At 44.7% G+C, this 137507-nt stretch overlaps 7 protein-coding genes across 11 annotated transcripts; 5 read left to right on the top strand and 2 right to left on the bottom strand.

The window, feature by feature from the left end:
• The first annotated feature begins 20106 nt into the window (after positions 1-20106).
• On the top strand, positions 20107-32914 carry LOC118077358 (keratin, type II cytoskeletal 6A-like). 4 transcript variants are annotated; one of them, XM_060272110.1, is made up of 10 exons: positions 20107-20619; positions 24509-24723; positions 25085-25145; positions 26296-26391; positions 27676-27840; positions 28709-28834; positions 30321-30541; positions 31563-31597; positions 32450-32515; positions 32591-32914. In XM_060272110.1, exons 1-10 carry the CDS (start codon positions 20107-20109, stop codon positions 32740-32742), a joined length of 1650 nt encoding a protein of 549 aa, XP_060128093.1. In that variant the 3' UTR covers positions 32743-32914. The 4 variants fall into 4 exon arrangements, with proteins under 4 accessions (XP_060128093.1, XP_034956889.1, XP_034956880.1 ...); XM_035100998.2 differs by lacking the exon at positions 32450-32515 and having other exon boundaries at positions 32516-32914; XM_035100989.2 differs by having other exon boundaries at positions 32450-32914.
• A 3887-nt stretch (positions 32915-36801) lies between these two features.
• Positions 36802-49198, bottom strand: ETAA1 (ETAA1 activator of ATR kinase). 2 transcript variants are annotated; one of them, XM_035100938.2, is made up of 6 exons: positions 48963-49198; positions 46496-46633; positions 44714-44790; positions 42720-42838; positions 40144-42119; positions 36802-37978 (listed from the first exon to the last, which is right to left on the bottom strand). In XM_035100938.2, exons 1-6 carry the CDS (start codon positions 49123-49125, stop codon positions 37866-37868), a joined length of 2586 nt encoding a protein of 861 aa, XP_034956829.2. In that variant the 5' UTR covers positions 49126-49198; the 3' UTR covers positions 36802-37865. The 2 variants fall into 2 exon arrangements, with proteins under 2 accessions (XP_034956829.2, XP_034956839.2); XM_035100948.2 differs by having other exon boundaries at positions 36802-37973.
• Positions 49199-57712: 8514 nt separating this feature from the next.
• Positions 57713-70561, top strand: LOC118077401 (keratin, type II cytoskeletal 6A-like). The gene is made up of 9 exons (XM_035101026.2): positions 57713-58150; positions 62445-62653; positions 66630-66690; positions 67154-67249; positions 67739-67903; positions 68428-68553; positions 68781-69001; positions 70060-70094; positions 70335-70561. The coding sequence occupies exons 1-9, from the start codon at positions 57713-57715 to the stop codon at positions 70559-70561; spliced, it is 1578 nt and encodes a 525-aa protein (XP_034956917.1).
• A 4311-nt stretch (positions 70562-74872) lies between these two features.
• LOC118077390 (keratin, type II cytoskeletal cochleal-like) lies at positions 74873-83840 on the top strand. Its single transcript, XM_060272108.1, has 9 exons — positions 74873-75320; positions 76566-76774; positions 78309-78369; positions 78833-78928; positions 80849-81013; positions 81536-81661; positions 81901-82121; positions 83166-83200; positions 83441-83840. Exons 1-9 carry the CDS (start codon positions 74883-74885, stop codon positions 83665-83667), a joined length of 1578 nt encoding a protein of 525 aa, XP_060128091.1. The 5' UTR covers positions 74873-74882; the 3' UTR covers positions 83668-83840.
• A 5495-nt stretch (positions 83841-89335) lies between these two features.
• LOC118077375 (keratin, type II cytoskeletal cochleal-like) lies at positions 89336-102436 on the top strand. The gene is made up of 9 exons (XM_035101009.2): positions 89336-89806; positions 92081-92289; positions 94718-94778; positions 96399-96494; positions 99053-99217; positions 100029-100154; positions 101398-101618; positions 102062-102096; positions 102198-102436. The coding sequence occupies exons 1-9, from the start codon at positions 89336-89338 to the stop codon at positions 102434-102436; spliced, it is 1623 nt and encodes a 540-aa protein (XP_034956900.2).
• A 3380-nt stretch (positions 102437-105816) lies between these two features.
• LOC118081545 (keratin, type II cytoskeletal 8-like) lies at positions 105817-118586 on the bottom strand. The gene is made up of 9 exons (XM_035108039.2): positions 118146-118586; positions 114890-115098; positions 114066-114126; positions 113334-113429; positions 112544-112708; positions 112165-112290; positions 109144-109364; positions 107118-107149; positions 105817-106100 (listed from the first exon to the last, which is right to left on the bottom strand). Exons 1-9 carry the CDS (start codon positions 118584-118586, stop codon positions 105817-105819), a joined length of 1635 nt encoding a protein of 544 aa, XP_034963930.2.
• A 4258-nt stretch (positions 118587-122844) lies between these two features.
• On the top strand, positions 122845-134927 carry LOC118077424 (keratin, type II cuticular Hb2-like). The gene is made up of 7 exons (XM_035101045.2): positions 122845-122910; positions 128849-129057; positions 130598-130658; positions 131311-131406; positions 131870-132034; positions 132966-133091; positions 134703-134927. Exons 1-7 carry the CDS (start codon positions 122845-122847, stop codon positions 134925-134927), a joined length of 948 nt encoding a protein of 315 aa, XP_034956936.2.
• Positions 134928-137507: the final 2580 nt, after the last annotated feature.

Below are 137507 nucleotides of genomic sequence, written 5' to 3'. Positions count from 1 at the left end.
TTGCGCATATTTACTTGGACAAAAAAAATGAAAGGCACAAATACAGGATGGGTGACACCGGGCTTGAGAGCAGTACATGTGAAAAGGATCTAGGAGTCTTGGTAGACCACAAACTTGACATGAGTCAGCAGTGCGATGCAGCAGCTAAAAAAGCCAATGCAATTCTGGGCTGTATCAATAGGAGTATAGCATCTAGATCGAGGGAAGTAATAGTACCACTGTATTCTGCTCTGGTCAGACCTCACCTGGAGTACTGTGTCCAGTTCTGGGCACCACAGTTCAAGAAGGATACTGACAAGCTGGAACGTGGCCAGAAGAGGGCAACCAAAATGGTCAAAGGCCTGGAAACGATGCCTTATGAGGAACGGCTTAGGGAGCTGGGTATGTTTAGCCTGGAGAAGAGAAGGTTAAGGGGTGATATGATAGCCATGTTCAAATATATGAAAGGATGTCATACAGAGGAGGGAGAAAGATTGTTTTCTGCTGCTCCAGAGAAGCGGACACGGAGCAATGGATTCAAACTTCAAGAAAGAAGATTCCACTTAAAACATTAGGAAGAACTTCCTGACAGTGAGAGCTGTTCGACAGTGGAATTCGCTACCAAGGAGTGTGGTGGAGTCTCCTTCTTTGGAGGTCTTTAAGCAGAGGCTTGACAGGCATATGTCAAGAATGCTTTGATGGTGTTTCCTGCTTGGCAGGGGGTTGGACTGGATGGCCCTTATGGTCTCTTCCAACTCTCTGATTCTATGATTCCCATCTTCTAAGGATTTCTGATCTCACCGGTTTCAAATTCTCCCTGTCATCTTATCCAGTTCTGCATGGTGCATTAATTTCATTTGGCACTCTTCTTTCATCAGTAATTCTTCTTGCTTCCATTTCTGTTCCAAAGCTTCTGGGAAATGATATATAATGAGATGAAAAAGATGTTGAAATACATATTCATAAAAAAGCATTTTTTACTGGGTATTGTGGGTAAGGATATTCATAGGATATTAATAGACAAGATAACAAATTGTTTACCTATGCGACAACGGCAGCAAGAAAATGCAAACGCTCTTTGATTTGGTTTTTAGGAGAGTGACGGCACCCTGTTGATGACCTTGCTTTAGTTATTCTGAGGTATAAAATTGTAGCCACATCACCTCTCCTGGAAATTTTTGTTTCCTTCTCCCATTTGGTTACATCCTCCCACTTTTCCAACACACAGAGAGGGATCTGACATGGTATGTGTAGGAAGTCTCAATAATAATAATAATTTTTATTATTTTATTATTTATACCCCACCCATCTGGCTAGGTTTCCGCAGCCACTCTGGGCAGCTCCCAACAGAACACTAAAAATAAAATAAAACTTCAAGCATTAAAAACTTCCCTAAACATTTGCCTTCAGATGTCTTCTAAAACGTCAGATAGTTGTTTATTTCCTTGACATCTGATGGGAGGGCGTTCCACAGGGCGGGCGCCACTACTGAGAAGGCCCTTCATTTCCACCTTGTTTGTAATGTAGGATTTCATAGCTTGGGTCATATCCAATACTCAGAAGAGATCCACCGAAATTAATGGACAGGAGTGATCCCAATGGCTGCACTCTGAATATAACTCCCTTGAATGCTATCCATTCAAATCCAACCCTGACACTCTCCCCTGTCGCTTAAAAATCCCGGTAGCGGTTGTGCCTTAGTCGGACGACCCGCTCCGCACCGCCATTTCCCTTCGCAGTGAAACCGGAAGCCAATCATGAAGAGGATTTTAATGATTAAGTTACATCCCATGAACTCCACTAGGTGGCTACTGTTCTTTCCCTGTCTCAGGCCCACACCTGTGATACAGGCATAATAACTCTGGCCTATTTTACCAAACGATGGCAGACTTTACAGAACAAATTGAGCTGAACCACAAAAGCATGGCTAAAGAGAGGAGTTTATAGACCTCTCTCATCATATCTCTCACTCCCACATGGACATCCTGCTTGACACTTTGAGGGTCCAGATTATTTGGATAAGCTTCAAGAAGAGGTGAGGGGGGAAATATGAAAGCCAATCTGACTGTTCAGTAACAAGGAAAACAAATCAAGAAACCTTTGTAGGCCAAAGTGTTGGTTTTTATGAGGAAGAAAGAAAACTATTTTCATAGCAGTGTGACTGAAAAAGACATGTTGAGCATTTGAGAAATTAACCTGCTTTGCAAAACCATACAGGTGCGGAAGCACACACCTGTTCAAGCACATTGCAGAGGTGGATTAAGGGGAGCGCAGCTCTGTTAAGTTGCACTGGTTGTCGAGCCTCGGGGGCGCTGCAGGGGGTGCCACAACTATGATGCAGAATGTAAGGCAAGAGGCGGGAGGGTGCCAAATTTTGGCATCACACAGCACCGCTGAAACTTGAGACCCCAAGGTCTGCCATTGTCATGGGTCAGGAGACAGGTCATGTGCCCAGCATGACTAAGCCGCTTCTGGCAAAACCAGAACAGTGCACGGAAATGCCATTTACCTTCCCACCGGTACCTCTTTATATACTTGCACTTTGACGTGCTTTCGAACTGCTAGGTTGGCAGGAGCTGGGACCGAACAACGGGAGCTCACTCCATTGTGGGGATTCAAACTGCCGACCTTCCAATTGGCAAGCCCTAGGCTCTGTGGTTTAGACCACAGTGCCACCCGCGTCCCTTCTATTATATATAGTTGATAGCATTTGCAGGGCAGGTGGGACATATTCCCAAAATAGTCCCAAGACAGTGGAAAAGTTGAACTTTATCTATCTTAAAAACAGTATTTAGGTAGCATTATACCTCTGCACTGTTATCTTCTATAAATAAAAATTTACTCAGTGTTTGATGATTAAAAGGGAGAGTGGCATGGGTGCCGGTTAGTGGCACAATTTTGGGAGAGGTTATTTTTTTAAAAAAATAAAATGTACCTAAATCACAAAATGTACCTAATCACAAAGCTTATTACTCATACCCCAGCACTTTTGGGAACATGGAATAGTGCACACAGAATGCTGAAGGTTCTATTATTTAAGCTTCTTATATCTTTGTTACTTCTCCATTGCCCATATAATGCTTAGACTACGAGGGGAGACTTTGAATAAGGAAAATCTGGACCTGTCAGAGACCAGGCTGAGGAGTGCTTCTCTGATGAGGAACAGTGGGAGCCTCCCTCTCCCTCTCCCTCTCCCTCTCCCTCTCCCCCTGCTCAAGTCCAGGACCCTAAACCTCCCAGGAGCAGTGGAGCAGTATAGATTTGGAGCAGTGGTTGCGAGATCAGGTTGCAAGACAAGGAAGTGACAAGGGTGAATCGGCGGGAAGTGGGTGGAAACCTTAATTGGGAGCACCATTACTCCGAGGATGGACTTTTTGTTCTGTTGCAGTGATAATTAAAATCTCTTTAAATGGTAAGAGGCTCCTTTCGCTTTGTTCTGCTTATTCACGGTCAAAGGAAGGTCAAAGGAAGGGAGGAAACCTGACAGGACCATGCTTGCTGGGGGTGATGGGAGTTGTAGTTCAGCAACAACTGGATGGCCAAAGGTTCCTCACATCTAGTATAACCACACATAACTCAAGTTACAGGTAGGTAGCCGTGTTGGTCTGAGTTGGTCACACATAACTCATTGCATATAGCCCTAATAATTTGTGATATCGTAAGATAATATCAGTGGCCAACCAGATGCCTGTGGGAAACCAACAAGCAGAACCTCAGTGCAACTATTGAGAAGGAAAAGGCAATAATGGATTAATGTTTATGGGGGCCTTCCTGAGTTCTCAGTTTATATCATTTTCCCTTCCTTGCATGCTTCTGTTGTAGCATGTTATGGCTGACCACCTGAAGTAAAGGAACTACAGTGGTACTTCGACTTCCGAAGGCAATCCATTCCGCGACGCTCTTCGGAAGTCGAAACCTTTGGAAGTCGAAGTGTCCATTTTGCGCATGTGCAAACTGTGCACGCCGCTTCTGCGCATGTGCAGAACACACGGGCAGCGAAAATACTTCTGGGTTAGCGGACTTTGGAAGCCAACACCTTAGTAAGTTGAGGCACTCGTAAGTCGAGGTACCACTGTACTGTAGTCACAACCTTATAGCTGTCTTTCTTGGAACAAGTCAAACAACTCACTCTGAAAGAGGTTTGGGGTCCAGGAACCCTCATAATAACCTTGATAACTTGTAGCTGCCTGAAAGGAGTGACGTATCTTTTAGCAGAAGGATCTGGAGCTTCAGTTGCAGGCACTGAAATGTTGTTGAAATCTATTGCATCCCATTTGCATTTCACAGCCTCAAGGGAACCAGACAGTTTAATCTGACATGCAAAGGTTAATGAGAGCATTAGGGCCACTCCTTAACGAGTTCAAAGGAAGAGTTGACTTGGTGGTGGTGGAAGTAATGTGATAATGAAACAAGATTTAGAAATTACAAGTAGCACAATGGGCAGACAGTTCAGACTGACAGCAGAGCTGCCTGTGGTTGTTTTCTGAGCAGCCCAGGGAGACATCTGTGATTCAACATAGAGCAGTATACAATATGCATTCAGGGGAAATGTATTTACCTGGTAGAGCAGAAAGATCTCCTGAAGTGCCCCATGGTTCAAAGCTAGTCTTGCTTTCAGTTCAAAGAGCTGTGTGTGTGTGTGTGTGTGTGTGTGTGTGTGTGTGTGTGTGTGACTGACAGGCCCCCAGGCTAACAAAATCTTCTTCACCACCCAGGTCCTGGGAAAGCAATAGGAAATGTGTCAGAGAGGGGCATATTTGCAGAGGAGCAGCAGAACATGAGAAATGTTGTGGGAACATAGAATCATAGAGTTGGAAGAGACCACAAGGGCCATCCAGTCCAACCCCCTGCCAAGCAGGAAACACCATCAAAGCATTCCTGACAGATGGCTGCCAAGCCTCTGCTTAAAGACCTCCAAAGAAGGAGACTCCACCACACTTCTTGGCAGCAAATTCCACTGTCGAACAGCTCTTACTCATAAAATACATTAGCTTGGTTCATTGTGACACACTGAGCTTGGTTATCAGTGATGGCCTATTTTGTGAGATGAAAGATATATAGCCCTGCAGGGACTCAAATTCCAAGTACCAGGTGGCACCTGGAGTTAGCAAGCACGCTGAGAGGATTAGTAGCCCAATAGCCTCTCTCTAAGATATGTTTTCTGGCCTAGGAGAATCATGGTGGTTGGTGCCCATTGGAACTGAAAGCGAAGCAAGCAAGGAGGCCAACAGTACACGAGCCAATGACAGGTAGCAGGCGTGCCAATTCCAACCTTTGTTAGAAGGGGGCCAGGCCCTCTCAGTGTTGTGGTGAAGCATGTGGTGTAGTTTCAGTGGCTGGCTCCTCCAGAGATCTTGGCCTCCTCCAGACGACACAACATTGCACGCATGATGCTTATGATGACACACGTGTGTGATGTCACACTGGGGGCCTTCAAACTTGGGGGCAACCTGGCACATCTGACAGGGGTAGGCTAGGCTGAGAGGTGGCAGCTATTGTCCCAGAAACACTCCACTCTGCAAGTCTCATGGCTGATTGTGGGATTTGAACGCAATTTTCTCCAACACTCTGCAGAACTGCTATGTGCAGCCTTGCCGGCATGGTTTCATTATGATTCAAAAGTTACTCAGGTAGGCTCTTCAGAAGTCCCAGCAGCTACCTATCAGAAACTTCCAAATCCTAGGAAGTTCATGAGGGAATTGTGGCAGGGCAGGTTGGGGTGAGAAAGACTTCCATGAGTATGTGGGTGAAAAATTCTGAGTCCATCAACTGCAAATGCTAACCTCAACCAGTAGGGGAAGCATTAGTCACAAATACCATGCACAACAGCAGAATGTAAGGGAGTTGAACTATGTTTTGTTTTCAGGATGAAATCAGGGGCGTAGCCAGGATCAAAAAAGGGGGGGAGCCATGGTCGTTCAGGGGTGGGGCCAAGGCATGGGAGGGGAGGGGCCACAAAGTGGGAATGTGGGCGGGGCTACAGGGCCAGCGGGCCCGAGGACATCATGGCGGCAGTGGCGGCAGCGGCGGCAGCGGCGGCAGCGACCTCCTTGTGCTTTTGGGGCTAGCAGCGTTGGGCGTGATGTCTGGTCATTCTGGCAGTTCTGATAACTGAATGTGGTCAACTTGTGAGGGTGAGTCGGATCAGGGGCCATATATTCCTGTAAAATATGTAACCCAATCCTTTCCTTGGACTGATGCTTCTAGCGAGTAGCCCAACCCATTTGTACCTTGGGTGACCAGTTGCCAAAATTTCCGTGAATACTTTTGAAGTGCTGCATCTCCCAATGCTTTCCACTGTTGCTCATAATATATTTGTTCCTTGCTTATAAGTACTAATTTATAATCATAACGTAATTGGGCTACCTCAGCTTGTATAACAAGATTGTGCTTATCTTGTTTTAACTTCAATTTTCTGTGTTCCCCAGATAAGCTTTTTTTTTACTATTCTGACACTCCTTATCAAACCAGGTATGTCTTTTAAACTTTTTATTTTTTGTCATACTACTTGTGGTCATCAATGGGCGCATTCTGTTAATTATGTTCTCATACAGACCAATTACGTTTCCTGTTTCTAAGTACAATTCCCCCTTTAATGAAACAAATTCATGGGAATCCAGGATCTGAATCATTATTATTATTATTTTGGACCTGTGCATTCCATTTTCAACTCTTATTTCCAAGTATCAGATATTCCGTTTCATCCAATCATTTAGGAAAAGCAGGAGAAACGAATGATATCAGAGATAACTCAAGTGGGAAGTGGTCACTTTCAGCTCTGGGAATTATCCTAAAGGTGTCTCGGTTGCTGTAGGGGAAATGGTTGGCCGTGCCTGACCCTACAATGCTGCTGCTGCGCGGGGAATTCCGTTAAAGGAATTCTGGGGCTGGCCATGCTTTCGTCCGTACCCCCCTACAAGGCGCTAGGGCCACGGAAGAGCCCCTGGGAGCAGCTGAGGAGAGGAGAGTCTCTGACCCCCGTCTCCATTCTCTCCTCAATTTCTATTCCTCACCCTGACTTCCACAGGCAGGCGGATGTCAGATAGTCGTAACCCATGCCTAAGCAACCACTCACATTTTGTATTTGAAATAAAGTTGTGGCCAAAATTTTGCCCAAAACCTCAAACTTAAATTTCTGTGTGAAGTGTGATTTATTGGGGGGTGTTTTGGAGACCTCTACACGCAAAATCAATTTTAAATCACGGACACCTTGGTTCTGAAAATGGTGTTGCCTGTATTGGTGTGAGTGATGGGGTCCCATGACACAAATTTCATGTGGTCCCAGTGCAAAGGAAGAGAGCTAAGATCTTGTCCCTTACTATAATGTCCGAACAAGTTGTGACAGCCAAGAAGAATGATAGGTTTGTAAGGAGTCTTCAATAATTTTGCCAAGGAAATTCTGATTGTTCAGGGCCTAATGCTATTAGCCTCTCTTGTAAATGGAGATCCTTTATGAAATGCATGCAGGACCATCAAGCAAATCTGTACTGAGATACACCAATCACCATTTTTACTCCTGGAACTGCTCTGAATCTGACTTCAGGAAGAACGTGTTTGAACTGCACAGTGTCCTGGAATAGACACTCTGCATTCGGAAAGAAGGGAACTGAGTTCCCTCCCATTTCCCACTTTCCTGCTGTTCCAAATGACCAGTACCCTGGAGTTATGATTTGTCTTGCTGTCAGGATTCTAACTGGACTGTAACTGACCTAAGAATTCTGCAGAGCAGTTGGTGCTGGGGCCGGCTGCTCAGGTGAACGTCAGCCCAGTGGCCAGCAGCTGAGTCTTTTTGAGGCTCAGGAGCACCTAGCGAATACCTGCTCTATTCCTGGCCCGCCAGACTCTAGCTGAGGAACGCATTTCACGTAAGTGTAGGGATTAAACATTCCTCACTATGCCATCAGGTGTGTTTCTGCTCTGTGGGAAAGGATAGCTGCAGTAGCAGATAGCAAAACAGCGAAATCATGAGCAGATTCCCATCCACAACAGGTTACTGAGGTTAGGGCCATTTTCACAGGAACAATGCAACAGTATATTCAATCAGGAGCAGTGTGCTGGAAGAAAGTATGTGTGTCGGCTTCTCTGGATCAGATGTCTATACCTAACCAGGGGGTGGGAGAGAGCAGGGGAACTCTTTCTTTTGCTGCTTCTTTCTGGCGAGGAGGGTGGATGTCCTTCAATGACTAGACATGCTTGTTATTCCCTCCCTCACTGTATGTTGTCTTCTCTTTTGTTTCCAGGATGTCTGCCAAAGTCTCCCTGGGTCCTCTATTCTCCAAACCCCCCCCCCTGCGGGTGAGAGAAGGCTCCCTGGTGGGGAGATTGCTGAGCGTAGTTTCTTGCCTCCAGCTCTGTGGGTTCTTGATGAGTATTTTGGCCTGCATTCTGTGCATTGCAACCACAGCCAGTACCAACTGGAGAGTGTGGCGTGGAGAGAACGGCTCTGGAAACACCTGGATTGGAATCTGGAATGTCTGTTTTTGGAGAAACCCTTCTGACGACGGCAACTCTTTTTGGCATTGTGAAGGTCTCACTGAGTGATATCAAACCCTCCCAAGGGAAATTTTTATTGCTCAGGACTTAATGGCCTTAGCTTCCACTATGAGTTCAGCCGCCCTAGTATTAATCTCATTTGCCTTGTGCAATGTGTTCGAGCCCGGAAAACACGAGGATTTCCTCTTAACCTTTTTTAGGCTCGGAGCGTTCCTGAACATACCTGCAGGGATCCTTGTCCTGATTTCTGTGATATGGAACATGTCTTCTGTCTTGCAGAATGGGAAAATTGACTTCCCAGAAACTTTTGAATTGCCTCCAATTCCCAGCCAGCAGCATATTGGACCTTCTATATATCTTGGCTATATCGCTGCGGGTTTCCAGCTGCTGAGTGCAGCATTGGTTGGGATGGAGAGATTTTGCATCAGGACCACCACAACAGATCCATATCGAATAGAAATTGCAGCGGTGATTACGCCAAGAAATTCAGCAAAAAGCAAGAGTCTAACTCCTTGTTCAAAGTGTGGTTCTCTGCTGGATCTGATAATTAAAGAGAAATCCTCCACAGTTGAGATACAGGAAAGCCAGGCAGAAGATCTTGACACTCGAAACCAATCCTGCATCGTAGAGATACCGGAAAGCCATCTACTAGATCTTGACACTCGAAACCAATCCTGCATCGTAGAGATACCGGAAAGCCATCTACTAGATCTTGACACTCGAAACCAATCCTGCATAGTGGATATACCGGAAAGCCAGTCAGAAGATCTTGACATTCAAAACGAATCCTGCATCATGGATATACCAGAAAGCCAGTCAGAAGATCTTGACACTCGAAACGAATCCTGCATCGTGGATATACCGGAAAGCCATCTACAAGATCTTGACATTCGAAACATATCCTGCGTCGTGGATATAGAGGAAAGCTGTGCATCTCCAAGCCCACCTGAAGTTCCAAAACATACTAATATACATGTGACTCCCTGCAACATGGAATAGCATCAGATCCAGATCCACACAGATCGCTCCCCCCCCCACACACACACACACTCCATTGGGTGGGTGTAGAGATCTGCGTGGACCTGGATCTGAAAGTTTACTATTCCCTGTTGCAGGGAGTCACATGGAGGCCTCTTTTATGTGTTTTCTAGCATTTGTGTCCTTGTTCCCATTAGCTTCCTCCTCTTCTGGATATCTTTCCTGTGTCTACTCATAGATTTACATTTTTTTTATCAGCGCTTTCATTTCCTAAGCAACCACTCACATTTTGTATTTTAAATAAACTTGTGGCCAAAATTATGCCAAAAACCTCAAACTTACATTTCTGTTGAAGTGTGCTTTATTGGGGGGGGGGTGTTTTGGAGACCTCTACACTCAAAAGCGATTTTAAATCACGGACACCTTGGTTCTGAAAATGGTGTTTCACTCCTTGCATTGATTTAATATATGGTTGATTCATCACCAGGGGGCTTGCAATTCCTGGGAACTCACTCCTTGCCTTTATTTAATATTTGAAGATTCCTTCTTGCTCCAGCTCTGGGTTTTTATTTAAGCTGTTGCGTTTGACCTTGCTATGCCTGCCTGCCATGGGGCCGTCTGCTTTTGGGGCAGGGGCCTGGTAGGAATTTTTCCATTTGGCTGATTGGTTGGTGCCATTTGGTTTTCGCCTACTGCACCTACTGCGCCTACAATTCGTCACAACTTGTAAGGTTGCAGTTAGGCATTGGTTAATAAATTGGTTGGTGGAGGGGCCAGGATTGGCTGTGCCGGCCCCTCCAATGGTTGCTGTAGGTATCAAGTTTATTGCTTATAGCCAAAGGCTGCTGCAATGTATACAATGTAATTCAGTAAAATATATACAAATTTGGTAGAAAACTTAGGACATTTACATTATCAAAACATGACCTAGCACAAAGCTATGGAAACACTTTAATATACCAGTTGAAACATTAAATAATAAAAAATAGTTCTGTGGGGGTTCCAGACCAGAAACGTTTGAAGTGCCCCAAACCTCTGCACCATTTAAAATCTGGGCCATTGATTTTGCTTTGTACACCGATAGAGCTGGATTGACTAGGTTCCCCCCATTGCAAGCAACAAATTTCAAAATAGCTTTTACCGATTTAAAGGCTTGCAATTTAATATTGGACAGCTGTGCATTCCAAGATGCCATTTCTGAATAAACCAATCCCAGGTATTTGAACGTCTTTACTTGGTTTATGATGTGTTTGTCCAGGTGCCAAACATGCTTTTTAGGGCGCTTCCCAAATACAATGACCTGCGTTTTATCATAATTTATGGATAAGGCATTCCTCGTGCAATATGAGCTTATTTTTGCAAGCAATCGCTAGGTTGCCACTTTGCTTTATTTATTTGATGTGTTTTTGTTATAGCTGTGCCCCGCCCCCCCAGCAAGCGGAGACTTAGCTGCTCTTGCTAAAGCAAAGCCCTTTCCACTTCAGTTTTTGGAGGGGAAAAGTGCTGGTTATGGTCTGTAAAATACATTATTTTTTTGCTTCTAGGGGGGGCAGCTGCCCCCTCCTGCTCCCCCTGCCTATGCCCATGGATGAAATGCAAAACTGCTGAGGGGCTGTGAGTGTACCAGCAGGTCTTGATCACTGCCTATAGTGCCTAGTGTATCTGCCCACACAAACACACACACCCCTCTGTGTGTGTATATAGCAAATGGGCATAGTGTTAAGAACTGAATTGTCTCTAAACTGAAATTGAGGGTGGGAGCTCTGCTCTCATCATCAGTCACTCCCCAACCTGTAAGTACATCTCCTTATGCATAGTTTTGCCTTGTGTCATTACATTTTCCTTTCTGATGAATAAGACCTGTGCCATGCACGCCCTCCATTAAGTGCAGAATGAAGAGTCTGCTTTCTTTCTTTCTTCAAACACAAATTCTTTGCTGTAGTTTCTTCATTATCACTTTTACAGCTTGCAGAAATATATATATATACACACAAAATTTCATGCTTATGATAAGAGTGTCTGACCTGCACATAATATAAAAGAAGTCCATTTTTAAGAGTTCCTGGGTCGTGGTTTTTTAATCCTATAATATTTTTAAAAATCAGTTCCTGTAGTTTCTGAAATTTTACTCCCTTATTATTGAGCCAAGTGATACTCTTGAGTAACGAGGCTAGACGATTTTGGTATGAACAGGAGATTTTTGCAAGAGTACATTGACAAATGGCACCTGCGTACGCTGTCGGATGTTCCAGTCCCGTGCCAGTCAGTCAGTCTCTGCCAGGGTATTCCACTACATTCCAGAGCTTAGAAAGTACATTTTAAACGGAAACTAGTTTATGTTCAACATGTCCTCAAAGGAACTTATTTTGCATTGCATCTATTCCTTTACAAAATGGATGAGCTCAGTTCACAGCAGGGCCAGCCCTGCAATGAGGCAGAATAAGGCAGCTGCCTCAAGCAGCAGAGCTATGAGCACAATGTAGACTTCTCTGTGCCCCTTACGTTAGCCTGCTGCCCTCAAGTGCAGTGAAAGACATTGTCCTTTCACCAGTAGGGGAGTAAGATTCAGCTACCAATCCAATTGGCTTCTGTCTGTTCCTTGGGCGAGGGCACCATCTTGTCCTTCACCTCAGGCACTGGCAGAGGAACTGGGGGTAGGGGGAGCGCACCACCCCCAGCACCATCAGGGAGGGGGGTGCCATCGCGGGAGCCCCCCCAGACATGCGCCACGAACCCCCCACCTCTCTGGGCACCACAACATGCAATCACGCCCCCGGCAGCGTGCCACTCCCCCACAGGTGATGTGCCACGCCCCCAGGATGTGCACCGTGCCCCCGGGGGCACGTGCCAGTCACGCCCCTGCCTGCTCTCCGCCCCCGGTGCTGGAGCATGCAGCTTCGCCACTGGCCTCAGGCAGCAAAATGTCTTGAGCCAACCCTACTTCACAGTGCAAGTTGATCTGAACGACCCTCAACAATCCCCCTAACTAAATTCAGAATGTTACAAGCTGCTGTGTTGAAGTATGAAATACACTTAAGAAAGTATTGAAGCACTTTCTTCAATACACAGAGTGGAATGTGGAATGTAGATTCTTTTCTTCAACAATTACAAAGGTGATTGTTGGGGGTCTGCATAGGTGTGTTTCCACCTGGGGGGCTGTATGTTCTCCTTCCTTCCAGGTAGCTTCAAAAGCTCATGCCTTGCCAGACCCAAAGGGCAAAAGCTCCAGGAGTCTTGTTCATGTCTCTGCACACACAAAGAGAAAAAGAGGTCATTGCACTCCGGCAAAGGGACCGTGAAAAGGAATTATCCACATGGAGAAAAGATATCACAGACAATGTGAATCTTCTATGAAACCTGTGCCCCACCCCTCCAAATGCAACATAGAAATTGTAATCTTTTTTTTTCTTTGATGTGCAGAAGAACTCTCAAGACAAACAACTTGGGGGTAATCTTTTTGCCTATGAGGGTTCTGGTGCTGTGCTAAGTGAGGAAGCCCCTTACCAGAGAGAGCATACAGGCCTGGTGCACCCATTTCGGTTATTTTGAGTAACTATGAGTTTGTCTTGAATTGCATTAACTGGTTGTTGAATTTGCTCCTATGCAGCCAATTGTGCTTTTGGTATGATTACAATTATCGTAATGCTTGCTAATTTTGCTAACATTTGCTAATTTTTAATCTGATCAGAGCTTTTCTTCATCCGGAACTCACCAGAACTCTGTTCCAGCATCTCTTTTTCTAGAAAAATGGCACTGAACATAATTGCTCTTATTTTGAGCCGCTTTGAGGTCAGCACTGTTGTCAAGAAAAATGGGGGGGGGAACCTCAGCACACATACATTTAAGAGAATGGACTTGATGATGAACTAGAAATTGTTCAAAGTCCCTACTGCATAACAAACTTAATTCATGTTCAGTTCACCCAGCAATTACAGTGGTACCTCAAGTTACAAACGCCTCAGGTTACAAACTCCTCTAACCTGGAAGAGTTACCTTGAGTTGAGAACTTTGCCCGAGGATGAGAACGGAAATTCTGTGCCGGTGGCGCAGCGGCAGCAAGAGGTCCCATTAGTTCTAGTTAAGAACAGTTTCAGGTTAAGAACGGACCTCCGGAACAAATTAAGTTCATAACTAGAGGTACCACTGTATGGGACTTGCTTTCAGGTGTGGTTCAGACTTTTGAACTAATGCAGTAAACTTGATTAAACCAAAAAAGTTCATTCCACACACAGCAGCAGAGGGAAAGTTAACAAATAGATGGATATGAGCAGAATCACAGGTACCTAGGCTTTGTTTCAGCTGGGGATGGGGAAGGCTAAAGGGTTAGGCCAAAGTCTTCAGGCAACAGCAGACAAAGGAGCATAAGAAAGCAACCTCAACATTATGCCATCCCATTCTTGCAACCTGCAGACACTCAGATATTTGAACAATGGGGATTGCAGTGTGGTATGTGTCTGAGAGACTGCTTGTATAAACAGATTTTGGCATGAATCACCTCTTCCCTGAATAGGCTGGGAAGATGTAGAGCGGTAGATGCAAGGTAAAAGAAGACCCACCCTCTAAATATATCCTGAATTATCTGTTCTTTAGGTATTTCAGTTTCCTGATTGCCTAGAATCCAGATGTAAAAGTCGAAACCTTTTAAGGACTAAGGATAAAAGTCAAGCAGCTGAGGTTATATGTACTGTTTGTATTTCCTTTGCCTACAGACAAAGTGTCTAAGGATGAGAGCTACACTTACTTGGCTGTAAATTTCAATGGATTGAGAATATGCTGATTAAGAAAAAAGAATGTTCCCTAATGTCAGGACCATAAATTCACCTCGGTGCCCTCCAGACTCCATTTTCTGGGAGTGATTAGATCACAAACCAGAAAAATTAGTTACAGGTAGGTAGCTGTGTTGGTTTGCTGTAGTCGAAATAAAATAAAATAAATTCCTTCCAGTAGCACCTTAGAGATCAACTAAGTTTGTTATAGAAGGGGAAGAAATGGAGGCAGTGAGAGATTTTTACTTTCTTGGGCTCCTTGATCACTGCAGATGGTGACAGCAGTCACGAAATTAAAAGATGCCTGCTTCTTGGGAGAAAAGCAATGACAAACCTAGACAGCATCTTAAAAAGCAGAGACATCACCTTGCCAACAAAGGTCCGTATAGTTAAAGCTATGGTTTTCCCAGTAGTGATGTATGGAAGTGAAAGCTGGACCATAAAGAAGGCTGATCGCCGAAGAATTGATGCTTTTGAATTATGGTGCTGGAGGAGATTCTTGAGAGTCCCATGGACTGCAAGAAGATCAAACCTATCCATTTTGAAGGAGATCAGCCCTGAGTGCTCACTGGAAGGACAGATCGTGAAGCTGAGGCTCCAATACTTTGGCCACCTCATGAGAAGAGAAGACTCCCTGGAAAAGACCCTGATGTTGGGAAAGATTGAGGGCACTAGGAGAAGGGGACGACAGAGGACGAGATGGTTGGACAGTGTTCTCGAAGCTATGAACATGAGTTTTACCAAACTGTGGGAGGCAGTGGAAGACAGGAGTGCCTGGCGTGCTCTGGTCCATGGGGTCACGAAGAGTCAGACACGACTAAACGACTAAACAACAACAAGTTTGTTATTGGTAAGAGTTTTCGTGTGCATTCACACTTCTTCAGATACACTGAAACAGAAGTCACCAGACCCTTATATATAGTGAGAGGGTGGGGAGGGGTATTACTCAGAAGGGTGGTGGGAATGGGTGATTGGCTGATAGGTGTGGTAAACCTGTTGACGACTGTTAACGACTGCAATTGGTCTTACAGGAAAAAGCAAGGGGTGAGATGGCTTTATCATGTATAATGAGATAAGAATCAAATGTCTCTGTTCAGAACAGGTCTCTCCATGGTTTTAAGTTTGGTAATAAGTTGCAATTCAGCAACTTCTCTTTCCAGTCTATTTCTGAAATTCTTTTGTAATATGACAGCTACTTTGAGATCTTGTATAAAATGTCCTGGGAGATTGAAGTGTTTCTCTGTCTTGTGATTCCTCATGTCCTGAAAATGATTCCTGAAAATTTAGGTTTACACAATTAAGAATGGATTAAAGTGCCCTAGCACAACAACAATTCCAATTTCTTTAAAATGATAACCAGACTTTTTGCAGTAAAGAAATGAGCCCAAACTACAATTTTCAGTAGTATAATGCATTTTTGTATGCTATTTTCACTAATATATGCATTTTATAGGTGCTTTTCTTTGATATATGCATCATGTCACACATTGTTCCTTACAGGATAGAGAGTAAGAGAAAATACAGTAAGTGCTTTCTGCTTTCAGAATGTGCCTTGCACCACTGTAGCTGTAATAGGTAGTTCCAATGGTTGTATGGTGTGCATATGTGTATCTTGTCCTATCAGAGTTCAGTGGAAGAACACATGCTTTGCATGAATAAAGGTCTCAGGTTCAATCCCTGGCATCTCCAGGTGGGGCTGTGAATGAATCTTGCCTGAAGCCTGCCAGCTGTTGTAGACCAAGAGTAGGCAATGTAATGCCCTCCAGATGTTGATGAACTGCAACTCCCTAACCATTGGCCATGCTGACTGGCGCTGGTGGGAGTTGGAGTCTAACAATATCTGGTGCTTACCACATTGTCTTAAGCAGTACTGATGGACCAATAGCTTCCATAAGGCAGTTTCCTAGAACCCTGATCCTACCTACCTATCAGATCTTCACTCTTAGTGGTATCACACATATTTGGCTATATATGCAGACCCTCCAAGTGTCCCTTTTCTCTGGGAACGTCCCTGATTTAGAGAAGCGATCCCGGTTTCTGATTTGATTGTGTAATGTCCCACTTTTCCTTAGGATGTCCCTATTAACATTGGAGAAACATTGGAGGGTATGGAGTTATCTGACCCCCAAGCTGTCTGAAGGCAGTCCTGTATAGGGGAGGGTTTTTTTAAAAAAAAAAGTTTAATGTTTTATTGTGTTTTTATATGTGTCGGAAGCTGCCCAGAGTGGCTGGGGCAACCCAGTAAGATGTTGGGGGTATAAATTGTAAAATTACCATTATGGAATGTGATGTCCCTATTTTCATTGGATAAATGTTGGAGGGTATGTATATATAAGAACAAAAGTTCAATCTCCTGCATTTCCAGTTAAATGGTCTGAGAGGAGGACTGGAGGAAGACCTCTGCCTAAGATATAAGAGATTAACCAGATTAACCAGAGATCATAGCACTGGGCTAGTTGGATCAATGTTCTCAACTGGCATCATATGGTAGTGGACTTTGCACTACACTGGACAGCAGTTCTCATCATTTCTGACCATCAGCCATGCTGGCTAGGACTGATAGGCGTTGTGGTCCAACACATGGAGGGCATAGTTTCCCTATTAATGGTAGAAGAAGACATATTCATGATTTTGGCACCACTGCAGTGGTGCTTTTCCCACACAGTGGAGAGCATAGTGGAAAACCAGATAGTCTCATTTAATGAAGTGTCCAATGACCCTTTGGGACTCTACTGGACCTGTGCAAACATAAAACCATTTCTACTTTTTTGTGTATGGCCCATAGCTGCCAAGTCTCCCGTATTCCCCGGGAAATCCCTGTTTTTCCAGCTGTTCCTAGCTGAAAAAACGTTCCCCCCCCCCGGTTTATTCTGGAGCAGCAGCCATTTTGGAACTGGACGGAGCATGCTCAGAAGCGACTTTTGATGCTGCTCTGCCCAGTTCTAAAATAGCTGCAGTGTGACTTCCGGTCTGCTACTTCCGCCCGGTCCCTTATTTCTCCAACAGCAACTTGGCAGGTATGGTATGGCCCAGTTCTGAGACGACATGAGTCCGGTGAAATGTGTCTCTCAAGTGTGGGAGCAGACAATGCTGTAGCTTTGTCGAAACTACCTAGGTGTGGAATTGATTGAGGCGAGGATGAGAAACCACTGGGTGCTCCATATAAGCCGCTCTGAGCTTTCTAAGTATCAGTGGTGGCCGTGTTGTTTTCCCATACCATAAAAAACTAGAGTCCTTTCTTGCACATGCATGCCTTTGTGGTTAAGGTTAAGGTGACCTGAGCTTTCCCTAGGCAGGGAGGAGCTGGGGTTCCCACCCTTCTGCTAGGGCCTCCCTACCACACATTTTGCTCCGTTCAAATAATTGAACATCCTCACTGTGGTCATTTCTTTTCCTTTTGTACATTGTTCTTCCATTCTGGAGGGTTCTAAGGAAATGCATGCTGGAACTTGTCAAAAAAAACAAACAAACTGGGGAGGAATGATCATCCGGCTGAGTCTTGAGATTGAAATGTGGGTAACTGCAAACCAGGGCTGTACCTGGCTAGCACGCTGGGTGGCAAAAGGGGTCGTCTCATATTGCTTGCCCCTTCTGCTCCCTGATTGCTTTTACCACCATTGCTCTGTACCAGGATTCATTGCTGAAACACACTGTCAATGACTCCAACTCTAGCACATGATTTGGTGGGCCAATCAAGCCTTGCTGGATTCCACCTTCCCCCTCTTGCAAAAAAAACAAAACACCACCCCATTATCATTAATAACTATAAAGTTATAGTATTTGCTTTACCTATTTAATTAATTTATATATCACTTTATCATTTAACAGAAATCTCTTTTTTAAATTATTTTTTATTAGAGTATTTAAAATGTTACAAAATAGAGAAGAGATAGAAATCAAAAACACATCAAATCTTACAGATAAACCTTGATACTTGTGATTCCCCCCACCCCCTCCCGTGGAAATCTCTAAGCCAGAAATCTCTATGCCATGGGTAGGCAAACTAAGGCCCAGGGGCCAGATGCGGCCCAATCACCTTCTAAATCCAGCCCGCAGACGGTCTGGGAATCAGCGTGTTTGTACATGAGTAGAATGTGTGCTTTTATTTAAAATGCATCTCTGGGTTATTTGTGGGGCAAAGGAATTCGTTGGGTTCCCCCCCCCTCAAAAAAAAATAGTCCGCCTCCCCAAGGTCTGAGAGACAGTGGAGCGGCCCCCTGCTGAAAAAGTTTGCTTAGACCCCTGCTCTAAGCTGTCTACAAATCCCAATAAAAAAAAAAGAAATCAGTCCTGGCCCTGATCAAGCCAACACCTAGTTAGTTTCACATTTCAAACAATTCAAAGTGTTGGCGCTGACCTTTAAAGCCCTAAACGGCCTCGGTCCTATATACCTGAAGGAGCGTCTCCACCCCCATTGTTCTGCCTGAACACTGAGGTCCAGCGCTGAGGGCCTTCTGGCGGTTCCCTCACTGCGAGAAGCAAAGCTACAGGGAACCAGGCAGAGGGACTTCTCGGTAGTGGCACCCGCCCTGTGGAATGCCCTCCCATCAGAGGTCAAGGAGATAAAGAACTACCTGACATTTAGAAAATACCTAAAGGCAGCCCTGTTTAGGGAAGTTTTTTATCTGAGATATTTTAATGTATTTTAATGTGTGTTGGAAGCCGCCCAGAGTGGCGGGGGGGGGGGGGCAGCCAGATGGGCGGGGTATAAATATATTATTATTATTATTATTATTATTATTATTATTATTATTATTATGGCATAAGCTTCAGGGAAGACCCTTGCAAAGCAGATCTCTGCAGTGCAGATTCTCCTTCCTGCCTGACCATCCTGCCCTTCTTCTCCAACCAACCTTTGTTCCAGCTTCCTGCCCAACTAACTCCCCCCCCCCCACGACAGTCCCAGATTGCTATGGGTGGCCAGAACCAACCCAAGACCACCTGCAACAGAATGCCCCCAACTCAGGCCAAGCCCGATCTCCACCACAAGTCAGCCAGGTGCAGTTCGGGATTTAGCTAACTGTCATATTGCCAGAAGGTTACCATGAACAACCTTTTGCTGGTGGACTGATCTTGGGAAAGTTACCTGAGGGACCACAGCTATTGTGGGGCCTGGACCCCAAAGGTGCCATTTAAAATCTTTAAAACTAAGAAGTAAATTCCTCGGCTCTGTATATGTGGAGAACAGGGCATGGAACAGCTGTCCATAGGGCTTTAGCATAAGCTTTCCCTCATCTACCATTTAGGAGACTGCTCATCCCCCCAGAACCCCAGCATCTTGAGTTTCCAGGAAAGCCACTGGAGATGAGATCAGTCTTACGGATTCAGCTCCCCTCACCAGTTCTCTTTTACTAATGGGTCTTACAATGGTCAGTTTATCTAACCCTGGCAGCCTACACAAAATCATGCATTCAAGCTCTGCAGAATTGCTGATGCTTGGGAAAGTTACCAGCTTTTCTGACGCTTAGGTGTGCCCATCCCTGCCTTCAATTTTAGGGAGGACAGTGAAGACTAGGCTGTCATCTTCACAGAATTGAGCAAGTGGTTTTTGCCATGAGATATGGCACCAGCCTGCTTTCTTCTCGTTCCCCAGCTCAAGTACAAATTGAGCTCATTAGCACTGCCTTGCTGAAACTCTTGTACTTCCGCTCATCCTTTTGTGTATGGGTGTGTGTGGCATGGCAGGGTGATGTCACCGCCCATAAAAGCCGCAGGGCACGCCCAGCCCCATTAATCAGAAAGATGATCCATCTTAAATCATGCGACCAATCCCACTTCCTCCAGAATATAAATGAAAAGAAGAGCCTTTAAGTCCCAGGGAAAGCAAGTGCACCCGCCTCCGTCTCATCGGCCACCTGTGCTCTCTTTTTCTCTCTCCACGCCAGTCAAAATGTCTCGCCAAACTTCAGTAAAGATCCAGAGGAGAGGGTTCAGCAACACCTCTGCCATCGTGCCTGGCTGCAGTCGCACCAGCTTCACTTCACGCACTGTAACCAGAGGTGGAAGTTGTGGTGTTGGTGGTGCTAGTTTCGGTAGGGTCGGTGGTGGCGGCGGCTTTGGCAGCCGAAGCCTCTGCAGTCTTGGTGGATTTAAAAGGGTCGCAGTGGCTGGTGGTGCTTCCAGCATCGGTTATGGTTATGGTTGTGGTGGCCTTGGCAGTGGATTTGGGCTTGGTGGTGGAGCAGGTGGCAGGTATGGGCTGGTTGGAGCTGGCTTTGGCGGTGGGAGAGGCGGCCTTGGCTTCCCTGTTTGCCCACCTGGCGGGATCCAAGAAGTGACCATCAATCAGTACCTGCTGGCACCTCTCAACTTGGAGATTGACCCCAACATACAGAGAGTCCGCAGAGAGGAGGGGGAGCAGATCAAGACGCTCAACAACAAATTTGCATCCTTCATTGATAAGGTGAGAAGTCAGATTTCATGAATGCCTTATCCTGCGACCCTTGAGTTGTTTCAAACCATTCAGTGGCTTTATTTCTGCTGCTCTCCTTCATTCCAGCTCAGGCCACTATCACCATTTAACACAGGCACGACCAGCCATATGCTCAGTGGCACAGAGCTGCCAACTTTTTATTGGCCGTGCTTCTGATTCTGAGAGCAGCACTTTCTGCAAAAAAAATTGCAGTCAGTCCTTTTTGGTTTGGTTTGCCATGGACCTAAAGTGATCAGGAAACCTTCTAGAGCTGCTATTGTATTATGCCTGAAATTAACGTGGCTTCAAGGCAAATTTGCATATTCTTTCTCAGGAGGAGCATCTGAGCACTTAGTAATTTCAGTAAGATTGCTGAAATTCCAAGGGAGTCCCACATAACTCCTTTACTTGGATAACAGTTTAAAGTTGCTGTTAGGCACTTGTCCAGGGCTGGTAAACTAAGTTGGCAAGCACAGTCCAGAAACATGGAGGGGTGAAGCAATTCTACCCCAGAGGGTTTGCATTTGATACAGAAAGCAGGGCTGGAGGGAGAGGTGACTCATGGTGAATACCAGTGATGGATAGGGGAGAGTCAAATAGCACTGAAGATGCTTGCAAGATGAGCCTTGAGTGGTTCATGTTGCTCATTCATTCATTTGCTCACATTCGTAATTTGCCTCATCCCAAAGTTTGAGTGCTGGTAATAATAAATTAAGAGTGATTGTATTAACAGCCTGATCCCATGCAAGCTTGCTTTGAAATAAATGTCAGGGTTCAGTGGGACTCACAGGTAAACGTGCTCAGCACTGCAGCCTTAAAAGCCTCATTAAAAGTTAAATAAAATAAAATCAATTAAAACACAATGCAAAAATAATGTTATTTGCTTTACTGTACATCCTTGCAATTTTACCCCACTTTTCCTCCAAGTAGCTCAAGGTGAAATGCATAGATCAGCAATCCTATTTTATCTTCACAACAGCCCTTTGAGGTAGATCAGACTGAGAGAGAGAGTGATTGGATCCATGGTCACGCAGTGAGCTTCATGGCTGAGAAGGGATTTGAATTTCCAGTCTTAGTACATATCCTAATGGCGACAACCAAGCTCCATTAAAAGATGCTCAATCCTGAGCACAGATGAAGTTCGATGAGGGATGGGAAAGGGGTTCCATTGCTGTGTTGGAGGCTTCAAATAACTCAAATAACTCAAAACTTAAAAGACTTTCTTAATTTGTATTACGTAAATTGATGCAAAATCTGAGTTATCTCTGCACGTACATATATATATATATATATATAGATAGAGAGAGAGAGAGAGAGAGAGAGAGAGAGAGAGAGTTATTTCAACCCAGCTTATATGTGTGCTTAGGGTTAGACTCCACTCAGTGTGGAATTTCCCTATGTGTCTTGTTAACACTTGACTCTGTGTATTGCTAAAAAAAAAAAACTTTAATACAACTAGTGGTCATATTAACTGTGGCCTAAGACCAGCTTTAGAAGCCTTGCCGTTAAGATAAATAGACTGGCAGGCACCAAAGACAGGGTCAGTACAGCCCTGGCTTATGGAATTTATTTTAAAGGGATGTGTACCAGTCTTTAAAAAGGCCTTGAGGATAAACTAAGATAGTTTCATTCATGCCACTGCTGGATTCTAGAGCATTGGTTTTAGTTTATAGAGCTTTGTGGTTATTTTTATGCTAGGCTAAACATCCTTTAAGACAGGCATCCCCAAACTGCGGTCCTCCAGATGTTTTGGCCTACAACTCCCATGATCCCTAGCTAACAGGACCAGTGGTCGGGGAAGATGGGAATTGTAGTCCAAAAACATCTGGAGGGCCAAAGTTTGGGGATGCCTGCTTTAAGATGTGTGCATGCATACGAAAGCTCATACCAATGACAAACTTAGTTGGTCTCTAAGGTGCTACTGGAAGGAATTTTTTTATTTTGTTTCGACTACGGCAGACCAACACGGCTACCTACCTGTAACATCCTTTAAGAGTTACCTAATTCATACTTAACTGGCTTTTTTTTCCTATCTTGGAATTGGTTGTTTTATCTGCCATACATTTATAAGTATTCCTGTTGTTAAGTTGTCCTGTAAGGCAACTTAAGAAACTGACAAATGAACAACATAAATAAAATAGAACATGTCTTGTTACCTGAACGATTTGCAGGAAGAAATCGTTCTGAAGAAGTGTGCCTATCTGAAGAAGTGTGCATGCACACGAAAGCTCATACCAAAATAAAAACTTAGTTGGTCTTTAAGGTGCTACTGAAGGAATTTTTTTTGATTTGCAGGAAACTAGCTTGCAGCTCCTGCTGTTGTGCATGATCTAGGACAGGCATCCCCAAACTGTGGCCCTCCAGATGTTTTGGCCTACAACTCCCATGATCTCTAGCTAAGAGGACCAGTGGTCGGGGAAGATAGGAATTGTAGTCCAAAACATCTGGAGGGCTGAAGTTTGGGGGTGCCTGATCTAGGATGTCCTTCCAATCAACTGCAGTAAATATCTCCAGTATTTAGGCTTAGAATAATGCTTTTCAAGTGGGACCCAAACTGTTGAAATTAATGGCCCAAACTAATGAGATCTTCCCAGCCCTTCTTTCCTCCTCAGCAGCAGAAACCCACAAACACCAACACTGAACAAAACATATGTTTTATTTTCCATTCTTAATGTTAATATACCTAGGCAATAATAGAATTTTTAAAAGAGATATAGGAAGAGAAAACAGGCATTTAGAAGGGAAGTGTGGGAATCTGTTCCTTTGAGGGTCCTTCAATGGTGTGTTGCTGGCTTGGTAAAAGGAAGGGAGGGAGGGAGGGAGGGAGGGAGGGAGGGAGGAAGGAAGGAAGGAAGGAAGGAAGGAAGGAAGGAAGGAAGGAAGGAAGGAAGGAAGGAAGGAAGGAAGGAAGGAAGGAAGGAAGGTCCTCATTATGAAACTAACCCAGGCATGGGCAAACTCTGCCCTCCAGATGTTTTGGTCCTACAGTTCCCATCATCCCTGACCACTGGTCCTGTTAGCTAGGGATGATGGGAGTTGTAGTCCCAAAACAGCTGGAGGGCCGAGTTTGCCCATGCCTGGACTAACCCAATAATATGTCAGGACTCACCTGTAAGGAGAGACTCACACTTGGGAAAATAGGAAGCTGCCTTGTATTGTGTCAGGCCAGTGGTCCACCTAGCTTAGTATTGTCTAAGTATTGTCTTAGTATTGTGGCTCCCTGGGGTATCAGATGAGGGGCATGCCCTTTCCCACCTTAGGATGCCAGGGATGGAACCAGCAACCATCTGCATGCAGAGCAGTTACTCAGCCACAGAGCGATGGCCCTTGCCAGTTTGTGAAGCACTTGAAAGATCTACATTGGCTCCCAGTACGTTTCCAAGCAAAATTCAAAGTGTTGGTGCTGACCTTTAAAGCCCTAAATGGCCTCGGTCCAGTATACCTGAAGGAGCGTCTCCACCTCCATCATTCTGCCCAGACACTGAGGTCCAGCACCGAGGGCCTTCTGGCGGTTCCCTCATTGCGAGAAGCCAAGTTGCAGGGAACTAGGCAGAGGGCCTTCTCGGTGGTGGCGCCTGCCCTGTGGAACGCCCTCCCAACAGATGTCAAAGAGGAAAACAACTACCAGATTTTTAGAAGATATCTGAAGGCAGCCCTGTATGGGAGGCTTTTAATGTTTAATAGATTACTGTGTTTTATTTTCCTGTTGGAAGCCGCCCAGAGTGGCTGCGGAAACCCAGCCAGATGGGTGGGGTATAAATAATTTATTATTATTATTATTATTATTATTATTATTATTATTATTATTATTGCTTAGCATCCCCATTGTGGTGTGACTTTTAGAAATGGTTAATGATGCCGTAGGTCTTTCTGCTTCCAGGTGCGTTTCCTTGAACAACAGAACAAAGTTCTGGAAACAAAATGGACTTTGCTTCAGGAGCAGGGCCAGAAAACGATCCGAAACAACATTGAGCCCCTTTTCGAAGCTTACATCAACAATCTGAGGAAAGAGCTGAGCTGCCTGGACAGTAACAAAGCAAGACTGGCTGGAGAACTGAGCAACATGCAGAACCTAGTTGAGGAATTCAAGCACAAGTAAACCTCTCTCTTCCTCTCAGTTTGTTCTCTATGTCTTCCTTCTCTTCTACATCTCCTCCCCTTTCTGCTAAAGCCACGATTCACACAAGCAAACAGCTTAACAGCAACTTCAAAAGCAACACACACCATGTGGCAGTCTGCGCATGCACATCATAACATCTGCCATGTGGTTTGACCACATGGTGGATTTCAACAAGCTTGGTTTACAGGCCATGCAGGTCTTTTCTTTGCCAGTTGTGTGCAGATTGGCCCTTTGTGATCAAGAATAACCTCTTAGATACCATCAGTGCCATTCCAAACTTCTTTAAGCATTGCAGCCATCTCTTAATTGTTTTTCCTCTCTGTCCTGACCAAACAGATACGAAGATGAGATCAACAGGCGTACAACTGCAGAAAATGAGTTTGTAACCCTCAAGAAGGTGAGTGTCTGTAGATAGCTCATGGGGAAATAGTTTTGCTGTGAGGGGTCATAATCCTTTGCTATCGTGTCCCACAAACCCTGCAGACAACTAAGTTTAAAATATATTTCTACAAAGCAAGCTGTAATCATTCACAGTTGCTGGGCCACAGTCCTCTGTTTTTAAGAGACATGTGAGTGTGTGTGTGTTGTTGTTCACAAAATGGATATATCACCCATTATTAGTGATGTAACTGGCATTAGCCAATAGGTGCCCGCCACAGACATGCATTTGTACCCCACAGAGCACACTCATGGTAGTAAGTAATCAATTTAGGAGCTGGATCACCCTCTCTTACACTATAACTTTAGACTGTCTAGTCCAGTGATGGGCAACCTTTTGAACTTGGTGTGTCAAAATTCGCCCAAAAATCGAGCATAACTCGGGTGGTGTGTCACTTCAAGAAAAAAACCCATAAATTCGCAATATTAATAGTTTAAATAACAAAAATATATAATTTTAATATATAACTGTATTTAATAAACAAAAAACTAATTATTTAACCAAACCAAACTAAAAACCCCTTATTTATCACAAACTGCCCAGAGTTGTTGAGCTTTTTAGGGGGGGGGGACTGCTGACCAAAGTTTTGGAGCCTTTTTGGGGGGGTGCAAAAGTTGCTTTGCTTTTTTGGGGGGATGCCCCAAAGCTGCTGCACTTTTTTGGGGGGGGAAAGAGAACAGAAATAAATGACGAATAATACCTTCGCTGGAACTAACACACAGCACCGACATAGTCTGCCAAAGCGCCAAAAAACCCCAGCACAGAACAGGTTAAAAAAATGCTGTTACACCCAATCATAGTCTGCCAAAGCGCCAGAAAAAACAGAACAAAAGGGTTAAAAAACCAATCTCTGGCTACCAGCAACAACAACAACAACAAGGATCTGGGTTTTAACAGTGGAGACAAGCAGACAAGCTGTAGCGTGAGGAGAAGCGGGAGAACAAATTGGGGGGGGACCAACAGCAACAGCGCGAATGGGCCAATGGGGCGCGTGCCAGCAGTGCCAATGGGGCGCGTGCCAGCAGTGAGGGCTCTGCATGTCACGTCTGACACGCGTGTCATAGGTTCACCATCACTGGTCTAGTTCAACAATATCTTCTTTTTTCAGGATGTGGATACCGCCTACATGAACAAAGTAGAGCTGCAAGCCAAGGCAGATTCCTTCAATGACGAACTCAACTTCCTCAGAGCACTGTATGAAGCGGTAAGGATCACCCCATTCACTTTAGTTGAAGTGTTCTGTGCTGTACGGTTATTAAACGTGGACTACCAAAGAGGCCATCTAGCCATCTGCCTTGCTATTCGGCTAGAAAAAGAGCCCTGTTTCAGAATCTCCCATGGATAATGACAAAATGAAGGTTTATACATGGGCTTTTGTTGTCTCTCAACTAGAGCTGCCATCAATTTTGCCTAAAGTGTAATTTTGAAGCAAACTCTAAAGATTCTAGTCGGGTGAAAAACAACTTTGGGGAAAAAAGCAATCTCAAAGGAAGCAAAAAGAGAGAGAAAGGGAATATTAGCAAAGTTTATCAGAAGGAATGAGATTTACCTCTACACCCATAACTTGCTATTAGGCTTCAACTGCTAAGGTAAAAAATAAAATAAACGCCTGGTGGTGTTTTTCTGGAAAATTACAAGTTTCAAAAAGAAAAGATGAGAGTGAATTTCTCAAAGGATCCTGAGAACCCCTTTTTCCAACATCTTTATATGCTAGAGATAAAAGTATTACTCCTGTGAAAGGGCAAAAAAAATGTTGGGACTATAGGATCACACATTTAGCCCCACCCCCCAATGGCATGGGGGTGCGTCCTCCCAGCCCTGCCTCAACATTACTCACACATTGAGGGAAGATCTGAAGAGGGGATGTCTGAAAACACATAGGGGGTCCCCATGAGCCAGAACTTGGAGTGCTGGATCACATTGTCATCTAGGAGATACAATGGCAGGGGAAGTGCACCATTAATCATGCAGAACACATGAACCCAGAGTAATTGTGCACATGGTGCTTCACTTCTTGGCAAGAAATGCATGCTGATGTTATGATCCTTTGTGAATTCCATGAGAAACTATTCTTCTTCCCAGCATACCATAGCACTAGTCTGTCCTGCTAAGTTTGAATGGGTAATGGAGTTTCAAGGGAACAGAGAGAGCTAAGTTGAAAGTCCAGGAATTATAGGGTGGGGTTTGAGTGTCCTGTACAGTGCCTTCTTCTAATTGCCTATGAATAATCATGACTCCGATCCCTGCAATTCATGTGTGCTCTATCTTCTTATGTTTTAAAAAACCTATTTTCATTATTAAAAAGGAAAAGGAAACAGGTGTTTTGGAAGCAGAATGAGTTACATGTACACAAGTTTGCTTGCTTGCTTGCGTAACCCCTTAGTTGAAGGAGTCTCTTGGTGCAGAGTTTGGGCTGGGAATATGCAGAGGAATATGCAGAATTCAGTATTATATGTCTTTGATTGAGATGTTGCTGCCTCAACTACAGGAACTTGCACAGATGCAGACACAAGTCTCTGACACTTCCGTGATTCTTTCAATGGACAACAACCGCAGCCTGGATCTTGACAGCATCATTGCTGAAGTCAAAGCTCAGTATGAAGACATTGCAAACAGGAGCAGGGTGGAGGCTCAAACTTGGTACCAAAGCAAGGTAAATCATCATGAAGGAACTAGAGAAGGGTGGCTTTCCTGTTGGTTCATGGCTTGGAAAATAAGCCAAGTTGCTTCTTCCCCTCACTTCTGAAATGACTTGGCTTATTTTCAAAAGCCACTGAAAAATTGCTTCCTAACCACCCTTCTTCCCCACTAGTCTCCCAAACTCCTCCCCTTTCCTTTAAACTAGATTTACTTGGCCAGGGAAACAACAGCATACTCAGGCCTTGGGAAATGGGAAGGAGGGAGAGCTGATCTCCCCCTCCCTTCTTCAGTGTGCTGGTAGAATGCCAGAAAGAAATGCCACCATGACCCATGGAAATGTATTTTACCCATTGAGTATTGCAGTGATAGCATTTCCAGCATATACTCATGCACCGGGCTTTTTTGTGACAGTACTCACCATTACAAGGTACTAACACCACTTTTTTTTTTTTTTTGCTGCCCATCACAGCCATTTTATGCTGGTACTCATAGAATCATAGAGTTGGAAGAGACCACAAGGGCCATCCAGTCCAACCCCCTGCCAAGCAGGAAACACCATCAAAGCATTCTTGACATATGCTTGTCAAGCCTCTGCTTAAAGACCTCCAAAGAAGGAGACTCCACCACACTCCTTGGTAGCAAATTCCACTGCCGAACAGCTCTTACTGTCAGGAAGTTCTTCCTAATGTTTAGGTGGAATCTTCTTTCTTGAAGTTTGAATCCATTGCTCCGTGTCCTCAGAGCATTTTTATCAATATTTGAGTACCGGCACCTGATTTTTTTTTAAATAAAAAAAGCACCCCATATGTATAGAAAATAAGAATGGTTGCTCGAAATGGAATTGACATAATGTTGCTGTGTTTGCTTTCTGCCTATATTAGTATGAGGAACTCCAGGCTACTGCCGGGAGACATGGTGATGACCTTCGCAACACCAAGCAGGAGATTTCTGAACTCAACCGACAAATACAGAAGCTGCGCATTGAAATTGACAATGTGAAGAAGCAGGTATGGTCTTGCTGGAAAATATGAAATATGAAAATGTGTTTAGAATTCTTTAAAGGAGAACCTTAAATGTGTTGGGGGTTCTTCCTCCAAGGGATAAGAGAGTATTTCCATAGGAGAACTTTAGTCCAATGCATAACTTTTTACCTAGGTTTCCCTGACTCATAAGATTGGATCTTGTTACTCAATTCCTGTATTTATCTGCTTTTTATAATACAATTTTACATTGTTTGTGTTTTATCTCTCTTTTTATAATACTGTTTTGTAGTCTTTATGTTAAATTTGTGCATATTGCTTGGAGATTTTTAAATATTAAGTGGTGTGGGTATGCTTTTAAGTAAATAAATAAAAAAAACCAGAGGGAGGAGAGTTGCTCAATATCATCTCAGCGTATGCAAAATGGCTGGTTATTTATTTAGTGCAGTCGGTATCAGTGGTGGTTTATTGAAATATACTCGGAGTCGAGAGTGAATTTCATGCTCTTTATTCAGCTCGTAGTCATCAAGAAGAGAAGAATGCCCTTTCCCCCAAACCATCTGCTTATATACATTATTGACACAATGGGCTTTGCCTGATTGGCTACTTCAAGGCTACACCTGTGGGCCAATCAGTTTGTGGATTGACTTCTGCCAGCAGCCTGATTAGCTGCTCCTGCAGGCCAATCAGGTTGCGGGTTCACTTCTGCCAGCCGCCTGATTGGCTGCTCCTGCAGGCCAATCAGGTTGCGGATTCACTTCCACCTGGAGTTGGATTGGGTGGCTCCTGCATACCAATCAGACTGCTGATTCTGGATCCTATTGGTCTATGATTCAGCTCAGTACATAACATTTATGGAATAACATAAGGAAACAATAGGTCTTACTTGCTCCAAGGAGCTTGAGTGCCAAGGCTCATGCCCCGCAGTTCCCCATTGATTAATAAACACACCAACACAAGTATTTAGGATTATGGGCTAAAACAGGCCACAACCTTATTGGTTACAGATGTGAGCAGTTTGGCTTAGGCATTGGGTGATACCAGGCTATAGCTTGACTCCCACCTGTCTGCAGGGAGTCAAACGAAGGGTACACCACCAGAAGGGGGAGCCCTATGACTTACATCAAATAGGGGTACCCCAAGGGGTCCCCACTGGGGTCATGACATGGTCCTGGCTCACGCCTGGGCTTTGGACAGGATCCACACCCCCGGATCCCTTTAACAGGATACCCTTATTGAGAAGGGGCCGGCAGAGGCTACAACCTCCCCTCCCTTAAACAAAGGCTTACCCAATGCCTAACCGCCACTTGAGCTCAAACAGCTCCCCGCCAACACCCTCACACCTGCAACCAACATCTCAGCATAGGGTCATGCAAAATGGCTGATTATTTATATAGTGCAGTCGGTATCAATGGTGGTTTATGGAGCAACATGAGGAAATAATAGGTCTTTCTTGCTCCAAGGAGCTTACCATTTAAGCTAACCGGTCTTTTCTCTCCCTACCTGCAAACAGTGTGCCAATCTTCAGGCAGCCATTGCGGACGCAGAAGAGCGGGGTGAGCTGGCTCTCAAGGATGCAAGGCAAAAGCTTGCTGGGCTTGAGGATGCTCTTCAGAGAGCCAAACAAGACATGGCTCAGCAGCTGAAGGACTACCAGGAACTGCTGAATGTCAAGCTAGCCCTAGATGTTGAGATCGCCACCTACAGGACGCTTCTGGAAGGAGAAGAATACCGGTCAGTGAGAAACAATCTCAACCTTGTACACATCCCATCCTTTCTCCAATGTTGATAAATCTAAGATGAGATATCCAATGTGGGGCATTCCAGATGTTGCTGGACTCCAATTCTCATCAAGCCTGACCATTGGCCATGCAGGCAGGGACTAATGGGAATTGGACAACATCGGAAGGGCACCACGCTGGCTACTTCTGCTAACGATCAGTGCGTAGAGAAGGGAGAGGTGATAGTTCTTCATCTAAACCAGGGCTTCCCAAACTTGAGTCTCCAGCTGTTTTTGGAATATAGTTCCCATCATCCTTGACCACTGGTCCTGCTAGCTAGGGATGGTGGTAGTGTAGTCCAAAAACAGCTGGAGACCTAAGTTTTGGAAACTCTGATCTAGACCAAGTGTGGGGAACCTTAGGCCATCCAGATGTTGATGAACTACAGCTCCCATCATTCCTTCTCATTGGCCATGCTCATTGACTGATGGGTGTGTGTGGTAGTAGTTCAGCAACATCTGGAAGGCCAAGGGTTCCCTACACCTGGTCTCAATGAAGAACTACCACCTCTGTCAGAACACAGAGCTGAAAATTGTTCCCTAGTGAATTGGAATTCCTACTTCAGACCTACTATTACACCATTCTGGTTGTGAGATAATTAAAAGTTTTTAAATATACCCTCAAGTAATCTTAAGAGAGCCAGTGTGGTGTAGTGGTTAAGAGTGGTAGACTCGTAATCTGGTGAACCGGGTTTGCGTCTCCGCTCCTCCACATGCAGCAGCTGGGTGACCTTGGGCTAGTCACACTTCTCTGAAGTCTCTCAGCCCCACTCACCTCACAGAGTGTTTGTTATGGGGGAGGAAGGGAAAGGAGAATGTTAACCGCTTTGAGACTCCTTCGGGGGATATCAGATCCAAACTCCTCCTCTTCTCTTCTGTCGTGGAGCTCAAATGAGGACTGCTTCTTTTCGAACTAGCTTCCAGTCATTCTGTCTGGGCTTGAATCCTTACCACCCTCTTTTTGTTTTCTGACAGCCTGGCTAATGATGGAGCGGGAACAGTGAACATCTGTAAGTATCCTGGGGAGCGTTTATAGCTTTGCACTTTGGGGAAGGGATGAAATAAATGATGCCTTGTTTCAGTTCACACTCAGAGGGCTCCACATAGTGCTTCTACTCACCCATCCCGCCATGCCTCCTCTGTGCCCACATTTGTATACTGTAAAGCCCTGAATAGTTAGGCCTATCCATTTGCACAGTTGCTGTTCTGATGCAACACCTTGGGTTTTCTGTGCTGGTGCAATGTTGTAGCTCTCAAGCTGCTTTGCTTTAATGGGTTGTTTTCAAACATTGCATCCAACTCAGTGTTTTTTGCCCTATTCATTTTGGGCATCTGAAAGTTAGCAATTCATAGGGCTAGATAAGAAACTCGATTCAATTAATATTTAAAGGTGAAGCTACCTAATTCACACTTTATGAACAATATGCAAAGCAGAACACAGTCATCTTTCAAAATCTGTACTTTTCCTACTTTTGCAGTGTAGTTCTCCAGCCAAGTAATGTGCAGAAATGCATATTCCGGGGGAAAGTGTGCACAGAAATGCATATACATACTAGTGAAAGTAGCATGCAGAAATGCATCCTGTTGCGAAAATATGCTTTGCAAAAAATGCCAGTATTAGGCAAAATTGCATACGAAAGTGGAGAAATTCACAATGAAATGCTGGTGCATTTTCACTAGCACTTTTTAAAATGCAAACTGATGTGGAAATGTGGAGTAGTGAATTTAAAATTGGAAGGATGAGAAAATGAGAGAGCCAGAACGGACAGATTTGCCCATTCCTACCCATTCATTCAACCCGGATGCAGACAGACTGGTGTGCTCTCAATGAGTCTTGATCATGTGTTCTTTCCCTTTCATAGCTGTTGTCTCTTCAACCATCGGACGTAGCAGTGGGGCTGCTGTTGGCAGCGGTCTTGGCTATGGAGGTGGATGCAGCGTTGGCTATGGAGGTGGAAGCAGCCTCAGCCTGGGAGGAGGAAGCGGTTTTGGAGTAGGAGGAGGCTGTGTGGGCCTTGGGAGTGGACTTGGTGCTGGAGGAAGCAGCTTCAGCTCAGGGAGTGGAAGAGGCTTCGGAGGAGCGTGTCTCGGAGGCGGCAGCAGCAGCTCTAGCGTGAAATTTGTTTCCTCTTCTCAAAAATCCTACAAATGCTAAAGCTCAGACTTCCTTGTAGCCTTTGAAAACAAAAATGTAACTTGTGAGCCATGTCTCACCTAGGCCTCCCTCTACACACTCTTATTGTGAGGGGCTTGTCCAATACCATCCATTTGTTTGATCACATTTGGGGAAAATGTAAAACTCTACCTTTTCAGATGATCTGTGTTGTAATGGGCTCTTTGCCATTGACAGTTTGCACCAATTTTTAATCTTTCTTCACCTTTCCACTTCATTGATGATCCTTTCAAATCAGAATTCTGAAGTTTCAAATTTTGTATAAACCAGATCACCGTTTGTTGGTTCTTGCTTTAATTCTTTGATGCCCGACTTCACTTTGTGTGCGTGTGTGTGTCTGTCTGTCTGTCTGTCTGTGTGTTATTGTGTTCAATAAAATGCATATTGTAATTTATAAAATTTTCTAGTCCTTTTGAATATACACCAGTTATCTCAAATAACTTAGCACTTGCACAGCAGATTGACAGTTTCTAAAGTGCTTTCTATCTCACTATTCTGGACAACAGTTCTGGGAAAGATGCCACTATTAGAGATGTTGCAGGTGTTGGTATTTTGGGGGGTGGGGGTGGGTTTAAGGCTGAGGCAAAAGTGTCTTGCCTAAGACTATCTGTTGGATGAGTTTATAAAAAAAGTTAACTAGGTGCTTCCTAGAATGAATGTAATTTTCATTCTGACCTGTATTCATCACAATCAAGTTTCTAGTCCCGTGCAGTTATCACTAAATGCTACATTGTCACTGTCTTCTATTTAATGTAACTTACTCCAATGTAAAGAAAATGTCAAAAACAACATTAAAAATTCAATGTATCATTTGTGGGCTTAGAAAAAGGATATGAATATCAATCATATTCACTTTTCTTTTCCTGACCACAAATACTGTACACAAACTGCAACCATTTTCACTTCCTTTCCTATTTTCATTGGAGTTCTGACATCCTCATTTTTAGCTCCTTTTGGCTGCTAAGCCAACTTTCTGCAATGTGGTGCCTCCAGATGCTGCTGGACTACATCTCCCATCATTCCTGACTATTGGCCATGCAGGATGCAGTTGATAGGAGTTATAGTCTACTCTAAAACATCTGGAGGTCACAAAGTTGGCAAAGGCTAGGCTAACCAGCCCTATAATAAAAAAATTCCTTCAGTAGCACCTTAAAGACCAACTAAGTTTTTATTTTGGTATGAGCTTTCGTGTGCATGCACGAAAAAACTTAGTTGGTCTTTAAGGTGCTACTGAAGGAATTTTTTTATTTTACTTCGACCCAGACCAACACAGCTACCTACCTGTAACCAGCCCTATAATAAAAGAGATAGAGGGGGGGGGCTATCACATTTCAACCCAAATCTTTTAGATTTACATCTGGATTTTCATATGGAGCAAAATGATTGAGGCAGCAGAAGGCTTCTTCACAATGCCACATAAATTATTTTCCTTAAAATTAATTCATCATTAAATAAAATTCTTGAATACAAGTTGGCCAACAGATTGTCAAAAACTAGGGTTGTATCCAAACAACATTGTTCCATTCGCACAAGGGCTTCTACCTGCACAAAACATCCCCACTGTCTCCTCTCCCCATGAGCCCCATAAATCTGCTCTAGGTGGTGTGTGTGTGTGGGACTCCAGATTTGAGTTTTCTATATGTAATCTTGGGACCCAGGTGGCGCTGTGGGTTAAACCAGAGAGTCTAGGGCTTGCTGATCAGAAGGTCGGCGGTTTGAATCCCTGCAACGGGGTGAGCTCCCGTTGCTTGGTCCCAGCTCCTGCCCACCTAGCAGTTCGAAAGCACATCAAAGTGCAAGTAGATAAATAGGGACTGCTCCGACGGGAAGGTAAACGGCGTTTCCTTGCGCTGTTCTGGTTCGCCAGAAGCAGCTTTGTCATGCTGGCCACATGACCCGGAAGCTGTCTGCGGACAAACGCCGGCTCCCTCGGCCTATAGAGCGAGATGAGTGCCACAACCCCAGAGTCGGACACGACTGGACCTGATGGTCAGGGGCCCCTTTATCTTTATATGTAATCTTAAGCATCCTTTCCCCAGCTAACGGTAGCAGTAGGAAGATGGCAGAGAAGCCATACTCTGTAACCACCTAACTATGTGCCCTTAAGATAAACTATGAATATAAGGATCCCTGAAAGGGTACAAGCTCCCCCCCATTTCTTTTACCTCTCAACATTATTCCTAACTAATGAATTTGAACCCTGTTGCTGTAGAGCTTGAGACCACTAAGGATTCTTCTCGCCCATCTACGCTAGGTTCCTATGTGCAGAACAGCTTGCTCCAGGTCAGGGCAAATCATTAGCCAGAGGCTAGAACTCACAAGTACTAAACCACAGGTAGGGAGCCTGGAGGCCCCCCAGCTGCTGGTGGACTCCAACTCCCATCAGCCCCAGCTAGTGAGGGGATAGTCAGCCAATGGTCAAGGATGCTGGGTGCTGAAGTCCAGCATCATCTAATGGGCCACCGGTTCCCCACCAGTGCATTGGCTGAGTAGGCACTGCTCAGCTTCAGAAGACACGTGCAAAGGGCAACTCTATGTCTCAGCTCCACATGGCATTGGTAAGAGGCCTGCAACATCCTCTGCCTTCTGCATCCCCACTCAACCCATGGAAATGAAATGAGACCACCATACTTTCTTTGTGAAGCCAACATCACAGAAGCCAGCCATGTCCAACTTGAAGTTGACTGTGATCCATGATCCAATATAAAAACTGGCAGTGATCTACCACCCAGGGATGGGTGCAGGGTGGGTAACCGGGCACTGGCTGCTTCCCAAGGGGGCGACAGGGATGGGTGCAGGGTGGGCGCACGGGGCTGCTTCCCCGACGCTGGCTGCTTCCTCCGATGGGGCAGGGGTGGGTTGCAGGGTGGGCGAGCGTGTGCCTACGGGGCAGGGATGGGCATGCATGCAGTGCCAAACCAGTCCCTCCTGCGAGAGCTCTGGAGGAGGTGGTGGCTGCTGCTCAGGCACATCTCCAATGGAAGGCGAGTGGTGATCGACCAGAATTCATGCCAGGATCTACTGGTCAATTGTGGTCTACATGTTGTACATCTGACACAAGCCAATGAAAAAGCCATGGAGGTGCAGGATAATTCTGTGTCCAGGGCAGCTGTCTACAAGGCGGCTGTCTACCAATTCCATCTGGTACGCTGGCTGAAACCCTACCTGCCTGCACGCTGTCTCACCAGAGGGGGTTATCTCCCACTTGGGACTACTGCAATGTGCTCCACGTGGGGCTACCTTTGAAGGTAACTTGGAAACTACAGTGGTACCTCGGGTTAATAACTTAATTCGTTCTGGAGGTCCGTTCTTAACCTGAGGTGCCACTTTAGCTAATAGGGCCTCCTCCTGCTGCTGCTGCTGCCGCATGATTTCTGTTCTCACCCTGAAGCAAAGTTCTTAACCCGAGGTACTATTTCTGGGTTAGCGGAGTCTGTAACCTGAAGCATCTGTAACCCGAGGTACCACTGTAAACTAATCCAGAATGTGGCAGCTAGACTGGTGACTGGAAGTGGCTGTTGGGACCATATAACACCAGTCTTGAAATAATAATAATAATAATTTATTATTTGTACCCCGCCCCTCCGGCTGGGTTTCCCCAGCCACTCTGGGCGGCTTCCAACAAAGATTAAAATTCATTAAAATGTCACACATTAAAAACTTCCCTAAACAGGGCTGCCTTCAGATGTTTTCTAAATGTCAGGTAGTTGTTTAGCTCTTTGACATCTGATGGGAGGGCATTCCACATTGGCTCCCAGTACGTTTCCAAGCACAATTCAAAGTGTTGGTGCTGACCTTTAAAGCCCTAAACGGCCTCTGTCCAGTGTACCTGAAGGAGCGTCTCCACCCCTATCATTCTTCCCAGACACTGGGGTCCAGTGCCGAGGGCCTTCTGGCGGTTCCCTCCCTGCGAGAATTAAAGTCACAGGGAACCAGGCAGAGGTCCTGCTCGTCAGTGGCACCCTCCCTGTGAAATGCCCTCCCATCAGATGTCAAGGAGATGAATAACTATATAACCTTTAGAAGATATCTGAAGGCAGCCCTGTATAGGGAAGCTTTTTAATGTGTAATGTTTTATTACATTTTTAAATATTTTGGAAGCCTCCCAGAGTGGCTGGAGGAACCCGGTCAGATGGGCCGGGTGCCAATAATAAAATTACAACTACTACTGTAAAACGTTTTGTTGCTAACAGACTTTACTATGGCGATAGGGAACCTATGGGCCTCCAGATGTTGGGCTCCAACTCCCAGGCAGCATGGCCGATGGTCAGGGATGATGGGAGTTGTAGTCCAAAAACATCTGGAGTCCCATCATTTCCCCAGCTGCGCTGTAAGAGTTCATCTATTGGAGCTTGCCACATAATGTAGGTAGCACAACTTCCTGGCAGGGAACATGCTGCTGCTTCTTTATATGAAGCGTTTCCCACTTGTGGATCTGAAAAGAGCAATGTGATAGAAGCAGTTGCCATTTTTAATCACATTTTACAAAGTATACATAATTTACAAAGATAAATAAATCTTAGAAAACTTTCCTTCGTTAAACTGTCTGGAGTTCACAAAATAAAAAATTACTTTCCCCCTATACTGCTGTGGCAACCCAAAAATAAAAATGGTCTTGAGCTGTGAATAGATGTCTAGGCTAAACATGGCAGTTCTGTATTTATTCTATGGCTACGTGCCACTAACTGCTCCGTTTGAAACAATGCCAACAAAAGCCCTAGAATAAATCACATACGAGTTGCTTTGTATTGGGAAAGGGTTCGCAACAAGATTGCTATTAAATTCAAATACCTTGAGACACTGGACTTTTCACATATTCCCAGATAAAAACTGTCACATCTTTGACATGGCACAGTTGCCAAACTTCTTGTTAAGCAAAGTAACTGAGTACCAGAAAAACCATTCACAACTGTAAACAATAGCGTTTCAAAACTCAAAACAAAATAGAGCAGCTCCTTGCTTGTCAGTATCACTGTTTCATTTAAGAATCTAGACAGAGCAAGGTGAAAAAAATAGGTTAGAAGGACAGAATAATGTCTGCTTAGTGTCTTTGATTATTCTCCTGCCCATCTTTTGACATCTCCTCCATTTCCAAATCTGCCAACTCAGATAGGTGCTGTATTTTTGAGCAATGCTTGCATTTTACATTTTCTCCGCTCAAGAGCTTCTTGCTTTTTCCTTGCAATTTCTTCCTGAGAACACTTTCTGCTTTTCTGCTCTGCAAAAGTAGACATACATTAGTAACTAAATTATTAAGTGTCATGATCTGAAGGTAGTAAGGTTTGTCTTTCAATGCATTAATGCAACAAAGACATTGTTGTCCATCATTTGTCCATCAAGCAAAGTGAAGGCTGATGGTTCTAATACATTTGTAAGTCAGCTCTTCAATTGGATCATAAATCATAGAAACAGAGTTGGAAGGGACCACAAGGATCATTTAGTCTGACCCCCTGAGATTCCTGCACTGCAGGGGGTCAGACTAGATGAGCCCAATGTGGGGCTCAAAACCATGACCCTGATATTAATTCTCATGCTCTACCAACTGAACGATTAGGAGACAAGTCAGATTCCAAGGCACTGTCAAATACCAGAAAAGGGAATAGTTAAAATTAGGAAGAGAAACTTATCTTGGTTTTACAATAGTATGGATCACGTATAATGTAAGTTTTAAACAAATATGATAACAAAGGATGATGAGGGAGAAGACATAACCAGAAGTTGCAAGACTGGGACATAACAAAACTGGTACCTACCGGTAGCAAAACATTTATTTGCATCAGTAAGCCACAATAGTACATTAAGCCTGTTGCATTATTCTAAATTTTGTTCCCTTTAATGTGTTACAGCCAAGGTAGTTTTATCTGTCTGCTAGTTTGTAATGCACCAATGAGGGAGAGACTTAAACCAGAGTCCTAACAATCTCAGCTTTCCTTTTAAAAGAAAAGAAAGTTAGCTCAGTCGGTGGAGCATAAGACTTTTAATCTACGTAAGTGACAGGGGTTTGAGTCCCGTTGGGTGAAATATTGCAGGGGGTTGGACTAGATGACCCTTGTGGTCCCTTCCAACTCTACAACTCTATGGTAAGTTTCTAACCCACATGATTACTAAAACGTGTTTTGAAACTAAACAAGTGACTAAAAAACAGAAGGTGAGGCTTCTGTGCCTAATAGCTACTACAGTGTGGCTTCCCCACCAAACATGCAGATCAAGATCTATGCAAATAAGCAGTTTCTGTGCAATTTGATCTATGCAATTGCACAAAAACTAATCCAAAGTGCTTATGTCTAGGAGCGTCTAATCCAGGCTCAGGAACTAAAATGGGCCTTAAACAGGGGCTTCAAGTAGTACCAAGGGCAAAAGGTTGTGGGTCCTGCTAGTCTACCTCTCTCTCGATAGCTCACATCTTCCTCTTCTAGAACAATGCTTGTTATTAAAATAATCTTAATTTGGCGAATAATATTATTATTTTTAAAGCCACCATTTACATGTTACAAAAACATTTCTGGTGACATTTCTTCTAGATATTTCAGATATTTTAATTGATAGTCATTAACAAATGCTACAAAAAGAGTGTGAACTGTACTCATAAGCTAATACTCATACCTAAAACAGCATGAAGTATTGCAGAATGCAAAAAAAACCTCCCAAGAGCAGGTGAAAAATCTCCACAGACTCAGTGTTCAATCAAAAATAATTTTATCCCTCATGGCTGTGCCAGAGTAGTTCTTTCTGGCCTCCCCCTTTCTAGTTTCCTACTTATTTTATTCCTTTCCATCCTACCATTTTCAAAGAACTCTCCTTTCTAACGAACTGCATTCACACAAAATACTAAGCCATGGTTTACTGAACAAACCAGGATCGGTGTTGGAAGTCCAGCAATGTAACCGTGGCGTATTATTTCACCAAATGTTGATTTTATTATTTAACTGCTCTTGCCTTGCATTTCTGCAGCTGGGGAAATATCTAGGGTGTGGCTCTGCAACAACACATGATTAAGTCAGGAGAGCAGGTCTGGACCTACTGAGAAACCATGGTTAACACAAGCAGAGATCTGTATGCCAACTTAAACTATTGCTTCATATTCTGATCTGTCATCTAGAAATGAACCATAGTTAAGTTGCCTGGGGTAGGTTTGGATATACAAACAAACCATAGTTGGCTTAATGTTTTGTGTGAACCAAGCCACTGAGTTTCAAAAAACCAAGGAATTTCAGAAATCTTGCGTCCCTTTGATGGATATCACATGTCAACATGTGAGCAGAGGAATAAGGAAATAATTTTGAGATCTCGTTTTTCAGGACTGCCTAAAAAGACATCAGCCGACCCTGAAAACCTTTCCAGACATTTATGCTTAAAATGAAGTTTGCTATTCTGAAAACCTACCTGTTTCAGATTGGGAGAAACACTCAGAGAGGTGCCTCTTAAAGCCTGGCTTTATGCTCAGCTGCTTCGCTGTCTGCAGCAGGACGTTTGCTGGATTCTTGCTTTCCCCCAATGCTACATTTGTTCTTGAAAGGTTGCCTGCATTTACATTTTTATGGTCCATCCCTGGGTCTTGGGAACTATTGGTCTTCCTGAACGCATATTCTGATTTCTCAGCTGGCACTTGATTAATACTGCCACTATTTTGTACTTTCCTTGCGTGGCACAGGTCCTTCTGCCACTGTATATTATTAACACTCAGGCACATATTTGAGAGAGTAGTTGAGTCAGTTACAGAAGTGAAACAGTCTCCAGGCACTGAACTTGACCTACTGAGTTTCCCTGGAACGCTGTTAAACTGTGCCCACCTGTGCTTGTCAGAGGAATTTGAGCAGCTCTCGTTCATACGTAGCGTTGTATCTGTAACAGGAGCATGGAACGAGAAGGTTTTCCTACCCATGCGGCTCTTTTGAGGCTGTGGGACGTTAGAAAGTTCTTGTGTGGGTCCTGAAAGGCAAGGACCGACCTCTAACTTGGAAGCCTTTCCTATCACCAATTTAGCTTCTTCGTTCTCTTTCACTGCAACTTGGCTCAGGCTGGTTTTTTCTACATCCCCACAGACTTGATAAAGCAAGTTGTCGTCATCGGCATCGTCACAACTTGTGCCCCAAAGACTATTGGATTCACAAAACAATTCTAAAACCTGATCCGAGAACCTGGGCTCGTTCCAATTATCAAATGAAAGCACACTCTTCTTTGGCACTTCCATCTGCGTTAGATGACCTGTGCTGGCTTGCTTAGCCACTTTCTTTAGGTTGTGAGGCCTTGTATTGGCAGAAACCGTAGATGATTGATGGCATATACTGTGCATTCCATTTCTGTATTTTTCAGTCTGTAATACAGGGACATCAGAATGTACCAAAAAAGCAGATTTTTTTCCAGAAGAACTGGTGCCAATGGCAGGTTTTAGTTGAGTAAAGCCTTCCCATATACTCTCCTTTTCAGGTTTCACTGAAGCAGAAATTTTGTTTTTACTTTTAGAAATAGAATTTTGTTTATTGGGTTTTAAATTACAATCGTCATGCAGGACACCCTTTGTCTTTCCTATCGTAACACTTTGCTTTTCAACAGCATGCGAGGCTGGAACACTGTTAGAGGAATATAAAACTGCACAATGGGCACTGCAGGGTTTCTCAGAATCTATAGTTCCTTCCTTTGCTTCACTGGTTTCATTAGAGGTATGAGCTAAAGTATTTTGTGGAACATCGATCACTTCAGGGTTCTGAGTAATTTGCATTAGAAATGAATCATCTGGCAGCAAATCAGCACCCCAGTCATCAAAATCATCACCAACAATCCCATCAATAGATTCTATTTCAGAAGAGTCTGCACTTGGAACAGTTTGTTCAGAAGCCATTTTAGCTTTTTCAGCAGGGAAGTGTTCCATAGATTTCATAGCAGGGGATGAATCCTGTCTCTGATGTGCATCTTCAGCCACAGATTCAGGAGCAGTTGTGAATTCATCTGAAGGGCACCCTTCCTCCAGCAAACTATCGTTCAAGGAAAAATCTGACAGGCCTTCGCTCAGCTGACCACTACACTGCTGGGTAGGGCCGTCAAAGAGGGCATTGAGTGCTTCTTCAGCGTCAAGATCTATGGACTTCTGGCTGCTGTTTTCACAGTGCTCAACTGTCCCAGCACTCGTCTTAACTTCTCCAGAGGGCAAGGCATCATCAGTTCGGGGATGCTCTCTGAGAAAGTGTTGCTGATTTTCCACCTGTGCTTCATCTTGATGTTCAACTGATATCATTGTCTCTGATATAATATGGCTATTATGGCATGGAGCACTTTGATCCTGGATTGCATCAGTCATGCTTTTATCAAATTGCTTTGCCAACTTCATAAGCTCCTCTTCTCTGTTCCTCAACCGAAGTCCTCTAAGAGAATGAGCAGAAGGTGAAATGCATTAGGAACGCAATGCATTTTGAAATGGCTTACTTGTTAGAAAACACACAGCATAACTCAAATGAGGCACACTTTTTTACTCTTTAAGTTCATTATTTTACCCCACTTTGCTAAGGGTATTCAAAGCAGCTTACAAATCAAATCACAGGATTACAAAACGAAATCAATCAAAAAATCACCATCAAACAACCTAAAACCACAGTATCAGATAAGCAAATGAAAGTAATTAAAGTAAGACAGCAACAACAATTAAAAGCCAATAGAAGATAATTTCAAGCCTACATTCCATCTTAAAAATGGCCTCAAACTATAAGGTTTTCACTAACTGTCCAAAAGCTTGAAGCTCAATAAAGTTCAATGTGACTTACTCCTAACTAAGTATGTACTGAATTGCAGTCTAATACCAGATATAGAGGAAGGACAGTAGATTTTCACCAGCAGAGTGTTTCATAATCATGGAGCTACCATTGTGAAGAGGGAAAGCAATCTCTTTTAGGTTACAAACTTTGTATCTAGAAGTTTCGTGGATTTAATTGCCATTCTGAAAGAATTCATTTTGGAATAAAACACACCTTGCACCATTTGCTTTTGTTCTACATCGTACTTTTGGCATTCCAGGAGTACATGGAATTGCATCATCACCAATCCAAAACCCAAGAAGAGATCCTTCAGAGCAGGAAGGTTTTTCATCCTGCAGTAAGAATCAAATATGTGAACACCCTGGATGTTATTAAACATGAGTATCAATCAATTGTACCAGCTTTCAAAATTATTTTTAAAAGCATTTATTTATTACAACATTCATATCCTGCTTTTCTCATAAAAAAGCAGCAATAGTAACAGCAGTAATAATAATACCAATACTATTAACATAATCCAGGCATTACCACCAATACTGTTAATACAAACGTAATTTTATTTGTATGCCTTCTTTTCATAGTTCAAACCATGCTCAAGATGGCTTACATGGAAAAAAATTACATAGTTATAAACATAACAAAAGTAGTCACAAATAATCAAAACATCAAAGGTACACAACTAAATTAAACAATTTCCACTTAAACCATAATAAGATCTAAAATACAGTCATACCTCAGGATACGTCCGCTTCATGTTGCGTCTTTTCAGGTTATGGACGCGCCAAACCCAGAAGTCCCGGAATAGGTTACTTCTGGGTTCAGTGCGTCCATAACCTGCGTGCATGCGCAGAAGCGCTAAATCGCGCTTTGTGCAGGCGCAGAAGCACTACATTGCGTCACGTGTGTGTGCAGATGCAGGGCTTCATGTTGCGGCCTTTTCATGTTGCGAACGGATCCCGTTCGCAACATGAGGTACCACTGTAAACATACAAAACTTAATACTGACAACAGCAACAACCACCCCCAACAAAGCCCTCCAAATAATATCCTAGACCAAGAGACACAGCCAACAACAGAAAAATACCAAGGACGATATTTCAAAACGACTGCAGAGTACGTCCATAGAACAGAGATTCAACTACCCCTCCTTAAAAAGCCACATCTCCGCTGCCAGCTGAAAACCAAGCAATGACGTGAACAGGTAGGTCTCTCTTTGGAGGGTGATGGACAACTTCGGAGCCATAGTTGAAAATAAATAAATATTGTTATACTTCAGGCTGAAATTGGGGTAGATGAGAAGGAAGAGAATGCCACCAGTTGTTGAACACTGGTGCTTGTGAGTAGGCATTGATGCCAAGGTCTACAACGCTGCAGAGAGCTTTGTGCCACTCTCTGGAGCCTTCTGGTCCTTCTCCTCCTTGCTGTTACTGCCTGTTCACGTCCTGTTTCTATAAGCATGCAAGGAATGACAAGAGTGAGGAGATGGAACAGCATCCTCTGCTTGCCTTGTACTCTTGCTTTGGGTAATTATGCAGATTTGAGTTTGAAGAGAGGGCAGGTAAGTTTCATGGCTCCTGAAACTCCTCTCTTGAAGTCTGCTGGTACTATTGGGCTGTATCCCACTAAGTTCTACTCAGAGTAAACCCAGTGAAATTAATGGATCCAAGTTAGCGATTTCCATTAATTCCAATGGCTTTACTCTGACTATGACCAATGACGGATACAACCCACATCCTTTAATACTTAAGTCAGGTTGTGGCTGCTGACAGGGTTAAAGAAACACTATACTTAGGGGGGAAACAAAGGTGAAAAAACAAACCAAAGGCGGCACCTCACATCCGAAGAAGCCCAATTGAGAACCAAGCATGAGCAGTAACCACAGAATGCTGATTGTTAATGGCCTGTTTTGAGGGAATAGCTGGCTAGAACTCCAAACAAGAGTCCTCCTTGTTAAGAAAAAGCACTGCAATGGTTGGTTGCAGGTAACACTTGTATCTCCTACAGTGAAAAGGTACATGCTAATATTAATCATAACTCTACACCACTTGAATTTGTAGATATGGTTTACTTTTATCCAAGTTTCCTTTCTAACTATACAGACATAAGAATTTCTCAAGAAGAAACTCCTTTCACAATGAAAGTTTTTTCTGCAAAAGAAAGAAAATGGGTTGGGACTATGCAGCTTTACCTTGGGAAGCAATACTTACATGGGGAGCAATCCGATTAACAATTTCTGAAATCTCAACCGTATGCCCACTAACCAACTGCTTCTTTTGTCCATTGCCTGAAAAACAAAACAAAAACCTTTCTAGTAACTAACTGCTTATCACTAGACCAGGCATCCCCAAACTGCGGCCTTCCAGATGTTTTGGCCTACAACTCCCATGATTCCTAGCTAATAGGACCAGTGGTCAGGGAAGATGGGAATTGTAGTCCAAAACATCTGGAGGGCTGAAGTTTGGGGATGCCTGCACTAGACGATGGAGATTTCCATAGCTTAGAAGCAGAGTAGCCCCTGTAAATATTTAAGTGTGTGACTTCCTACATAACAGAATTTATAGCGTAATGGCAGTAAAAAAATTAAACAATGTGCTCCAGCGTTAAATCAAAGTTGTTAAATTTTCCCTCCCATTTTTCAGTCACAAGATCTCTAAGGCAGCTTACAAATACTATACAAAATATCAATCCAATCCACAATTAAAATGCCATTTGACAAGAATCAGCATTGAGAGAGTGGAATGCCCTGTTTGGAAAGTAAACTGGAAACCAACAGACATTCTGAGGGAGGATACACTGCAACATTTTGTTGCAGTCCGACTTGCATTTCCTAAAAATCAAGTACCTAGACACTTTAGTATCTAGATACTTGAAGAGGGAAAGATACTGGCAGTACATGGTGTGTTTTTTTAATTAGCACCCAGGTACCAAAGTGCAAGTACTGTAGATAAATAGGTACCGCTACAGCGGGAAGGAAGAAGGATGTGGGTGGCACTGTGGGTTAAACCACTGAGCCTAGGGCTTACTGATCAGAAGGTCGGCGGTTCGAATCCCCGCGACGGGGTGAGCTCCTATTGCTCGGTCCCAGCTCCTGCCAACCTAGCAGTTCGAAAGCACGTCAAAGTGCAAGTAGATAAATAGGTACCGCTCCGGCGGGAAGGTAAACGGTGTTTCCGTGTGCTGCTCTGGTTTCGCCAGAAGCGACTTAGTCATGCTGGCCACATGACCTGGAAGCTGTACACTAGCTCCCTCAGCCAATAAAGCGAGATGAGCGCTGCAACCCCAGAGTCGTCCACGACTGTACCTAACGGTCAGGGGTCCCTTTACCTTTACCAGCCATATAGGACCCTAGTGAAAGAACCTACAGAGTGAATTCTACAACCAGGGAACCAGCACAAAGACAGCCCAACTCCTTGATGCTACTCACTTCCTCTCTGAAGTTAGGGGTGCCAACAGCAGGCCCTCGTCTAAAGTTTTTAATGATTAGGCAAGTGCAAAGAGAAACATGTGGGCCTTCTTACAAACTGATACTAGACCATTTAAGTCTCTCACCATATATTCCCAAATGATTAAATACTTAAAGGGACCCAGGTGGCGCTGTGGGTTAAACCACAGAGTCTAGGGCTTGCTGATCAGAAGGTCGGCGGTTCGAATCCCTGCAACGGGGTGAGCTCCTGTTGCTCGGTCCCAGCTCCTGCTCCCCTAGCAGTTCGAAAGCACATCAAAGTGCAAGTAGATAAATAGGGACCGCTCCAGCGGGAAGGTAAACGGCGTTTCCTTGCGCTGTTCTGGTTCACCAGAAGCAGCTTTGTCATGCTGGCCACATGACCCGGAAGCTGTCTGCGGACAAACGCCGGCTCCCTCGGCCTATAGAGCGAGATGAGCGCCGCAACCCCAGAGTCGGACATGACTGGACCTGATGGTCAGGGGCCCCTTTACCTTTACCTATAAATAAGGCAGGCATGAAATAAGAATGATAATAAGAATGATACCTAGCTTATATGCACTTGGTGACTGAGGATCCCAGAAGATTTCTTGCTGTACATCAGTTTCATTTAAAGGAGAACTAAATACAGGCAAACATGATCTGGCAAGCAGCTTTCTTTTCGGAGTCTTATATGAACTTGTTTCTGTGTGAATACATGCACAAACAAAAACACTTCTGTAGAAATAAGCAAGTTCAAGATGTAAAACTGTTTGGAGCTGATTCACCAATACAGGTAATATTTATCAACACAGGAAACTGTCTTAGATAAAGTCAGACCACTGGTCCACCTAGCTGAGTACTGACACTGACCAGCACCAGCTCTCCAGGGTTTCAGACACATGTCTTTCCAGTTCTACCTGAAGATACTGGGACTGAACCTGGGACCTCTTGCTCAGCAATACAGATGTTCTACCACTGAGCTACAGTAGGGTTCAGTTTTCTTCTGCCCAATCCTAAATGTTTGATTGAGGACCAGTCACATTTGGCTTCTCTGGAGCTCTACAGAATTGCAGGAGCTATTTGCCATTTTGAAAGAACAAAAGTGCAGCCCAGATTCTAAGATGTTAACTTTCTAGGCCCAAGTCCAGGAATACTACACTTCCAGCTCTACAATTCTACGATTCTAAAATGCAGACCAGGCAGTGGGGGAGTGGTTGCCCAAGGTTGGACAGCCTTCCAAGGGCTACATGGGAGTGGAAAGCTGGGTCAGAGGCAAAAATATGTGCAAGTTTGTACAGCAGGCTGCAATCTATTCACGTAAAACCAGTGCATTATCCTGCAGGTCTGGTAACATTATTGGAAGATAATTCACAGAATAAGGCTCAACCTTTGCACGAGGATGTGATGAGAGTAGTCTCTTGACAAGTACACTGGTGTTTACCTCAATGGGCACCTTTCAGTTGAGGGCAGCAACAAGCAACTATGAATTTTGAATCAAAACTGATCTGTGAGTATCCCTTAGCACTTGCACAAGATTTTCATTTTTAATATTCTAGGTGCCAGGAAGCGATCTTTCCGTCAGGCACATAGGCTCTTCTGCATGGGTTCTACATATTGAAAACCTCTTCTGCATGGGTTCTACATATTAACAGGCAAAGAGTGCTGCAGCCTCTTAAAAGACTTACAAAACTGCTGCAGCACAGACCAGCCTTTTCCAACCAGGTGATCTCCATTGGCTTCGGACTCCTGCTTCCATTACAAACAGCAAGCAAACTGGGGGCCTTGTGTAATCCCAAACATCTGGAGGGCCCCCGGCTGGTGAAGGGCTCAGCAAGATCTCAGTCCTTCATGGTGTTGTGTGTTACCAACTGTTTTCATGGTGACTATGGTCCCAGCTGCCCTGAGATCATTGACAAGTTCCCCCCATGTAGTTCTCGGCTGCTTCATCACCGTTCACCTGATCATTGCAACTCCACAAGATGAGATCTTGCATGGAGCCCCAGACTGAGGGAGGTTGACAGTTACTTAGTGTTTCTTCCATTTGCCAATTATTGCACCAACTGTTGTCACCTTCTCACCAAGCTGCTTGGCAATAGTCTTGTAGCCCAGTCCAGCCTTGTGTAGGTCTACAATCTTATCCCTGATATCCTGGGACAGCTCTTTGGTCTTGGTCATGCTAGCTACTTTGGAATCTGCTGGATTGATTGCTTCTTTTGTACAGGTACTGTAACAAGCTGGGATTACAGGTGAGACCTCTCCCTTACAGCAGGTGCTTCTAATATCAGCTAGTTACATACAGTGAAGATACCAGGTAGCCTGACATCTGGCTGGTTGATAGGGGATCAAATACTTCTTTCACTCATTATAATGCACATCAATCTCTGACTTTTGTCTTCTGGGTGTCTGGGGTTATTCCAGTTATTCTGTCTCTCACAGCAACAATAAACCTACCATTAAAATTATGGTCAGGTAATTTCTATGTCAGAGGGCAAACCGGCAAATTTAGCAGGGGATCAGATACTTTCCCCCCTCACTGTATATATATGTGTGTGTGTGTGTGTGTGTGTGTAGCTCTCTCTCTGTGTGTGTGTAGCTGTGTGTGTGTGTATGTATGTATGTGTGTGTACATACATACCCACACACATACTGCATATGTAGGTTAAGTCTTTTAAGGCACAAGCGCCTTGCTCGCTTTCGCCTTAAACACCCTCTACGAGTTACACAAGGAAGATAATATTTTTTCCCAGCCCGTGGGAAAGTACGTGCCAGGATGGCACCGGGGGCTTTGGCGGGGTAAGCGTAAGAGACCCTTCCGGGGGATGCTCTGCCAAGTGCTGCTTACTCGGGAGTAAACTCTCGCTCAGCCAAGGGCGCTCGCACGCCCATCAGAGGCGGCTGCCGTTTTGTGAGGGCACGGAGGTGACGCCGAGGCAGGCGGGACCCGCCGCCCCAGACCCGGGAGGCGCCGAGGAGGCCGGTGCCTCGGGGGACCCGCGGGGACAAGGGGCGCTCCTCCCCCCACGGAGCCTCACCCTCGGAGCCGCGCTGGCCGCGGGGACTCTCTCCATCCTGAGCGCCCTCGGCGGGTCTCCGCCGCCTGCTGCTGTTGCTGCTCCGCTTTACGGGGCTCCGGAGGCGACAATCCTCCCCTCCGGCTCCCGCTCTGGCCGCCGCCTTCCGCCGCTTAGCCGCCATATAAGATCCCCGCGGCGGCGGCGGCGCTTCCACCCGCGAAGCGCGCCCAAAACTCACAGCGGCGCCATTTTGGCCGGCGTCATTAGCCGGCGCTGATTGGCCGAAGCCGGCTCTCCGTGAGCCGCAATTGGTCAGGACTTAAGCCGAGGGGATTGGAGGAAGAGGAGCGAGCGAGCGTTCGGATGTGCGCGCGGCGAGTGTCGCGTGCAGCAGGGAGGCAGCTCTCTCTTTTTTTAAAGGGGCCACGCTCTTCTAACCGAACCCTGCGGGACTTGGGGTGGGGTCAGCCTAAAAGGCTTTAATGGAGAGACTCAGACACTGGTTAATAGGTGCCAGGTGGAGTGGAGCTTCCATGTGCAACTGCAGTGTACCGTGCCCTCCTGGTGGTGCAGCAATGAAACTGCTGGTACATTTCCAAAAGGAAGCAGGGTCAGTATGGTTTCACACTGAATAGGGGATCACATATTGAGATCCCTGCATTGCAAGTGGTTCGACTAGATGACTCTTGGAGTCCCTTCCAACTTTACAGTTCTATGATTCTATGTCCAGATGAATAACAAGCCAGGAGAGGAGTGCAGGTGGGCAATAGAAAGAAGATGAGCTGATTTGCTAAGGAAGCGATAACTCATATACCTTTAGGCAGGTGCATCTTATTCACTGCACCTGCACTACTAAATGACCAGCTTCACCTGGCTTTATTTTTAATTACATATTTACTTTTAAAATACATCTTTCCAAAGGAAGAGGTGATATAGTATTTAAAAAATGGGGGGGGGGGAGTCCAGAATAAATGCCGTCTTTCCATCTGCTGTAGTTCCATCTGCATTTCCAAAGGTGCTGACCTTTAAAGCCCTAAATGGCCTTGGGCCAGTATACCTGAAGGAGCGTCTCCACCCCCACTGTTCAGCCCGGACACTGAGGTCCAGCGCCAAGGGCCTTCTGGCGGTTCCCTCACTGCGAGAAGCCAAGTTACAGGGAACCAGGCAGAGGGCCTTCTCGGTAGTGGCACCCGCCCTGTGGAACGCCCTCCCACCAGATGTCAAAGAGAAAAACAACTACCAGACTTTTAGAAGACATATGAAGGCAGCCATGTTTAGGGAAGCTTTTGATGTTTAACAGACCATTGTATTTTAATATTTTGTTGGAAGCCGCCCAGAGTGGCTGGGGAAACCCAGCCAGATTTGGGGGGGAGGGGGTATAAAAATTTATTATTATTATTATTTCTTTATTATCTTTCCCTTCCATAAGAACACAATAAGAGCTCTGTTGGGTCAGACCAAAGACCCACCTAGTTGAACCTCCTCTTCTTACAGATACCTGGCACCAGATACCTACGGGAAGCCCACAAGCAGAAGCTGAGTACAGTAGCACCCTCTTGGTCAGACCCGTGCCCCCTCCAACCCTGGAGATGGAGCACAACCATCATGGCGAGTGGCCTTATCTTCAGGGCCGGCCCTACGGCCAGGCTGGGTGGCGCAGGGTACCACGGCGCCAGCCTGCCAGGAGGGCGCCGCAAGCTGCGCCGGTCCGCCGGTCCGCCGCGCAGCTGCGCCTGTGGCAGCCGCGCTGTGCCCACCCACCCACTGCGCCGGGAAACAGGGCGGGAGGGCTCTGGAGAGATCGCGCTCTGCCTGCCCGCCCGCCCGCCACACGGCAGCGCCTGTGGCAGCCGCACTGCGCCCACCCGCCCACTGCGCTGGGAAACAGGGCGGGAGGACGCCAGAGAGATCTGGCGCACCAACGGCGCCAGGGGCGCTTAAGACGGCCCTGCTTATCCTCCATCTTCCCTCTACCCAATCAGTCCTTTCTCATAAAACTTCCCCTTCACTTCAGAATGTCCTTCCACTCTCCCAGAACTCCAACCTCCAAATCGTGCCAGACACACTTAGCTGTAAACAGGCCTGTTCAGTGGTTTAAACTTTTAAGTTCAGCCAGTCATTTATATGATTCTTCTGTAGTGTTTTCTCCCTTATGTAAGTTTTGCCGTACGTAGCCCTGATATTTTGTATGAAGAGTAGCCTTGTGGCCATAGGAACAACGGAGCAATGTTTCTGGTATGTGGGCTGAACCTGACAACCACTATTGCCGCAGATGTCTAGAGCACCATCAAGTCTGGATATGTGCGGTCAGTTTCCGTTATCGAGGCCGAATAGCATGGACAAGATGCTTGAAAGGATCTGCCTTTGTATATTGCCCCGGCATGTATGCTTATGCTAATCTTCTACCAAGGACTTGCCTGGAGATGTTTGCCAAGGTTAAACTACTAGTGTAACCCCTGTCTACCCCTCCTCTTTTGTGACATGTCAGTGATGTAAAGATGATGTAAGTATTGATTATGCTGTGTGAACTGTATTCTGGGATATGGTGGGAAGTTTTAAAAGTTAATGTCGCCCCATGCTCTGGGTTCATTCGCTGCTATTGAACCTGTTGCACAACAGTAAAAGATCTAAGTCTAATGACAGCTGTTTTGCTCCAAATTGCTTGGCTGAAATTTCCTTTTTTTTTTTTTTTGAAAACCTTTATTACTTGCTAAAAATTACACAATTCCAAAATTACAAAGAAAATGTGTATATAGAAAAGGAATACATATGATCCAATTACAAAACCAAAATATACATATAACAAATAAACAACCTTCTTCCAATCATAGCATTCTGAAATTGGCCATAAAATCCCACTAATCCAAGACTTGGTCTTTCCCGTCTCGGATCTGAGGGCCTAGGATATAGCAACCCAGGCAAACCAGACAACGAAAGAATAAGAATAAAGGAAGAATAAACAAAGGAAGAGCGAACAGAGAACAGGACCCAGGTAGGTCAATAGTAAGAGAAGGTGGGACAGGGGAGGTAGGGTAGATAGGGGAGCGGAGGGAGGGGAGGGGAAGATGAGCGAAGGATGAAGATAAATAGAATAAAGGAAAGAAAAGAATATAGTAAAGTAAAGTTTTGACTTCCCAACACTTATCATCGGTTCCCTCACATAATTGAATTTTATTAAGCTTCTCCTTTTAATCTAAATTGATTAACTTTCTCTCTTCCCATCACCTTATTTCCTAGCCTCTTGTATCTCTTAGTCTAAACATATCACTAATTTTGTGCTTATTTTTTGTTTATAAAAATATTCGTCTACATATTTCCACTCATCTTTGATTGTTTGTTTTGGTATCCCTCTGATCGTTGCGGTTAACTTTGCTAATGTCATGTATTCCGTCAATTTTGTATGCCAGTCTTGAATAGTTGGAACCTTGTCTCCTTTCCAGTTTTGGGCGATCAGCATTCTAGCGGCCGCACCCGCATAAAGGAGTATATTCTTCCTGTCCTTTGGTATATCCTCCGGTACCATGCTCAGCAGCAAGATCTCAGGTTTTTTCTCGAATGTGAATCTAAGCATTTTTTTCATTTCCTCGTAAATATTTGACCAATATGAGCTAATCCTGTCGCAACTCCACCAGCAATGAAAGAAGTCGCCCAATTTTTCTTTACATTTCCAACATTTATCTTGGTTGTTTCTATAAATTTTTGCTAATTTTGCTGGTGTGAGATAATACCTATAAACCATTTTCCATATATTTTCCCTTATTGTCATGCATGCTGTAAAATTTATGTCTTTACTCCATAATTTCTCCCACTGTTTAACATAAATTACCCTCCCTATATCTTTTGCCCATTTTACCATTACATCTTTTACCATCTCATCTTTCATTTCCCACTCTAATAAAAATTTGTAAATTTTCGCCAATGGTTTCTCCTGGTTTTCTAATAATAATTCTTGTAATTTTGATCTCCCATCTTCAAATCCAACTACTTTATGTTCTTTAAAGATCGATTGTAATTGAAGGTAATGTAGCCAACTTTGACAGTATTGTTCAACTTGGTTATAGGGTTTTAGCTCATATTGGTCATCTATTTTCTCGATCAATTCCTTATATGTCGGCCAATTATTTCCTTTGGGTTCCTTACTTGTTGCTGACATTTCTACGGGTGAAGCCCACCATGGTATTTTAGGTTCTAATAGACATCTAAATTCTTCCCAAATATCGAATAGGGGTTTTTTAAATATATGATTTTTGAAGAATGTATATTCACCTTTCTTTTCTTTTAATAGGTATGCGTGCCAACCTCCAATATTTCTAAAGCCTTCCAGTTTCAATAACTCCAGATCGTCCAACAGAAACCATTCCTTCATCCAACACACGCAGGATGCAGCGTAGTACAACCTCAGATTTGGGACTCCCAAACCTCCTCTTTCTTTTGCGTCTGTTAACAACCTATATTGTATTCTTGCCTTTTTTCCTTGCCAAATAAAATTATTTAGATCTCTTTTCCATGTTTCGAATGTTTCTTTTTTTAATTTTATCGGCAGCATTTGAAATAAAAAAATCAATTTAGGTAAGACCATCATTTTAATTGCGGCAATCCTGCCTGTGAATGTTAGGTTCAATCCCTTCCAATTCTCTAAATCCTCTTTTATTTTTTTCCAGGTTTTATCATAATTGTTATCGAATAAATCTGCTTTATTATTGGATATAGTGATTCCCAAATATTTAATTTTCTTCACTATTTCCCACCCACTGATCTTTTGTATTTCCCTTTCTTCCTCCTTCCTTATATTTTTGATCATCAATTTCGTTTTTTGGTTATTCACTTTTAATCCCGCTACCTTGCCATAATCCAATAATTTACCTTTCAATTTGGGTAGAGTCTCCACAGGGTCTTCCAACATTATTATCAAATCGTCGGCAAAAGCTCGCAATTTAAACTCACTTCTCCCAACCGATATACCCTTGAGGTTCCTATCCATTTGGATATCTTTTATTAGGAATTTCAATGCCCATATGAATAATAGTGGGGACAGTGGGCATCCCTGCCGCGTTCCCTTAGAAATTTCAAATTCTTTTGTTATCTCCCCATTAATGATCAACCTCGCCAGCTGTTTATTATATATGGCCTTTATTCCCTCCATAAATCTTCCTTCAATTCCTAATTTCTTCAACGCCCCTATCATAAATTCCCATGCCAAATTATCAAATGCCTTTTCGGCGTCCAAGAATATAAAGGCTGTTTTCTTGCTAGGGTTCCATGCTTGGCTGGAATTTCCTTCTTTTACTGACCGCATTGACCCGCGGGGGACTTGTACCCCGACAAGCTGGGCTGCTGAGTAGTCTCTCAGCCCAGAATTTTCCTTAACATTACGAAAGGCTTGTAGCCCTCTTGATGTTGTTAGGTTCTAACTCAGGCATCCCCAAACTTCAGCCCCCCAGATGTTTTGGACTACAATTCCCATCATCCCTGACCACTGGTTCTCTTAGCTAGGGATCATGGGAGTTGTAGGCCAAAACATCTGGAGGGCCGCAGTTTGGGGATGCCTGTTCTAACTTCTATCAGCCCCAACCAGCATGATCAGTGATCAGGGATGATGGGAGTTGTAGTCCAAAAATACCTGGTGGACACTAGGCTCCCACATCCCTGTATTAAAGGCACAGGGCCCTGTTCTGACCACCATGGTAGCAAGGGGCAATGACCCTTGATAAAGTTCAGTTGTCATCTCTAAGGGGTACATACAGGAGGAACTTAAAATAACCACTGGGATCATAAAGCACCTCCTATGATTATGGTACTTTTACTAGCACGATGTAAAATTCCAGTTAATGACATGATTTTCAAAATTTCTTTTGTTACTCCTAAACAGGGAAGGAGACACTTAATTTTTACAGATTGCCCTACAGACAGCAGGTTAATGGGTACAGGAAATGCATAACGTGATACCAAAATGTGACTGAAATATATCCATCGCCCTCAGAAGTGAAGAAAAAAGCTCTGCTAATTTTGCAGTTAAGTGTCTGAAGTATTTCGTGAAGATGGATCATTACAGCACCATTGTGAAAATGTGTACAGTTTGCCAGAGAATCTCTTGTTTCTTCTGGTCTGTGTATGTATATGATACTTGAGCTCACCATCTGGCTGCCGGAAAAAGACATTAATTGGAATAGCCACCTTTTTATGTCTCTTAGAAGCCTGGAAGCTGAAAGTTTATTTGTTCTCCTTCCCAGCACACCTTGCTAAAAACACTCTTTTCCTGTAACCTCTCACATACACCCCATCAGCTTGGCAACCTCTGTCTGCCAAGGTCCAAAATTCCCCCTAGATGGGCCATCAAAACCTTTTGTCATGCTAATGCCTCTATCCCAGGTGAGGCCCTGTCTTGGAAAGGAAGCTTAGCCTGAACTGGCCTCCAGTCTTCCCCTCAATACTCCAAATAATCAAAAACCTACCATTTATTATTTTCCAGGTATTTTTTTTGGGGGGGAGGAGGTGTCCCTATTTACCAGTATATGTATAAGCAAAATATAGGAGCTCATGGAGCCCATCCATAATCTTGGTTTCTGTTCTTAAAAGAATCCTATACCTAGTTTTGTAACAGTCGGCCTCATGGAGCTCAATGGAACTTACTTGCTTCTGAGTAGACATGTACGGGAGCTTCCCATTAAAGTAATCTTACATCTTATATCCCATTAAAGTAATCTTACATCCTGGGAAACAGAGGTGTTTCCTCCTGGAAGCCGTTCTTGTTCGCTTTGTACTGTAAAGACAGTTTATGCAGGGCCTAATAAAATATAAAGCAACAAGATCATCATCATAAGAAATGGAAATGTTTTGTTAAATGACAGCATTCATTCAATCCAAAGAAGAACAGAGGCCCCTGATGGTGGTTTGGTGAAACAGTCCTGGGGATGTGTCCAAAATTCTCATCCAAACTGATCTCCAGCATTTGCAGTTCCTGATGAATTTCCCCATTTCTGAAGTGGGATTGATACTTTAGGAATTCTACATTTTTACGGATGCATACACATGCTACTGTGCACTGGTCAAACGCCACACAGCAGATAGGAACATTTAGCAGTGGCTGAATTAAATGAAACCCCCTTTCTTGCAACAATAGTTTTAGAAGGTCCCTGGGCTTTAGAAGTTCCCATCTGTATTGCAGGGAAAATCTTTAGGTCAGGGCTACCATTTGTTTGTTTGTTTCACATGTATACTGGGTTATACATATGAAACAATACCCCGGGCCTATACCCGTAGATCTCAGGGCGGGTCACAACATAAATTTACAGAATACAGGTAGCACTGTGGTTAAACCACTGAGCCTAGGGCTTGCTGATCAGAAGGTTGGCGGTTCGAATCCCTGTGACGGGGTGAGCTCCCATTGCTTGGTCCCAGCTCCTGCCAACCTAGCAGTTCGAAAGCACGTCAAAATGCAAGTAGATAAATGGGAACCGCTACAGCGGGAAGGTAAACGGTGTTTCCATGTGCTGCTCTGGTTTGCCAGAAGCGGCTTTGTCACGCTGGCCACATGACCTGGAAGCTGTACGCCGGCTCCCTCGGCCAATAATGCGAGATGAGCGCGCAACCCCAGAGTCGGTCATGACTGGACCTAATGGTCAGGGGTCCCTTTACCTTTACCTTACATAACAAAAACTAAGGCAACCCAATAATCCCCCCTTCCACAACACATCCAAAAGGGCATCAGATGTTAATCAGCCAAAAGACTGATTAAAGAAGAAGGTTTTCGCCTGGCTATGAACATGTGTAACTAGGAGCCAGCCAAACCTTCCAGGGGGAGCATTCCATAAATGGGGAGCCACTGCAGAAAAGGCCCGTTCTTTTGTTGTAACCCTCCAAACCTCTCATTGAAAAAGCACATGAAGCAGGGCCTCAGAGGATGATCTCAGAGCCCAGGCAGGTTCAGATGCAGAGAGGCGGTAAGCAGTACCTCAATACCTTGAGCAGTTTAAGGCTTTATAGGTCAAAATCAGCAGTTTGAATTGAGCCTGGAAACTATTTGGTAGCCAGTGCAGTCAGACCAGGATCGGTGGAATATGCTCAAACCGTCTTGCCCCGGTGAGCAACCTGGCTGCTGAATTCTGCACTAACTGAAGTTTCCAAACCATCTTCAGAGGGAGCCCTACGTATAACACATTGCAGTAGTCAACGCGTTGCAATATGAGCACCTCCTGTTTCTCCCAATGGCAAATTTGAGTATATGGGTCCTCACTTGTGGCATCACTGACTTCACAATGGGTGTTGCACCTGACAAAGGAAGACCACAGGAATGTCAAAAAGAAAGAAAGAAAGAAAATGTGCCTAGTTGAGAATCATTCTCAAGGGAGTTGCCTCAGCAGCTCTCGCTGAGCTTCAGATAGCCGACTCTATTCCCATCATGTTCAAAGAATAAAAAGTCACTTGTTAATTTATATGAAGTTAAAAGCAATGCCTTTAGGAAACTCCAGCACTGTAAACTACAGGGTTAGAAAATTCCACTAGGTTTTACAAGTCCTCTTGGTTTTACAAGTTGTCAGGACATTACGTTAGATACAACATAATGGAAAAGGCCTCATGCCAGACATACCAAAGAGATTAATTCAGGCCAATTACCTGTGATCTCCAGCTGCCAAACCCAGCTCTCCAATGAGATAAAAAGGGAGAATGTGTGAGCTTCCCAGAGGATCCTTTCACCTTTGCTGTCCAGGAGTCTTGTCTCATCTCTCTCTGTCTCTCTCTGTTTCCCCTTCTTGCCCTGAGGAGGAACAATGGCTCAACAATCAGTCAGAGTCTCTAAGAATTTTAGCACCTCTTCAGCTGTTATCCCAGGGAGCCGAAGTAGCTTCAGCACGGTTTCGGTCTCCCGGGGAGGTGGTTCAGGCTTTGGACGGGCCAGTGGTGGCTTTGGCAGCAGAAGCCTCCATGGCTTTGGAGCAAGTAAAAGAATCTCCATGGGTGGCTACCGTACTACTGCCAGATCTGGATATGGTTATGGATTAGGTCATGGAGGAGTTGGGTACCGGATTGTAGGTGGTGGTGGCTATGGCTATGGAGCTGGTGCTGGCGGCATCCATGAGGTTACCGTCAACCCAAATCTCCTGGCTCCTCTGAACTTGGAGATTGACCCCACCATCCAGAAGGTGAGGAAGGAAGAGAAGGAGCAGATCAAGACACTCAACAACAAATTTGCCTCCTTCATTGATAAGGTAAGTTTCTCTCTGGATGCCATCCTAAAAACTTTACGCTACTTTAAAACAAGTTCCTGCCTGCTCCTGTTTAAACAAGCTCTACTGACAATAGAGGGCAGCTGTTTTCTTTCCCTGCTTACTATATCCTACCAACATTTCATCGCTAGAAATAGACACAGCCGTGTACAGTGGTACCTCGGTTTTCAAACGTCTCTGTTGATGAAAATGTTGGTTTTCGAATGCTGTAAACCAAGAAGTGAATGCTTCGGTTTTTGAACACGTCTTGGAAGTTGAACATGCCACGTGTCTTCCGTATTGAGTTTTCCATATTGAGTTTTCCATATTGAAGCTTCCATATTGATTTTTTGGTTTTCGAACGTTTCAGAACTGGAACGGTCTTCCGGAATGGATTATGTTCGAAAACTGAGGTACCTCTGTATTTGTGGAGGATCCTTGCTCTCACATCATGGATCACTTCCTGATGGTTAATTAGAGATGGGAGAGAACTACAACTCCCACTACCCCTGGTTATGAACAATGGCAGCTGGGTCTAATGGGAACTGTAGTCCAAAAAATCAGGAGGACACTGGGTTGGGAAAGGAGCATCTCCTTTCATATTTCAGCTGTTTTGTGCAACTTAGCAGCATGACTAAGCATCTTAAAACAGGAGTAAATCCTCTGTCATTGATGAGAATGTCTTTTCAAGTTACAGGTAGGTAGCCGTGTTGGTCTGGATCGAAGTAAAATAAAAAAATTCCTTCAGTAGCACCTTAAAGACCAACTAAGTTTTTATTTTGGTATGAGCTTTCGTGTGCATGCACACTTCTTCAGATACAGTGAAATGGAAGTTTCCAGGCACTTATGTAGAGAAGGGGTGGGGAGGGGTGGGGATGGGGAGGGGGGATCACTCAGAAGGGTGGTGGAAATGGGTGATTGACTGACTGATAGCTGTTGATGACCGCAAACGACTGCAAATGGTTTTGCATGAAAAAGCAAGGGTTGAGATGGCTGAAGATCGCTTATCATGTATAATGAGATAAGAACCCGATATCTCTGTTCAAACCAGGTCCCTCCATGGTTTTGAGCTTGGTGATAAGTTGCAATTCAGCAACTTCTCTTTCCAGTCTATTTCTGAAATTCTTTTGTAGTAAGACAGCTACTTTGAGATCTTGTATAGAATGTCCTGGGAGATTGAAGTGTTCTCCTACTGGTTTTTCTGTCTTCTGGTTCCTGATGTCAGATTTATGTCCATTTATCCTTTGGCGTAGGGTTTGGCCTGTTTGTCCAATATAGAGAGCTGAAGGGCACTGTTGGCATTTGATGGCATACACAATGTTAGAGGATGAGCAATTAAATAGTCCTGAGATGGTATGTTGGATGTTGTTGGGGCCAGTAATGGTGTTGTCTGGGTGTATGTGGCAGCAAAGTTGGCATCTGGGTTTATTGCAGGCTCTGGTACCAGTGTCCATGTTAAGTCTGGTGGTTGTATTATTGTGGGTGAGGAGTTGTTTAAGATTGGGTGGCTGTCTGTAGGCAATGAAAGGTCTTCCTCCCAGAGCTTGAGAAAGGGAGCGGTCATTGTCCAGGAGAGGCTGTAGATCTCTGATGATGCGTTGTACTGTTTTAGCTTGGGAGCTGTATGTGATGACTAGTGGTGTTCTGTTATTTTCTTTTTTGGGTCTGTCTTGCAGCAGGTTCTCTCTAGGTATCTGTCTGGCTCTGTTGATCTGTTGTTTAACTTCATCAGGTGGATATTTTAGTTCTAAAAAGGTTTGCTGTAGATCTCTTAGGTGAGATTCTCTGTCTGTAGAGTCTTTTCAAGTAAGGGTGCTTAAGACCAGTCAATAGGTAAAGTTAAAGGGACCCCTGACCGTTAAGTCCAGTCTCGGACGATTGGGGTTTTGGCACTCATCTCGCTTTACTGGCCGAGGGAGCCGGCGTTTGTCTGCAGACAGCTTCCGGGTCATGTGGCTAGCATGACTAAAGCCACTTCTGGTGAACCAGAGCAGCGCATGGAAATGCTTTTACCTTCCCGTCGGAGTGGTACCTATATATCTACTTGCACTATGACATGCTTTCAAACTGCTAGGTTGGCAGGAGCAAGGACCGACCAATGGGAGCTCACCCCGTCGCGGGGATTTGAACCAGCGACCTTCTGACCAGGAAGCCAGGCTCCGTGGTTTAGACTACAGTGCCACCTGCATCCCAAGACCAGTCTATAGTTGGAGCTAAATCAGGGGGTAGAACATTAGGTGATTGAGAGAAATTTCACTTGTTTATATTTTTCTGACCTTAAAAATGTGTGACTAAAGAAACCAAGGTTTCTGCGCCAAGGCGTTTGATCCTCAGTCTTAGAACCAGGAAAGTAAGTGGGGTATTTTCAAAGGTGAGAACCTTGCCCCTTTGGTGTTACAAGCCAGATATTCCCAGATCGACTCATTTAGTTTCAACAAGAACCAAGGTTGTTAGGATAGTGGAACCAACCCTGATATTTCATCACCTGCTCTAAGCACATTTGTTTCATTTTGTGTTTTCAGATAATTGATGGGGATGGGTGAAGAAATTCAATTTAGTTTGCATTTAATGGCAAACTTACCTAATTTGCACTTTCTGAAACAGTTGCATGAACTGAAACACTGCTGCTCTTCACATTTTGCAACGCAGTTCTCCAATGTGTACAAAAATGTGCACTTAAATACATATTGATTTGCAAAATGTGTCTGTTAAGGGAAATCGCAGACAAAAAAGAGGGACTTTTAAAAACAAATTCACAAAATGATATAGAAATGTGTAGAACTTGAACTTAAGCTTGGAATAACGGAGAGAAGCTGAAATTGACAAGAGTCCCTCATTCCTGTGTTGATCATTACACTTGGGCAAAAAACAACATATATATATATATATATATATATATATATATATATATATATATATATATATGAAAGGCACAAATACAGGATGGGAGATACCTGGCTTAAGAGCAGTACATGTGAAAAGGATCTAGGAGTCTAGGTAGACCACAAACTTGACATGAGTCAACAGAGTGATGCAGCAGCTAAAAAAGCCAATGCAATTCGGGGCTGCATCAATAGGAGTATATTATTATTATTATTATTATTATTATTATTATTATTATTATTATTATTATATTTCAATAAATAACATTGAATACCTGCACACCAGCCCTTTCCTTCATTCATTGGCTGGATAGAGAGAATTCAAACCACCCTCAAATAATTGCATTTGAGTGTTTTTGAGTTAGCCTCCCATGCCCTTACATATATTTGACTTGTGGTGACATTTAAGTATTAGATGCAGGATTCCCTAGCTCTCAGGGGTCTGCTGTAGCTCAAGTGTGGAGAACCTTGAGCCTTCTGGATGTTGCTGAACTCCCGTAAGCCCCAGAAAGCATGGCTCATGGCCACAACCATGGGAATTGTATTTCAGCAACCTCCAAAATGCCAAAGGCTCCTTACACCTGCTGTATTTGGATCCAGTTTCATTCTCCTGCTGCACTGCATTGGCAAATGATGCAAGATCAAATTATCTAACAATTAAGGTCTGGTTCTTCAGCTAAAACACATAGTGTCATTGGAAAATGTTTAGATAGCTTTGTGTACCGTGCATAGAGTTCAGCTTTTGCTTGTCTTGTGAGAAAGACCTAGAGATGATGAAATTTGAACAAGGTGCTTCCAGTTCATAGCTCAAGGTCTCAAAATGCTGTACCCACCTATGCAATATGTGAGATTAAAGGAGAATTTAGCACGGGATTGCTAGGAAGAAATGAGGACATGAATAAAGATGGAGGTTGTATTTGGAACACCAGTTAGCCGTGCAAGATATCAGACTCCGCTTCTTGGTACCTACCAGAAGCTTTTAAAAAATAAAAGTCACAATTGATCCTGTATCAGAATTCATAGAAAATTCACCATGCTTTTTTTATTAAAAAAAGCAACCAATAGACACAATTAGATGCATGTGTCAAAAGATAACACTTCCCGGTTTCATTCCTATATCTTTCCATTTATCCACCATCTGCAAAATTCCTGTACCTTCTGAATCATTTGAGACTAGCCACTATTTCAGCTGCTTTTAATACTAGCTCATTGGGTACAACCTGCCAGCTTCCTGTCACATTTTCTATGTAAAGTATTTGTTGTGCCAATTTCTTGCAATCTATTTAAAAATAGAAGGGAAAGATGTTAAGATATCATCACCTTTGAAGATGTTATAGCTTAGCACCCCGTATTCTGTTTTGTCTGTACACAATGCCGACATTCAACATATTTTTCTCTTGGCGGGATTCATTCAGGTCCGTTTCCTCGAGCAGCAGAACAAAGTGCTGGAGACCAAATGGAGCCTCTTGCAGGAGCAAAAGATCACCCGGCGTAACCTTGAACCTTTATTTGAGTCATACATCAGTAATCTAAAAAATCAGCTGGATCACATTATGGGACAGAGACCACAATTAGACATGGAATTGAAGAACATGCAGGATACTGTGGAGGACTTCAGGAGAAGGTGGGTACTGTAAAATTATTATTATCATCATCATCATCGTTGCATGGTAGGGGGTTGGACTAGATGATCCTTGGGATCCCTTCCACATGTACAATTCTATGATAACCACAATTAATTTATAAATCAACTTCTGCACAATTGTCTGAAGGCAGTGTGCAGTTAAAAACAGCAAACGAAAAAACCCCAACCAGTTAAAAGCATAACAACAGGAGATGCATTTAAAAGAAGACAATACAAATTAGTCCATCAAGACAAAGAAGCATTTATCCAGTTAGGGAAGTCTGTTGGAACACAGTTGTTCCTAGAAAGTGCAGGTGGTGGGTGTCTTTCAACAGGAAAGCTTTTCCACAACAGGGGCAGCCACACTGGAACCCCTGCTTCTAGTTACTGGCACATACTGCAGCAATCTGATTGAAGGCAAAAGAGTGCAAAAGAGACAAATGAAAATGAGTCTGTCTGTCTTCTTCTACTAGTGATCTCCTTGGCTGGCTGCTGATGCTCTAAATATGAAGCAAATCTCGGTCAGGGAAAAATCTTATTTGTTTTTGGTCAAATGTCAAAATTCAGCCTGGCTGGGCATCTTTGGGCTGAGGGCCCAAACTCCAGCAGCCCCCAACCATGACAAAAGCCTCTGAACCTCCTCCTCCTCCCCCTCTTCCTCCTCCTCCTCCTCCTCCTCCTCATTGCAACCTGCCAGCATTCACCCACCTTTCACTCTGGCCCAAACAGTGGTGGTGGTGCTGAGAGAGAGAGAAGCAGTGGATTCCACTGTCTATTTGCTCATTGGCTCTTTGCCTGGAAAGCAAGCGGGTGGTAGGTAGCGATGGGGAGGAAGAAAGAGCAGGTGGTGACAGAGTTTAGAGGCCCCAAACCAGGGGCCATTGGGGGGGACGACGAACGAATTCATCTCCCCCACAAATAACCCAGAGATGCATTTTAAATAAAAGCACACATTCTACTCATGTAAAAACATGCTGATTCCCGGACTGTCTGCAGGCCGGATTGAGAAGGTGATTGGGCCGGATCCGGCCCCCGGGCCTTAGTTTCCCTACCCATGCCCTAAACACTGAAAAGATTATGGTGTCCACCATGTGCAATCTATATATATATATAAATGTAAAAATCATGAAAGTGTGGGCTCCACTTTTCTCCGTAACTGCTTGACCGATCGTCCTGAAATTTTGACACAACGATCCAGGCCACTCCCCGAGTGTTCCTAGAAAAAAGCCCCACACATCTCGCACCTCCGCAGGTACAAACCTCTTTTTCAACAAAGTAAAACAGCGCCCTCAAGTGCATTTCCTCCCACAGTACACCCCCTCCCTTCCTGTGAAATCTACACCACACCCACGAACCCCACCTCCACCACGAGATCCACCACTCACATACATACATCCGGCAGAGGTATTGAAGACCTCAGCAGAACTGAAAACAGGCCTTTATCAGCAAGACAAACCAACTGAAAACAGACGTTTTGCAGCATCAAGGCCCAACATTGCAAACCATTACAGGATCTAGTTTCATTGCAATATTTTTATCTACATTAGTAGAAGCTCCCTTGGTTTAGGTGAGGACAGGAAAATGGCAGAAGAGTGGAGAGAACAGGAAGTGCAGCAAAGTTCTGACTTTGCCCACGATGATTTCTTTGAAATGCCAAATTTTCCTGAATTTTCCTTTTCCTGAAATGCCAAATTCTTTTATATATGTGTATCATTAAATTGCTGAACACCCAAGTTCCAGCAGGTTCAGAAGGAAGCCATGTTGGCCAAGGAAAGTGGAAAATTGTAAGATGATTATTATTACCGATTCTTCACCCTAACGTCCCATGGCAAGCCGCAACAGCTTAAAATACAACATTAAGAATGGTTTAAAATGAATTATAATCACTATATATCGAAATACACACACACACACACACACACACACACACACTATTGGTTCGAAACTGCCCCCCAATATAGGTTGCACCCTTAACATGAAATTGTTTTGAAAGGAATCTCTTAAATCTCCAGCACCATCCAAAGTATTTTTGTTTGGCTTTTTTACAATCTAAAAATCAAATGCAAACTTTACATTCGTTTCACAATAGACATACTGGGTGATCCTTTTACAAAAACCACTAAAGTACACCAAAGTTCTGCATGGCTCCAGAGATGGGCTTAAATCACAGCTTCTCTACTTGCAAGAGCACAATTATAGGCCACACTCAAGTTTTATATAAACCAGATTACAGTAATTGAAAATGTGCAGCCTGTGTTCAGATGAATATGGAATGAACAGACACCCAACCACCCACACCCCTCTTTAACGGGGGTTTAGATGTTGTCAAACGGCCTTTCTCCATTGCTTGGTTCCAGGGAACTAATGTCATAAGACGAGCCTGCTGGATCAGGCCCACTGCCAATCTTGTCCTGTTTTCATGGTAGCCACCCACATGCCAAAACTGCATTTCCAGAAAGGGACTGTTTCTGCTGCACCTTCTGGCCACTTCGCATTTGGCAATATTTCAAGAAAAGAACGGTGAGGACAGACTGATCTTGGCCTCTCCTCAAAGTAAAGTCAATTAAACAAGTCCAGGCATTTTCATTTTTTAATTCCTTCAGAAATACGTACTGTAACATCAACCAAGGCCAAAAGCCAAAACTCCAGGACACTTCAGGGCTCACAATGCTCTGTTTTTAAGGCCAAGTCTTAGTGATTTTTGTGGGCTTGTAAGGGGGGCACATCACATTGAATACCTCTTGATCTGGGGTTGCATGGAGAATAGGCCTGAACATGAGCTGCATTTTTCACCAGGATTGATGAGAGGAGAGTAATTCTGGTTTATTGTGGTGTTAGCTCTTCTTACAGCCTCCCACTCCCTTCCTCAGGCATTGTAGGTCTAGACTAGGCATCCCCAAACTGCGGCCCTCCAGATGTTTTGGCCTACAACTCCCATGATCCCTAGCTAAGAGGACCAGTGGTCAGGGATGCTGGGAATTGTAGTCCAAAACATCTGGAGGGCCAAAGTTTGGGGATGCCTGGTCTAGACCATCCCACACATCCTGTGTGCTTTCCAAAGTCTTCAACCTGTGCTTCCCAAAGCCTTCTGTCTGAATTTGCTCTTTACTAGGGTTCTACCCCAAGAAAGCCGCCATAGATGCTCAGAGCTGCCATAGATGCTCAGCTTGGTCCCTGTGTCATTGGGGGGTTGGAGCTAGGGCCTCACTTGCTTCTGAGCCCTGGGGCGCTCCAGTAGCCCCTTTCTCTAGGCTATGGGGCCTGAGAAGTCACACCAGCCTGCATTCCCAACAGTTGGATCTGGGGTTTTAGAGAGCACTGAAAAACCCCACTCCTATGACTGTGTCAATAAATTGATACTTAACATTATTGCCTTAAAGCTCATAAATGACAGTTAAGCATTATTCCCCCCCACACACCAAGTATTCCTCAAAGCCTAATTTTCAAAGTGAAATTCTAAAATAAAATTTGAATTCAAACATTTTGATGGCTGCTAGCTTTAAATGTTTTGAAAGGATGTGAACAAATGCACAGGAAGATTAGTTTATGAAATGTTATTAGGCATGATACCTAAATGGAACCTTCACGTTCAGAGGCAGTATATCTTATTTAGCAGGAATGCTTGAGACAAAGAACTGAGGGGGGCTCTTGTGGGCTTGGTAGAGTCATATGCTGTGCTATCTGGACACTGGTCTGATCAAGTAAGGCTCTTAAGGACTTATGCTGAATTTGAAATTTGTGTAAACTTTCCTCTTAGCTTCAGCAAATATCAGTCTTCAAACAGGGATGTCCCTCCTTTTTTGCACATGGGTTCCATCCTTCTACTTTAGTCTGGTGAAAGACCAGGAGATTTTTGTGGCAGGTGACAGATGGCGATGGGAAACTTTAAAAGAATTCTGTGAAATAGGTGGGAAGGTCTTTTTTCATCACTCATCAAATGGGAATGAGTCGCTCAATTTCCCCCTTCCTCCGACAGGTATGAAGAGGAAATCAACAAGCGCACAGGTGCAGAAAATGATTTTGTGGTGCTCAAGAAGGTGAGTAATGAAGTGTAGGTGGGTTTCCATGAGGCAAGACAGAGAGATAACAGCAAGAACCTTTATTGAACTACATAGCTGGGAAACAGGGGCAAAGCAACTGCTTATATACATTTCTGAAAGCCTGGGCCACTCCCACTCCCAACGTGATTGGCTGTCTAAACTTCCAAGCTGCGAATCACAACTCAGAGTTCAATGGCAGAGGCCCCAATCCTGAAATGTTTTGTGATTGGACTTCCTGTATCAAATCAGAATAAAGGAGCTCAGAATCCTTAGTTCAGACTCAAGGTCAGGCAAACACAGACCACTGAATACATAACAGTAACTTCAGCACATTCGGCACAGAGAGATGGGACGGCCCCTTTAAACGAATGCATGCTTTAACCCTTGCACTTTTAGGGGGAACTTGTGGTTTCATTTTGGCTGTGGGGTTCAGGTCTTTGATCTTTTTCTCTCTTTCCAGGATGTGGATGCTTCCTTTATGAACAAGGTTGAGCTGCAAGCCAGAGTAGATTCCCTGGCTGATGAAATCAACTTCTTGAGAGCTTTCTATGAAGAAGTAAGAACACCTTCAACTTAATTCAAATTGTTTCTTACTTAATATGTTGCTCAGATGCCATAATAAAATACAAGCGGGACTGAAAGATGAATGGATAGACAAAATACCAAGAGTTAGGCCTGAGATCTAACCAACCAAGCCCCAAAGAAGTCTCTTGAGGTGACTGCATCCTCAATATTAGCAAGAATTGGGCGTGTGTTTTTTTTCAAGCAGGGTTGTAGACTGTTCTAGTATAGTAGAGATGGGTGAACGCTCCAGACGTTGCTAGACTACCACTCCCATAATCTCTGACCCTTGGCCATGCCGGCTAGGATGATGGCAGTTGGAGTCCAGCAGCATCTGAAGAGCCAAAGGTTCCCCATCTCTAAAATAAGCTTCATGTTGCAAAGTTTCCTTGCTCAGTGTGGACTAGTGCTTGAATGTGTTAGAGATGTGGGTGTCGTTCATCTCGGTAAGCCCTCTTTCATTAACCCCCCCCCCCCTCTGTAGGAATTAGCCCAGTTGCAGGCCCACATTTCTGACACCTCTGTCGTCCTCCAAATGGACAACAACCGAAGCCTGGACCTGAACAGCATCATTGCCGAGGTCAAGGCTCAGTATGAAGACATTGCCAACAGAAGCAGGTCTGAGGCAGAATCGTGGTATCAAAGCAAGGTGAGCAGTTCTTAAGTGATGGGGAGATGGGTTTGAAAGGAGGAGCCAGGGCTCCAAAGCCATGTATCTAGAGTGGCCATGTATCTTACTTACAGAAGACAGTCCCTATTTGAAGAGCTGTTGGAGGATATTCCTGTACCTCAAGGCGTCCTCTGTTTGAAAGAACCCTAAGAAAGGAAAAGATGGAGGATCTTGAAGTTGCCCATCACCAATGAGCACCTGGGCTGCAGACTGAGCAGGCATGAGGGTCACCTGCTCACAGCCTTCCCAATATGGGGAGATGCATTGTGTGCCTATTTGACCTGTAAAAATTATTTCTAAATTTGCATCTATTATTCATGTGCACATTTTATGCAAATCTGTGTCCTCCTTTCTCCTCTTTGGAGTTTTTTTCTCTTATTTTGAGGAAGGGGTGAGGCATGTGCTCTCTTTTTGGCAATTTAAAAGTGGCCACCCTATGTTTGCCTCCATCAAAGTTTGCACTTCAGTAATTGAAATAAATTCGCCCCTTTTTTGCCTCTCAGTATGAAGAATTGCAGCTTTCCGCTGGAAGGCACGGAGATGATCTGCGCAATACAAAGACTGAGATCTCTGAGCTGAACCGCATTATCCAACGACTCCATTCCGAGATCGACAATGTGAAAAAACAGGTACTGCCACATAGGAGAGAGTAACGGAGCATTTCATGGCAAAGCTGGCAAGGGGCAGTGGGAGCTATGTAGGGGGGGGGACATAGAGGGAAGAAACATAAACTTTATTTTGTACTAGGCTTCAAATGACCTGTTTGGTGATGACAAATATTTTACTTAATTCTAATTAAATTATCCTAAGTTGCTCCGAGCTGAGAACATTGCCTTTTCTCCCCCTCCTCCCCTAGTGTGCCAGCCTGCAGGCAGCCATTGCCGATGCAGAACAGCGTGGAGAACTTGCCCTTAAAGATGCCAGGATAAAGTTGGCCGAACTGGAGGAGGCTCTAATGAAGGCCAAGGCAGACATGGCTCGTCAGCTTCGGGACTACCAAGAGCTCATGAACGTCAAACTAGCCCTGGATATTGAGATCGCCACCTATAGGAAGCTGCTAGAAGGAGAGGAGAGCAGGTTGGTGGAACCCAAGTGGGCTGGGGTGAAGTGTGAAATGCACCGCTAGACTGCCGGTGGAAAAAACCCCTCTCTTGGTGTGGACAGACCCCATCCTCCTCTTGGATCTCCGCCAGGCTTCTTGCCAACCAAGATATCGCCCACGAATGGAGGAACTGTGGCCCTCCAGATGTCATTGGACTGCAATTCCCATCAGTCCCCACCAGATTGGCTAGTGGTCAAGGATGGTGGGAGTTTTAGTTCAACAACATCTAGAGGGCCACTCCACAGCAGTCAAAACTGTTCATGGCTACAACACACATATCTATATAGGCCTCTGTTGACCAGTGGTCAATTATGACCTTTGTTGGCCATAATGTTTACGTTATGCTGATGGGCTCTGAAAGCTAAAGCAAACTTTTTGGCCAGCCTTCTGGGAAGAGGAGAAGTTTAGCAGGAGGGCACCCAGGCCTACCATTACCACCTGGAATCTCTCACTGTCACTGGGTCCCTTGCTGATGCTGAAGCCTCTGTTCTGGGTGGAGTTTGCAGTTCCAATCTAAGAATGCTGCCATGGGTTCGTGGTAGCTGCCATGTTGTTGTTGTTTTTTTTTAAAAAAAAAAACCCCACAACGTCCTGGGCACTGCAGTTTGGAAAATGAAGATGGCAGCTACAACTATGGCTTTGGGGCCACCCCCAGACAACTCTCTGCCAGACAGCCCCTTGACTCTGGACACAACCCTTGGGATACCACAGCTCCAAAGACCCTTTTGCTCTATCACTTTGTGGTGGTGGTGATGGGGAAGAAGAGAGGATTGCTTGTCCTCATTCAAGTGATCATTTCCTGCACATGGAAAGCAAGTTGTAAATGAGAACAAGTTTGCAGCTCCCAATGGGATTTCTCTATGCACAGAAAACTAAAGCCTTGCCAATGCCTCTATGCCCTTGAATAGAACAGTGATCTTACTGGCAGTTATTAGCTCTTCAGAATTGCATTTGAACCACTGTTATTTTTTCCCCAAGCTGCTGGGTCATAACAATTAAAGTGACTTCCTTTGTTCTCTTTCTCATTTAACAGGCTTGCTGGAGAGGGAGTTGGCGCCGTAAATATCTGTAAGTAATACACGAATGAATCACAGAAACTCACAATCCTCTAATGAATTATCTCATACCACTAATCTAAAGAAATAAAGGATCAAAAGTTTTTTCAGCAGCAAGAAATATACCCAAGGAAATGCCTAGTTATTGTATCAATACAGAAATATTAGGTTGTGGAATTCTTTATGCCTTCTTTGATGTTCCTCAGATGTATTAATCCATGAATCCTGAACTTCTCCTCTGGTCCCTTTGCAGCTGTGGTCCATTCATCTGGAGGCACGAGCTACGGAGGTGGAAGTGCCATGGGCCTTGCAGGCGGCATGGGCCTTGGCTACGGAGGAGGCTTCAGCACTGGAGGAAGCAGTTTCACCTCTGCTGGCGGCAAGGCCCTATCTGGGACCATGAGTTCAGCCCGGGGGAGCAGTTCCAGTATGAAGATTGTGTCGAAAACCTCCACAAGCAGAAAGAGCTACCAGAACTAAAGGTGTCCTTGGCTAAGTCAGGGGTGGAGACAGCTGTGGTCCTCCAGGTGTCACCAGACTCCAACTCCCATCCGGCATGGCCAGCAGTGAGGGTTGATGGGAGTTGAAGTCCAACAACTGGAGGGCCACCAGTTTTCCCATCCCTGAAAGAAGTCATATTAGGCAAGGCTGACTCGCAGGTGCAAACTAGGTATAAGAGTGATGAGTCCCACTCCAATTCTGTTAAGTGTGGGTCTGGGGCAGGGCCATGTTTAATGCACAGCATGAAAAAGCTGGTAGGGGGAAATACAGAGTGGGATGGAGAGAGAAAGGAGAGAGATCTATGCAAGTATATCAATGCAGTGCATGAGAGATGAAGTAATGAGAACACCGCTTGCATTTACATTGTGGAATCGTCCTGATCCAGCAGTTCTTACCAGACAGTACAGGTGATCTAAAGTGCTTATCAACAGTTTCTCAATGGCAAATAGATATACCTAGCCCTATCTGGGTTGAAACTGGTATCTTCTGCATGCAAAGGCGATGCTCTCTGCCACTGAGCTGTGGCCCTCCCTGAATTCCCTGGAAAGATGGATTGCTTCTTAAACTCCTCTGGAACACCGCTTGCATTTACATTGTGGAATCGTCCTGATCCAGCAGTTCTTACCAGACAGTACAGGTGATCTAAAGTGCTTATCAACAGTTTCTCAATGGCAAATAGATATACCTAGCCCTATCTGGGTTGAAACTGGTATCTTCTGCATGCAAAGGCGATGCTCTCTGCCACTGAGCTGTGGCCCTCCCTGAATTCCCTGGAAAGATGGATTGCTTCTTAAACTCCTCTGGTAATTGTATATCTGTGAGAATAGGTGTCTCCTAAAAACTCTCAGTTTCCAGGGGAAAGCCATGACTATCTACAGTGGCACAACACTGATTAAATGGATAGCACAGATGGGGCGGCATCTGCTAGGGTTGCCATGCAGTAGTCAATTCAGATTTGCGATATGAAAATATAACTGATATTCTTAGTTGCTTCATCACCACTCATGCATTGCACTGATGTAGTTATGTAATACTTCTGCCATTTACTCTTCCTCCCACTCTGACCATCAAAAGATGCGAGATCTGTTCTCCATAGGTATCAGGATTGGAGAACACACACACAGGGCATCTGTCTGTTCTATATATTTCACTGTGCATCATGCAGTTCTTCCATTACCATTTACTATGCTTTCCATTGGCTAACCATATGTTTTTAAAGTACATTTTTAATTTTCACATCTGCCATAAAGTACATATTGAAGTTAAAATGCATTAATTATCCCCTAATAAAAGCAATTCATTACTTTCTGGAAATAATGGGCATGATCCAGCCAAAATTAAAGGCATTTCGGCACTGTTGGTTTCTGCAAAAGAGTTATGTACGTCTCTTCCAACAAATCCAATAGGATGGGGGCCTTTGGTCTTGTTTCCTTCTATAGCTAATAATTCTTTCTTGCGGGTGGGGGAGGGGGAAGAGTTGCAGGGCGAATGTTAAAGGCAAAAGGCTTAAACCTCTTCCCTCGACACTGTAAACCTGATTCAGTTCCCCCCCTCAATGTAGTCATTAAAATATAATCAGGAAATCAAGTAGTGGATTTCCCTTTTCATATTTTGTTTTACCCTTAAGAGTGATTGGGTAATGCTGTGTAAAAGCCAACCATGTGAAATACCTTCCGGAGGAAATAAAGAAATAAAGAATAATTGTCATTTGTAATTTGGGTTTCCATAAAACATATTGGGTCCTTGAACATTTTTCTTGGAAGGTTTTTCTCTGGAATAATGCAGAATACACAAACCCTATCTATATAAAATTTGGGAAATCTGAATGCTCTTCAAAAGACAAATGTGTTTCAGCGGTTCATTGAAAACATCCTGGATTTTCTAACAAGCTGAACTCTTTAGGATTAGGAATCCGAAATCAGTAAAAAATGAAGAAATTGTTTCAGTGTTTGCAGCAAAAATAGTAGCATGTTTTGTGTTCTTTGTTGCTGTTTTCAAAACAATAACACGTCTACAGCTCAACTGGCTTTACCCTGGCCTTGGGTGAATTAATTTTCCCAGAATGTTATGTATATTATGTATAAGAGTCTGGAAACATGTATAAACCCCAGAATGGTCGTTGCATAATCAATATGTAGCAGAATCACCTGGAATAAGCAAAAGGGTCATATCAGTTTATTGGTTCCATGACTGATGGCTCCTTGTAAGGAAAGGGGATGTATTTCTGGCTATAATTGTAATCAAACCACCACAGCACTTGTTACTTTTGTGTTTATGTTGTAGTCTTTCCAATTTCATGCCATCTCCATAATAAAACTTCTGTTGATCAAAGCTGTGTGCTTCGATTCTGAGTCTGGGTGCTCCTTTCATACACCTTGTTTTAAGGCCTGTTCTTTTGTTGCCGCCCTCCAAAGCTCTCATGGAAAAGGCACATGAAGAAGGGCCTCAGAGGATGATCTCAGAGGCCAGGTAGGTTCAGATGCAGAGAGGCGGTATACCTCAAAACCTTGAGGTATTGCGGTCCTGAGCAGTTTAAGGCTTTATAGGTCAATATCAGCAGTTTGAATTGAGCCTGGAAACTATTTGGTAGCCAGTGCAGTCAGACCAGGATCTGTGGAATATGCTCAAACCGTCTTGCCCCGGTGAGCAACCTGGCTGCTGAATTCTGCACTAACTGAAGTTTCCAAACCATCTTCAGAGGGAGCCCTACGTATAACACATTGCAGTAGTCAACGCGTTGCAATATGAGCACCTCCTGTTTCTCCCAATGGCAAATTTGAGTATATGGGTCCTCACTTGTGGCATCACTGACTTCACAATGGGTGTTGCACCTGACAAAGGAAGACCACAGGAATGTCAAAAAGAAAGAAAGAAAGAAATTGTGCTTAGTTGAGAATCATTCTCAAGGGAGCTGCCTCAGCAGCTCTCGCTGAGCTTCAAATGGCCGCCTCTATTCCATAGTTGTCAAGCTCTCCCTTTTTTAAACGGAAATTCCCTTATGCTGAATAGGCTTCTTCATGAGAAAAGGGAAAACTTGACAGCTATGCTCTATTCCCATAATGTTCAAAGATTAAAAGTCACTTGTTAATTTATATGAAGTTAAAAGCAATGCCTTTAGGAAACTCCAGCACTGTAAACTACAGGTTTCTATGGGGAAATTATTCTGGATTAATTCCGAGGAGATAGTGATATGACATGGTCAACTCTTCCTGTTTATCTCTATGTTTATCTACGTTTAAAGGTAAAGGGGCCCCCGATCATTAGGTCCAGTCGCGGACGACTCTGGGGTTGCAGAACTCATCTCGCTTTACTGGCTAAGGGAGCCGGCGTTTGTCAGCAGACAGCTTCCGGGTCATGTGGCCAGCATGACAAAGCCGCTTCTGGCGAACCAGAGCAGCGCATGGAAACGCCGTTTACCTTCCTGCCGGAGCGGTACCTATTAATCTACTTGCACTTTGACGTGCTTTCAAACTGCTAGGTTGGCAGGAGCTGGGGCCGAGTAACAGGAGCTCACCCCATCCCGGGGATTCGAACCACCGAACTTCCGATCGGCGAGCCCAAGAGGCTCAGTGGTTTAGAGCACAGCGCCACCCGCATCCCTTTATCTATGTTTACTACCTCCCTATTCTATCCCTTGTGACAAGGCTTTGATGGTTGCCTTTGGTGTGTGGTCTGTTGGCAAATGGCTAAAAACATGCACTGGCCAATATATGTCTTTGATGTAGGGCAGGGTGGCTCCATAGCTGAGCCAGCATCTATAAAATATTTAGTTTTGGAGTATAGAAGTTCAGAAGTTCAGCAAAGACCGTTGAACACAATGCTATGCATCGAAGGCTACCTGGGGTTCGCTTTGCCACTTCTTCAGGGCATTTATTTGGCAGATTTAAGTGCTGCTTGCTAATGTTTATTTTACTTACTGTTCAGAATAATAGCTGTAATCTCACCCACTTGTTTTTGTATTGCATCTGAATCTAATTTTAAAAGAGCCGTCTTGCATTGAGCAAGACACAGGATTAGAAAATTCCACTTGGTTTTGCAAGTCCTCTTGGTTTCACAGAACATTACGTTAGGTACATGAAGTAATAAAAATAATGGAAAAGGCCTCATGCCAGAGATACCAAAGAAATTAATTCAGGCCAATTACCTTATGATCTCCAGCTCCCAAACCCAGCTTTCCAATGAGATAAAAAGGGAGAACGTGTGAGCTTCCCGGAGGATCCTTTCTCCTTTGCTGTCCAGGAATCCTGTCTCATCTCTCTCTGTTTCTCTCTGTTTCCCCTTCTTGCCCTGAGGAGGAACAATGGCTCAACAATCAGTCAGAGTCTCTAAGAATTTTAGCACCTCTTCCGCTGTTATCCCAGGGAGCCGAACTAGCTTCAGCATGGTTTCGGTCTCGCGGGGAGGTGGGGCAGGCTTTGGACGGGTCAGTGGTGGCTTTGGGAGCAGAAGCCTCCATGGCTTTGGAGCAAGTAAAAGAATCTCCATGGGTGGCTACCGTACTACTGCCAGATCTGGATATGGTTATGGATTAGGTCATGGAGGAGTTGGGTACTGGATTGTAGGTGGTGGTGGCTATGGCTATAGAGCTGGTGCTGGTGGCATCCATGAGGTTACCGTCAACCCAAATCTCCTGGCGCCTCTGAACTTGGAGATTGACCCCACCATCCAGAAGGTGAGGAAGGAAGAGAAGGAGCAGATCAAGACACTCAACAACAAATTTGCCTCCTTCATTGATAAGGTAAGTTTCTCTCTGGATGCCATCCTAAAAACTTTACGCTACTTTGAAACAAGTTCCTGCCTGCTCCTGTTTAAACAAGCTCTACAGTGGAACCTCAGTTTACGAACACAATTGGTTCCAGAAGCCTGTTCATAAACCGAAGTGTTCATAAACCGAAGCGAACTTTCCCTTTGAAAGTAATAGAAAGTTGATTAATCCGTTCTAGACGAGGAAAAACACCCCCTAAAGCAGCAGGGCCTTCACTTCGATGCCTTTGCGGAGGCCGGGGAGCTCCCCTGGCCTCCGTGAAGGCATCGGAGCGAAGGGCCTGCTGCTTTAGGAGGTGTTTTTCCTTGTCTAGAACAGATTAATCCGCTTTGCTCCTATGCCTTCGTGGAGGCCAGGGAGCGCTTCCGCAGCTGCAGCCCAGCCGCGGAAGCACTCCCCGGCCTCTGGGAGGCATCGGAACGAAGGCCGGGCTCCGATGCCTTCCGGAGGCCGGGCCTTCGCTCCGATGCCTTCACGGAGGCCGGGGAGCGCTTCCGCGACTGGGCTGCAGCCGCGGAAGCGCTCCCTGGCCTCTGGGAGGCATCGGAGCGTAGGCATAGAGTTCAGCTTTTGCTTGTCTTGTGAGAAAGACCTAGAGATGATGGAATTTCAACAAGGTGCTTCCAGTTCATAGCTCATAGCTGTACCCACTTATGCAATTTGTGAGATTAAAGGAGAATTTAGCATGGGATTGCTAGGAAGAAATGAGAAGATGAATAAAGATGGAGGTTGTACTTGGAACACCAGGTAGCCATGCAAGATATCAGACTCCACTTCTTGGTACCTACCAGAAGCTTTTAAAAAATAAAAGTCACAATTGATCCTGTATCAGAATGCATAGAAAATTCACCATGTTTTTTTTTAATAGCAACTAATAGACACAATTAGATGCATGTGTCAAAAGATAACACTTCGCCGTTTCATTCCTATATCTTTCCATTTATCCACCATCTGCAAAGTTCCTGGACCTTCTGAATCATTTGATACTAATCACTCGTTGAGCTGCTATTAATACTACAGTAGCTCATTAGCTTCCTGTCACAATTTCTATATAAATATTTGTTGTGACAATTTGTTGCAATCTATTTAAAAATAGAAGGGAAAGATGTTAAGATATCATCACCTTTGATGGTGGTATAGGTTAGCAACCCGCATTCTGTTTTGTCTGTACACAACGCCAACATTCAACGTATTTTTCTCTTGGTGGGATTCATTCAGGTCCGTTTCCTGGAGCAGCAGAACAAAGTGCTGGAGACCAAATGGAGCCTCTTGCAGGAGCAAAAGACCACCCGGCCTAACCTTGAACCTTTATTTGAGGGATACATCAGTACTCTTAAAAAAAATGTGGATGATATGACGAGACTGAGACCACAATTAGACATGGAATTGAAGAACATGCAGGATACTGTGGATGACTTCAAGTTAAGGTGGGTACTGTAAAATTATCATCATCATCATCATCATCATCATCATCATCGTTGCATGGTAGGGGGTTGGACTAGATGATCCTTGGGATCCCTTCCTCATGTACAATTCTATGATGACCAGAATTAATTTATAAATCAACTTCTGCACAATCCTCTCAAGGCGGTGTGCAGTTAAAAACAGCAAACAAAAAACCCCAACCAGTTAAAAGCATAACAACAGGAGATTCATTTAAAAGAAGACAATACTGATTTGATACTCAGGAGAAAGACCCATTTATCCGGTTAGGGAAGTCTGTTGGAACACAGTTGTTCCTGGAAAGTGCAGGTGGTGTGTGTCTTTCAACAGGAAAGCTTTTCCACAACAGGGGCAGCCACACTGGAACCCCTGCTTCAAGTACTGCAGCAATCTGATTGAAGGCAAAAGAGTGCAAAAGAGACAAATGAAAATGAGTCTGTCTGTCTTCTTCTACTAGTGATCTCCTTGGCTGACTGCTGATGCTCTAAATATGAAGCAAATCTCGGCCAGGTGAAAATCTTATTGGTTTTTGGTCAAATGTCAAAATTCAGCTTGGCTGGGCATCTTTGGGCTGAGGGCCCAAACTCCAGCAGCCCCCAACCATGACAAAAGCCTCTGAACCACCTCCTCCTCCTCCTCCTCCTCCTCCTCCTCCTCCTCCTCCTCCTCCTCCTCCTCCTCCTCCGCATTGCAACCTGCCAGCATTCACCCATCTTTCACTCTGGTGCAAACAGTGGTGGTGGTGCTGAGAGATAGAAGCAGTGGATTCCACTGTCTACTTGCTCATTGGCTCTTCGCCTGGAAAGCAAGCGGGTGGTAGGTAGCAATTGAGAAGAAGAAAGAGCAGATGGTGACAGATGGCGAGGAGGTAGATTCATGGAGAGAGGGAGCAGGGCATGGAAAGTGTTCTTACCAGGGCCAACCTAAAACCTTTAGATTATGGTGTCCACCATGTGCAATTCAAAATAAAAAGAATACTAACCAGCAGTTCAAAAGCACATCAAAGTGCAAGTAGATAAATTGGTGCCGCTCCAGCGGGAAGGTAAACGGCGTTTCCGTGTGCTGCTCTGGTTTGCCAGAAGCGGCTTTGTCATGCTGGCCACATGACCTGGAAGCTGTACGCCGGCTCCCTCGGCCAATAACACGAGATGAGCCCCGCAACCCCAGAGTCGGTCACAACTGGACCTAATGGTCAGGGGTCCCTTTACTTTTACCTTTAACCAGTAAAATAATGTTTTTAACCAAAAAAAAAGTTCATTGCAAACCATAAACCATAAAAGGAATTATAATCACTCTTAGCTTCAGCAAATATCAGTCTTCAAACAGGGATGTCCCTCCTTTTTTGCATATGGATTCCATCCTTCTACTTTAGTCTGGTGAAAGACCAGGAGATTTTTGTGGCAGGTGACAGATGGCGATGGGAAACTTTAAAAGAATTCTGTGAAATTGATGCGAAGGTCTTTTTTCACCACTCATCAAGTGGTAATGAGTCACTCAATTTCCCCCTTCCTCCGACAGGTATGAAGAGGAAATCAACAAGCGCACAGGTGCAGAAAATGATTTTGTGGTGCTCAAGAAGGTGAGTAATGAAGTGTAGGTGGGTTTCCATGAGGCAAGACAGAGAGATAACAGCAAGAACCTTTATTGAACTACATAACTGGGAAACAGGGGCAAAGCAACTGCTTATATATATTTCTGAAAGCTTGGGCCACTCCCACTCCCAACGTGATTGGCTGTCTAAACTTCCAAGCTGCGAATCACAACTCAGAGTTCAATGGCAGAGGCCCCAATCCTGAAATGTTTTGTGATTGGACATCCTGTATCAAATCAGGATATAGGAGCTCAGAATCCTTAGTCCAGACTCAAGGTCAGGCAAACACAGACCACTGAATACATAACAGTAACTTCAGCACATTCGGCACAGAGTGATGGGGCGACCCCTTTAAACGAATGCATGCTTTAACCCTTGCACTTTTAGGGGGAACCTGTGGTTTCATTTTGGCTGTGGGGTTCAGGTCTTTGATCTTTTTCTCTCTTTCCAGGATGTGGATGCTTCCTTTATGAACAAGGTTGAGCTGCAAACCGAAGTAGATTCCCTGACTGATGAAATCAACTTTTTGAGAACTATCTATGAAGAAGTAAGAACACCTTCTAGTCTTTTCAGGGAGAAAGAAAGAAGAATTTAGCAACATGAGCCCAAACCAGCTCTGGTTTGCATTTTGCATCTTCAAGCATTGGTTGCTACCAATTAGTTCAGTCTCTAGGGCTCTACTCATATCGCATCCTAACAGAGAGGAAACCAGCTCTTTGTGGCTCAATCCCACACTACCCTGCTGAAGTCTAAATCAGGGATGAGAAACCTCTGGCGTTCCAGATACTGTTGGACTACAACTTCCATCATCCCTCACAATTGGCCATGCTGGCTGTGACTGATGTCATCTGGAGTCTAGCATTATCTGGAAAGCCACAGGATTCCCCAGCCCTGATCCTAGAGGGAAGCAGCTGTGCGGCAAAGTGGATGCAAACATCACATGACTACACTAGCCTTTGAAGGAATTGCATAATTATTCAAACTAGCATGGATGGATCTTCTTTTCATATACCGGGGGACCTTGGTTATCAAACTTAATCCGTTCTGGGAGTCTGTTCGACTCCAGAAACTGTTTGACAACTAAGGAGCTGCTTCTGGTTGGCTGCAGGAGCTTCCTGCACTCAAGCGGAAGCCGCGGAAGCCACGTCGGATGTTCACTTCCGAAAAATGTTCGCAAACCAGAACACTTACTTTTGGCTTTGCCACGTTCGGGAGCTGAGTTGTTTGGGAGCCAAGCCGTTTGGAAACCAAGGTACCACTGTATTACTGGGAGGCCTTGAAACAAGAGCACAAGCAATCAGTTCACACACTCCTGTGCTAACATGTGGATCAGGTCTGGATTCTGATTTTTCCTCCTTTTTAGAAAACATTCAAATTTTAAAAAGAACAAAAGTAATAATAATATACATCTCAAGATATTAATGTTGCAAATATTATCATAGAAAGACACACTTGTCAAACATGATTTAAAGAAAAGCAATAATCCATCACGTAAAAGCCAGACAATTCCACCAACATTCTTTCTATGAATGCATTTTTTTAAAAAAGAAATCCAGTAGTTAATGGAAGGAAACCATAGGCTTTCAAAATACCCAGTATTTTGCTGACTTTTATTATTTTGTATCACAGTGCTAGAGTACCAAATAGGCTGTTTGGCATTGGCATATTGGCCCCAAGCCTTTTAGGGGGTCCGGCAAAAACGGATCAAAATTATCTTGATTGGATCTGGAATGAAAATTGAAATCAAGCTTTCCTAGTTCAATGCTATCCCACTAGACTAGAGCATGCACACAACAGGGTTGGGCTGCAATTTCAACTGCCATGCGGTCGCCACAGAGCTTAATCTTGCACAGCTCAATCAGTTCTGCCATTTCAGCAGTTTTTCCAACAGCATCTTGGCTGTTCTGCTTGAGAAGCTGCCCCAGAAGTATACCTCTTGCTCACTACTGAAATCTTGGCACCTGTTAACAGAATGCAGCTTAATTCAAACTGTTTCTTACTTAATATGTCGCTCAGATTCCATAATAAAATACAAGCGGGACTGAAAGATGAATGGATAGACAAAATACCAAGAGTTAGTCCTGAGATCTAACCAACCAAGCCCCAAAGAAGTCTCTTGAGGTGACTGCATCCTCAATATTAGCAAGAATTGGGCGTGGGTTTTTTTCCAAGCAGGGTTGTAGACTGTTCTAGGGACTCACTATTCCATCTAGTATAGTAGAGATGGGTGAACGCTCCATACATTGCTAGACTACCACTCCCATAATCTCTGACCCTTGGCCATGCCGGCTAGGATGATGGCAGTTGGAGTCCAGCAGCATCTGAAGAGCCAAAGGTTCCCCATCTCTAAAATAAGCTTCATGTTGCAAAGTTTCCTTGCTCAGTGTGGACTAGTGCTTGAATGTGGTAGAGATGTGGGTGTCGTTCATCTCGGTAAGCCCTCTTTCATTAACCCCCCCCTCTGTAGGAATTAGCCCAGTTGCAGGCCCACATTTCTGACACCTCTGTCGTCCTCCAAATGGACAACAACCGAAGCCTGGACCTGAACAGCATCATTGCCGAGGTCAAGGCTCAGTATGAAGACATTGCCAACAGAAGCAGGTCTGAGGCAGAATCGTGGTATCAAAGCAAGGTGAGCAGTTCTTAAGTGATGGGGAGATGGGTTTGAAAGGAGGAGCCAGGGCTCCAAAGCCATGTATCTAGAGTGGCCATGTATCTTACTTACAGAAGACAGTCCCTATTTGAAGAGCTGTTGGAGGATATTCCTGTACCTCAAGGCGTCCTCTGTTTGAAAGAACCCTAAGAAAGGAAAAGATGGAGGATCTTGAAGTTGCCCATCACCAATGAGCACCTGGGCTGCAGACTGAGCAGGCATGAGGGTCACCTGCTCACAGCCTTCCCAATATGGGGAGATGCATTGTGTGCCTATTTGACCTGTAAAAATTATTTCTAAATTTACATCTATATGCATGTGCACATTTTATGCAAATCTGCGTCCTCCTTTCTCCTCTTTGGAGTTTTTTCTCTTTTTTTGAGGAAGGGGTGAGGCATGTGCTCTCTTTTTGGCAATTTAAAAGCGGTCACCCTAGGTTTGCCTCCATCAAAGTTTGCACTTCAGTAATCGAAATAAATTCGCCCCTTTTTTGCCTCTCAGTATGAAGAATTGCAGCTTTCCGCTGGAAGGCACGGAGATGATCTGCGCAATACAAAGACTGAGATCTCTGAGCTGAACCGCATGATCCAACGACTCCATTCTGAGATCGACAATGTGAAAAAACAGGTACTGCCACGCAGGGCTGCTGAAAATTTCAACTAAAGGAGCATTTCATGGCAAAGCTGGCAAGGGGCAGTGGGAGCTATGTAGGGGGGGAACCTAGAGGGAAGAAACATAAACTTTATTTTGTACTAGGCTTCAAATGACCTGTTTTGCTGATGACAAATATTTTAATTAATTCTAATTAAATTATCCTAAGTTGCTCCGAGCTGAGAACATTGCCTTTTCTCCCCTCCCTCCCCTAGTGTGCCAGCCTGCAGGCAGCCATTGCCGATGTGGAACAGCGTGGAGAACTTGCCCTTAAAGATGCCAGGATAAAGTTGGCCGAACTGGAGGAGGCTCTAATGAAGGCCAAGGCAGACATGGCTCGTCAGCTTCGGGACTACCAAGAGCTCATGAACGTCAAACTGGCCCTGGATATTGAGATCGCCACCTATAGGAAGCTGCTGGAAGGGGAGGAGAGCAGGTTGGTGGAACCAAACTGGGCTGGGGTGAAGTGTGAAATGCACCGCTAGACTGCCGGTGGAAAAACACCCTCTCTTGGTATGGACAGACCCCATCCTCCTCTTGGATCTCCGCCAGGCTTCTTGCCAACCAAGATATCGCCCACAGATGGAGGAACTATGGCCCTCCAGATGTCATTGGACTCCAATTCCCATCAGTCCCCACCAGATTGGCTAGTGGTCAAGGATGATGGGAGTTTTAGTTCAACAACATCTAAAGGGCCACTCCACAGCAGCCAAAACTGTTCATGGCTACAACACACATATCTACTATAGGCCTCTGTTGACCAGTGGTCAATTATGACCTTTGTTGGCCATAATGTTTACATTATGCTGATGGGCTCTGAAAGCTAAAGCAAAAATTTTTGCCCAGCCTTCTGGGAAGAGGAGAAGTTTAGCAGGAGGGCACCCAGGCCTACCATTACCACCTGGAATCTCTCACTGTCACTGGGTCCCTTGCTGATGCTGAGGCCTCCGTTCTGGGTGGAGTTTGCAGTTCCAATCTAAGAATGCTGCCATGGGTTCGTGGTAGCTGCCATTTTTTTTAAAAAAAACCCACAATGTCCTGGGCACTGCAGTTTGGAAAATAAAGATGACAGCTACAACTATGGCTTTTGGGCCCCCACCAGACAACTCTCTGCCAAACAGCCCCTTGACTCTGGACACAACCATTGGGATACCACAGCTCCAAAGACCATTTTGCTTTATCACTTTGTGGTGGTGGTGATGGGGAAGAAGAGAGGATTGCTTGTCCTCATTCAAGTGATCATTTCCTGCACATGGAAAGCAAGTTGTAAATGAGAACAAGTTTGCAGCTCCCAATGGGATTTCTCTATGCACAGAAAACTAAAGCCTTGCCAATGCCTCTATGCCCTTGAATAGAACAGTGATCTTACTGGCAGTTATTAGCTCTTCAGAATTGCATTTGAACCACTGTTATTTTTTCCCCAAGCTGCTGGGTCATAACAATTAAAGTGACTTCCTTTGTTCTCTTTCTCATTTAACAGGCTTGCTGGAGAGGGAGTTGGCGCCGTAAATATCTGTAAGTAATACACAAATGAATCACAGAAACTCACAATCCTCTAATGAATTATCTCATACCACTAATCTAAAGAAATAAAGGATCAAAAGTTTTTTCAGCAGCAAGAAATATACCCAAGGAAATGCCTAGTTATTGTATCAATACAGAAATATTAGGTTGTGGAATTCTTTATGCCTTCTTTGATGTTCCTCAGATGTATTAATCCATGAATCCTGAACTTCTCCTCTGGTCCCTTTGCAGCTGTGGTCCATTCATCTGGAGGCACGAGCTACGGAGGTGGAAGTGCCATGGGCCTTGCAGGCGGCATGGGCCTTGGCTACGGAGGAGGCTTCAGCACTGGAGGAAGCAGTTTCACCTCTGCTGGCGGCAAGGCCCTATCTGGGACCATGAGTTCAGCCCGGGGGAGCAGTTCCAGTATGAAGATTGTGTCGAAAACCTCCACAAGCAGAAAGAGCTACCAGAACTAAAGGTGTCCTCGGCTAAGTCAGGGGTGGAGACAGCTGTGGTCCTCCAGGTGTCACCAGACTCCAACTCCCATCCAGCATGGCCAGCAGTGAGGGTTGATGGGAGTTGAAGTCCAGCAACTGGAGGGCCACCAGTTTCCCCATCCCTGAAAGAAGTCAAATTAGGCAATACTGACTTGCAGGAGCAAACTAGGCATGGCAGTGTTTGGGTAATGCTGCATAAAAGCCAACCATCATGGGATGACATTCATTCTTTCCATATGAAATATCTTCCAGGGGAAATAAAGAATAATTGTCATTTGTAATGTTGGTTTCCATAAAACATATTGGGTCCATGAACATTTTTCTTGGAAGGTTTTTCTTTGGAATAATGCAGAAAACATAAACCCTATCTATATAAAATTCGGGAAATTTGATTGCTCTTCAAAAGACAAAAATGTTTCAGCCGTTCATTGAAAACATTCTGGGTTTTCTAACAAGCTAAGGTCTTTGGGATTAGGAGTCAGAAATCAGTAAAAAAGAAAAAGAACATGTTTCAGTGTTTGTAATAAAAATAGTAGCATTATTTTGTGTAATTCATTGCTGTTTTTAAAACAACAACACATCTACAGCTCAGTTGGTTTCATCCTGGCCTTGGGTAACATTCCCAGAATGTTATGCCATTATGTATAAGAGTCTGGAAACAAGTATAAACACCAGAATGGTCTTTGCATAATCAATATGTAGCAGAATCACCTGGAATAAGCAAAAGGGTCATATCAGTTTATTGGCTCCATGACCAATGGCTCCTTGTAAGGATAGGAGATGTATTTCTGGCAATAATTACTTGTTACTTTTGTAAAAAAAAATCCTTCAGTAGCACCTTAAAGACCAACTAAGTTTTTATTTTGGTATGAGCTTTCGTGTGCATGCACACTTCGTCAGATACACTGAAACAGAATACACCAGACCCTCATGTATATTCAGAGGGTGGGGATGATGGGAATGGGAGATGGGCTGATAGGAGTGGTAAACCTGTTGATGACTGTTAATGACTGCGATTGGTCTTGCGGGGGGAGCAAGGGCTGAGGTGCTAAGGAAAGCTTGGTCATGTATAATGAGATAAGAATCCTATGTCTTTGTTCATTCCAGGTGGCTCCATGGTTTTAAGCTTGCTAATGAGTTGCAATTCAGCATCTTCTCTTTCCAGTCTGTTTCTGAAAATTTTCTGTAATAAAACAGCTGCTTTGAGATCTTGTATAGAATGTCCTGGGAGATTGAAGTGTTCTCCTACTGGTTTCTCTGTCTTGTGGTTCCTGATGTCAGATTTGTGTCCATTTATCCTTTGGCGTAGGGTTTGGCCTGTTTGTCCAATATAGAGAGCTGAATGGCACTGTTGGCATTTGATGGCATACACAATGTTAGAAGATGAGTAATTAAATAGTCCTGAGATGGTATGTTGGATGTTGTTGGGGGCCAGTAATGGTGTTGTCCGGGTTACTTTTGTGTTTATGTTGAAGTCTTTCCAATTTCATGCCATCTCCATAATAAAACGGCTGTTGATCTAAGCTGTGTGCATCGATTCTGACTGTGTGTGGCTCCTTTCATACAATTTGCTTTAAGGCGGAATTTCATTTGCACAAGAGACCTTAATCAGTCTTTGAGCTCCCCAAAGTTCTGCTCTACAACCTCTTTGGAAAAGAAACATGAAGGCTAAACTCTGAACCGTTAGGAATATAAGATAGTATTCAACCAACCTGGTCATGCTCATTAATTTCACTGGGTCTACTCTGAGTAAAACTTAGTTGAATACCATCCAAAGGAAGCAGCCTCATACTAAGACCATTGGTCCATCTAACTCACTGGTTTTCAATGATGGGGTAGGACCCACTAGTGGGGCACATCCTGATCCAAGATGAATTGCAACAGGAGCACCAATACCATGCAAATATATGGTCAGTGATGGGCCTTAGGGTCTCAGATTTCAACAGCACCGTGTTCAATAACAATTTTTTGTGCCCCTCCACCTCTCACACTCCATTCTAAATCATAGTTGCAGTTCCGTGCCCATTGAGACCAAACTTCCCTAAATCTGCCTCTGGTAAAACACAAAGATAAAGGTAAAGGGACCCCTGACCATTAGGTCCAGTCATGACTGACTCTGGGGTTGCGCGCTCATCTCACATTATTGGCCGAGGGAGCCGGCGTATAGCTTCCAGGTCATCTGGCCAGCATGACAAAGCTGCTTCTGGTGAACCAGAGCAGCACACAGAAATGCTGTTTACCTTCCCGCTGTAGTGGTACCTATTTATCTACTTGCACTTTGACGTGCTTTCGAACTGCTAGGTTGGCAGGAGCTGGGACCAAGCAACAGGAGCTCACCCCGTCACAGGGATTCGAACCGCTGACCTTCTGATCAGCAAGCCCTAGGCTCAGTGGTTTAACCACAGCGCCACCTGGGTCCCTTAAAACACAAAGATATGGGTCCCCAAATGCATGTTGGTCCTGAGTCTGAAAAGGCTGAAGATACCTGACCTAGCTTATTGGCTGGCAGCAGCTGTGCAGAGCTTCGTGCAGGAGTCTTTCCCAGGCCTACTGGAAAATGCTGAGAATTGAACCTGGAATCTTCTGCATGTAGAGCAGATCCTCAGTGCAGAGCTATGGCCCCCGCGCGAACTGGAGTAGTAAGCTTTGTTTATTCAAAAATGTCTTTGAGAATGCATAGAATGCCCTTCCTTTGTCTGCACTGAAGAGGGATTTTCCTAAGGTTCATTAGCAGCGGAAAAATAATAATTTCCTCTCCATTCCTGTTCTGATCACGCTTATTATCATCACACATGCACACGCCTACACCCAATGCAATTTTCAAAACCTGCACATGGAATGCAAACGTGCATTTAATGCTTCCTGCCATGCCTCCAGTTGAAAGTGCTTTGATATGCTCTGAGAAAACCGGCTGCAAAGAAATCCTTTAAAACAATGCAGCTCAAATTCTGATTCTGGCAGCTACAGAAAGTATAAAGTCACCTTGGGCTCTCAAATTTCAGCAGCGCCTTGTACTATGCCAAAATTCGGTGTACCCCCCACCTCTCACAACCCACTCTAAAGAATAGTTCCAGTGCCCCTGAAGTTCTGCGCCCAGTGCAACCGAACTGGTAGCGCTCCCCTAACTCTGCCTCTGATAAAGTGGGAAGGTTCAGTTGCAAGATCTGCACCATGTCATTACACACGCCACTCAGACAGTAAGGATGAGCGAAAATGTCGATTTCTTCTTCTTTTAATTAAAAAAGCCTTTATTTATAATAAACAATATCACAACAAATTAAAAAAATAAATTTCCAATTTCAACTACTTTGAATCATGTACACAAAACCAAGAGGAAAGAAGACAAAAGAAGAAAAAAGAGAAAAGAAAGCATAGAAAAAAGAAAGGAAAAAAGAAATATATCTTACAACGCAAAGATAAAACAATTTAAAACAAAACAGCACCGTAATCCTCATTGCATTATCACAATACAAAAAATACAAACAAAATATTGACTTCCACCAACTGCACAACACTTCTTGTTCATCTAACTGTCCCCCCCTATATTTTACTTAAATTTATTTTAACATAAATTGGCTTTGAATCTTGTTTCTTAAAGTACTCATTCAGACATTCCCATTCTTTTTTCACTAAGATTTTAGGTTTATGTCTTACTATATCTGTTAATTTGGCTAATTCTAAACATTCAAATACTTTACAGAGCCATTCCTCTCTGGTGGGTATCTGTTTCCCTTTCCAAAATTTCGCAACCAATATTCTTGCCGTAGCTGTTGCATGTAAAAGAATTTTGACTTTATCTTTTGGGATATCATTGTTTACTCTCCCCAATAAGAATATTTCTGGGCTTTTAGTATAATTAATCTTGAGTATTTTCTTTAATTATTCATGTATCATGCCCCCAAACTTTCCAATTTCCGGACATGACCACCACATATGGTAAAATGTTCCTCTCTGTTTCTGGCACCTCCAACATTTGTTTTGGTTAGTTTTATTTATTTTAGCCAGTCTATCCGGTGTTAAGTACCAGGTGGTATGAAATTTCAATTTCAATTTCTCTCTGTTTCTCATTTTTCCAATCTCAAGTTCAGGTCACCACATTTCCATATCAGTTTGCACATCTTTTTTGGAACCATTCTGATGAATGTAAATGTTTGTGTTTCAGAATTTGTCTTTTCTACAGACCATGCAACTCGGGGCCTCTTCATACTTTATCTTTTGTACCTATAATGTAGGATTCTTGTTAAAGTGTCCACCTAAAAATGTAAAGTAGGAATATGAGAAATAGGCATTTGACACCATGAGAAATAGGCATTTGACAACATGTGCACCCCCACAGAGTTGGGGTTGGCTGCTGAGGAAATGAATGGTGATGAACACAGTTCTGTTTCCAGCTGGAACATTAAAAGGCCCTACTGTTCCACCCTAGTTTCGGATTGTTAAGACTTCTCAGTAAAGAACATCGAGGGGGGCATATTATCCTGTCTCTTGCATTTTCATCTTGTGATGGCTGGTAACGAATAGCAAAACAGGGATTCAGGATGGAGAAATAAACACTAAAATTCTGATGAATTACAGTGAGGTTTTTAATCATAAACTAAAGCAGAAGTGTGGCAAAATAAACAGGAAAAAAAACTGGGGGAAAGAGAAGCCAAAAAGTTAGCCGCCTTGGAGACATTTGGTCCAAAGGCAATTTACAGACCTTTCCGATAAATAAATGAACAGAATATGATGCCATCAGAATATGATGCCATCGCAATGTGAGTTTTCAGCCCCCTTCCCACTTCAGGGATGATCAGAATTTCAGCTTGATGGCACAGCATGTGTTTGGCTCTATCAAAAATTACATAGACAAGGATGTGCAATGGGGTCAGTGTTCATGTGCAGCTGTCAACCCAGACATATAGTTCCAGTCATGCTGCCTTTGCTCAATGGACCCAGGCAGTGTTGTTTTTTTCTAGAAAAAGGGGTCTCAGAACTCTCCATGAATACCGCTCTTGTTCTCTTAGAATGGCAATGGAGAGGTGCCAGAACGCACCTGAGAAGTGCTGGAACTGAGTTCCTGTGAATTCCCCCTGAAAAAAGCCCTGGACCCAAGGTAAATCAACAAAGAGCTCCAGTTACATTGGCATAATCTGAATCCAGATTTTGACCACATCTGTTCATCACCAGCTAAGCATTCTCACAGGTTTGTGTATCAACGTTTGCTTTTTCTCACCTGTAAAATGAACCAAGCGCCTCTTTCCTAACTCTGAACATGCTGAGGACATCAAACGAGTCCCTTTCTCTTGCTTTTCTCTTTTCATCATCACTATAAAAAGGGGAGGCCTTCAAGTCTAGTTTTTATGAAACTGGATTTCCCTACCATTAAATTAGAAGTTACGGGAGAGGTGCTTTTAAGTATAGCTCAGATCTCTGCTCAGCAAAATGGGCAAGCGAACTGGTTAAGCAACACCCCAAGCTAATAAACGGGATGTAAATGGCGATTTGGGGCTGATGAGAGCTGCTCATCGCACAGATAAAAAGAGGGGAAAGTTCCAATTCTGGTTTCAGAGGGAGGGTACCGCCTGTGGATAACTTCCCTGCCTGATCCGGCACACAGAGACACAAGGCACATCATCATCCTTCCTTCCGCTATCCGTCAGCTGCTATGTCTTGCCAGTCATTCCGTGCTAGTACTAGAGGGGGTGGTGCTGTCAGGAATTACAGCTCATCCTCAGCTGTGGTACCAAGGAACGTGAAACGCTACAGTGCCATTAGCACCGTCTCATACAAAGGGGGCAGCAGTGTGGGCCCCCGAGGGCTAGGATTTGGTAGCAGAAGTCTTTCTGGTGCTTCGTCCTGCAGGCCCAGAATTGCTGTTGGCAGCCACCGCCCAGTGAGATATGGATACGGTCTGGGGGGCCCTGGTCTTGGATATGGCTATGGTACTTCCAGCTTTGGCTACAGGGTTGGCGGAGTCAGCGGGACTTGCTCACCAGGCATTGCGCCTGTCACGGTCAACCCTCACCTCCTCCAGCCTCTCCACCTGGACATTGACCCCAGCGTCCAAATGGTGAAGCAACAGGAGAAAGAGCAGCTGAAGACCCTCAACAACAAATTTGCTTCATTCATTGACAAGGTGAGTCATCAGCAAGAAAGCATGGGGTTGGTGGCATTCAACTAAGTTTTACTCAGAGTATACCCAATGAAGTTAATGGACCTGACTTATTGATTTCAGCAGGTCTACTCTGAGGAAAACTTATTTGAATACCATCAAGGCATGTCCCAATGGGGAAAAGAGAATGAAACCATGTTTTACAGCAGAAAATTTTTGACATGGGAATATTTTGGGTAATTCGTAATTCCCTAGTAAGGAGCCTTGCTGCCTTGAAACACATTGGATGTTACTTTTGGACTGATGGTTATTTTGAAAGTCTCAAAGTGAGCCAGCTTAGCTCAGTGGTTCTATCGACCAACACATTGCTTGGATCCCCCAGATGCTTCCAGCGGTTTCAGATTCTGATTCTACTGCCCTAAAGAAGGCATGAAGCCAGTGGCGCTGACTGCCTTTTTTTCAACAACAATAACAGCTCTCAAAGCACCTTTGGGAGGAAGAACATTAAGTGGCCTCATCCATCTAAATCAGGGGTATGGAACCCAACAGAGGCTGCTGGACTTCAGCCCCAGCCAGCAAGACCAATGGTCAAGGATGATGGGAGTTGTAGTCCAACAATAACTGGAGGGAGGGCCACAGCTTCCTGCTGTGTTGCCAGGGTCTCAGATAGAATTCTTTACCCACTTTGCTCACCTGAGGGTGATCCTTTAAATTGATATGTCAGGAATTGAGCCTGGGGCGTGCCAGATACAAAACACTTGCTCTACTACAGAGCTACGATCCACTGTTACTTTCTGTTGTGCTACAGTCTCTCTCCTCTTCTTTCTGTAGTTTTGTGGTATGGCCTTCTTGGTCTTCTCTGCCACCCATTCCATGTTGGTGCTGATAGGGCAGTGGGTTAGCATGTGGCAGCAGTTTTAGCCCAATTGCCTTAGGGCGCAAGTGGTTGCTAAAGGTTAAACCTAAGCAATTAACACCTGTATTCCCAGTGACCATGGTTCTAGGGAGTACCTTGATCCACCCTCTAAAGGGTGTAACACAACCTTAGTATAAAGCTATGGCATTTTCACAAGAGCAGAGATGTGAGGAACTTGAACTTTGAGTCTTCCGTACGCAAAGTAGTAGAATGGGTTCTACTACTTAAATCCAAATCCCAATTTCAGAACATTGGATTTCTGTACACACTGGCCAAAATATTAGGTCCTACATCACTGGAAGAAAGCTGGAAATGTCTCACCCAAATTGACACATTTGGAGGACACATCCCAGTATTCTGTACAACTTTGTCCCATGGGTAGACACAGAACTTTTCCATATGATTGGTGGGTAGAGAGCATTGTAAGAGGGGGTAAATGTTCTCATGCAACTATTGCTTTGGGCATGGAGATCAGGAATTAGGGGAAGTAGTTTTTTCTATTAAAAATATATATTTATTTATTGCTTGCAGCAATTTAATATGCCCAAGCAGTAGACTATAAACATAGTCAGGGTAGGATCTCAAAGACCAGGGGTCCAAAATCCCACTCAGCTATGATACAGCATAGTTCTGGGCACCACAGTTTAAGGACATTAACAAACTAGAACATGTCCAAGAGACATAGCTGCCAAGTTTTCCCTTTTCTCGCGAGGAAGCCTATTCAGCACAAGGGAAAATCCCTTTTAAAAAGGGATAACTTGGCAGCTATGCCAAGAGAGGGCAAGAAACATTTGGATGGGGCCTGGAGACCAAGTCCTATGAGGAAACGTTGAAGGAGTTAGGTATGCTTAACTTAGAAAAGAGATCATTGCGGCCACATCCATACCATATATTTAGGGCACTATTATACCACTTTAACAGTCATGGCTTCCTCTAAAAATGTTTGTTATGGGTGCTGAGAGTTGTAAGGAGAATCCTATTCCCCTTCACATTTCCCAGAGTTCCCTGGGAAGAGGGATTTATTCTTAGACCACTCTAGCACATAGCTGCCAAGTTATCCCTTTTTTTCAGGGATTTTCCATTATGCTGAATAGGCTTCCTCGCGAGAAAAGGGAAAACTTGGCAGCTATGCTCTAGCAGCACCTCAACACACCAAACTACAGAAAGTTATTTGAGATGTGGCTGCAAAGCCAAATTTGAGTAGATAGGGTTTGAGTGTTCCATATACTCCATTATCCTGTCTCCATGCTGGAGGGAGATATACCTAAGGTGGTAGGAAGGTGAAGGGCTGTTGGAATAGGGCATGTGCAAATAAATACACAGGTTTTTGTCTACTAAGTTTCATCATAACAACCGTTGTTTTGTGGGCGGGGGGGAGCTAGGTGCGCTTCTTGGAGCAACAAAACAAGGTGCTGGAGACAAAATGGAGCTTACTGCAAGAGCAGAAACGAGTAAGGAGCAACATAGAGCCCTTGTTTGATGCCTTTATCAATAACCTGAGGAAGCACCTGGAGGCCCTCGGATGCGACCGAAGTAAGCTGGAGACTGACCTGACCAACTCAAGAGATGTACTGGAAGATTACAGGAGAAAGTAAGTGACACAGCATGTTTTCTGAAGTTGCATAAGCTTCATTTGAAGAAGAAAAAGCTTTTTTTGTGGGGTATTCTGCTACACGTGAACACCCTACAAAGAGGCCCTTAATATATGCAGCTCCTCCAAAGTTTAGTGACACATAGCTGGTTGAAATAAATTAAATCTCTTTATTGCCACTCTGAGTCAACAGATTTTGCTTATGCAAAGTTTGAAGATGTTGCTTCTGTGAAGTATTCCCTCAGAAGCAGCCATTTTAAAGGCCCAGATAAACCCCACTTGCCGCTGTTTCTGCATGCAAAGCAAAGTTGATTGATCCACATGCACTGAGGCGAAACGCATTAAGCTATCCTGCAAAGACTTCACCCTTCCCTCCAGGACACACAAGGCTTATGCAGTGCAGCATAGATATCTGTTGGGTCTGTATATTTAATATCAGGGTGTGATCTGAAGGTTCATGAGATCACCACCTTGCTGAAGCTGAGCAGGTCTGTGCCTAGTTAAGACCTATCTGGGTGACCACCAGGAAACCACATCGCTGATGCTTTGGGTTCTCATGATGGAAGGAAAGCAGGATAATAAGAAAACTAAATACATAAGTGTGGTAGATCCCTCTCCCTGGCTCCTGTGTTCTGATGGGAAGTTCAGGAGGCCCATTCCCCCGTTTCATGCATTATCCTCTTCCTGTCTTTATGAGAGGGATAGCTTGACTTGAGAAACATTTGTCCTCCATGAGCTGTTGCACTCCAGCATGGACAATGGTCAGGGATGGTGGGAGCTGTGGTCCAGCTACTTCTGGAGGGCCACAGGTTCTTCCCCCCTGGTCTAAAAAGGATCCATATTCCCACGCCTAATTAAAGAACTAGACCCTTAGCCAAAGCTACATTCCCAGTCTCATACAAGAAATTAGATGATAGCTCTGCCAAAGAACATAGCACTGGTACATCTTGATTTACTGAACTTTGCAGAAATGGTGTTCTTTTACAAGTTGAAGGACTGGAAGAGCTGTTGCTGCTGGGTTGGAGACAAGGCTGCAGGAACCTGTACCCATCACACAGCTACTCCTGTTGCGTGTTCAGACCTTTAAACCTCCCCCTTAAATATATTCACACAAGACTCAAATTTTTGGTTCGGTTTTTGGAAGAATTTAGGCCACAACTTTATTGATTACATCAGGTGAGTGGTTGCATAGGCTCTGGTTCGACTAGCTCCCTGCACCATTGCAGGTAGCGCTGACCCAGGGCACCAGCATAGGTCAGCCAAGGGTGAACACCTGGAATGGCAGAAAGCCGGGGACATGTTATGTCCACCACTCAGCTGTCCCCCTGGACTCAGGCATGGGCACAACCCCCTCACAGGGTTGACTAAACCAAGTTGAGTCCCTTGATTCCTTTAACGGAATACCCTTCGCATAGGGATGGCGAGAGCGTTTCCCCATCCCTATCACCTGAACCAGAGCCTATCACAACCTTTCAAGTTGTGACAATTTGCTATGTGGCAGGCAAAACCCAAATGGCACCAGCCAATCAGCCAAGTGGCGAAAATTCCTGCCGTTTGTCTGTCCCAATGACAGACGGCACACGGTGGCATAGCAAGGTCAAGTGTGCACGCCCTAAATATAGGGAGAGGTGGGTGGGTGTTCTGATGCACTGACCAAGAAAGAAAGCTCAGGGTCATGTGCATTGGCATATATAGGTCCCTTGATCCATTTGGCTAGTGTCTCATTGGTCAGATTAAACCTGGCAACAAGGGACCTACCAATCGGGTGTTGTGGCTATCCAATTGTACCCACCCACAACACAAGGGTTTGGTTGTCAGGTCTCACCACAGCACGTGCCCTCTTTGAGCGAGGACATGATCTACACCTTACAAGGACATTGGTGCAACTGCAGGCAGCCCATCCACTTAATAGACTACAGTATAGTGCAAACATAACTTTTATATGCAATGAGAAACAAAAAATATAATGTGTGACTTTGTTGAGATATTCACTGTATTGCAGTGGTCTGGAACCAAACCCGCAATATCTCTTCTTTGAACTATAGGAAAAACCCATTTGCTGTGCTGTTCAAATGTCACACCCTTTTTGCAGTGTAAGAATAGGGCCAGTTTTGGACCGTTGCTATTTTGCAGTATGAATCCATCAAGCGCCAGCAAATTCAAGTTGCGCAAATAAAGTGGATTTGGTGCTCTTGGGCAACGGATCTGCTTCACACAAAATATGTAGTAAGGAAACCGATTGGAAAATGCACTGTGAAAGGTGGGATAAAGACAATGTTGAGTGATGTCATATGCCCTCAGTGCAAACAACTCAGAATGAATGTCAATACGCAGTAGGGAATAGGATAAGCTCTGCACAAATCTTGTGCAATCAGATGAGGGTGAATACTCCGTACACTTGTCCAGAACTGATCCACTTTCTCTCCAGGTATGAAGAGGAGTGCAACGGACGAACCCGTGCTGAGAACGAATTTGTAACACTTAAAAAGGTAAGTGATGCACAGCTTGATTGAAATAAATGAGCATGGGGCAGAGGAAGTCAAACCATTGGCCCATGTCATCTACACTGACTGGCAACAGCTGTCCTTGGGTTTCAGGCAGAGGACATTTCCAGCTTCACCTTGAGATCATGCCGTGGATATGGCCCTTCTCCAGTGACATCTCTTCTTTCTGGTGTTGGATATAAAAAGTGTCCATTTACTAGTGGTTTATCTAAAGGCAGAGATGTGACTGGAGGTCCTCTTTCCAAGTTTCAACGCTGTAAAGATTGGTTTGCAGGTTTTTGAGAAAGAATAAGTCAGGCACAGGGACCCAGGTGGCGCTGTGGTTAAATCACTGAGCCTAGGGCTTGCTGATCAGAAGGTCGGCGGTTCGAATCCCTGTGACGGGGTGAGCTCCTGTTGCTTGGTCCCAGCTCCTGCCAACCTAGCAGTTCGAAAGCACGTCAAAATGCAAGTAGATAAATAGGAACCGCTACAGCGGGAAGGTAAACGGTGTTTCCATGTGCTGCTCTGGTTTGCCAGAAGCGGCTTTGTCATGCTGGCCACATGACCTGGAAGCTATATGCCGGCTCCCTCGGCCAATAATGCGAGATGAGCGCGCAACCCCAGAGTCGGTCACGACTGGACCTAATGGTCAGGGGTCCCTTTACCTTTAAGTCAGGCACAGCCAGTACTTTTTTTCTGGGGGTACGCAGGGGTACGCATACCCCTAAACATTTTGTGAATCTAAGTTTGGCCTCATTGAGGGGCAGTATTTCAATATGAGTAGGAAAAAGAGAGTACCCCTAAACATTTATTTTTTATAGAAAAAAAGCAGTGGGCACAGCAATGTTGGGATGCTCAGGACCTGCTTCATGAGGTGACTTCCTCGGTCTGTCTAATGGTAGGACCAGTCCTGGGGTACAGCAGAGGGGGAAGCAGAATTGTATGTTGAGTATACAGGCAGGCAAATAGATTGGAGAATAAGATGGTAAGTGCAGGTAACGGGGAAGTATCTAAAGAGGTACCCAGTCTGCTGCCCAGATTTTAAAAAACAAAACAAAACAGGCTTCACCTGTGATGATTCATAGCTAGGCCATAAGGAACCAATGGGGTACCGAAGCCATGTTGAGGCATGGAGGGATAATACAATTCTAGCCCTCTCCGGACAGAAGATGATACTCAAGGAGTGAGCCAAAGCTTCCTCATTCCTGAGAATGAAGAACGAGATGGTTCTTCCCCAAGGACCCAACCAGATTGGCAGGTGTATCTGACTTCAGCACTGGTGAAAGGACAGTTCCCTCCATGGCACAAGAGGAGACTGAATTGCATAAAATGGTCTCATCCAACAAGGGTCTTTTCTCTAGTAAGAACTGAGCATGCTCAGTGGCCATGGGATGTTGATAGGGTATCAAAGGGGGGAAATGGAATGGAGTGGCTGAAATCCCAAACAACAAGCACTGTTGGAGGTCCCACTTGTATTTGCTTCAAACAGGCTTCCTGCTCCGCTGCATGAAATGTTGGGTATGGGCCATTATCAAAGTACTCTACCAATGGCCCACTGTTGTGTTCTGGGAAATTGTAATTTAAAAAACACCCTGTCTTACCATATGTTTAACTGGTCCCTAGGATGTTGACTGCATATACATGAACAAGGCTGACCTGGGAGCGAAAGTGGAAAGCTTAATCGAGGAGATCAGCTTTCTGAGATGCTTGTACGAGGCGGTAATGGCATTTCCTAATCTGCAATACACATGTAGCCCACTTTTTATTGATTAATTTAGTAAAGCCTATATTCCTTTAAACAGCAACAGCAACCATGAGAATGTATGGTAATAGAAGAGGGGGAAAATCTAAGTTAGCCACTATACAGAGGCATTTAAACATATGTTCGATGAACCCATTTGATTTTTCAGAAGCATGACCAAACTTCAGGTATGTTAAGTCAATGCATAGTATTCAACCTTATGCAGCTGAAGCTGATCACACACACACACACACACACACATCTATGGTGAAAATTGGCAACCCACAGGCCAGATCTATAGCTGCCAAGTTCTCCCTTTTTTAAAGGGAAATTCCCTTATGCTGAATAGGCTTCCTCGTGAGAAATGGGAAAACTTGGCAGCTATGGCCAGATCTAGTCTGTCTTGTTTGAGACTGAAGCTTACTGGAGTCTCCCAGGCAAGCATGGACGAAGTCCAAGATAGGCCAGTCAGGACCATAGACTGCCCACTGCAGTACCTGATTACAAGTTCAAACTGGATGCCGGCAAAATGACACCCAGAGCACTTGGAATGTCTCCCTAGCATAAATCCGGAGCAAGGTGCAAGCTTTAAGTGGCCTTGCTGTCTGGAGAGTATCTCACACTCCGTCTCCTTAGGGGAAACTGATAGGCACTGCCTCCTCCAATGGAGCTGGGAAATTTCCTTATGCCCCTGGATATGGCGTGATAGTGGAGGGGTGGCTCCAGAACTGCAGGACATTCTGCGGGCAAATAATGTAAGTCAGAAGAGCGATAGGGTTACCTTCTCAAGCAGAGAGGATGGAGGCATCACCAGACCTAAGTTCCCCTACTGCAAGGGGTCTCTAGTGTGGAGCTTTATCTGGCCTCTGATCACTTCATTACATTTTAATTCATGCGTGCTGAAGATTTTTTAAGCATTCTCTCTCCCCCTGCCCCTTCTTATACAGCTCTGTGCCTTGCTGTGTATTCCACATTTGTTTGGTTGCATTACTCTTTCTTCCCCAATGGCAAAGAATCTCTTTAGCAATCTATTTCTGGAGCCTTTCAGAAAGTTAACAATGCCTAACCTAATAATAATAATAATAATAATAATAATAATAATAATAATAATATTTTTATTATTTATACCCCACCCAAATGGCTGGGTTTTCCCAGACACTCTGGGAGGCTCCCAACAGAATATAAAAAATACAATAAAACATCAAACATTCAAAACTTCCCTAAACAGGGCTGCCTTCAGATGTCTTGTAAAAGTCAGATAGTTGTTTATTTCATTGACATCTGATGGGAGGGCATTCCACGGGGGGGGGGGGCACTGCTGAGAAGGCCCTCTGCCTGGTTCCCTGTAACCTCACTTCTCGCAGGGAGGGAACTGCCAGAAGGCCCTCAGAGCTGGACCTCAGTGTCTGGGCTGAACGATGGGGGTGGAGACGCTCCTTCAGGTATACTAGGCCGAGGCCATTTAGGGATTTATAGGTCAGCACCAACACTTTGAATTGTGCTTGGAAATGTACTGAGACCAAGGACCACATTCACCCATGGCCAAACTTCAGGCAGGATGGGCACATGCCAGCAGTTGGTGTGGTCAAGAGGGGGTGTACCCGTCACACGCCCACATGTATTTTCTTGCACGCACGCACGCACGCACGCACACACACACACACACACACACACACAGAGAGAGAGAGAGAGAGAGAGAGAGAGAGAGAGAGAGAGAGAGAGGATACACACAGGCAGAGACAAACACACACAAACAAACACAGAAGCACGCAGCTTTCCAACCTCAGCTGATTTCATACAGAACAGCTGAGGAGGCAGGCCTATCACTGCCCTTTCTACTCATCAAATGTTTGATCTGAATAAAGGTTCTGGGCTCCACTGTGTCTGCTTTAACACCCCTCCCCTTTCTTTGCTGCAGCCAGCAAAAATGGTGGGATATTGGGGATGGGAGAGTGCATCAGGCCTTTGACCTGGGGGTTAATCACCCCGCCTTATACCATCCCAACACATGTGGATCCCATACTGCTATGTCATGCAAATGAAATCCAAGATGGGACTGGTTTGTTCCAGTCCCCCAGGCCCAGCTTCTGAATAAGAGTGGGCCTTGAGAATACAGAAAATGGTCATCTAATAATAACATATCCTCCAATATTTCTCTTAGGAAAATAGGAGCATCCTATTTAATAATAATAATAATAATAATAATAATAATAATAATAATAATAATATTTATACTCCCCAGCCACTCTGGATGGCTTCCAAGATATATAAAAACATAACAAAACATCGACCATTTTTTTAAAAAACCTTCCCTATGCAGGGCTGCCTTTAGATGGCTTGGGGGTTGGATAACTCCATACTCTCCAACATTTCTCCAATGAAAATAGGGACATCCTAAGGAAAAGTGGGACATTCTGGGGTCAAATCAGAAAACAGGACAGCTTCTGCAAATCTGGGACTGTCCCAGGAAATTAGGGGCACTCGGAGGGACTGTAATAACAGGTGGGAGAGGAATCTCATACCTAGCTTCTTACAGGAACTCCAGGAACTCCATGCCTGCATCTCAGATACCTCTGTTATTGTGCAAATGGATAACAGCCGAGCCCTAGATTTGGATGACATTATTGCTGAGGTCAAAGCCCAGTATGAAGACATCGCAAGCAGGAGCCGCTTTGAGGCAGAGTCATGGTACCAGTGCAAGGTGAGATTTAGATTTCTCTGAGAGGAAAGGATAGTTGATATTGTACTGTATATGTTAGCAGAGAAAGTTCAAAACTGAAATCACTAGCTGCTCCTGGAGCATTGTTGAAACATTTTCTGTCTTGATGGTTAAGAGAATGCTGTTCACAGGTACAGTCAGATAGATACTGATTGCATTGTTGATGTTTAAATAAAAACTTTTTTCTAAGATGATGTTTTAATAAAGCTTTATTTTTTTATTTTTAAGATGTATAGGAATATTGGTGTGTTTAAAAATGTGCTGCCATCTATGGTAAATTGTTGCCTAACATGAACATTACTGAAACTTCAGTGAACTTTAGTAAACCATAGATTATTAAGAGGGAAGAGTTGCTTGGATAATTATGAAGTCTAACTTGGTAGGACCCAGGTGGCGCTGTGGGTTAAACCACAGAGTCTAGGGCTTGCTGATCAGAAGGTCGGCGGTTCGAATCCCTGCAATGGGGTGAACTTCCATTGCTCGGTCCCAGCTCCTGCCCACCTAGCAGTTCGAAAGCACATCCAAGTGCAAGTAGATAAATAGGTGCCGCCCTGGCGGGAAGGTAAACGGCGTTTCCGTGCGCTGCTCTGGTTCGCCAGAAGCAGCTTTGTTATGCTGGCCACATGACCCGGAAGCTGTCTGCGGACAAACGCCGGCTCCCTCGGCCTATAGAGCGAGATGAGCTCCGCAACCCCAGAGTCGGACACGACTGGACCTGATGGTCAGGGGCCCCTTTACCCTTTACCTTTAACTGTTCCAGAAGGTATTTCACATGTCGTGTTTTCTTTCTAAGTATGAAGAGATGAGGGCAACAGCTGGCAAGCACTGTGACAACCTACGTGACACAAAGAACGAGATCATGGAGTTGAACCGTGTGATGCAGAGACGGAAGGCTGAAATTGACAGTGCCAAAGGGCAGGTAACTCTAGGCCACTTTTGTGTGGGTGTCTGCCACAGTTATACCAGTTTGTGCCTGGAAGAAACTCCTGATATGCACAGTGAGCTGAGGGAAGAAATGACGGCTGAGCAGCCTCACCCTCCAATTCTCCATGCTATTTGTGGGCAGGAAAATTGAGGGGTGCGCTTTGCTGAATATTGTTGGCATGGGATGTGATATTCGTTTCTCAATAAATAATGTTCTGGGAATTTTTTTAGCCAGCTCTTAATGTTGAAGAAACTCTATTGTTTGTTTATATAGAGATGAAAGCAAAGGGTGAAGGCAAGAGGACCGGAAGGAGTAGGAGCCACAGTATCTATTAGCTAATAAACAGGCACCGGGCAGTTCCAGAGCTACCTAAATTCATCAAGGTTGCAGCTTCGCGTGCTTTCAGATCACACATTTGGGACTATATTGACAGAAAGAAGAAATATAGTTAATTAAAAACAAAAACAACATGGCAAAAGCCTGATCAACTTTCTGTTAACTACCCCAAAACCTCCCACAGATATTTCACCTGAGCAGAATCCTCAGAATTAATTTCCAGTTTTGCTCTAGGCAAGATTTGGGGGGGGGGATTTTCATGTTTCCTGCTACAAACTGTATAAATGAAGAGGAATCTCCCTGGCGCAACAGAGAGTCTTGACTTGACTTGTGTAATTCTTGCAAAGATGGTACAATAGCTGCCTCTCTGGGATCTCCAGAACTCATTTCATATCTATACCGGTACTTCAATGTGAAGAGTTTTAGGTTCCACTATCAGTCACTCTCATTACAGTCCCTCTAGAGCAGGGATGGGGAACCTCAGGCCTGGTGGGGGGGGGGGCAAAAGTGACCCTCCAGCCTTCTCCATCTGGCCCTCAGGACTTTCCCGAGGCCACATCTGCTCCCTGACTATGCTTTGCATCCTGCTGAAGATTGTTTTGGCCTGACTTGAATGTGTCCTTGATCTCTTGGTTGGCTGGATGGAGGATACAGAAGGGTGTGTAAATGTGCATAGAAACTACCCTACTGTACAGAGATAACATCTGCACTCCTTGCACAACCTTCTTTTGCCTCTGTCTCCATCCACCACTGTTTCCCAGAAGGGGATGTGGTTCTCGGGCTGCAAAAGTCTCCTTTAGAACTTTAGCCCTAATGTCAACTTTATCCACGGTAGCTTAAATTGTTCAGCCCAATGGATGAGAATGTGTCGGGATTATGTCTCTGGGTTTTGCCTCTGCAGCGCAGCAAACTGGAGGCTGCCATTGCAGAAGCAGAAGATCGTGGAGAGATGGCCCTCAAAGATGCTAAGTGCAAGCTAACAGAGCTAGAAGATGCCCTGATGAAGGCCAAAGGAGACATGGCCCGACAGCTGCGGGAATACCAAGAGCTCATGAATGTCAAGTTGGCCCTGGATATTGAGATTGCCACCTACAGGAAGCTGTTGGAAGGAGAGGAGAGCAGGTGGGTTGATTGTTTCGATGCAAAGTGCACACACCGAGTTGGATCCAGAGATCGTCGCATGTAGAATAGGCCCACTGAAATCACTGGGACTTTTGCTAGTCATTACTACCGGTAACAAGTCCCATAGATTTCCTGAGGTCTATGCCAGACTAGCCAACATGGTGCTCTATGGATGTTGCTGGGCTCCAACATCCACCATCCCCAGCAAGCCTGGCCAATGGTCAGGGATAATTGGATGCTGTAATCCAGCAACATCTGGAGAACCCCATGTTCTGATCTTATCTCATCATGAACCAACTCTTGAGGGCCACCATTTGGAAACTGATTTCAACTGCAACATGTGGTGAGCCACATGAACCAAGAGAAGGGGGGATCACTTCAGCTCAGAATTCAACATCCATGATACAATGGAAATATGATTCTTTCCCATTCTCTCTGAACAGGTTGTGTGGTGAAGGGGTCTGCCCCGTGAATATTTGTAAGTTGTACCTTGCTTTCTATATTTTCACTTTTGTTGTGGATCTCTCTCGAGTTTTGAACTAACGAAGTCTGTGTTGTGTTTCCTTGTTATTGTTGCAGCAGTGTGTCGGACCCAGGGAGGAGCTGCGTATGATTCTGATCCTTGTATCGGAGGGGGATATGCTTCCAGCAGCAGGACCATAGTCCGAGGAGGAGGGATTGTTGGAAGAAGCATCATGGCTGGTGGCAGTGAACTGGGTGCCCCTTGCCTATCAGTTGGGGCACACGGTGCTGGAAGTGCAAAAAGCTCTAATGTCAAATTTGTGTCCACTTCCACTTCTTTTAGAACAAAATATTAAAACGAAAACAAAAAAGGAGCATTCTGAAGGGGGAACGCGGTGCTTCAGCGGGGACACCTAAGCCTTCTAGAAGAGCATTTAGGGCTACTCTGCATACTCCTTTCTTTAGCCAGGTATGCACACCTGGTAGGGATGGGTGAGACATTCGTTCACATTAAAATGCAAACCTACCTAATTCACAGTTCTTGAAGCAACATGTGAATTGAAACACAGCTGTCCTTAAAATCTGCACTTCTCTGAGTCTTGATATGTTGTTCTCCAACGCACACAAATGACACCCAAAAGCATGCAACAAAGCATGTGTTATGGGAAAGTGCACACAAAACTTCATTCCTTGGGGTTATATATTAGGTGAAATGCAGATGAAAATGCACCTTAATTTTCAGGAGGTCTTTTTTGTTTAGTTTTTTTAAAAAAGGGTTGCAGACTGGTGTAGAAATGGGAAGAACTGAACTTTGGGTGCGGGGGGGGGGGGGAGCACCTGAGACCAATCAAAACATTTCTATCCCTATCACCTAGTTACAAAATATATGTGGACTGTGTTAAATATGCACAGTGCGTGGTAGTATTATGCACTCCACCTTTTTTTTTTTTTTTGGCCTTCCAGCAGGGAATCACATCTTTCCCCGCAACCACTCACAAGACCCCCAACTGACAGTATAATGCAGAACATACCCACCCCAAACTTCTTTGCTGACTTCGTCCTGGTGGGCAAGCTGTTTTCCACCATTACAAATCAGCTATAAAAAAGCTTTTGATAAGCTTCTGGGGAACTCTGACATTCCTCAAGAGCAGAGTATGTAAACAATTGTTCTTTGCAATAAGCAAGGATTTGATTTTGTGGGGATCCCTTGGATAGAGGAATGCTAAGTGGTGGCTAACTTCTTCAGATCATTTCATGCACACCAATGGAGCAACTACACACATGCAAAAACTGTCATTTTTTAGCTTACCACACTGTCAGCTAGCTGCATTCCTTTATTCAATATACAAGTAGAGGTGGGGACATTGCTGATTATTCCTCCTGCTGTCCCCGTGGTTTGCGTATCTCTTGGATTAATTTCTGTATTTTCCAATAAACCTATACAGCAGCACATGGCCTACAGTGTGATGGTATATTAGCTTTATGAAAAAGATGCAAGGCTCCATAATAATAATAATATTTTTGTGATGCGAGTCCCAGCCGGATCCTATAATATATACTAATAGCAAGTCATTCTTCAAGGTGTGAATCTTTATGTAACCAAAATAGCACCACCTATGCACAAGAGGGAGGTAATCTGCAAGTTTGGGGAAATCCCAAGGTTTGCAGAAGTACAGAAAAACAAGTCTGGGGGTTGAGACTAAAATCATTTTGGTAAGGACTGAGCATGCATAGTGGGTATGCAGTGTTGACTGCCTGTTGGGGAGGGGCAGGGGAGAATTGAATGGGAGAATCATGGAAAAAGAGTTTGGCTTGCTGGGTGGCATTCTGAACAGGAGCCTAACATACTGCAACATTTTGTTGTAGGTTCTGCATATTCTCTTTCGAGTAGAGTATCCACAAACCTTTTTCAAAGCTTTGAATATGTGAAATGCCTCTGTGTCTAAAAACACATGATAGGCAGAGTTCTTTCCCCACAAATTTAGGTAACCACAGCCAATCTTCTACACCCTTTCAGGATCAGAGTGCACCTTTCTTTAGTCACTGGCTGTTTTCTTACAACAATTCAGAGTTGATGAACACTTACTTATAAGGCTGCTGGCATCATGTTCCTGTACTAGAAAAAACCCTAAACACCTGCTTAGTGGAGGGCAGTCTTTATGGGGCTACAGTGTCACACTAGTGTGCAGCCTCTCGCTGCTCTCATGCCTGGTATAGTTTTGCTTCTGGTACTACCCCCCCCCCATGGGGGGGAAGTAATTTTGGGTGGCAGATAAGTGGGTGGATCCAATTCTGTGCCACAACCAAGTCCAAGAACCCACATGCCCAGGTGTGCCATCCCTCCCCACTCTCCCCGTGCCTTTGCCACTAGTCACACTTGTGGGAGGGTCTGTAGGCCAGTGGTAGATTATTTGTCTTGCATGCAAAAAGTAACAGCTCAGCCCATTTCTTCCAACACTGGAAGGACAGCAGAGTGACAAGGTGGGGATGGAGTACTGGAAGCTGAGGTCCTGAAGGGGTGAGAAGCAGCCGAAGTTAGGAGGCAACGTGCTGATCCCTCCAGGAGGAAATCAGGTAGTCCTACCAAGGACCTGATCTCATGACCCATTTCCAGCCCCACAAGCCATCAGAGATAAGGTGAGCCCCCTTTACCACCTGCCAGATGAAGAGAAGCTCAAGAGGCCTCCAGGTGGCTGAAGCCAAGGTACCATAGTGGTTGGACTGTTGGACTAGGACCTGGGAGATGAACTATAAAGCTCACAGCGTGGCCCTGGGCCAACCACTGTCTATAAGCCGAATCTAGCTCAGAGGGTTGTTGTGTGAGGATAAAGAAGTAAGGAGAAGAACCATGTAAATCACCTTGGAGCATGGGTTGGCAAACTAAGGTCCGTGGGCTGGATCAGGCCCAATTGCCTTCTGGATCCGGCCCGTGGATGGTCTGGGAATCGCCATGTGGATCATCAGCGTGCACATTCTTTTCGTCTCCCTCCTTCTCCCTCACACGGTGCCGGTGCCTCCTCCCTCCCTCCTCCTGGCTTCTCCCTGCCCTGCCTAGAGGAGAAAGGGGCTGGGCTTTGTTGGTGGCAGCAGCAGCAGCACTCCAGCAGCTGCCATTTTTAGCAGCCCCTCTCCAGAGCCCTTTCGCGTGCTGCTCATCCTCCCTCCGCCGCTGCCAGCCCCTGCTGCTCGCAAGACACAGGTAAGCAGCCACTGGGGCTCGTGGTGCTCTTGCATAATCCCCCCCCAAAAAAATATAGTCCGGCCACCCACAAGGTCTGAGGGACAGTGGACCGGCCCCCTGCTGAAAAAGTTTGCTGACCCCTGCCTTGGAGGAAAGGTGGAGGGATCTAAATGTAAGAATAAATATGACAAATGAAACCTTCTCTGGTCAGAAGCTGAGGCAGTGGTGCGATGGGAAAGTGTTACAGATTCCTCCCAAATAATTTTGGGCTTCCAGTGTTATCAGAGCAGCCCCATTGGGAGACAGACGGCGGCAGCCTCCTACCCTACTGAGGTGATATCAGAAAGGGCCTTTTATCAGACAATGACTACAATGAGAAAACAGGTGTGTGTGTTTTTTTTCCACTTGCAGATTTATATATCTCACTTCTTGTTCCCCAAATCATCAACAAGTGGCTCCTGCTTCTTGCTCAGCAATGACAGAAGCAGACATTCTTTTTCTGATTTCAGGAGCTGAGAAACATTTGTGCTTCATTCTACACAGGACTCCTTATTTTCAATGTGGTGGCCCGCATAAGTAACTAGCAGACACAAAGCGCAACGTGGTGGTCTTAGTACTTCCACCACTGAAGCCCTGAGCAGAGGCATGGGTCACTGGGCAAGAAGAATCGGAAACATCCCCACCACTTGTCTGGACGCTCCTTGTGGTTGTGCCGCTGCCAGAGGTGGCCCTATCATGGCTGCAAACACCTTCACTTCTAGGGCTGCTTCCATGTGTGTCTCCTGCTCCATGGTGGGGGCCACCATCACTCACTATTGCCCCCTCACTTCTCTGAACAGCTGAGGAGGAAGAAAAGAGAACAGCACATTTATAATAATAATAATCTAATTAATCAACTGAGCAAAATTTTAGCCCTGGGAAGGATATTTTGAGGGTCCAGGAAAGGATTGGGTTGCAAATACATGTGGATTTGGGGCAGGGCTGTCTTAAGTATATGAGGTGCTGGGGTGCAAAGATTGGCCCGGAGCACCCTCCCCCCAGGTTGTCCAGTCCCAGACACATAGGAGGGTGGAGCCAGCCAGCCGCCTCAGCTTCTCGCTGGCTTGGTCGCCCCCGAACTCGCGGCGAAGAGCCGCCAGCAGCAGAAGAGCCTGCCGTGATGCTCTGACCAACAGACAGGCTGTTCCCCTGACTCAACTTTCGGAGCCCGGACTCTTGGGCTGGCTCCCCTGAGAGCCCAGCACCTGGTGCCCCGCACCCCTCGTGCCTATGGGTAAGACAGCCCTGGATTTGGGTGTGTGTGTGTGCTGTAGCACCCCTCCTTTTTAAACCACCAAGACATAGCTGCCAAGTACCCTGTTTTCCCCGGGAAACCCCCATTTTTTCATACCGTTTCCCGGCGGTCCCCCGTATCTCTTCGTCTCCTGTTATTCTCCCTTATATTCTCCTGCCGGCGGCCTTTTTTTTCTTTTCTGATTTGCCCATCTATGGGCACCGAAAATGGCCAGCGCTGGCTTTGAAAGTCGCGTCTACGCATGTCCAGAAGTGTGTAGATGCGACTTCCGGTGTCGGTGTCGGCCATTTTGTGCCCATAGATGGTCAGAGCGACACCGGAAGTTGCATCTATGCACTTCCAGACATGCATAGATGTGACTTTCGAAGCCGGCGCCAGCCATTTTTGGTGCCCATAGATGGGCAAAGCGACACTGGAAGTTGAGTCTACGCAACATCCGGTGCCACGCGGCTTCCGGTCCCGGATTCTGCAGTCTGGGACTTGGCAGGTATGCACCAAGAGGATGTGGACTACAGTCTCATAGTACTTGTCATATAGTTATCTCAGTTTATAAGCTACTTACAGATGTTCACAGCACACTCCCCTTCATTCAACCTAGTGAGAAATAAAAAAAGAGAACCATTTCAGATCTCTGTCTATGCTCAACAGCTGGCTTGAGGCACCTCTTAGGGCTCACTGATGTGTCAGTGGTCATCCCTGATGACCTGTCCCTTGATGACTCACAGTCTAATGACTGAAATGTCTCTATTGAAAACCATCTATTGAATTATACTCTCTCCCTTGGTCCTAAACAGTGGAATAAAATGTCTTAAAATGGGAGCACTAGCAGGAAATGGAAAGAGCTTGTGTCTAACAGGGCCTGCAAACAGCACAATTTTATTTATTATTTGCAGTCCTTTACAAACTGTAAATTATAGCTTTGCTTGAGTTTTATTTCCTGTTGCTCCTTCATCTGCAGTCATGAGGTCTCTAACTAATTTCAAAACTATGGAATAGGGAGATTTGTATTGCTAGTCTAAAGCTTTGGGGCTCTTAGCTAGGCATCTGAATCTGGGAGTTTGCTCAGTGTAACTCAGTATAACCATGAAAACTGCTAGAAGCAAGGCTGGTGCCAGGTAATGAGGGGGACCCTGAGCAATGTACCCTCCACACCACCCCAATGACACTCTGGTGGGCCCTTTGCTGGCAATCCCTTTAAAAAATATATTACTAAGGAGACAGGCAGTGCTCAGCCTGGTAGTGTTAAGCAAATAGTTGAGTGAGGCTGCAGCCAGTGACCAGCCCCAGCTGTGGTCCAGAGCCCATGGACCACAGCATCTGCCCTATCAGGCTGGGTGCTGCTAATGGGCTTCATGGGAGGAACCTCATAGGGGCCAAGGTCACTTTGGCCCCACTAATAAAATATTTGAGGGGGACAGGCCTCCCCAAATTGATGGACATTGGCATTCAAATGGTGTGTGTGCATCTTGCCCCCCCCCAATATTTTATTCAAGTTGGCACCCCCGATGAGCTTGTGCAGATATCCTACCTGTGATGGCTGTTTTACAGATGCAAGTCACTTCTTGATAACTATAGTCAATAAGTGAGTGGACAACATGTGAATTAGCCTTTGCAGCTTCTTTTAAAGTATTAAAAGTGCTTAAAAATATGTTCTGTTTCCGAGCATATGAAAGGATATGTGTACCGTACCAGAAAAAAAGAAAAGAAAGAACCCCGAAGGTCTAAAAGTCAAACCAGAAGTGAAATACTTGTTATAAATGCATCCCTCTCCCTTTCAAATATTATCTCTAGATTTTGTCAAGATGCACCATTCAAAATGGAACTATTCTAAATTTCAATGTCCAATTTCAAAGCCTGAAATCTTAGATCAGGGGTAGGCAACCTAAGGCCTGGGGCCCGGATGTGGCCCAATCGCCTTCTCAATCCAACCCGCGGACGGTCCGGGAATCAGCGTGTTTTTACATGAGTAGAATGTGTGCTTTTATTTAGAATGCATCTCTGGGTTATTTGTGGGGCATAGGAATTCGTTCATTCCCCCCAAAACAACCACCACCACCACAACAACAACTACAGTCTGGCACACCACATGGTCTGAGGGACAGTGGACCAGCCCCATGCTGAAAAACATTGCTGATTCCTGTCTTGGATGAATTCTGGAGTGGGAGTCTGTTTTAGTAAGAGAACAAGCAGCCCTCATATTGTAGCACCTAACTTTAATTTCCATAATGAAACTTTTCCTTTTGATATTTCAAAATTCAAATGCCTGAACCCTATTATTCCGGACTTGGAAATCTGCCACACGTTGAATTTTGTGCAGATAACTTCATTTCTAATCTGAACATAGGGGGTAAAGCAAACATATTGTTTGGAAAGCAGAGGCGCCACCTTCTCCAGAGGATTGAGGAGAACAGACACAATGTCCTGACATCATGCAGGGGGCCCTCTGAGCACTGAGGGGGCCCAGCCCCCTAAAAAATAATAATCTGTCTACCAGGAGCCAGTGCCCTTGTTGGAATCATACTGGGAAAAGGCATATTGCTTGGGATTCTTCCCACTGAATGTTTTTAACAAGCTTAAATTACACTCACCAACTTTCCTCTCCTTCTAGAAGCTTCCTGTATGTGGCAATCTCAATATCCAAAGCCAGCTTAATGTTCATCAGTTCATGGTATTCCCGGAGCTGGCAAGCCATGTCCTGTTTGGCTTTGTGCAGGGCCTTCTCCAGATCTGCCAGTTTGCATTTGGCATCCTTCACCGCTATCTCCCCACGTTCTTCAGCTCCAGACACCTCCTCTTCCAATTTGCGACGCTGTCGATGCAGAATGCACAGGACATTTCCCTATGTACTTCCTTGGTGTGCTTGGAAGTTTGACCCAAGTCAACCTTTGTTCCATATGAAGAGAGCCATTGGCGAGCTGTAATATCCTGCATTGCTATTATTTCTAAAACTTCCGAATCAGGGCCAGACTATATACTGTATCAGATCTCCTGCCATCTTCACTGCTACTTAAAAGCAGTTGTGTAGATACACAGAGTAAAGAGATTTGTTCTTTGTATCTGATTCCAATGTACAGTCATATCTCGGTTTAAGTACGCCTCGGTTTGAGTATTTTCAGTTTAAGTACTCCGCAGACCTGTCTGGAACGGATTAATCCACTTTCCATTACTTTCAATGGGAAAGTTCGCTTCAGGTTAAGTACGCTTCAGGTTAAGTACGGACTTCCAGAACCAATTAAACTCATACCTCGGGTTAAGTACGCTTCAGGTTGAGTACTGCGTGGACCCGTCTGGAACAGATTAATCCACTTTCCTTTACTTTCAGTGGGAAAGTTCGCTTCAGGTTAAGTACGCTTCAGGTTAAGTACGGACTTCCAGAACCAATTAAACTCATACCTCGGGTTAAGTACGCTTCAGGTTGAGTACTGCGTGGACCCGTCTGGAACAGATTAATCCACTTTCCTTTACTTTCAATGGGAAAGTTCGCTTCAGGTTAAGTACGCTTCAGGTTGAGTATTCCACGGACCGTCTGGAATGGATTAATCCACTTTCCATTACTTTCAATGGGAAAGTTCGCTTCAGGTTAAGTACGCTTCAGGTTAGTACAGACTTCCGGAACCAATTACACTCAAATACCTCAGGTTAAGTACGCTTCAGGTTAAGTACAGACTTCCAGAACCAATTACACTCATACCTCAGGTTAAGTACGCTTCAGGTTGAGTACTCCGCGGACCCGTCTGGAACAGATTAATCCACTTTCCATTACTTTCAATGGGAAAATTCACTTCAGGTTAAGTACACTTCAGGTTAAGTACTCCACAGACCGTCTGGAACGGATTAATCCACTTTCCATTACTTTCAATGGGAAAGTTCGCTTCAGGTTAAGTTCGCTTCAGGTTAGTACAGACTTCCGGAACCAATTACACTCAAATACCTCAGGTTAAGTACGCTTCAGGTTGAGTACTGCGCGGACCCGTCTGGAACAGATTAATCCACTTTCCATTACTTTCAGTGGGAAAGTTCGCTTCAGGTTAAGTACACTTCAGGTTAAGTACAGACTTCCAGAACCAGTTGTGTTTGTAAACTGAGGTACCACTGTACTGTTTTATGGAGTTTTGCATTCTTTTATTGTAAGCTCCCCTGGTGACATATTTGAACAGAGGGGTATTAATATAATAAATAAAAAGGAGCTGAATTGGAAATTTGCCCTGGGAAGAAAGGGGATAATCTTTTCCCAGTGTCATTTTCCTCATCTAAATCTACACACTTTGGGGAAACCTCCTCCTCCTCCTCCTCCTCCTCCTCCTCCTCCTCCTCCTCCTCCTCCCTTCTTCCCAAAGAACCTCAGAGCAGCAGACATATCTTCAGTTTTTTAAAAGTACAGATAAAATAAAACACATTAAAATACATTTCAAAACTGTTCAAAACATCTATTAAAAATGCCCGATAAAACATTATAAGCAAATCGTGTGTCTGGAGAGGTCTGCCGAAGCAGAAGTATTTTCATCAGGTATCTAAAATAATGCAGTGATGGTGCCTGCCTATTGCCAGCAGTCCGGGAATTGCAAAGTACGCCTCCTCAGAAATGCAAACAGACATTGTGTGGCACTCGTAGAAGTGCAAGTTCTGCAGATTGAAGTGATCAAGTCAGAACATATGAGGTAAGATGATCCCTTAAGTTCTGATCCCATGCAAGTGAATGAAATGCCATCTGTAAGAGAGGGTGGCATTTGCTTATTAATTCCTTTTCTATCTTTTTTATACCATTTTTTTGCTGCATTTTTGTTTCCATGGGTGTTGTTCTGTATTGTACATAGTGTACACCACTTTGAGATTTTGTAACATATTAAATGGTTTAGGAAATGCTTTTAAGAAAGCAACAAATAAAAAATAAGTGGATCCAACCATAGCTGCCAAGTCGCCCGTTTTCCCCGGGAAACCCCCATTTTTCCAGCTGTCCCCAGCCGAAAAAATGGATTTTTTTGTTTTTTCCCGCCCGGTTTATTCTGGCGCGGCGGCCATTTTGGAACTGGGCGGAGCATGCTCAGAAGCGACTTTTGATGCTGCTATGCCCAGTTCCAAAATGGCTGCAGCGCGACTTCTGGTGCGGCGGCCATTTTGGAACTGGGCACAGCAGCATCAAAAGTCACTTCTGAGCATGCTCCGCCCAGTTTCAAAATGGCCACCGCGCTACTTCCGGTATGCTACTTTCGGTCCAGTCCCTTATTTTTCAGAGAGGAACTTGGCAGGTATGGATCCAACCCCAACGTTTCCTGGAACCAGACGTTATCGAGATGAAATGGGAAGGGATCACAGGGGAACAGTTTACACATCTTCATGGGGAACATTTGTACATGCCCTTTCGAAATTTGTGAGGGGCTTCCTGAGAAATGCCCCTCTATGTGGCACTTGGTATTCAGGTTTGCTGCTCAAACTTGTCCTTTGAATGGACAAACCAATAGACCAGAGGAGGAGAGCCTGTCACATCCCAGTTGTTCCTGGGCTCCAACTCCAGCACCATTCAATGTGGCCAATGGTCAGGGATGGCGATGGGGCTGTAGTCCAACAATACCTGGATGACCACAAATTCACCACCCCTGCATTAAACTCACCTGAGCGTTGACACTTGCAATTTCTGACTCCAGCCTGTGAGCAACACGGGTCAGAGCCTGAAGTTCTTCCTTGACATTATGCAGATCGTCACAGCGTTTCGCTGCTGTTGTCCTGAGCTCGTCATACTACCATGGAAAACAAAATCACTGGTTAAGAAGTGGAGCAGGCGACAATTCTGTCACGTTTCCTAAGGACAGGGGTTAGGAACCTGTGGCTCTCCTGATGTTGCAGGGCTATCATTCTTTTCGCCCCTGACAGTTGGTCATGCTGGCTGGGGCTAATGGGAGCTGGAATCTAACAACATCTGAAGGGCTCCAGGTTACCCACCACTGATGTAGGAGAAAGGTTCACTGGGACCAAATCTGTCCAATTCCTTACCCTGCACTGGAACCAAGCCTCAGCCTCAGCTCGGCTTCTGGAAGCAATTGCTTCGTATCGACGCCGGAACTCCTCAATCGCATGGTCCATATCTAGGCCTCGACTATTGTCCATTCGCACCATAACAGAAGTGTCAGAAATGCAGTTTTGGAGCTCACAAATTTCCTGCAGTGACATAGAATGTGATGTCTCAGTTATGTATGTGTAACCAGGAATTGAGACAAGTGCTGAAGTAACTTCACGTTTAGAAACTTTTGACCAAACCTGGGTTTTAACAAATCATACTGGTATTAACCTAACAAACAAAATTAGATTTAGTAGGTAGGCAAGCAGGGGCATTTTAGGGGCCTGGAGTGGCACAAAACAACACAAGGCCTAGACAGCTTCTGTAATATGTTAGGCCTTCCTTTGAAGTTCTGGAAATAGTGCTTAATAATAATAATAATAATAATTTATTATTTATACCCCACCCATCTGGCCAGGTTCCCCCAGCCACTCTGGGCAGCTTCCAACAAAATATTAAAATACAGAAATCCTATATATATATATATATATATATATATATATATATATATATATATCCTTTAAATCTATCCCTGCAGATGTGGCCTGTCAGTCCAATTAGCTTCTGGAATGGGTGAACGGGGTACCATCACATCCTTTGCTTCCAAAAGCAGGTATCTTGATAACATCCTGGGAGCCAAGAGAACTTGTTGTTTTACTGTTTTCGACCTTTCTTTAAGAGAACTGAGTGAGAATGCTTCACAACAATAGCAGAAAATCTTATCACCTGTTTATATACACATTTCAAGAAGCTGATTTGTTTCATGTGACTTTCTGCCTTGGCTTCTAGCTCTGCCTTGTGTGAATAGACACAGTCCAAATCCTGCAAAAGAAAGGGAACCACGGTGATTTGTGCCACATTTTACCACCTGGGATAAGGGATGGGATGAGGCATGAAGCTCAAAAGGCAAAAGTGGTGATTGGTCCCCAAGGACCCCAAGAGTCATTGGTGTGGGTTAGCTTCTGCCCTCACCCACATATTTGCAGTGATACAATGGAGATCTCTCCCTTGAAATAGGTCAATGTAAAAAACAAGCACAGTTTTTAATTGGAGTGCTCTCGGAAAATATTTCTCTGTTTTTATAAGCTAGACCTGTCTGTGACAAAGAAGTCCCGTCCTCCCGTCCCTCCCGTCCCCCCACAACACATCCACTGCTTCTGTTACGAACTCTGGGCATTTTCCTAGTTATCTTGGCTTTGTTCCCTGAGGGGAATGGCTGTGCATTTTGTTTTTTATAGCAATGGCCAGTTGGAAACTTAGGGAATCCCTGGTGTGCCTTGAGATGCCTTCTTAATGATGCAATTGGAAAAGTGCAATAATCATGACCCTGATCACCCTCAATAATTCAGGGCAAACACAGAGATTATATGAATACACTTCAGAGTTTTTAAATAAAGTGATTACATAGGCAGTAAGATAAAAATTGCAACTTCTGACAAAAATGTTGCTGTACGTAACCTTTTTCAGTAGCACAAACTCATTCTCTGTAGACGTTCGCCTGTTGCATTCCTCCTCATACCTAATCCAATAAGGGAAAATATTTTTTAATCAATGAAAAACATTAAATCAAAAACATCAAAGAAAATAGCAATTCATAAAAAAATTGATATTGGAAATACATTTTTAGGGGAAGTTATAGAATCCACACAGAAGTTTTCGAAGGATATAATCTATCTATAACCATACAACACTTCATGGCAGTCTTCTGCAACCTCCAGGTATTTTGGGGTAACAATTGTCATCAACCCTGACCACTGGCCATGTTGTCTGGAGCTGATGGGAGTTGGATTCTAACATCTGAAGGAGATCATTTTGGGGAAGGGTAATATGATGAGGGAGAAAGCTAGAGGATTCTTGTGAGGCTTACAGAAATATGAGGGGAGTACTAGAGCAGGCATCCCCAAACTTCGGCCCTCCAGATGTTTTGGACTACAATTCCCATCTTCCCCGACCACTGGTCCTGTTAGCTAGGGATCATGGGAGTTGTAGGCCAAAACATCTGGAGGGCCGCAGTTTGGGGGTGCCTGTACTAGAGTAACTAGACGATTCTTTCTTGTGACCTCAGCTGGGTATAAATCCATGTGCATGTTGTGATTTTTACATTATACAGTAAATCTGAATTCTCCCCCACAATGTTTTTCCCATGCCTCTCAGTGGTGTGTGTGTGTGTGTGTGTGTTTGTGTGTGTGTGTGTGTGCGTGCACACCTTCTTATTTCTTTATAGGTGCTCTATATACCGTAATATGGAATTTGAAATCTTTAGAGACATCTTTAGAGCTCACCTCGCTTTATAGCCCTCCACAGTGTGCTCCAAAGTGTTGCGCTCAGCCTGCAGCTTCTCTCTCTCATGGTCAAGACACTCCAGCTCCTTCTTGAGTTGACCAACATGTTCATTAAAGAGGGGCTCCATGTTACTCTTGCAACGCTTCTTCTGTTGCACAAAATCCCACTTAGTCTTCAGCATCAGATTGTGCTGCTCCAGTAATCGGACCTGAATCCCAAAAGGAAAATGTTTGTGGCTCTTCCAGACATGGGACAAATAAACAAACACCAGCAATTCCTGCTGCCATTTCCATTTTCCTCAGAATTATCCGACATCCCTACCTCCATCCAGACATTACTAGAATCCATGGGGTAGGACGACAGAGGCGACAGGCCTGTGTGCCACAATGGTGACGTAAGAAACAAGGGCCAGAGTAAACATTCCATAATTTTGCACTGCCAGCCAAACTATCTGTAAATGACTTAAGTAGCACTTCACACACAACAATTTCCTGTGTGGATTAGTGTGCTGACCATGTGCACCGTCACAGATGTGACAACTGCTCATGTGTCAACCTGTTGTTCAATATCAGCCTGGCTATTCATTGATATCAGCCTGGCTATTCATTGGAGAGGCCCATGGCATGGTGGCACAAAAGAGAGCCTTCTCTGTGGTAGCACCTTGGTTATGGCATTCCCTCCTTCTTGAAATGAGGCAAGCACCATTGCTGTTTCTCAGTGAAGCCTAAAACCACAGCCTTTTATCGGGAGCCAAGTAAATGTTCCACCAGTCACTATTGATGGTCTACTGCAATCCTACTACTGCATCATTAATATTACTTGTATTTTAGGTGATAGGGACCCAGGTGGCGCTGTGGGTTAAACCACAGAGTCTAGGGCTTGCTGATCAGAAGGTTGGCGGTTCGAATCCCTGCAATGGGGTGAGCTCCCGTTGTTCGGTCCCAGCTCCTGCCCACCTAGCAGTTTGAAAGCACATCAAAGTGCAAGTAGATAAATAGGGACCGCTCCAGCAGGAAGGTAAACGGTGTTTTCGTGCGCTGCTCTGGTTCACCAGAAGTAGCTTTGTCATGCTGGCCACATGACCCGGAAGCTGTCTGCGGACAAACGCCAGCTCCCTTGGCCTATAGAGCAAGATGAGCGCTGCAACCCCAGAGTCGGAAACGGCTGGACCTGATGGTCAGGGGGCCCTTTACCTTTTAGGTGATGCTTTATTTATTTAAAATGATGCATTGCATCATTATAAAGTTTGCTAAGATGTAGCATGCCCTAGGATCAGTGGAATTGATGAATGGTGGGACATACATGGAACAAGCAAACAAAAAACATTTCCTCCTGACTTCTCACAGTAGTTTCAATGTGTCTAAACATAGCACATACATTGTGTTAAACTTGTTAAACACAGTAGCCATGACGGGGGAGCTGCTCTACCATGTGTTCATCCTATGAGTAAAGGCTTGCAACCATGAAAACAAGACTGTTCATATGTGCTTTACTCAGCACTCTGATGGGATGAAGGATGTCAATTACATGGGAAAGGTCTATGTGAATGGCTTTCCCCATGTGGTTGTGGGTCATTAAACACTATAGCAGTGCTTTGGGGTGAACTCGTGGCAAAGCAGTTCTCACAGAGCTGATAGAATGTGTCAAAGGTGGGATAGACATGTGTGCATTTGGCATGAATCATGGTAGTGAACAAGTGTTCTCCACATGCTCAGGGCCGGTGCTAGGTTTTTTGTGTGTGGCCTAGGCTAGATCACCTTCTGTCGCCCCCCCCCCGGCCAATCATATTTTAAACACAGACAGGGGTGTACCCAGGATCAAAACTATGGGGGGGGCAAGCTAGTGGAGAAGGTGCGCAGGGACACACCAGCCTGGGCAGAGGCAGACGGCACACCCTCACCTTTGCAGCCCACTCGGCATTCCCAGCTCCTTTCCTGGGCGCGCGGGGGAAAGAAACAAAAGTGGACGCCGGTGCCTCCTCGCTCGCTCTCAGGCGGCTTAAGAAGGGCAGACGGCTGGCTGGCTGGCGCACCCGGCCAAGCGGGTCCTTTTCAGTGCCAGAATGGCTCCCCAGAAACGCAGCCGAAGGCAGACAACCAGAGGAGGTCAGAGGCAGCAGTGGGAGCCGCGGCGGAGGGACCCAGTGCTGGGCGGCGGTGGCGACATCCCTTGCCCGCTTGCTGGCCTTCCCTCACTCAGCGCCGGGGCTGGGGAGCGGGGCAGAGGGTGGCTGAAAGGGGGACGAGGGGAAGCCTTGCCCGACAACGGCAGGAAAGTGATGGTTGCTGAGGGGAGGGAGGGACAGGGTCCCGAGCGTGGTCTCGAGCACAGTTTTGCTGGGGCGCCCCTCAGTGCCCAGCGCCCTGAAACCCAATGGGAAGGACAGCTCTGGGGGCAGGCTGGCCAGCGCCCCCTCCATTTTGGCGCCCTAGGCAACTGCCTAGTTCGCCTTAATGGACGTGCCAGCCTTGCACATGCTGACCTCTTATATGGAGGCGATAGTCATGTAGGCAATTGCCATATGGAAAATGAGTTTGAGGCACACTTGGAAAAAAGTTTATACCCAAACAGAATTTTCCTCTAGTCTCAAATAGGTCCATTGGGATTATCCTATCCCTTAGACAATTTTGGGTGTCAGGCCTGTGTAGGAGCATTGCAGGTGCCCATGGCAGTTTTGCTGTTGCAACCCCAGAAAAGGAGATTATGTAGCACATCAGCTATCTCTAGGGTCAGTACAGTACATTTGCCACATACATGAACCAAATAGGGTTGCCATACATCCAGAATTTGCCAGCATATCCAGAAAACTGTAGCCCTAAGCAGTTTCCAGGCTGAAATATTGCAGAAATATCTGGGAAAATCCGGGTGTATGGCAGCCCATATTGGCAGTGTCACTTTTGCCTACTTCTCTCTGAAACGCTCAACAACTTTGGCCAAAAAAAGGTCAACACCTTTTCTGTCTAGGGACAAACATTTCTATAACGAAACCTTGATCAATGTTTGTTCAAGACATTTGTCCAATTCCCTTTTAATTGCTCTGAGAGAACATAAAAGCCTTTTCATCAGTAGTATTTGCAAGGGTAAGGTCAAGAATGTCAAGCTCTTCCAGATTGTTCTGCGAGGCCTTTTGCCTAAGACTTGGCATAAGAATCTCATTCTAATCTGACTCCCTTTCACCATAACCATTCAGCTGTGTTCCTCTGATCATGGATCCTGATTGACACCTATTTCCCCCGCACCCCTCCCACAACTCACCTTGTCAATGAAAGAGGCCAATTTGCTATTGAGGCTCTGCAGCTCATTCTTTGCTTGAAACTTCACCGCTAGGGCTGTGGAATCAATCCCCAGGTTCAGAGGTTGCAGCAAGGACTTGTTGCAAATCACAGGAGCGATGGTGCATGATGTACCGGTCATGACGCTTCCAGTATCCAGGAAGCTGCAGCTATATCCAGTGCCATGATAGTTATGCTCAGCAACAACACCACGGCGGCCACTTCTGCTACTGGTGGAAAGGTTGGGTCCATAAGCGTCAACACTCTTGCTGCTAAAGCCACCTGCTCCTCCATAATATATCCCAATACCCAGTGGAGGGCAAAGAGTTTGGCTCATAAGGCCCTGGCTTCCTTTGGTGGGCAGAACCTCAGAATAAGAGCTGTAATTTTTTGGATCAGATCCAGAACCAGGGCGGGAAGACATTGCTGCCTGGAGGAGCCGGAGCAAAAGCAGATGAAAGGAATTGCAAAAGGTGCACACCAGGGGGGAGGAGAGGGGGAGAGGAGAGGCAAAGGCTTTGTGGGTTTAAGTAGGGCAAGTCGTCCTTTATATCCATTTTGGGAAGCTGGGTTTGGCTGCTTCGTTGTGGAGGAATAGCAATTTCTAGGCATTTATGAGCTGGGAATTTGGGGCAATAGGCTTCTCATGTGATGGGCTTAATAACCAGGCAAAACACTGGCAGCTCCCCTTCTGAGTGTATAAAGCAGCCATGGATCTGTGTCACACAATATTAGGCCAGGGCCACTCCAGTTGCCCATCCTTCTAAAAGGGGGCATTTTTGAACCTTTCCATGCAACCTAAATACGAAATCTGCAGGCTGGCTAACTAGCTCATTGTGAGTGGAAACATCCAGGAAGAAGGGCTCTTGAGTACTAAACATTCATTAACCACCATGGAAGCTTTTGCAGAAATGTCATCACCACACCAGAAGCACATTCCTGAGTGTGGCGGACGCTTCGTGATGCTTGCTTAACAGGCTACACTACACACTGATGACCATCACGATGCTCAAGCCAAGTATCTAGGCCCCTGTGAGGGATAGTGAAGCGAGCAGATGCCATAATTAACCGTGTGTTTTTGTTGCCATCCCAGCTTCATCTACCAATAAAAAACTATGATTATAGGTTCTGTTGCTTCCGCCCTTTTGAAGGCTTGCTTAACCATTATTAGTAGCTTTGGGTTTCTCTGTCTTTGTCTCTCTCTCTGTTCTCTGGTTGCTCCACAACTAGCAGCTATATTACTGTTTTGTTTGGGGTATCTGGGAGTCTGTAGTGAACCCAGACTTCTGGGACTTTGGCAAGCTCCTTCCTGTTTTTTTTTTAAAAAATATATATTTATGGGGGTCTTCTGAGGGGATCAGTTAAGCCCACCTGTAAAGAGAGGAAAATGTCTGGGTCACAACTGGTTGAATTTAACTAACTGCTACTCAGAGATGTCCCACTGGAATTAATGAACCAAAGTTGCCCATGCTCATCTATTTCACTTTCTGAAATGATATGTGAAGCAAAGCCAAGCTGTCCTTCAAAATTCACACTTCTCTGAATTTTGTAATGCAGTTCTTCTGCCAAGAAATAATTACTAAAATGCATACACTGGGGTAAAATGTACATATAAATTCATATATTAGCAAAAAGAAAAATGTGTTTGCTTTGTAACCCTGTCTCTGTGTTAGGCAAAATTGCATACCAACTTGTATATTAGGGTATATTAGGAGAAATGTGCATGCTGATGAATTTGCAAGAAGACTTTTAATGATGATGATGATGATGAGTCATTGAGTTGTGTCCAACTCTTCGTGACCCCATGGACCAGAGCACGCCAGGCACTCCTGTCTTCAACCGCCTCCCGCAGTTTGGTCAAATTCATGTTAGTAGCTTTGAGAACACTGTCCAACCATCTCGTCCTCTGTTGTCCCCCTCTCCTTGTGGCCTCCACCTTTCCTTTTCCAGGGAGTTTTCTCTTCTCATGAGGTGGCCAAAGTATTGGAGCCACAGCTTCAGAATCTGAATAACAACAACAACAACAACAACAACAACAACAACAACAACAATTGCAAAATGATGTGGCAATGTGGAGAACTGAATTTGTGATAAACTAAGAGAAACCAAAACCGACAGATTTGTCTACCATTTGTCAGGAAAGATCCATAGTGGTGAAAGTCAGATGAAAGAGGGAAGGGGGTTATACCTTCACCAAAATTTATGACCCAATTTGCTACAGAACGGGATGTTGCTACGATGGCAGGGGTGATTGTAAGGGAAGAGATACACATGCATGCATGCACTTAGTCATATGCATGCTAAAAAAGGTTTTTAAAAAGTAGAAAAGGGTGAAAGAAAACACACATAGCATTCCCTCCTTTTGTTATCTGATAAATTTGCAGGTCTATCCATCAGCTGCTGCTGGATATGCAGCATAGTGTCCCTGCCTGCCACCATAGAATCATAGAGTTAGAAGAGACCACAAGGGCCATCCAGTCCAACCCCCTGCCAAGCAGGAAACACCATCAAAGCATTCCTGACATATGGCTGTCAAGCCTCTGCTTAAAGACCTCCAAAGAAGGAGACTCCACCACACTCCTTGGCAGCAAATTCCACTGTTGAACAGCTCTTACTCCCAGGAAGTTCTTCCTAATAGTGGAATCTTCTTTCTTGTAGTTTGAATCCATTGCTCCGTGTCCGCTTCTCTGGAGCAGCAGAAAACAACCGATTGGCTAATTCTCATTGAGCCATTCCACTTTCCCCTTGTGATCATAATTCAGGGAAGAGCATAAATGTACGTGAATTTATGTTTTTATGGAAATCTATCTAAATCTATGCAAGTTTTATCTGTGTTTATTGATGCGTTTGCCTGTATTTGAATTCTGGAAAATATTTGAAGAAATGTGTAAGTTGAAATTTTCATTCCTTGAGATGCTAGAGACCGTTCACTCATTCAGTAGGTATATCAGAAAATAATATTGTACAAGCTATTGCATATTTTAACAATATTATCATGTGTTATTGTTATTTTCAATTAGTCATACTCAGAATAGATCATTGAAATATTGGTCTGTTGATTTCAATAGGTCTATCCTGAGTATGACTTAATAATAATAATAATAATAATAATAATAATAATAATAATAATAAGTAATAAAGTTTTATTTATACCCTGCCCTTCCCAGCTTAAAAACCAGGCTCAGGGTGGCTAACAGCAAATACAAAACACTGATTAAAATGTGACTTAAAAACAGCATAGAAACAGCATAGAATATAACATAAATGTAGCATCAATGTCAATAAAATTCAAAAATCCAGGGATCTTTTTTTTGGGGGGGGGGAACCCCAGTCAGTAAACATCAAGTGATCACCAGGGCTTACTGGCCAAGTTACTAGGTCCAGCAAGGAGACCAGGAAAGAGCTTAAATGTGGGGTCCCAGAAGGGTTTCTTCATAAAAACGATAGGGAAAAGGGAATAGAGGATCAGGCTAATTCAAATTGAAGGCGAGGCAGAATAGCTCTGTCTTACAGGCCCTGCGGAAGGAGATCAACTCCTGCAGGGCCCTAGTCTGGTGGGACAGAGCATTCCACCAGGTCAGAGCCATCACTGAAAGTAGTACTAGTCATAGTCGTTATCGTCGTCTTTTAATGGTTGGCTCATCATTGTTTTATGTTTGCATTTTATTTATAAGCTGCTTTGTGCACATGCTTTGTTGGGGAAAATGTACGGTCTACACACACACACACACACACACACACACACGACATTAACATTAATGAATATGCCCTATTTATACTTACGGCACTTTTCATTTCAACAGCTATCAACGTTAGCTTTCCAACTTGTGCAGAAGAAAGGGGGCTGCCCCCAAAGTTGATGGGCATTTTGGAGTGTAAGTGCAGCATCTTGCGGTCAGTTACGTGAGGCGGGGCTTACTTGCCCCCTCCCAATATTTTATTCAAGTGGGCACCCCTGCCATTAACAATCTAAAAAACCAGAAACCAGGGAGAGTGAAAAATACAGTTTTGTAGGTTGTGCATTCTGGGCAATGACTAGTAGCTGTGTATATTTTATAGGCTCAATAAGCCACACTTTGCTTTTTTTAATTAAGCACAGCATTCCAAGCTCATAAATGCTGGAAACGTTCTGATCTCCCCATTATGAGACTGCCAAACCCAGTTCTCCAAAGAGATATAAAGGCCAAGCTCTTTTCAGAGTGAATCAGGCTGGTTTGTGTGAGCCCTTCCTGCAATTTTTTAACTCTCCTAGTTTCCGAACGCATTTAACTTCAGAAGCAATGTCTTCTCCACTGAGCCCTGGAAACGGACCCAGCAGCTTTACTTCCTGCTCAGCTGTCCTTCCGCCGATCGGGAGCAAAGACCGTATCAGCTCTCCCAGCCCTTCAAAGGGATTCAGCTCTGGGTTCAGGGCAGCCGGTTACTTTAGCAGCAGAAGTCTGGGTGGCATCAGCTCAAGAGGATCCAGAAGTTCCAGTGGGGGCTACCACTCTGCTAGATATGGATATGGCTATCGGGGAGTCGGCTATTCTGGCACTGGATTCAGTTACAGTCCTTATGGCTCATATGGGTTTAGGCGACCCATTGCCAGCGGAACTGGGACGCCCTTCATCACTCCTGTGACTTGCAATGAGTCTCTGTTGCAACCTCTCAACCTGCAAATCAACTCTGCGGCTCAAGCGATGAAATGCCAGGAGAAGAACGAGCTCCAGTGCCTGAACAGCAAATTTGCCTGTTTCATTGACAAGGTGAGTTAAGAGGTCAGCATTCAATGTGGCGGTCATCATTCAATGTGGTGTACTATGGTCCATGGGGTCACGAAGAGTCGGACACGACTAAACGACTAAACAACAACAAATTCAATGTGATGCTTTGACCATGTGTCTTTAAAGCCTGCTGTTCAATCATTTACATGCCATTTGCCTAAAAGCCCCTAAATTCCAACTGCATAAAAAAATACTAGAAAGCAAAATGAAATAGGAAAATATGAACTTGTGCAAGGAAATGTCAGAGATGGGAGACTTTGGCTCACCAGAGACAGATGCCAACTGCTTCCAATTCTCCTGTGAATGCAATGGCATCTTCAGGAGGGAACAGGCCCTTTCTCTGTCCCCCTCCCTTCCCAGCTGACACTAAACTGATCTGCATCTCTTGGACCAATGTGCAGATTGGAACTTTGCTGTCCACTGGCTTCAACACTTCCCAAGTGTTCCGATCCAGTTTTCTATGCAAAAAAAGTTTTGGGATACATTTAAAAATGTGTATTTTGTAAGAAAAGAATGTTTCGAGATGCATATTTGGAGAGAAAATGTTTTTTTAAATACATATTTAAATGTGGGTTTTCATGTGGCTGTTGTGGGGCAGGGGGAGCATGTGGAAAGAGGGCAGGGCAGACTTCTGGTTGAACACATGGAAAAGTGTCATAAACCATGAAGGGACTGGTTTGCCCATCCTTACTCACTTTGAGAGCACATGGACAACAACGGCTATTATATAGAAGAAGTATCTAGTGTGAGATTCTCTTGTACATATTCGGACTCCTCTCCTCTCCAGATTATCCTCTAAATTAGATAATCTTAGACTCTGGACCTAATGGCCTTGTCCTCTGCAACCCCTTTAGATGGCAACATGGAATACTTCACTTACTTTGAAATCTGGTAAGCCACCCCTGAGGCATTTGACAGCCCTCCTGGTCATTGTGTTACCAGGCAGCGACAGCCACAGCCCCCAGGGATCATAAGGAAGGAATAAAGACTCTGACAACATTATATGGAATTAAAATTAGGCCACAACTTTATTAAACTTCCAAATGTAGGAAGACCTTGGCTTAGGCCTTTGGCATTTATCCCAAAAAATAACACTGAGAGGCTGGCTAGTCCCTGTTTGCCAGTAAGTTTCCTGGGAATTGTAGCACCACACACGATCCCGCAAAGGGCACCCACAATGTAAAGTGTGTGTTCATTCTGCTGCATGGGCACTTTGGCCTCTGCCCTGAAGTCCTACCCTAGTGGCACCAGCTGCTCTCTTGGCTTCACTGGCAAGTTACTCAGTCATGTTCCAAACACATTTTGAAAGCTGGGGTTTTGAAAACAAAGAGGGGCAGTTGCATAAGGTTATGGGAGATACACTCAGTCCATGCAGGAGCTGGTACTGATAACCAAATAAGCTGAATGGTCTACCACCCTCTGCAAGAGAAGCACATTTTCAACTTACTTGTTTCGATGGCCAGTTCCTGGGGTGTGTGGAAACAGATTACCCTAGGAATCAAATGCAGAAAGGAGAAAAGGGGATGAAATGGGAAGGGCCACAGCTTACTGGTTGAGCATCTGCTTTGTGTGCAGAAGGTCCCAAATTCAATCTCCGGCATCTCCAAATGGGACTGGGAGCATCCCCTTCTTGAAACCCAGGAGCGTTAGTGGTGGTTAGTGTAAACAATACTAAGCTAGATGGACCAGGAGTCTGACTTAGCATAAGGCAGCTTCCCAAGTTCCTATAGCTTATTAGCAAAAGGTTTGGGAGTTTTCTTTTCTCTCTCTACTGTACTAGATTTTGGTCTGTTTAGAGTTTATTGGATTTGTGGCGCTGGAAACCATCAAGAATGACCTGTGCGCACCTTAAGCAACTTTTTCAGCATGCCAATACCAACAGAAAAATCCAGATTAGAAATTGTCCAGAAGAACAAGGGAGGAGAGCGGTGTAGCACTCATAGCGTGTTTGTGGGCTTCTAAGAGGTGTCTGGTTAGCCACTATGGACACAGGATGCTAAGCTGAATGGGCTTTCTATCTAATCAAGCAGTGGTCAGATAATTGTATGTGGTTGAAGACAAAGGGGGAATTCTGTTTGACCCAAGCATTAACAGTGTGAAAATCGCAGGTCATTGGTTCTGTATTTGTATGTAGATAGAGAATGCTGACCCAGGTGGCGCTGTGGGTTAAACCACAGAGTCTAGGGCTTGCTGATCAGAAGGTTGGTGGTTCAAATCCCTGCAACGGGGTGAGCTCCTGTTGTTCGGTCCCAGCTCCTGCCCACCTAGCAGTTCGAAAGCACATCAAAGTGCAAGTAGATAAATAGGGACCGCTCCGGCGGGAAGGTAAACAGTGTTTCCATGTGCTGCTCTGGTTTGCCAGAAGCGGCTTTGTCATGCTGGCCACATGACCTGGAAGCTATACGGCGGCTCCCTTGGCCAATAATGTGAGATGAGCACGCAACCCCAGAGTCGGTCACGACTGGACCTAATGGTCAAGGGTCCCTTTACCTTTACCTATTCACAGCATACAATAAAAACAGTTTTAAAAGAGCCAACAGTGAGTTCATTCAGTGTGGAATATTGTGTTGGTTTTCCTGATTATAATGCTAGTTCTTCTCTCATGTTTGCTAATGTTACTTTCACACTTCAGTGCCTGTTGCATTATGGATCTGTGGTCTCCCTCCCCCCTGCTTATATACCAGTGTGTTGAATTAAATCACCAGTGACACACTACTCTCCCACAATTTCTGCACATGTTTGATTTTGTCTCCCCATGATCCTTGCATGGAAACAGCTGTATGCTGGTATACTGCCCCAAATTCCACCACTTTCACAATTTTTCAGGTTAAGGGGCCTGCATAGGGATTCCACCCCACCCCCAAATTATGTCATAGAAATGACCCCTAAACATGAGTTATACTCCATTAGCTTTCCAGAAGCAGCTTTTACATCATGTGAATACTCAAGTATAATGTGGAAATTAACAGTTTGGGAAATGCCAGGGAATGAAATAAAACACTTCCAGCAGCAATTCAAAAACCTGCTGAAGCTAAACCACTCCTCTTTTGGGGGGGGCGGCAGCACATTTTTTTGCTGTTGTTGTTGAGAAAATTTGGGAGGGGAGTGAATTGATTTTGTGTAGACATGGAAAGGAAATTAATGTTTTGGGGCTTGAGTTATTAGAAGTTAATGTTTCGGGATTTGAATATCTTGATGGTTTAGTTTTGCAGAAGCTAGAAATTTGTGGTCTCAGTCAAATCACTTGTTCCTAAGTCTGACACATATGCCTTCCGAAGCAGAAATGGTTGTGGGGATCAAGTGAGGCTTGGGAATAAGCGCCCATATCTGCTTTGCATTCAGTTTGTTGTCTTGGGCAAGTCACATCTTGTCCAGTATCCTCCCTGAACTTGTGAGATGCTTTTGAGAAGCTTACTGCAAACACCACATGAAAGTAATAGCATTTCCCTGATTTGTCCTTAGCGCTTGATGTTCAGAGGTATACTGTCTCTCTGCATGGAAATTCCATTTCGCTGTCATGGCTAGGAAGAGAAGCTTCCATCCATGAGTGGAAGTGGGGCGGGACAGATAGGAGAAGATTGGGGTTACGTGGAGCCAATAGCAGGTGCAGGATGATGCCTTGGCAGATCAGGTGAAATCATAGCACTGCCCACTTTTTGGTGTGTTTTTTATATAATTTTTATTAAATTTTCTAATTTACATTTCAAAATATTCATTTAAACAACCTTAAATCAATGACTTCCATTCTTCTCTTTCTGTGGTTCATTTTGCATACCATACATCCTTGTTCTGAAGAAGTGTGCATGCACACGAAAGCTCATACCAAAATAAAAACTTAGTTGGTCTTTAAGGTGCTACTGAAGGAATTTTTTTATTTTACTTCGATCCAGACCAACACGGCTACCTACCTGTAACCAATACATCCTTGCGTATTTTACATGAACTAAACCATTCAGTAATCCATTGTTACATCTATCAAAACTTATTTACACTGTTGAATTTATCTTAATGCTACCACCGTTTTTAAATGAACACAATTTTCACCCATATATTCAGTATATATATATATATATTTCCAGTCTTCTTTAAACATACATTCTTCTTTTTCTCTTATTCTATATGTTAAATCTGCACTGCCCACTTTTTGAAAGCAGAGATGGGTGCTCTTTGTTTTCTCCCATAATGCTTGGTCACATACCCTAAGCATTTGCAACAATACAACTTTACTCATTGTAAAAGCACAATAAGCCTCTGATGTATTCTGTTCTGAGGAAACTACGGTAACCCTGTCAATGTTTATTTGAAATTTCCTTCTTTTCCTTCTTCCAGAGCACAAAATACTGTTCCTGGCACTAATGTTTACACTTATACATGTAGCAGAACGTGCATGGGAAATCAGACATAAGAAATAAAAATACAAAATGATTTTTTTCCCAGGATCACTCCATTAGCACGGCACTTGTTGGCTGCAGGCAGGAGGTAATGGATAGGCGTTCTGCACTTAAATGCCCCGTTTCTCTCTCAACTTAGAGATAGTGCTCTTTCAGTGTCAATCCCTGCTCCCCTCTACAAGGATATTCATCTGCCTTCCTTACAGGGTTGTTGTAATGGATACAGAGACAACATATGTAAGGATCTGTTGCAATGGCAGATACGATCATTAGTCCTCATGCAGAACTTTTCTGCAAAACTGATATGGGGGTTTCAGTCCGTGTGGATACATCCAAATCAGCTACATGGGGGAAAGGCGTGGCCCTCTATGTCACATGGTACAAAAAAAAGAGTGAAAATGATGCTCTCTGAAACAATAATCTTGGGGTGATGACATTTTTCAGCTCAAGGGCCACATTCCTTTCTTGGCAACTTTCTAGGGGTCACCTGTTAGTGAAGGTTAGAGCAAAAGTGGGCAGAGCAATGAATTTTTGTGCCATAGCCTGGTTTATTCATATCTCACACATCCCTCTCTATCCTCTGCCCGGCCAAGCAAGCAGCTTTATCAGAGTTCGAGAACATATTCCAGCTAGGCAAAAACATGCAAGGGAAGTGCAAAGAAAGGCTGGTGTGGCTCAGAATTGGATGTGACCTGGGGGACTGTCAAGGGCCAGATAGGGAACTCCAGAAGGTCACATGTGGTTCCCCCCCCCCCAAGGACATGGGAATCCTCATCCCCAATCTATGCCCTTATAGACATTCTGTATTGTATGGAGTGATGTATGGAAGGGAGAGCTGGACCATAAAGAAGGCTGATCACCGAAGAATTGATGCTATTGAATTATGGTGCTGGAGGAGACTCTTGGGAGTCCCAAAGATTGCAATAAGATCAAACCTATCCATTCTGAAGGAAATCAGCCCTGAGTGCTCACTGGAAGGACAGATCCTGAACCTGAGGCTCCAATACTTTGGCCACCTCATGAGGAGAGAAGACTCCCTGGAAAAGACCCTGATGTTGGGAAAGATTGAGGGCACAAGGAGAAGGGGACGACTGAGGATGAGATGGTTGGACAGTGTCCTCGAAGCTACAAACATGAGTCTGACCAAGCTGCAGGAGGCAGTGGAAAACAGGAGTGCCTGGCGTGCTCTGGTCCATGGGGTCACGAAGAGTCGGACACGACTAAATGACTAAACAACAACAACAACATTGTATGGAGGCAGATCAGCAGAAGCATTTCTCTGCATGTATATCTGCTTTCTCAAATGAAGTACATGTAGGACCTTCCTGTGTCTGTATCACAGTGCACATGGGGGACCAGCTCAAAGTGCATGGGGGTTTGGATGGTTGAGAACGTTCCAGCCAAGCATTATTTCTCCAGTTTAGTTTCTTACATAGCATGTGAATAAATAACATGATCAACCAACACACCACCCTTTTGTTTTCTTTTTAAAAAAGGTCTCCCTTAAGCTGCTTTTGCTCTCCATTCAGGTCCGGTTCCTGGAGCAGCACAACCTGATGCTGAAGACCAAGTGGGACTTCTTGAAGGAGAAGAAGCGCCAGAAAAGCCACATGGAGCCCCTGTTTAGCGAATACATCAGTAGGCTGAGGAAGGAGCTGGAGTGCCTGGAATGGGAGAGGAATCAGCTGAAGGTCGAAATGAACAATTGGAGAGAAAGCATGGAAGGGAACAAGAAGAGGTGACCTCCAGGGCTGGGTTCTACATTTTTCTTCTAAGTGGCCTGGTCTGAGGTGGGTCGCAACAGCAGCATGGCTGAATAACAGGGTTATTCTCTGCGGGTTAGCCATAGCATCAGGCCCACCATGTTGTCCTCAATGGAGTGGTAAATCTGGGTTCTAGGTAGTTAACAAAGGGTGCTGGGAACTGTACCTCTGTGATGGTTGATTCTTTGTGGGAAGCCGTGTGGTGTGAGTTGCACTGCTTGGCAGCAGGTGAGTGTTGGCAGGATTGCATGCTCACATTGAGAACCCTTCGACTTTTTCAGACCTAGCACCCACCAATAATAATAATAATAATAATAATAATAATAATAATAATAATTTATTATTTATACCCCGCCCATCTGGCCGGGTTTCCCCAGCCACTCTGGGTGGCTTCCAACAAAACATTAAAATACAGAAATCAAACATTAAAAGCTTCCCTAAACAGGGCTGCCTTGAGATGCCTTCTAAAGGTCTGGTAATTGTTGTTCTCTTTGACCTCTGGTGGGAGGGCATTCTACAGGGTGGGTTCCACTACCGAGAAGGCCCTCTGCCTGGTTCCCTGTAACTTGGCTTCTCGTAGCGAGGGAACCACCAGAAGACCCTCGGCGCTGGACCTCAGTGTCCGGGCAGAGCGATGGAGGTGGAGACGCTCCTTCAGGTATACTGGACCGAGTCCGTTTAGGGCTTTAAAGGTCAACACCAACACTTTGAATTGTGCTCGGAAACATACTGGGAGCCAATGTAGGTCTTTCAGGACCGGTGTTATGTGGTCTCGGCGGCCGCTCCCAGTCACCAATCTAGCTGCCGCATTCTGGGTTAGTTGTGCCAATAGATATTTGTATGGTGGCTGTGCTGCTGTTGCAACCCACATCAGACCAGGCCACAACCTGGTAGTGGGTCATGATGACCAATGGCCTAAACCTCTGTCTGGCATTCATTCATTCATTTCCCACTTTTCACCAACTGGCTGCATGATCAAAACTTGCTCATTTTCTATATGCAGGGACCTTTGTGTGATGGGGGCACCTTGAGTCATGTGAACCATGGGGCCTGTGCCTGGAATATGAACAACAGGACCTGCCCTGCATTTTGCTGCCCGATGCAAAGGAATGATGGTGGCTTCCCAACACCACCACCATTCTGTGTACACAAACCAGCCAGCCAGGCAGTTGAATCTTATTTCAACATTGGTGATGGGACAGTTGGCTAGCTTAGATAGTGCAGGGCAGATCACACAAATCTCACTGCTCTGTCTTCCAACAACATGTTGCCACTCCTTGCCATTGCCACCATTCTGCCTAAAGTTAGGGCCAGATTTGATTAGGAAGTGATCCAGCCTACCCATAAGTGGACTATTTCTATGAGACCCCAAGCCTTAACAAGTCACTATCGGGCTAGTCATTTGAGGACATAATGACCTTCTATTTAGAAAGGCCTTCCTTTCTTTGTGGTTCGACGTGGTGATATTAATTATTAGTCACTAATGCACAAAGTCTGTCTTTATAACCTCCCCAGGTTTGAGGAAGAATGCAGTCGAAGGACCTGTGCTGAAAATGAATATGTTGCAATTAAAAAGGCAAGTGATGGGCCATATTTCTGCTTAAGACCTTGAGAGAATTATTGGTGGTTTGTTGGTATGGTATCAGAATGGATCAAATGTAGAGAAGAAGTATCACGAGAATATGATCACTTTATTCTGGAGGACCAATGCAGTGTAGTGACTTGACCAAAGGAGATTAATCGGTGGCCTTCCATGTGACGAGCGACTACAATTTCCATCATCTTTCTCCATTGCCCATGCTGACTGGGGCTGATGGTAGCTGGAGACCAGCAACATCTGAAAGGCCTTAGGTTCTCCTTCCCTGATCTAGGTGAAGACTCAAGAGACCTGACTTGAAACACTTCAAGCAAATCAGTATTTATTTATGTTTTATTGATTTTTAATAATGTCTTCATGGATGCCTTTGCTGATTTTATTATAGCTTTGCATGTTGTATACCAGCTAGATAAACCTTTTAAGGAAGTGCAAATTATTCATAAATGTCCTGAACACAACCAGAACAATGAGGATAAGCAACTGGATTTTTAATTCTTTATTGAGAAAGCACTCGGTTACATCAGTTTCTAACATGCAAGTGATGTACAACAACTAGCTGTCTAGGCAACCCAGATAGTAGGAGCTGTGATGAAACACTGCTTCAGCACTGTACCTTTTTACCTTCTCCTAGGAAGTGGATTGTGTCTTCATGGACAAGTCACAGAAAGAAGCAAAGGTGGAAACTTTAATGCAAGACATCTGCTTTTACAGAAATACATTTGAAGAGGTAACAAGGAATGTTTATATTTGATCATGCTGCTTGGTTGTCATCACAAAATGGTTCCCATGGTCCCATCTGGAAGGTCATAGGCTCCCCGCCCCTCTTATTTAAGATGAAGTCTGTCATCCTAAGACCCCCTGAAATGAGTGGAAATAAATGTACCCTTCTTGACTTGTACAGCTCAACTCATATGTACACAGGTACAGAGTGTCATTGTCACACCAAAATGTACACCTCAACTATTTGTATACAGAGGCACTCAGATTGTAGTTGAATATTATGTGTGAACACCACTTTAAGTAGACATAAACATGTTTAAAGTCTAGGTACAAGCATCTCTTTTTTAGACTTTTAAAAAAACTTAGCCCAAGTAAAACAATTTACTATCCAACTCAGGATTGTGGCATTTTAATAATAAAAAAAGGAAATTCAACAGCCGCAGGCTGAATGTGTTCTGTGTAATTCGTAGGAAATATGTGAGTTGCAGTCATGCATCTCAGACACTTGTGTCACAGTGAAAATGGACAACAGCCGAGGCCTAGATGTGGGCTGCATCATTGAAGAGTTCCACCGTCGGTACGAAGACATTGCCTCCCGGAGTCGAGCTGAGGCTGAGGCTTGGTGCCAGTGCCAGGTTCATTGATCTTGAAGATCTCCATTGTGTGTGTGTGTGTGTGTGTGTGTGTGTGTGTGTGTGTGTACCCCATGCTAGCCATTATGACTATGCTCCACCTAAATAGCTGGAGGCGGCAATGCTTCTCAATACCAGTTGCTGGAAAACATAGGAGAGGGAGAGTACTCTTGTGATCAAATCCTGCTTGTAGGTTTCCCAAAGGCTTCTGGTTGGCCACTGTGATGACAGGATGATGCTGGACTAGATGGGCCAGCTCCTCCTCCTCCTCCTCCTCCTCCTCCTCCTCCTCCTCCTCCTCCTCCTCCTCCTCCTCCTCCTCCTCCTGGTTGTTTGTTGCATTTATATCCCTCCCTTTTCTCCAAGGTCTTCCCCACAATAACTCTGTGAGGTAGGTTAGGCAGATAGTCAGTGACTGGCCTGAGGTCACCCGATGAGCTTCATAGTTGAGTGGAGATTTGAACCTTAGCCACCCAGGTCCTAGTCTGACACTTTAACCACTACACCACATTGGTGTGTTAGTCACCTAGCGACAATAGTTTTCTGGGTGATAGACAAAATAAGGCTGGAATCACCTGGTATGCATGCCATGGGATGACCACCTAAAACAGCTCCCCTGTGTCAACTTCTCCTCATTGGCTCCATAATGCAGGCCAGCCTTCCTCAGCCTGGTGCCCATCAGATATTGTTGGACCCCAACTCCCTTCAACCTGAGCCATGTGGTCAATGGTCAGGGACGATGGGAGCTGTAGTCGCAGCAACATCTACAGGGCCTCAGGTTGGAGGAAGCTGGGTGTAGAGGAACGCTTGCCTGTGATAGGCTGCATCTATAGCTCAGTGAGAGAGTATGTGTTTGGCAAGCAGGTTCAACTTATCCGTATGGGTTTCAGATGTATTGGCATTTTGCTCAGCCACATCACTTCCCTCCTTGCAGTACCAGGAGCTGAGGACAACGGCTGCCAAACACTGTGACAATCTACGCGATGTCAAGGATGAACTTGGTGAGCTGACTCGGTTGGTTCACCGAATGCAGGCTGAAATCTCAAATGTCAAATCCCAGGTGAGAATGACCAGTGGAGCTTGGCTGCATCAAGAACACCACTATTGTTGAGGAGTGTCATAATGGTGATGGAACTAATATTAACACTTCTGAATGCCTTGTGGCTGATTAACACATTGTCATCTTAACAGGGCCAGTGCATCCATTTAGGCGAACTAGGCAGTCACCTAGAGTGCGTAAATGGAGGGGGCGCTGGCCAGCCTGCCCCGCAAAACCCCCGCGCCACCGCCGCCCTCCCACAGCGCGCGCGCTCCTCCCGCCTATGGAGGGGACGCTGTGAGCTCCTCAGCGGCTGCAGAGAGCGAGCGGTGGCGGCAGCACCCGTAGCTGAAGCCTTCAACTATGGGCGCTGCTGCTGCCGCTGCTGCCCGCTCGCTGCAGCCGCTGCTGACAAGTTCACAGCATGCCCTTCATAGGCGGGAGGAGCGCGAGCCAAAAGAAGACCTCAGCGGCTGTAGCGAGCGAGCGGCGGCGGTAGCAGCAGCGCCCATAGCCGAAGGCTTCAGCTATGGGCGCTGCTGCTGCCTCCGCCGCTCGCTCGCTGCAGCCGCCGCTGAGGATCTCACAGCATGCCCTCCATAGGCGGGAGGAGCAGAAACCAAAAGAAGAGCTCAGCGCCCTCCCGCCTATGGAGGGGACACTGTGAGATCCTCAGCGGCTGCAGCAAGCGAGCGGCGGCGGCAGCACCCATAGCTGAAGGCTTCAGCTATGGGCACTGCCGCCGCGGGAGGGCACTGAGGGGGGGCACTGAGCTCTTCTTTTGGCTTGCGCTCCTCCCGCCTATGGAGGGAACGTAGGGGCATCAGCAATGCGTCATGACGTGTGACACATGCGTCATGACGCATGAGCCGGGGGCGCCAAAAGGTGTTTTGCCTAGGGCGCAAAAAGCCCTAGCACCGGCCCTGCATCTTAAGAAGGGGATATGTTATTGAAGACCCATTCTGCCTATGTTGGAAGAAGAGATAAGGTTATGTGCAATCCTTAGTGAGTTGAATGTGTGCTCCAAAATATGCAGATGAGAACTATCTTGTTCCCTTTGATGTCCATTGGGTGGTACCTAACGAACACATCACCTAAGTGCAAGGAGTTCCATTCTGCAATGGGACTCCCCCCTCTTCCCTCCCTCTTTGCCCCCTGAATCTGTGCCACTGGACCTGAGTGTGGAGTGGGCAAGGGAAAAGTTGCACCCAGTGACCTCCAGTATGTGGTGCACCAGTCCTGTGCAGGTTTCTGGTGCTTCCCAACTTCCAGAAGGTGAATCTTGTGCATGGTATGAGATGCACATAACTGACTTGCTGCAAGCCTGGGGAACAGCCGCTCACAAGCTGTCAATGACTTTTCTCATGCCACCACCCATCTGATAGTCATGTGAAAACAAATGGAGAATGGAGATCCCCAAACTGCGGCCCTCCAGATGTTTTGGCCTACAACTCCCATGATCCCTAGCTAACAGGACCAGTGGTCGGGGAAGATGGGAATTGTAGTCCAAAACATCTGGAGGGCCGAAGTTTGGGAAAGCCTTTCTTAGACTGTGTTCATGCTACGACACTTTGTTGTTGTGTGCACTTTTCTTTGTCTCTCGCCTTCCCTCTGTGTGTTCTGTGCTGACAGCGCTGCAAACTGGAAGAGGAGGTAGCTGGAGCTGAGGAACGTGGGGAGATGGCGCTGAAGGATGCCAAATGCAAACTGGCAGGTCTGGAGGAGGCCTTGCACAAAGCCAAGCAGGACATGGCTTGCCAGCTACGGGAATATCAGGCACTGATGAACCTCAAATTGGCCCTGGATATTGAGATTGCCACCTACAGGAAACTGCTGGAAGGAGAGGAGTTCAGGTGAGACACTTCTGGACCCATTTGAAAGTCTATTTTAGAAAAGCTCCTCCAGAACAGCAAAGGTCAAAGTTTCACCACAATATTAGGTATGGATTGCTCAGTCTAGTTCCAAGTCATGTTACTTTCACATTAGTTCATTCCTTGTGTACATTTGTTGATTTGTATAGTACAAATGAACCTATGGTATACACAGGTTTGCAAATTGTACGGTTGCTGAATGTAACACGTGAGTATGATATGTATGTGATAAATAGGTTTAGAAATATGAGAAACTGAGAAATAGGTTTAGGATAGCTAAATAGAAATAGTATGTCTAGCTAGATGGTTGGGCGGCTTGCTGCCTCTGTTCCTCATCTCCATTTTGGAGCCTCTCGGTGGCAGGGGGGGTTCTGGGGGGAGGGGGGAAGTAGGGAGAAGTCTGATTATAAAATGGACCACCTTTGGCTGTCCGTTCACTCTGGGACCTTCTCATGGCACGAGGAGGCCTGGGGATGGGGGGGGGGTAGGTAGGAAAAGGTGGACAATAAGTTAAAAAGAAAAAAGAGAAGAATGTTTTAGAAATATGAATAGCTTAAAATAAGAATTGGTGTAGATGATAATGGATGAAATTTGGATATATGAAAACTACTAAGGATAAAAGTAATTTTAAATGAAAATCAGAAGGGTGGGATTTGAGGAAGCAAAATATGAGGTTAAGAAATACTGATATGTTTGTTTGTACTTTGTTTAAATGTTTTTAATGTATTTGTTCTGTATTGTTTTTGATTTTCTTGTATGTCTTTTTATAAAATTTTGAAAAAAATAGGATATGCCCCAGAATCCCCAGAATCCTTTGCAATGTACAGAAGTTCCATAGCGTAGATGCAGAAGTTCCTTGACATTTATTCATCTGCAAAGTGCTTCGTAAAAAGTATAGAAGCAAATACAACAAAGTATATACGTTCTGTGTGCATTTTTCCTGTGAGCAAGTGACCAGAATAAAGGACCCTTCCAGTAGCACCTTAGAGACCAACTAAGTTTGTCATAGGTATGAGCTTTCGTGTGCATGCACACTTCTTCAGATACACTGGAACAGAAGTCACAAGACCCTTATGTATAGACAGAGGGTGGGGGGTGGGGTGATGGCAATGGGTGATGGGCTGATAGGAGTGGCAAACCTGTTGATGACTGTTAACGACTGTTAATGACTGCAAGCTCATACCTATGACAAACTTAGTTGGTCTCTAAGGTGCTAACTGCGTCAGACCAACACGGCTACCTACCTGTAACCAGAATAAAGGAGGGGAGAATGAGTGCAAAGTGACCTTGTGCCAAGCCAGGTTATCATATTATTTTTCTTACATGCTTAAAAAAAAATCAGCATATTGAGAAAATTTAACGCAGGAGGATTTACTCACCATTTTTACAAGCTAGAATATTTTCTGATAAACGTGCCCCCAGGTGGTGACAGGTAGCATTCACATCATGAAGGACCTGCTAGTTTGACTTTTCCCAGGCTTTTTCCCACCCACACTTGGGTGGTGACTTTCTCATTGAGCTCCCATTGCTCTGTCCCAGCTTCTGCCAACCTAGCAGTTCGAAAGCATGCCAGTGCAAGTAGATAAATAGGTGGGAAGGTAAATGGTGTATCTGCACTCTGGTTTCCGTCACTGTGTTCCATTGTGCCAGAAATGGTTTAGTCCTGCTGGCCACATGACTGGAAAGCTGTCTGTGGACAAACGCCAGCTCCCTCGGCCTGAAAGCGAGATGAGCGCTGCAACCGCATAGTCGCCTTTTACTGGATTTAACAGTCCAGGGATCCTTTACCGTTTACCTTTCCTCATTGAGAATTTACTGCTGTGGGTGCTGTTTAATGCCGGCCTTGGCCAAGTAGTGGGTTTTTTTTGTATGTTGTCCCCCTATCTGGATCATTTGGATTGCTTCTTTAAAGGGCCATACCCAGACAGACAGACAGACAGATGGATAGGCACGCACACACACACACACACACACACACACACAGAGAGAGAGAGAGAGAGAGAGAGAGAGAGAGAGAGAGAGAGAGAGAGATATGCACATATACATGCACAACCTTTTTCTAGCTATGAAATTGTTGGTGAATTAGGCCTAATATTCAGCTAATGAGATATTTCAATCTATTTAATTCCTTCTAGGATGGGCGATGGAGAATGTGCTGTGAATATCTGTAAGTACAGAAAGGCCATTGCTAATTTAATTCATTTCTTTCTGTTTTTGGTGGACCCTTTCTATGTATCTCATCATGTGGTCCCTTCCTCCCCTTTCCCTCCACAGCTGTGCAGAGGAGCCAGGGCGCAGTTGTGTGCAATCCTGACCACCACTGTGGACCTGGAAGAGGTGGACACATTATGACAAATGGAAGAGATACCTGCAGCCCTGCAGGTTTCAAAAGAGGCATGGCTCCCTGTGGAGATGTGGGTCTCCCATGTGGAGACAGCCATGCCCCTCCTCCTGAAGGATTTAGCACCCAGAGTGTGAAGAGCTCCAACGTTAAACATGTAGCAGCAGCTTCTCCTTGCGCATCAAGAGGTTAAATCTAGACTTAGAGTTTCTGTATGCCTGAAGT

The sequence above is a fragment of the Zootoca vivipara genome, chromosome 2, assembly GCF_963506605.1.
Source record: "Zootoca vivipara chromosome 2, rZooViv1.1, whole genome shotgun sequence".
NCBI lineage: Eukaryota > Metazoa > Chordata > Lepidosauria > Squamata > Lacertidae > Zootoca > Zootoca vivipara.
The sequence above is the reverse complement of the archived record's forward strand: the minus strand, read 5'-3'. Positions and strand labels throughout refer to the sequence as shown.

Bases quoted from the DNA above. Each gene is read 5' to 3' on its own strand.
- LOC118077401 (XM_035101026.2), top strand. From the start codon at position 57,713: ATGGCTCAACAATCAGTCAGAGTCTCTAAGAATTTTAGCACCTCTTCA. The intron at 58,151-62,444 runs GTAAGTTTCTCT...GGATTCATTCAG, and splicing joins TTGCCTCCTTCATTGATAAG to GTCCGTTTCCTCGAGCAGCA. The intron at 67,904-68,427 runs GTGAGCAGTTCT...TTTGCCTCTCAG, and splicing joins AATCGTGGTATCAAAGCAAG to TATGAAGAATTGCAGCTTTC.
- LOC118081545 (XM_035108039.2), bottom strand. From the start codon at position 118,586: ATGTCTTCCCGCCCTGGTTCTGGATCTGATCCAAAAAATTACAGCTCT. The intron at 114,127-114,889 runs GTGAGCTCTAAA...TTATTGGATTAG, and splicing joins GTGGAGGGCTATAAAGCGAG to GTATGAGGAGGAATGCAACA. The intron at 113,430-114,065 runs GTTACGTACAGC...TTTCTTTTGCAG, and splicing joins AGTTTGTGCTACTGAAAAAG to GATTTGGACTGTGTCTATTC.
- ETAA1 (XM_035100938.2), bottom strand. From the start codon at position 49,125: ATGGCGGCTAAGCGGCGGAAGGCGGCGGCCAGAGCGGGAGCCGGAGGG. The intron at 42,120-42,719 runs GTGTGTTTTATT...TCATTCTCTTAG, and splicing joins ACAAAAGCAAATGGTGCAAG to AGGACTTCGGTTGAGGAACA. The intron at 37,979-40,143 runs GTAGGTTTTCAG...CTACTTTTGCAG, and splicing joins TTTCTCCCAATCTGAAACAG to AGCAGAAAAGCAGAAAGTGT.
- LOC118077424 (XM_035101045.2), top strand. From the start codon at position 122,845: ATGAAATGCCAGGAGAAGAACGAGCTCCAGTGCCTGAACAGCAAATTT. The intron at 122,911-128,848 runs GTGAGTTAAGAG...CTCTCCATTCAG, and splicing joins TTGCCTGTTTCATTGACAAG to GTCCGGTTCCTGGAGCAGCA. The intron at 133,092-134,702 runs GTGAGAATGACC...CTGTGCTGACAG, and splicing joins TCTCAAATGTCAAATCCCAG to CGCTGCAAACTGGAAGAGGA.
- LOC118077390 (XM_060272108.1), top strand. From the start codon at position 74,883: ATGGCTCAACAATCAGTCAGAGTCTCTAAGAATTTTAGCACCTCTTCC. The intron at 76,775-78,308 runs GTGGGTACTGTA...TTCCTCCGACAG, and splicing joins GTGGATGACTTCAAGTTAAG to GTATGAAGAGGAAATCAACA. The intron at 82,122-83,165 runs GTTGGTGGAACC...CTCATTTAACAG, and splicing joins CTGGAAGGGGAGGAGAGCAG to GCTTGCTGGAGAGGGAGTTG.
- LOC118077358 (XM_035100989.2), top strand. From the start codon at position 20,107: ATGTCTCGCCAAACTTCAGTAAAGATCCAGAGGAGAGGGTTCAGCAAC. The intron at 20,620-24,508 runs GTGAGAAGTCAG...TTCTGCTTCCAG, and splicing joins TTGCATCCTTCATTGATAAG to GTGCGTTTCCTTGAACAACA. The intron at 24,724-25,084 runs GTAAACCTCTCT...CTGACCAAACAG, and splicing joins GTTGAGGAATTCAAGCACAA to ATACGAAGATGAGATCAACA.
- LOC118077375 (XM_035101009.2), top strand. From the start codon at position 89,336: ATGTCTTGCCAGTCATTCCGTGCTAGTACTAGAGGGGGTGGTGCTGTC. The intron at 94,779-96,398 runs GTAAGTGATGCA...ACTGGTCCCTAG, and splicing joins AATTTGTAACACTTAAAAAG to GATGTTGACTGCATATACAT. The intron at 100,155-101,397 runs GTAACTCTAGGC...TTGCCTCTGCAG, and splicing joins TTGACAGTGCCAAAGGGCAG to CGCAGCAAACTGGAGGCTGC.